This window comes from Metopolophium dirhodum, chromosome 6 (assembly GCF_019925205.1).
Source record: "Metopolophium dirhodum isolate CAU chromosome 6, ASM1992520v1, whole genome shotgun sequence".
In the NCBI taxonomy this organism is placed as follows: domain Eukaryota; kingdom Metazoa; phylum Arthropoda; class Insecta; order Hemiptera; family Aphididae; genus Metopolophium; species Metopolophium dirhodum.
The window spans coordinates 20,744,442-20,879,760 of record NC_083565.1 but is presented as its reverse complement, the minus strand read 5'-3'; the positions used below and the strand labels follow the sequence as shown (position 1 = coordinate 20,879,760).

At 29.0% G+C, this 135,319-nt stretch overlaps 11 protein-coding genes and 2 pseudogenes across 11 annotated transcripts; 6 read left to right on the top strand and 7 right to left on the bottom strand.

The window, feature by feature from the left end:
* The first annotated feature begins 38,049 nt into the window (after positions 1 to 38,049).
* LOC132947107 (52 kDa repressor of the inhibitor of the protein kinase-like) lies at positions 38,050 to 41,958 on the top strand (annotated as a pseudogene).
* An 8,520-nt stretch (positions 41,959 to 50,478) lies between these two features.
* LOC132947542 (beta-galactosidase-like) lies at positions 50,479 to 55,417 on the bottom strand. Its single transcript, XM_061017848.1, has 7 exons — positions 55,406 to 55,417; positions 52,348 to 52,537; positions 51,850 to 52,187; positions 51,509 to 51,784; positions 51,314 to 51,451; positions 50,803 to 51,018; positions 50,479 to 50,720 (listed from the first exon to the last, which is right to left on the bottom strand). Exons 1-7 carry the CDS (start codon positions 55,415 to 55,417, stop codon positions 50,517 to 50,519), a joined length of 1,374 nt encoding a protein of 457 aa, XP_060873831.1. The 3' UTR covers positions 50,479 to 50,516.
* A 3,511-nt stretch (positions 55,418 to 58,928) lies between these two features.
* LOC132946123 (protein PF3D7_1417600-like) lies at positions 58,929 to 66,726 on the top strand. Its single transcript, XM_061015961.1, has 2 exons — positions 58,929 to 59,760; positions 62,593 to 66,726. Exon 2 carries the CDS (start codon positions 62,616 to 62,618, stop codon positions 66,537 to 66,539), a length of 3,924 nt encoding a protein of 1,307 aa, XP_060871944.1. The 5' UTR covers positions 58,929 to 59,760; positions 62,593 to 62,615; the 3' UTR covers positions 66,540 to 66,726.
* Positions 66,727 to 66,740: 14 nt separating this feature from the next.
* LOC132946127 (uncharacterized) lies at positions 66,741 to 68,902 on the top strand. Its single transcript, XM_061015966.1, has 5 exons — positions 66,741 to 66,936; positions 66,998 to 67,113; positions 67,180 to 67,381; positions 67,456 to 67,547; positions 67,709 to 68,902. The coding sequence occupies exons 1-5, from the start codon at positions 66,756 to 66,758 to the stop codon at positions 67,802 to 67,804; spliced, it is 687 nt and encodes a 228-aa protein (XP_060871949.1). The 5' UTR covers positions 66,741 to 66,755; the 3' UTR covers positions 67,805 to 68,902.
* Positions 68,834 to 71,934, bottom strand: LOC132946126 (VIP36-like protein). The gene is made up of 7 exons (XM_061015965.1): positions 71,494 to 71,934; positions 71,314 to 71,429; positions 70,956 to 71,156; positions 70,721 to 70,883; positions 70,051 to 70,217; positions 69,330 to 69,393; positions 68,834 to 69,250 (listed from the first exon to the last, which is right to left on the bottom strand). The coding sequence occupies exons 1-7, from the start codon at positions 71,654 to 71,656 to the stop codon at positions 69,099 to 69,101; spliced, it is 1,026 nt and encodes a 341-aa protein (XP_060871948.1). The 5' UTR covers positions 71,657 to 71,934; the 3' UTR covers positions 68,834 to 69,098.
* Positions 71,935 to 72,080: 146 nt separating this feature from the next.
* On the top strand, positions 72,081 to 78,280 carry LOC132946124 (xylosyltransferase oxt). Its single transcript, XM_061015962.1, has 16 exons — positions 72,081 to 72,391; positions 72,469 to 72,844; positions 72,931 to 73,087; positions 73,178 to 73,320; positions 73,382 to 73,554; positions 73,625 to 73,824; positions 73,918 to 74,212; positions 74,287 to 74,463; positions 75,112 to 75,217; positions 75,346 to 75,551; positions 75,618 to 75,743; positions 75,806 to 76,006; positions 76,077 to 76,231; positions 76,291 to 76,446; positions 76,596 to 76,760; positions 78,134 to 78,280. Exons 1-16 carry the CDS (start codon positions 72,257 to 72,259, stop codon positions 78,138 to 78,140), a joined length of 2,778 nt encoding a protein of 925 aa, XP_060871945.1. The 5' UTR covers positions 72,081 to 72,256; the 3' UTR covers positions 78,141 to 78,280.
* A 1,774-nt stretch (positions 78,281 to 80,054) lies between these two features.
* On the bottom strand, positions 80,055 to 86,399 carry LOC132946122 (protein virilizer homolog). Its single transcript, XM_061015960.1, has 8 exons — positions 85,889 to 86,399; positions 85,613 to 85,764; positions 85,451 to 85,540; positions 85,165 to 85,372; positions 81,916 to 85,080; positions 81,654 to 81,844; positions 81,471 to 81,552; positions 80,055 to 81,394 (listed from the first exon to the last, which is right to left on the bottom strand). Exons 1-8 carry the CDS (start codon positions 86,139 to 86,141, stop codon positions 81,222 to 81,224), a joined length of 4,314 nt encoding a protein of 1,437 aa, XP_060871943.1. The 5' UTR covers positions 86,142 to 86,399; the 3' UTR covers positions 80,055 to 81,221.
* A 7,407-nt stretch (positions 86,400 to 93,806) lies between these two features.
* On the top strand, positions 93,807 to 95,939 carry LOC132947827 (phosphatidylinositol-glycan biosynthesis class F protein). Its single transcript, XM_061018054.1, has one exon. It carries the CDS (start codon positions 94,204 to 94,206, stop codon positions 94,978 to 94,980), a length of 777 nt encoding a protein of 258 aa, XP_060874037.1. The 5' UTR covers positions 93,807 to 94,203; the 3' UTR covers positions 94,981 to 95,939.
* Positions 95,718 to 98,114, bottom strand: LOC132947825 (alcohol dehydrogenase class-3). The gene is made up of 8 exons (XM_061018053.1): positions 97,922 to 98,114; positions 97,609 to 97,852; positions 97,324 to 97,544; positions 96,743 to 96,959; positions 96,534 to 96,668; positions 96,339 to 96,470; positions 96,106 to 96,244; positions 95,718 to 96,031 (listed from the first exon to the last, which is right to left on the bottom strand). The coding sequence occupies exons 1-8, from the start codon at positions 97,940 to 97,942 to the stop codon at positions 96,007 to 96,009; spliced, it is 1,134 nt and encodes a 377-aa protein (XP_060874036.1). The 5' UTR covers positions 97,943 to 98,114; the 3' UTR covers positions 95,718 to 96,006.
* Positions 98,115 to 98,222: 108 nt separating this feature from the next.
* LOC132947829 (bolA-like protein 1) lies at positions 98,223 to 99,066 on the bottom strand. Its single transcript, XM_061018056.1, has 2 exons — positions 98,696 to 99,066; positions 98,223 to 98,624 (listed from the first exon to the last, which is right to left on the bottom strand). The coding sequence occupies exons 1-2, from the start codon at positions 98,876 to 98,878 to the stop codon at positions 98,481 to 98,483; spliced, it is 327 nt and encodes a 108-aa protein (XP_060874039.1). The 5' UTR covers positions 98,879 to 99,066; the 3' UTR covers positions 98,223 to 98,480.
* A 578-nt stretch (positions 99,067 to 99,644) lies between these two features.
* On the top strand, positions 99,645 to 105,046 carry LOC132947824 (zinc finger CCHC domain-containing protein 7-like). The gene is made up of 4 exons (XM_061018052.1): positions 99,645 to 100,690; positions 100,750 to 100,961; positions 102,803 to 102,940; positions 103,375 to 105,046. The coding sequence occupies exons 1-4, from the start codon at positions 99,976 to 99,978 to the stop codon at positions 103,723 to 103,725; spliced, it is 1,416 nt and encodes a 471-aa protein (XP_060874035.1). The 5' UTR covers positions 99,645 to 99,975; the 3' UTR covers positions 103,726 to 105,046.
* Positions 104,730 to 120,699, bottom strand: LOC132947828 (uncharacterized). Its single transcript, XM_061018055.1, has 6 exons — positions 119,918 to 120,699; positions 119,478 to 119,538; positions 115,053 to 115,124; positions 109,563 to 109,699; positions 106,561 to 106,678; positions 104,730 to 104,938 (listed from the first exon to the last, which is right to left on the bottom strand). Exons 1-6 carry the CDS (start codon positions 120,027 to 120,029, stop codon positions 104,839 to 104,841), a joined length of 600 nt encoding a protein of 199 aa, XP_060874038.1. The 5' UTR covers positions 120,030 to 120,699; the 3' UTR covers positions 104,730 to 104,838.
* Positions 120,700 to 121,172: 473 nt separating this feature from the next.
* On the bottom strand, positions 121,173 to 135,013 carry LOC132946800 (uncharacterized; annotated as a pseudogene).
* Between the last annotated feature and the right edge of the window lie 306 nt (positions 135,014 to 135,319).

Genomic DNA, 135,319 nt, shown 5'->3' with positions numbered 1-135,319 from the left:
TGTACCAAGTATTGCGGCACTGGTCCCAATTATTAGAAGCTAATAATATAGGTACTTAATATTTATTGTAATATAATATAATATTAAACTCATTATACTCAGTTATTACGATTAAGTAGAAATAATATTTTTCAAATAATATTACAGTGTCTTTGTCGAACAGTCAGCTGTACGAAGTTTCCGCTGTGCCACAAGGCGGGTCGACGCCGGTCGCTGAACATGGGAAGTCCTCAAGTCCACCCAGCATCGTATTGATGAATCAACCATACATCTTACATCTTACATCTAACATCTTACATCTTACATCGATCATTGCAATCTTATAATTATTCACCTGAATGCATGTAATCCTGAATGTACAGTTAATTTATTACTACCCATCTACAAAGTCAACACTGTATTAATAAAAGTATTTATTGTTAAAATAAAATTGAGTTCTATATTATTTGTAGGTACTTAAAAATCATTTGGGTATAAAGGAAACATATTTTAATCATACAAAATTAGATAAACTAAAAGACAAAAATAATAAGTAAATACGTCGTGTTAAAAATAGTTTTTAATTAATATAGGTAGGACAGGTACCTATTATGTAGGTAGGTACTTATCCAAACCTCGTTTATCAGGAATTAAATAAAAAGGGAGGTCAATTGAAAAAAGGTGGGTAAGTGGATGTCGCTCTGCTGTACAGTAGGTTACAAGTGGGTCACTGTAATGGATGGTGTTAATTTTGAATTCAATGATATAATACCATTGTATAAGAAAAACGATTCTGAGCGAAAACGGTCCGTCAGCCTATGATATTACCAAGTATATTTGATGATATTATAGTGAATAAAGTAATTTATATATAACCTATTTACGTGGAACCTTGTTTTGAATTTTTAATCCTTAGCCATAAAAGTTAAACATTTTATACATTTTTAACTACAAAATAATTAATAAATTATAAAATTGATAAATGTTGTCAAAATTTGAACTTTAAATGCTTATAAAAAAAAATTGTGTCTATGTATTTTTAATATTTTTCAACTTCTATTAGAACGATATATCAGCAGCCTTATATTAAATTTTCACGCTTTTTTTACCCAACAAATAAAATTTTATTGATATTTATAGAAAAAAAAACTAAAATAATTGAAAACTGACTATGTTCGTAAACAGCTCAAAAAGAATCAAATTATTTTCAAAATTTTATCGTGTATAGAAAATGCTAATATAAACATTCAGTGAAATTTTCAAGTATCTACAGTCATACGTTTTTAATTACAACAAAATAAGAAAATCGTTACATGAGAAATCAAGTGAATATCAAATGTTGTAAAAATATGAATTTCAAACGTTCATAAAAATTTAATTTGACTTTCTTGTAGACATTTTTTTTTTGATATAGGTAGGTAAACTTATGGATGATCTTGTATTACAATTTTGAATCTTAGATTGAAAAAGAAAAATTTTTATGAATTCTCAACTCAAAATAATTTGATAATTTTCGTGATTTTTCCGTATTTTGTCAATATTTGAACTTTAAATGCTTATAAATAAAAACCGTGACTAAGGATTTTTAATTTTTTTCATCTGCCTTTGAAACAATAACCTAGAAACCTTCTATTAAATTTTCAAGCTTTTTTAACCAACAAATAACATTTTATTGATATTTATAGAAAAAAAAACTAAAAAAATTGAAAACTGACAATGTCCGTAAACAGCTCAAATAGAGTCATAATATTTGGAAAATGTTATGATGCATAGAAAATGCTAATATAAGCATTCAGTCATTTGTTTTAGAGTTGCACCAAAAACCAAAATCGATTTTCTCGAAAACGGACTTTGCGTAAAAAATTCCCGTTTTTCCTTTGTTTTTCACGTCGCTTTTGAAAACTACTGGGAAAATTTTACTTTTGACCCCCCATAGTACCAACTAGATTCACTTTCCTATCTGAAAAGTTACTGTTAAAGAAAATTCAAGCACTTTTACTGTCCTAAAAGGTGATGACAGACACAAAAAAAAATAAAAAAAACACACATCATTGTAAAATCAATACATTCATCGCTTACCTCAGAATCTAAAAAAAAAAATTGGAAGTGACTCTGCTGAACAGTAGGTTACAAGTGGGTGACTGTTATGGATAGTATTAAATTTGAATTCAATGATATAATATCATAGTATACGAAAAACGATTTTAAGTGGAGACGATTTGTCAGCCTAGGATATTGTATACTATATTTATATTGATATTATTAAATATCATTAATACCGTAGCCGTTTAAGTTGAATTATTATTATTTGTTTATTATCGTATTTGTATATGATAATATATTTTAGACGTTTCAATTACCCACGAATAATATTTTTAAAATAGGCATATGTATATATTACAAGTAACAACGAATTAAGAACGATATTGCAAAAAATAATTGCCGGAAATCATTAGTTTTTAACTGAAAACGTCAGGGAAGTCTGAACTTGGCGGTCAGTCTTATTTTTAAGTTATATGTATTATAACTAATTGAAATTTTTGGTATTTTCATATGTACCCGGTGTACCACACTGCGCTTGCTCGAACAATTAAAATCAAAAACATCCCTCGACTTGTTATGTAAAACCACCATGGGTGGGTGTCAGAATTATTTTTGCATCATCAATTTTAAAACGTTGATTTACCTAGATTAAAAAAAAAATTAATTTGTAATACTTAAGCTCGGTAAACTTTAAGCGTTGTACGTGTGCGTAAAACACCGAAAATCGTGAACTTCGTAAGGCTATACCATAAAAACCAATGATTTGCAGGTAGTCGAGTTTTGGACAAGTACCTACATAGGTAACTTATAATAATTCATATTGTAAATTAATTAGGTACCAAAAAAATATAACTTCTCAAACACTTTTGTCTATTGGCACTGAATGTATTAGAATGTCTATAAACTTGCGGACCAGTTTGTATAGTTAAATTTGGCATGCGAACTATAATTGAAATAGAAAACCAGAATAGGTGCACTGCAGATCACAAAGATTTCTGTAAAAGAACATACGATTTATAAATATACCGTATATACTGAGTACTTATATAATAATATATAAGTTCTTTGGATTTATCATAATAAATAATATATTTTATAATATCTATGGCATAATATATTTTATAATATCTATGGCAGTCGTCAATTGTCGAAATTCGTTGGCGACGGTTAACAATTCTAATAGTTTCAGAAATACTATTGTATTATAAATATAATATATTGTATATTTTGATTTCAGTGAACAAAAAAATAATAGGCTACAAATATAAACGGACAGTTCGTTAAACCGGATAAGTTGTAACACAAACTCGCAAATTTCGTTTGATCAGGTTATTTTCATAAAATATTTCGATACTTTCAAGTTTCAGTTCATCGGAGTGAGGTGATTAGATGAAGATGGATGAAGATAGCTGTTTCTTCGGCGATGGCGGCACTCTAGCTACGTTTCACCGGAAGAGTAGATGTTTACGAGTAAGTTTGTTTTCATATTATTACCTACTATTTTACATTAATTACTTTTTAGACTTAAATTAAATATTCATTGCCACGGACAATCTGTTAACTAGGTGACGTAGAAGCATTTATAAGTTTAATCCCAATAGCGCAATGTATAAAATACGCGAGACCGTCTTCGTTTCACCACGCCAAGTTTAATACGCACCTTTTTGCATGTTATACTATACGCCGGGTATCACCTTAGGTTTGCGCGAAGTATTTAAAACAATATAATGTTATTAATCTTTATATTTTATATTTTTATATACATAAATACATTATACACCTCATATATTTTATTAGCATACTTACACCTTTTTTAGTGTAGTTTATACCCTAGATGGCTATAGATATAGGTATTAAATGTCTTGCAATTATATATTTTACTATAATTATTAATTTCATTATAATATAATATAACAATACACTCTAAATTAAATTAGTTGTTATCAAGACAGACAGTCTTAAAACAAACTCTTTTCTGGACGTTTTCAAAACGTATTATGCTTAAAAAAAATTGCACAGTTGTCGTAGCAGTCAGTTGCTAGTTCAACCCGTGTGACATAAAATAGGAATTATTCTTGTTTTTTTAAATAGTTTTTTCGAAAAATATATGTAACATGTATAGCTCATACAATTATGAATTTATAGTTAATAGAAATGCGGATGTTTATACTTCATAGATATTTTTTTAGTTAATAATCGTGTAAATAATTTGATTAAACAATACGGTACTTACCTACTCATCAGTAGTATCAATTTTATTATATTACGTGTAAAATCACCAACACGAGGTGCAGACTGCGTTTAAAAAATTAAAAACATAAAATAAAATATAAAATAATGTTGTAGTAGAAGCTGGAAACTGTAGTTTATTTTAATTTATAATCCAATTAATATAACCGAGAATGTAACTATTAAATTCATCATTGAATGATTATTCAGAGATCACTTTGGGATAAATGTAAATGTAAATTAAAAATAATTAAAAAACATTTTGTGAAAGGAACAAGATTACTGCTACTGCTAATATTTAAGTCTTAATTATTAACAAATAAATACAAATAATAGATTTTTTAATAGCTTTTTACTATTAACATTCAGTGTAAATATAGTTTCTGATCGACTTACCAATATGTAATAAACCTATATGTAATAAAATAATTATTCATATCAAATAATCCTAACAATTTAATGCAAGGATTCTCATAAATTGATCTTACAGCAGCCTTAAAACACCAAAAATACATTTGTACATTATTTACAAAATTTTAGTTCCCTATTATGGTGTAGGTATTAATACAAACAATAAATTGCTATTCGAAAACACAATTTCGTATACCTATTATTATTTACTAAATACCTACAATTAAATTAAACTAAAAATAAACATATGATTACATACTGAGTGCCTATAATATAATATTATATATGAAAATTGAATCTTTATTACGAATACTTATCGTTTACACAGACCACAAGAAAAAATAATTAAAAATATTTAAAAAAAAAAAACACACATCATTGTAAAAATATAGTTGGTATTAAAGTATTTGATGAATTTACTGTATACGTTTATGGCTTTATGTTAACTCTAAAATCCAGTAATCACATTTTTATTTAATAATTCATAAAATACAATATGCTCTTATAAAAATATTCTTGTGCTTCTGATATCTATTCACCACCTCAATCAATAATTAAATTGATAAACGAAAATAATAATTTAAATAATACCTATATCATATTATTATAATTCAAATTCAAAATTATAAACTATTTTGGTTTATTGTCTTATCAAATTTCAATGAACAAATTGGTCCTTAACACAGAACTCTTTGATATAAAAAGTTACATTATAATTATATCCGTGGATTCATCATATTGACGTACCTAGTATAATATCTATCATTTATTTATTTAATCTATGGCAAATCTCAAATTCGTTGCAGAAGACACAGTCGATTAAAAATTCTAAAATTTCAATAAGCAAAGAAGATATGAGCAAAAAACTTACTGCGTTTCGTATAATTTTATTTTTCATAAATCACAATATTCTAAGTTCTGGCTGTATTCTGGAGCGTTTCCTCATGGGCGTCGCAGTTCACACACATCACGGATTCCGCCGAAGGAGTCGATAATTAAAGTAAGTTTGTTTTTATATTCTTTTGGGGCTTAAATTTACATTTACGACTTAAAACAAATATCTAATGTCACGAAAAATGTGCTATCCAAGTGTTGTAGGCGCATATTTTAGTTCCGGACTAGAAATGTATAAAATACGCGAGATATAAACGCCGTCGTCGTTTTTCCAGTCCCTGTTTGTAGAATAATTATAATTAATAGGTGCATACCTATACAGGGTACTTAAAATAAATATATAAATATTTTGGTTTAATTTATAGAAATATATGTTATGACTTAACTGATAATAGTCATAAGATACAATTTTAATTAATAACTGGTAATTTTTTTTCCAAATACAACGTTATAAGTTATAGGTAACTATTAATTTAGTGTCACATACTTAACTTCTATTGTTCACCTAATATCTATATTCTATATCATAGAGATTAGGGATGTATAACCATGTACACATAATAGTATATTCACAGAATGGTCAACTGCCTATCCTGACGTGTGCGCACTTATGAATAATATACCTACTCATATACTCGTATAGGTATATAAATAGTGTAATACTACATACACGAATGTGTTACCTATTATGTCCCTAAAAGTTCAACAGTTATTATTATATTTATTTATTTTTTAAACATAGGTAGGTACATTACAAGACTCTAATTAAAATCACATTTTTTTTTTATTTTCTTGAACACAATGTTTTAAAAATTATTAATTAATATATAATTTATTGGTATAGTACTAGATAAATTAATGAAATAAAACAAACACAACTCTATAATTATTAGTAATAATAATATATCCACGTATAAATTATTAAAATACAAAACGAACAAACGAAAAACGATTCTGAGCAAAGATATCGTTGACTAATAAATAATGAGATTAAAGTAATTTATTTTTTCGGTAGAAAATCGGTATAAATATGAATTATAAATATTTTTTTTATTTTCATACCACGACGCGTGTGTGAAAAATTGTTTATATTAAGTGTTCAAGATGTTAGATTTCGGTTCGGCTGATTGTCCACCCCCTCACTCTTCCGCATCAATGCATCAGAAATTATTATTTATAATATTTAAATATAAACTGCATTTTCTGAATTTTCTAGAACATTGCTTTCGAAACAAACTATTCGTTTCATATAATATTATCAACGAATTGAAAAATGAAATTAGAACATTTATATGGGATAAAGTCAATTTTATAAAAACTTATTAGAAAAAAATTAAATACAATTAAATAAAGGTAATTTTTTTTCTTATATTTCTATTTTTTACGTACCCATTATGTTCGATACTATAACTTCAGTCTTCAGTTATAGAAAACAACACTTGCCAATATGGAATTACTGTCGAATTTTTTTATTTTAAAATATTAAATAGCATCTGATCGACTGATGTGCTATAATGAAACTCAAAATATAACGAATACACTACCTATACATTTATCTAAATTCTATTTTATATTCGTTTAAATTGGACTTTTATTAAGCTTTGTAATATAAGTGCATTAAATCGTATTTTTAATGCATTTAAATCCACGTCCTATTTATAATTTAACGTTATTTTGTATATACCAATCGATTAGTGTACTAATGTATTAAAAATATAATATTATTGATGGGTTAATGGGTTGATAACTATTATGTAGGTAGGTACAGTTTTGTACGTTCAATGTATCGTTCTTAATTCATAAAGTAGCTAAATGAGTCAAATGATTTTGTCAAGGGGTGGGGGGGAGGATATGGCTGATTTTTAACATGCACTATTTCAAGGGCTCTTAACCTAAGGGGCGCACCACTCTAAGGTGGAGTGACACAATTTTGTGAGGAGGGGGGGGGGGGACGTGAAAATGTTTAAAAAAAAACACGAATTTATTTAGTTATTTTGTTATTTAGGTGATACATATTAATTAATAGGTATTTCTTAAATTTTTTTTATTATTTTATTTGAAACATTATTTTTAAATATTGGGATCAATAAAACTATTTTTATATAATTACTATTTTATATCAATAAATTAGAATTTGTTTATAAACCAAGTAAAAAAACCGTTATCTATATTATAAATTTGAATTCAATTTACCGCATTTGCGTCTAGTAGAAACAAATAAATGTTTTTTTGAAGATAATGTAAAAATATCCATCATCCATCGGTTAGGACCATATATATATTTTCTATGATTAGGACGGTGAGGTTATAATTATAAATAATCTATGGCAAATGACAATCGTCTGAGACGAACAGCGATTCCAATACGTACTCACATATTATTTCGTTCCATTCTGGTTATTAAGCTAGGTGCCTATTTTTATAAATGTCATTAATCTCAATACTTCCAGACTGAACTTTTGGATCGGAGATATGAAGACGCGCGCTGCATTTTCCTTGACGAAGACGCACAGCTCTGACACTAGACAATATTATACACTCAAAGGGACCGCGTTTCGCCGGAATAATAAATAATTACGTAAGTTTTGTCATACTACTCTGTTGACGCGGTAGACCTAATGTAAATATTTATTGTCAGACAAACTTATATACCCGCTAGACGTAAAATAGTTTTTAAAATCCAGTTATTATAGGTGTACAAAAATTAGGATATTATGAAAAATACCTTAAATTATAATACTTTGCCTACAACTGTTAAATTATTGTTATAGTAGAATAATTTTTAAAATTTTAAATCAATGATTAGGTAATGCTTTTATAAGTAGGAAGGTAGGTTTTTATACCTACCTAACAAAATAAGAAATTACATAATGATTAATGTTATTTAATATGATTTGTAAGTACATAGCAGATTATACCTATCACTTGGTGACGATTATTTTTGTTTTATACGTTCTTCGTAATTCAGTTCCGTCACGATAGTTTTAGTTTTCGTTAAATGTGAACGTACGTTTTATTTTGGGGGTTTTACGGGATATACCTATAGGAAATGTTCTTCAAATTTTCACATTTCACTATTTGATATTGTGATATTATTAATTGTACCTAGGTTAAGTTTCTGTTTTAGAATCGATCGATATGTTACCTAGGTATACATCACATTCTTTAATTTAAATTCTGGTAGTCGAGTATTGGACAAGTACCTACGTAACTTATAATTCGTATCGTAATTTAATTACTAAAGAAATATTATAATTTCCCCAACAGTGTCTAGGGCCACCGGCAGCAGAATGCATTATAGAATGTCTTGTGGTCTAGTATATGGTTAAAATTGGCATGCGACCAACAACTGGGGGTTTGTTCTGGAAAATTTAAATGATCTAATAAGGTTCATCTCATTATTTGAATTAAATTAATTTTTAAGCGATTGTTGTGTTAATCAATTTTTTATTTATTTCATTCAACACACTCGTCTTAGTTTTCTAGTACCTCTAGATTTCTCACAAAATTCATATTGATCATCTCACATCTTTCATATTCAAAACCAAAAAAATATGTATTTTTATCTTATTTCAATCTTTTTCATCGAACACCATTATATATTACAGATCATAAAGATACTAGTATTGTATACTAGATAAGTTTCAATTAGAGAGAGATGGAGATGGAGCGAGATGTAGACGGATGAAGATAGCTGTTTCTTCGACGACAGCATGTGCTGCAGTACAGCTAGGTTTCACTGGAAGAGTCGATGTTTATGCGTAAGTTTGTTTTTATATTATTTTGGTCTTACATTTCCTTTTTAGACTTGAATTAAATATTTATTGTCGCGGAAAATCTGTTAACTAAGTAACGTAGAAGCATACACGTTTACTACCTACCAAAGGCGCAATGTATAATAATAATAAATTATTCGCCAGTCCGAACAATCCAAACGCTGTCTTACTCGTAGTCGAGTTCTAGTTGATAACTGACTTGTGAATAAATGTAATTTTTGTTAGGTATAAAAATAAAAATTATAAATCCTTGAATACAACATTTAAAAATACAAACTCTGTGTAATAAAAATTAATATTAGGTATTTATTGGTAGGTTTATATAATATCTGTAGACTGTAACGAATAGGTCATTAGAATATTGTTGAACATTTTACTGCATAAGATGCGTGTTATTTCAGAAATGGTATTCGTCAGTGAAAATTTTCAAACTGGGAATAATATTATATCATAAGCAGATTGAAATGTGTGAACGTTTCAGTGCTTCGAAGACTAAGTTCCGTAGCAGTTTTGATTCCGTCACGGGGTATGTATTTTCTTATTTCTCAGTAAGTTTTTTTTTATTATTGTTAATTGATCAAAGGATGTATTGCCCGAAATTTTTCAATATTTGTATTGTAATTATACTGGTATAACAATATTCCGGCTATCAATAGAGTCGTGTTAAAAATTAGAAAATTGGCGAGGTATGTTATTTTTTTAAGTAATTATTTCGAGTAGGGAATTCGCTCAATGATATTTAAATATTTTCACCGATAATCAAGTACGATGACTTGTAGGTAACTAGAGACTGAGTGAATAGGAATTAGGAAGTGTGTGATATGGCGAAGATAAGGAAATGGGTCAACAGGATTTCAGAATGTTTGGTGTATGAAAGGGAAAGATGAAAAAGAAATGTAAGGTTAGGGTAGGTAAGTGGAGTGAGAGTAGCAGTTATGAGAATAATAAGTAAGGTGTTAAGGTACAAAAGAGGATAGAATAAGAAATTAATTAATTAAGGGTAGTGTAGGGTAGTGTACATATTGTAGTGAAAACAAGAGAGAATATGTTTAGGTGGTTCGGTCACTGTATGATAAGAGATAGTGAGAGTGGCTATAGAAGTTAATTTAGGGGAGAAATGATGGACGAGAAGACTGAAGAAGAGATGGATAGACAGAATACCATTCATATGAAGGTGTGGAATGAGAGTGGCTGAACCTGTATATAGCTGTGAGAGACGGGGGAAGAAAAAGTGTAAAGGTAGAATAGTTATGTTAACAATGCCGAATACGTAGGAAAAGATCTTGAATTGCAAAAGCCCTATTGACTCTTTGGCTTAAACTAACCATAGGTTTACCTAACTAACCTTCTTATGACTCATTAGGACACTTTGAATAAAAAGATCCTGAGTTGCAAGTTGCCGAACTTAAGTGTTTGATTATCAAGTTGATCCTTTGATTGTTGACACCTTATTCCATGATATGGATGAAGCTCATAGATAATAAAGATATGGATAGTCCACGCCTATGTTAAATACATTTGAGGCCGCGTTCTCGGAGGGGAACGCAATTGAGGCTCTTTTATATTGATAGTCGATACTCGATATAAGTATACTTTATTTGGCCTCAATTTATTGTTCCCCTCGAAGACCGCTGATAAGACCATTATGTCCCATCCATATCTATGATGGAGCCATACCCAGCTCACTCGTGTAAACTTGTTGCCGGTTGGGATGTCAGCGCACTATTTGTTTTCCATCTTTGACCCACCCGTAGCATACCAAATGTACAATTAAGAAAACACTAAAATGATTGGGTCAGAGAGAGAAATAAATAGTGCGCTAAAAATCTAACATCCTCTTAGTGTTATCAAGTTGAAGAAGCAGTTGATTGTTGACAATTTGACATTTAACATTAACTGTGGTAGGTATTATGATTGGAAACCCAGGACCGGATTTAGGAATGTGGGGGCCCTGGGCCCACCTTAGAAGTATATATTATTTTTCGATAACATATATTTAATATTTTAATATACTATTATAACTTTATAAGTGAATTTAATTTAATCATAGGTATATTAACATTTACCGAAAAACAATATTTAATTAGAAATAAAATTATGGTTTAAAAATATTTATATTATAATGCTAAAATAATAATAACAAAAAAAATGTAATACAATAAAAGTTGGTAGTAAATTATGTTCATTAAATATTTATATCGTATATATACCTACATATTACATAGTCTATAATAATAATATTAATATAATACTAAATAGTATATAATTAATAATAATTTTTATTATATTGCAACTTGCGAGATTTCGTCGCTGCAAATTTTTCAACTACTTGAGAAAAATCCAATGCTCTAAGTATGTTACTTTCTTTACTTAATAGTGCAAGGGTTGATAGTCGACTTTGTGTCATCGAAGTTCGTAGTCGGTTTTTTATCAACTTCATTTTTGAAAACGATCGTTCCCCACTGCAGTTGGACACCATCAAAACCAAATATATACGCAGCACTACTTCTATATTAGCCATTAGGAAATGTACATTGTAAATTATTTTCCACAATAATCCTGTATAAAAATATTTCCCATTGCTCATTATCTTTACGCGTTTCTACATATATTTTGACAAATGAACTGAACTGTATGAATTCATTACCAAGTGAAGATTCTAAATCATTGGAGTAAATGCTAACAAGATAATTTGCAGCAGATTGTAGCTCAGAAGTTTCTAATTTTTCAAATGTATTTAAAAAACCAAAACGTTGACAAATTGTTTCGTAAGCAGCTATTCTTTCGGTTAATGATACTGTCAATTGATCAATTACTGATATGAAGCTTTCTGATCTGAATTTTTATCTTGGTGATAACTGAGTTGAGGCTGTTTGATTATTATTTAATGAACTGAGTCTAACATTTTTTTTCCGATTTTGAATTGGCGCATAATCTTTTAATCCTGACATGTCTTTTGCCTATTCTTCGTATTCTTCATATTTATTTCGTATTTCTCGAACAAATGATAAAAGAGAATTAAGAGCATTTACAGCAGTTTGAAGAACTTTGTATATAATTTAAACTACAATCAATTTGATTTTAAGGGGGCTGGATCGTCATTCATTTTTAGTCGAAAACATAACTCACGATTTCAATAACTACGCCCAATATAATGATCTGATATTAATTTAGAAAACAGATTTGAATTTATCACTAAATTATCTATGCTTTTACAATTTTATTTTTCTGATTATTATTTTTTTTTGCTTAGAAATTTACTAACAAAAAGAGTAAGAATAAATCATATTCATATAATTTCAAATTTAAATACATTGATATAGAATATGAATATATAATATGGCCATATAAACTGAAATATAAAATGCCTAGTTTTTACTCCTTAGAATGGATTACGCTCCAGCCCCCTTAATAATATTACATACTTTTACTTTTTAGATTATATTATAATTTATAATTTCCCAATAATAATATTAATAAATATATATTTTATACGAGCAGCGGCCCACCGGGAAATTTCCCGGTATCCCGGTCGTCCAGTCCGCCACTGAGTCCGTCGTCCGTGGCGAACACAAAATATGTATTTTATTTTGTTTAATTTATTAATTCAACAAAACAAATTAACGCACTACCATATAAACATGAGCCGCCACTGAAATTTAGTAGATATTCAATAATATAAAATAATTAATAACATAAAATAATAATAAATCTAAAAAATGCTCATATAATTATTCAGTGAATGTTTCAATCGGGTAGGAATATTATTTTAAAAATAACAATTAAAAAATAAAAATCAACTAATATCGTCGGAATAATAAATTTAATAGTGAGAAATAATACATTAAACTAACCTGGATACTCGGGTACTCGTGTGGACGTATGGTTGAAGACGAATAAAGAGGGTACTCACTACTCACCGTACTCGTCTATATCACATCAATGTTAAATATAATCTTTATCTACGTTATTGCATGTTTTTATATAAAACGTATTCGGCACGTATTTATCAACAACAGCGGTCGGGCGGCTTGCTATACAAGTAATATGTGTTTATTTATAACTGATAGTCTCAAAATTTAAAACCATACCAAATTAGCAATATTATTTAGTTGTCCTTATCGCTTATCCTACTCTACGAGTCATAATCATCTATTTTAAATTACTTTAATAATTTTACTATATAAAATATGATTGAACAATATTATTCGATTTGTGATTTAAATTTATTTTGCAAACATTATATTGTCTGTGTGTTACACTTGGGCGCAAAAAAGTCCCATTAAGTGGGGGCCCTCATTTTGTGGAGGCCCGGGGTCCAGAGCCCCCTGGGCCCTCCCCTTAATCCGGCCCTGGTAAAAGTAATTAGTAGGGCTGTGAATTTAATGCAATGAAAAAGTGTTAAATATTTGCCTGCATGTATGCACTAAAAACAGACAAATATATGCACTGAAATATTCAAAAGTATGTACTTAAAATTCAAAAAAATACTGAATGAAAACGTTTTTATTAACATTTTTTTAAATTAATAAATTATAATTCAAATTGGTTTACAAAAAAAATTCTTTATTTACACACTTGGTAGGTAGGTATGTAGGTAGGTAACGGATGAACCGAAAATATAAAAACATTTTAAGAAAATAAGCATAAATACGAAGAAATCATGAAAACATGCAATTATATTAACTAACCCAAAAAAAACGCATATTGGTAACGGTGTTGTGATAATAGGGATCTCCCAAAAAAAAATACGTACTATAATAGTTCAAACAAATCATAAAGGCCAACTGTAATAAATATTAATTTATGAAAAAGTATATTAAAAAGCATTATTATTATAAATGAAACAAAACTATGAACTATGGACCGTGACATAATATAGGTATTTCTATATTTTTAGCTCCATAATTTCTGTTAAAATATTAGGAAAATGTATTAAGTACCGTAAAAGTGCTAAATTTGAGCTATTACTTAAAATATTATATTCATAACAAATCATCATTAGAAGGTTAGGTACTGTTATTCCACATACTTATTATAGTTTAATTTAACTACAACGTTCTAGTAGAGTCTGATAAAATTTGGTTCCACGACTTTGATCATACAAACTTTAAACACTAAACTATGGGTCTGAAATTTAGTTTATATAGATCTAAATAATCCAAAACATATATTGCTTCAAAATATAAAAATAAAGTGTCTTGTATTGTAGTAGGTAGGTAACTTTCAAAAAAAAAACTAAAAAAAATCATACTTGAAATCTATGTATAATATACGTATATTGTAATAAATGTTCAAATGTTTACTATATTACATTATAAAAAATTAACTTAAGTTCAATATAACACATTATAACAGGTGTTCACATAAACATTTCATACCAAAAATGTTGTTAATTCACACAGTCTCTCTTCAATTTTAAATTTTTCTTCAAATCATCTACAAAATATAAATGTTTAGTAAATTGGAAGACTTGATTAAGTATTTAATCATTTATCTAAAAGAGATGTGCCGGGTCGCCACATTACTATATCGAGGGGCCATGGTGCAAGTGTCGTCCATAAATATCATATGTTTGAGGATTTAATTAATTTCCTAAAAGGAAATGCCTCAAGGTTGCCTCAGTAAGTTGAGGGACCGTAGTTAAAGTGCCGTCCACCAATAAATGACCCGAAAAAATCTTATGTTTTCCCAATCTAATAATACAAAATACTGAAAATTAATGAAATCACAAATATTAGTAGGTACAATAGAGAGACTGTGCATTGATTTACAAATTTGTCTTAATTTTACTTTTTGCATAGAGAATAATATGAAGGTGGGCTGGGCTTAGATGCTGATAGCATAGGCGCACATTCAGTCTTAAACTTGGGAGTGCTAAAATTTTTTAGCACAAAGTGACACGTGGGGTGCTTTGCCACCCACACCCCCTTAACAGTTATAAATACCAGCAAAATATTAAATTAATTAACTACAATTTTTACTAATTAATAGGTCAGGATCATCCACATTTTCACTACTTTCATTATTTTCGTTTTTATTGCTTATTTTATTACATTCAAATATACTAAACATATTTAAGTGAGTAATTTTATATACGTACGCAAATTAAATGTAAATCACATAAACTACTTTACAAATTGTTGGTATTTATGTAGAAAAATGGAAACAACAATAAAATATAATTAGTCAATATCAGAACTGTAGTCATTTTTCACTGACTCGAGAACACGATTGAACAACTTAATAGGTAGAATCGACTATCTTATATTCATAGTACCTACTACACTACTACTAAGAATAGACGGTTGAAAATGTCTATAATATTATCATTTATCAAACTAAATAATATTAATAAATAATATTTTTTTTTTTTTTTTTATTGATCTTAAGCTTCGGCAACTATGGCCATTAGCTGTAGTGGTTTGTTTGTGGGTGTTGGTAGGGGAAGGAACACGTGTGTGTTGGGTTTGGCAGAATTTTTGATTGGGCACCCGTAGGTATCTGCCATGCCCGGGTGGGGGATGGCGGGACTTGTTCTCCGGACACCGTGACTTGCACGGAGAAAAATGCCACCCGGTGGTCGAGGATCGAACTCGGACCGGCTGTGCCGAATCCGTCGCGTTAGGTTAGGTCGCCTCGTCCCCCAATTAATAATATTATATTCATATCAATAAACCACAACACCGGTATACAAAACAAAATCCTATTCAGTACTCCAATTTCCAGTAATAAAATAATACTAAAAATAAACTTGTGTTAAAACAGCCGATAAGATAACATGCATTAAAAATAGGGAATATACCGTCATACACTCATACCAACATCACAATTCACAAACCCAATTACCCAATTACTGTATTTATGTATAAAATATTTACGTCCCGTTAGTGTATACCAATACAAACTGGAAACTCATTCTTATAAACGCAAAATTACAGTTTAAATAATATTTTTTGCACAATAGAAGATGGGGGTGCTAATTTAAGACTTGGGGTGCTCAGCACCCCCTGGCACCCCCGTATGTGCGCCAATGATGCTGATAAATCATTAATAGAGACGCGTTGATCGCTTTTATGTGCTTCAAATTGTTTACACGAGTGAGCTGGGTATGGCTCCATCATAGATAATAAAGATATAACATAATGGATAGGACATAATAGTCTTATCAGCCGTCTGATCTTCGAGGGGAACAATTGAGACCAAATCGAGTATCGACTATCAATATAAAGGAGTCTCAATTGCCTTCCGCGGGAACGCGGCCTCAAATGTATTTAACATAGGCGTGGACTATCTATATCTTTATTATCTATGGGCTTCATCCATAGCATGGCTTAAGGTGTCCAACAATCTAACGATCAACTTGACAATCAAACACTTAAGTTCAGCAACCTGCAAATCAGGATCTTTTTATTCAAAGTGTCCTAATAAGTCATAAGAAGGTTAGTTAGGTAAACCTATGGTTAGTTGAAGCTATGGTAATGATAGACGACTATCATCACTGGTCGTGAGCTTTGCGATGATTTTTTCCTACTAACTATCAAGGTATTCGATATTGTAAACAAAACAATGAAAGAAAATATTTAAATATTATTAATTTGGTTAGGTAGGTTAGGTTAGGATAGGGCAGGAAATTAGATGTTAACTAATTATCATAGTTTTTAACACGGTCTTAAAGACTGTCAGCAAGAGTTGTACCAGTATAGTTATTAAAAACTTAAATACATCCAACATTAAATAATGATTTTTTTACCACAACAAATTATAAAATGTATTTTAAAATATAACAAAATATTATTTTATCAGGGTTTTATAAGGTTTTCAATACTTATGAGTTTTTGTAAATAGAAAATGTATAAAATCATTAGTTTTAATTTGATATATGGTTTTGTGTTTTAATATCCTATTGTCAAAGACTTCTCAGGGTTTCCTTTCCACATTTTTTTACATTGTACTAAATCTAATTTTTTTCCGCACATATTTACAAAGACTAAAACAGATATCTGACTATGTTTTTATTTGCATTTAGACTTTATAGTTTGTAATTTAATATTGACTGTAGACCCACCGAACACAATATTATTTTAAATTAAACATTTGATGTCCTTCATAAATTACAATCACATAGTAGAGTCCGTGCAGGACCTTTTCTCATTTAATTTCTTTGAATCCTTTATAATTTACATTCATTTTTATACATTTTCTAGTACATATATTACCGTGATACAACACCTCTGATCATAATAACTGTTCGCGTTATTATAATGTAAACAAAACCTAGTTTTTGGATTGTAGTTAATATGTATTGCAGTATTTAGCTTCCAGCGTATTCTTTTGTTTAGTGTTATTTCACACAGATATCTCAAACAATTTTTTTTTCACTTCATTGAACTCTAGTAGATTTTTTTGTGTAAAAATTGTTCAAGATTAACCGGCTATACCTGGGAGTACACTGAGTACCTGTGTACATAATATATATAATTTGAAAAGAGAACGTTCTCTCACGTTCCCCATTCAATTAATTTTTTAATATATTTAACTTTTTTTGATTCTTTTATATATATCTTTTTTTAAAACATTAACAACTTGGTACAACATGAATTTTTTAAAAAATTTTATCTGCTTCTTAAAATGCGTTTGCCTGCGGTAGCCCACGATCCCCTTTCAATTTTTTTTTCATAAATTTAATTCAATTGATTTTTAATATGAATATTTACAAATTTGTGAGTCTTCGGAGAATTTTATTCTGTTATTTAATTCTTATCTAGATCTTTCTATATAGATTTTTTAAACACTGACAAGCCGGCACCAACACCCTCCTTCAATTTTTTTTTTATGATTTCACCTCTAGCCAAATTTTGAAAACATTGACAATCGGGTACCCTTGAATAATCCTTATCTTTAATGAACTAAATATTTTAAATGGTTTTTTTGTTTGAGATTCTTGGCATTTTAGTTTGTACTTTGTAATGTGTATTCCTACAATTAAATTTTTCAAAATTTTTTTTTGTTTTCTAAAATGCATTTGCCTGCGGGCGCCAACACCCTCCTTCAATTTTTTTTTATGATTTTACCTCTATCCAAATTTTTTATACTTTGTTAATCGGGTACCCTTGAATAATCCTTACCTTAAATGAACTAAATATTTTAAATAGTTTTTTCTGTTTAAGATTCTAGGCATTTTAGTTTGTACTTTGTAATGTGTATTCCTACAGTTAAATTTTTTCTAAATTTTTTTTTGGTTTCCTAAAATGCATTTGCCTGCGGGCGCCAACACCCTCCTTCAATTTTTTTTTTATGATTTTATGTCTAGCCAAAATTTTAAACATCGACATTCGGGTACCCTTGAATAATCCTTATCTTAAATGAACTAAATATTTTAAATAGTTTTTTCTGTTTAAGATTCTGGGCATTTTAGTTTGTACTTTGTAATGTGTATTCCTACAGTTAATTTTTTTCCAAATTTATTTTTTTGTTTTCTAAAATGCATTTGCCTGCGGGCCCCAACACCCTCCTTCAATTTTTTTTTTTATGATTTTACCTCTAGCCAAATTTTTTATACTTTCACAATCGGGTACCCTTGAATTATCCTTATCTTTAATGAACTAAATATTTTAAATAGTCTTATCTGTTCAATATTCTGAGCATTTTAGTTTGGGCTTTGTAATGTGTATTCCTACAGTTAAATTTTTTCAAAATTTTTTTTTGGTTTCCTAAAATGCATTTGCCTGCGGGCGATAATACCCTCCTTCAATTTTTTTTTTAGGGTTTAACCTCTAGCCAAATATTTTGACCATTGACTATCGGGTACCCTTGAATTATCCTTATCTTTAATGAACTAAATATTTTAAATGGTTTTTTTTTTAAAAATTCTGGTTATTTTAGTTTGTACTTTGTAATGTGTATTCCTACAGTTAAATTTTTTCAAAATTTTTTTTGGTTTCCTAAAATGCATTTGCCTGCGGGCGCCAACACCCTCCTTCAATTTTTTTTTATGATTTTACCTCTATCCAAACTTTTTATACTTTGTTAATCGGGTACCCTTGAATAATCCTTACCTTAAATGAACTAAATATTTTAAATAGTTTTTTCTGTTTAAGATTCTAGGCATTTTAGTTTGTACTTTGTAATGTGTATTCCTACAGTTAAATTTTTTCTAAATTTTTTTTTGGTTTCCTAAAATGCATTTGCCTGCGGGCGCCAACACCCTCCTTCAATTTTTTTTTTATGATTTTATGTCTAGCCAAAATTTTTAACATCGACATTCGGGTACCCTTGAATAATCCTTATCTTAAATGAACTAAATATTTTAAATAGTTTTTTCTGTTTAAGATTCTGGGCATTTTAGTTTGTACTTTGTAATGTGTATTCCTACAGTTAATTTTTTTCCAAATTTATTTTTTTGTTTTCTAAAATGCATTTGCCTGCGGGCCCCAACACCCTCCTTCAATTTTTTTTTTTATGATTTTACCTCTAGCCAAATTTTTTATACTTTCACAATCGGGTACCCTTGAATTATCCTTATCTTTAATGAACTAAATATTTTAAATAGTCTTATCTGTTCAATATTCTGAGCATTTTAGTTTGGGCTTTGTAATGTGTATTCCTACAGTTAAATTTTTTCAAAATTTTTTTTTGGTTTCCTAAAATGCATTTGCCTGCGGGCGATAATACCCTCCTTCAATTTTTTTTTTAGGGTTTAACCTCTAGCCAAATATTTTGACCATTGACTATCGGGTACCCTTGAATTATCCTTATCTTTAATGAACTAAATATTTTAAATGGTTTTTTTTTTAAAAATTCTGGTTATTTTAGTTTGTACTTTGTAATGTGTATTCCTACAGTTAAATTTTTTCAAAATTTTTTTTGGTTTCCTAAAATGCATTTGCCTGCGGGCGCCAACACCCTCCTTCAATTTTTTTTTATGATTTTACCTCTATCCAAACTTTTTATACTTTGTTAATCGGGTACCCTTGAATAATCCTTACCTTAAATGAACTAAATATTTTAAATAGTTTTTTCTGTTTAAGATTCTAGGCATTTTAGTTTGTACTTTGTAATGTGTATTCCTACAGTTAAATTTTTTCTAAATTTTTTTTTGGTTTCCTAAAATGCATTTGCCTGCGGGCGCCAACACCCTCCTTCAATTTTTTTTTTATGATTTTATGTCTAGCCAAAATTTTTAACATCGACATTCGGGTACCCTTGAATAATCCTTATCTTAAATGAACTAAATATTTTAAATAGTTTTTTCTGTTTAAGATTCTGGGCATTTTAGTTTGTACTTTGTAATGTGTATTCCTACAGTTAATTTTTTTCCAAATTTATTTTTTTGTTTTCTAAAATGCATTTGCCTGCGGGCCCCAACACCCTCCTTCAATTTTTTTTTTTATGATTTTACCTCTAGCCAAATTTTTTATACTTTCACAATCGGGTACCCTTGAATTATCCTTATCTTTAATGAACTAAATATTTTAAATAGTCTTATCTGTTTAATATTCTGGGCATTTTAGTTTGTGTTTTGTAATGTGTATTCCTACAGTTAAATTTTTTCAAAATTTTTTTTTGGTTTCCTAAAATGCATTTGCCTGCGGGCGCTAATACCCTCCTTCAATTTTTTTTTAGGGTTTAACCTCTAGCCAAATATTTTGACCATTGACTATCGGGTACCCTTGAATTATCCTTATCTTTAATGAACTAAATATTTTAAATGGTTTTTTTTTTAAAAATTCTGGTTATTTTAGTTTGTACTTTGTAATGTGTATTCCTACAGTTAAATTTTTCAAAATTTTTTTTGGTTTCCTAAAATGCATTTGCCTGCGGGCGCCAACACCCTCCTTCAATTTTTTTTTATGATTTTACCTCTATCCAAACTTTTTATACTTTGTTAATCGGGTACCCTTGAATAATCCTTACCTTGAATGAACTAAATATTTTAAATAGTTTTTCCTGTTTAAGATTCTAGGCATTTTAGTTTGTACTTTGTAATGTGTATTCCTACAGTTAAATTTTTTCTAAATTTTTTTTTGGTTTCCTAAAATGCATTTGCCTGCGGGCGCCAACACCCTCCTTCAATTTTTTTTTTATGATTTTATGTCTAGCCAAAATTTTTAACATCGACATTCGGGTACCCTTGAATAATCCTTATCTTAAATGAACTAAATATTTTAAATAGTTTTTTCTGTTTAAGCTTCTGGGCATTTTAGTTTGTACTTTGTAATGTGTATTCCTACAGTTAATTTTTTTCCAAATTTATTTTTTTGTTTTCTAAAATGCATTTGCCTGCGGGCCCCAACACCCTCCTTCAATTTTTTTTTTTATGATTTTACCTCTAGCCAAATTTTTTATACTTTCACAATCGGGTACCCTTGAATTATCCTTATCTTTAATGAACTAAATATTTTAAATAGTCTTATCTGTTTAATATTCTGGGCATTTTAGTTTGTGTTTTGTAATGTGTATTCCTACAGTTAAATTTTTTCAAAATTTTTTTTTGGTTTCCTAAAATGCATTTGCCTGCGGGCGCTAATACCCTCCTTCAATTTTTTTTTAGGGTTTAACCTCTAGCCAAATATTTTGACCATTGACTATCGGGTATCCTTGAATTATCCTTATCTTTAATGAACTAAATATTTTAAATGGTTTTTTTTTTTAAATTCTGGTTATTTTAGTTTGTACTTTGTAATGTGTATTCCTACAGTTAAATTTTTTCAAAATTTTTTTTGGTTTCCTAAAATGCATTTGCCTGCGGGCGCCAACACCCTCTTTCAATTTTTTTTTTTATGATTTTACCTCTAGCCAAATTTTTTATACTTTCACAATCGGGTACCCTTGAATTATCCTTATCTTTAATGAACTAAATATTTTAAATAGTCTTATCTGTTCAATATTCTGAGCATTTTAGTTTGGGCTTTGTTATGTGTATTCCTACAGTTAAATTTTTTTTTGGTTTCCTAAAATGCATTTGCCTGTTAGCGCCAACACCCTCCTTAAATTTTTTTTTAATGATTTTACCTCTAGCCAAATTTTTTATACTTTCACAATCGGGTACCCTTGAATTATCCTTATCTTTAATGAACTAAATATTTTAAATAGTCTTATCTGTTTAATATTCTGGGCATTTTAGTTTGTGTTTTGTAATGTGTATTCCTACAGTTAAATTTTTTCAAATTTTTTTTTTGGTTTCCTAAAATGCATTTGCCTGTGGGCGCTAATACCCTCCTTCAATTTTTTTTTTTATGATTTTACCTCTAGCCAAATTTTTTATACTTCGATAGTCGGGTACCCTTGAATAATCTTTACCTTAAATGAACTAAATATTTTAAATAGTTTTTTCTGTTTAATATTCTGGGCATTTCAGTTTGTGCTTTGTAATGTGTATTCCTACAGTTAAATTTTTTCCAAATTTATTTTTTTGTTTTCTAAAATGCATTTGCCTGCGGGCGCCAACACCCTCCTTCAATTTTTTTTTTATGATTTTACCTCTAGCCAAATTTTTTATACTTTCACAATCGGGTACCCTTGAATTATCCTTATCTTTAATGAACTAAATATTTTAAATAGTCTTATCTGTTCAATATTCCGAGCATTTTAGTTTGTGCTTTGTAATGTGTATTCCTACAGTTAAATTTTTTCCAAATTTATTTTTTTGTTTTCTAAAATGCATTTGCCTGCGGGCGCCAACACCCTCCTTCAATTTTTTTTTTTATGATTTTACCTCTAGCCAAATTTTTTATACTTTCACAATCGGGTACCCTTGAATAATTCTTATCTTTAATGAACTGAATATTTTAAAGGGTTTTTTTTGTTCGAGATTCTGGCCATTTTAGTTTGTACTTTGTAATGTGTATTCCTACAGTTAAATTTTTTCGAACATTATTTTGTTTTCTAAAATGCATTTGCCTGCGGGCGCCAATACCCTCCTTCAATTTTTTTTTATGATTTTAAGTCTAGCCAAATTTTTAAACATTGACATTCGGGTACCCTTGAATAATCCTTATCTTTAATGAACTAAATATTTTAAATGGTTTTTTTTTTAAGATTCTGGTTATTTTAAGTTGTACTTTGTAATGTGTATACCTACAGTTAAATTTTTTCAAAATTTTTTTTAGTTTCCTAAAATGCATTTGCCTGCGGGCGCCAACACCCTCCTTCAATTTTTTTTTTACGATTTTAAGTCTAGCCAAATTTTTAAACATTGACATTCGGGTACCCTTGAATAATCCTTATCTTTAATGAACTAAATATTTTAAATGGTTTTTTTGTTTGAGATTCTGGGCATTTTAGTTTGTACTTTGTAATGTGTATTCCTTTAGTTAATTTTTTTTTGGTTTCCTAAAAGGTCTTTATAAATATTGAATAATAAATATTGATTTTGAAGTTTTTTTGAATTATTCAATAATATTTGAATATGGAAATAGATATTTTTCATAGAATACCATAGTTTTTGTGCACAAACGTCGGGACCTGGTGCACATTTCTGCACAAACGATGGACAATCGTTTGGCACATTCAAAAATCCAAATATTCAATGTGGGGGGCTACCGTTTCAATGCCCCCCCCCTCATTTTGTTTAAGGGATAGAGCTTTCAGTTTTTGTGCTCAAACGATTGAACTTGGTGCACATTTCTGCACAAACGATGCACAAACGTTTGGCTTGGTCAGAAGTTCAAATTTTGAAAGTGGGGGCCATTGAAATGGACCTGTAGTTGTTGTAGGTACGGGGCAAATATTATCGATATACTTCAGGGAGACTCACCAAATATACTCACCCCGAAGTTATTCAAAATGGGATTTATAAATGTTCTCGAAGACCGTGTTGAAAATGCTTGGGAGTATTTGTACTACTTGAAGAGTGTTATGTGGTGATACAAATTTCTGTTGCTCAAATAGGAACCCACCTTGTTTGCTTTCTATATATTATTCAGCTTAGGTAATATGTATTATATTCCTTAAAATTTTGACATATCAAATTTAAAATTTTAACGAATAGGTTTTGAGTTATTTCACTTTGTGTATTCGGAATAATAGGTCCGTCGTTATGGGTTTGGAAAATATGGCCATATATTATGGGCTATGGTGATTTGAACATTTTAGTGATTAATATTAATCTATTGACATTATTTTATTTAATACATTTTAAATATGGCCCATGTATAATAATGCTAAATCCAATATTACATCTACTTCAAATGCTCTTAAAACCATTTTTAAGGACTACTATCCTTTGCAAAAACATTTTAATAACTAAGAAACTACTCGTTTAAATGTTGAATTAGAGCAATTAGGCACACAGTAATTTTCAAAACAAATTATGCACTAAATATTTTACAGTAAATATTTGCGGTTTTAATTCTGGGCATTTAAGTTTGTACTTTGTAATGTGTATTCCTAGAGTTAAATTTTTCAAAATTTTTGTTTGGTTTCCTAAAATGCATTTGCCTGCGGGCGCCAACACCGTCCTTCAATTTTTTTTTTTTAGTAATGCAACGCTAGTTGAATATTTTGTATTGACTTTAAAATTGATAACTTGGTGCCCTGTGAATAATCATTCTTTAATGATCTAAATATTTTGAATATTTTTTTCTGTTTACGATTATTGGCATTTTAGTTGGAAGTTTGTAATGTGTATTCCCACTATATAATTTATTTAATTTTTTTTTCTTTTTAAAAATGCATTTGCCTGCGGGCGCCAACACCCTCCTTCAATTTTTTTTTTTATGATTTATCCTCTAGCCAAATTTTTTATACATTGACAATCTGGTACCCTTTGAATAATCCTTATCTTGAATGAACTAAATATTTTAAATAGTTTTTTTGTTTAAGAAGCTGGGCATTTTAGTTTGTACTTTGTAATGTGTATTCCTACCGTTCAATTTTTTTTTTGGTTTCCTAAAATGCAATTGCCTGCAAGTGCCAACACCCTCCTTCAATTTTTTATTTATGATTTAACCTCTAGCCAAATTTTTAAACATTGAAAATCTGGTACCTCTTGAATCATCCTTGTATAATGAAATAAATATTTTAAATTTGTTTTTTCTGTTTAATATTCTGGGTAATTTAGATTGTATTTTGTAATCATACAGTTTAATTTATTCAATATTTTTTTTTCTTTTTAAAAATGCATTTGCCTGCAGGCGCCAACACCCTCCTTCAATTTTTTTTTTATGATTTAACCTCTAGCCAAATTTTTTATACATTGACAATCTGGTACCCTTTTAATAATCCTTGTTTTTTGAAATAAATATTTTAAATAGTATTTTCTGTTTAAGAAGCTGGGCATTTTAGTTTGTACTTTGTAATATGCGATCATACAGTAAAATGTATTCAAATTTTTTTTTTGGTTTCCCAAAGTTTATTTGCCTGCGGGCGCCAACACCCTCCTTCAATTTTTTTTTTTTGGAATGCAACTCTAGTTGAATATTTTGTATTGAACTTGAAAATTGATAACTTGGTGTCAAGTTTCGTCTGTTTAAGATTCTGGGCATTTAAGTTTGTACTTTGTAATGTGTATTCCTAGAGTTAAATTTTTCAAAATTTTTTTTTGGTTTCCTAAAATGCATTTGCCTGCGGGCACCAACACCCTCCTTCAATTTTATTTTTATGATTTAAGCTCTAGCCAAATTTTTTAAACATTGACTATCTGGTACCTTTATATAATCCTTATCTTTAATGAACTAAATATTTTGAATAGTTTCTTCTGTTTAAGATTCTGGGCATTCAAGTTTGTACTTTGTAATCTGTATTCCTAGAGTTAAATTTTTCAAAATTTTTTTTTGGTTTCCTAAAATGCATTTGCCTGCGGGCACCAACACCCTCCTTCAATTTTATTTTTATGATTTAAGCTCTAGCCAAATTTTTTAAACATTGACTATCTGGTACCTTTATATAATCCTTATCTTTAATGAACTAAATATTTTGAATAGTTTATTCTGTTTAAGATTCTAGGCATTCAAGTTTGTACTTTGTAATCTGTATTCCTAGAGTTAAATTTTTCAAAAATTTTTTTTGGTTTCCTAAAATGCATTTGCCTGTTGGCGCCAACACCCTCCTTCAATTTTTTTTTACGATTTAACCTCTAGCAAAATTTTTTATACATTGACAATCTGGTACCCTTTGAATAATCCTTGTTTAATGAAATAAATATTTTATATAGTTTTTTCTGTTTAATATTCTGGGTATTTTAGATTGTACTTTGTAATGTGTTATCATACAGTTAGGTTAGGTTAGGTTAGGTTAGGTAAATGCAGGCAAATGCAATTTAGAAAACCAAAAAAAAATTTAGAAAAAATTTAACTGTAAGAATACACATTACAAAGTACAAACTAAAATGCCCAGAATATTAAACAAAAAAAACTATTCAAAATATTTAGTTCATTAAAGAAGGAATATTCGTATGGCACCATGTTAGGCTAAATTTATATAAATTATATTGTGGGAAAACACATTACAAACATCAATCTAAAATCTCCAAAATCTTAAACAGAAAAAATTATTCAAACTATTTAGTTCATTAAAGAATTATTCAAAGGGTACCAGAATGTCAATGTTTAAATACTTTGGCTAGAGTTAAAATCATAAAAAAAAAATTAAAGGGAGGTGCTGGCGCCTGCAGGCATATCGATTTTCGAAAACAAAAAAAAAATTTGGAAAACAATTTAGAAAAAACTATTCTAAATATTTTGTTCATTAAACATTTTTCAAGTCAATACAAACTAGAGTTACAGTACTAATAAAAAAAATTGAAGGGAGGTGTGGGCGCCCGCAGGCAAATAGATTTTAGAAAACAAAAAAAAAAATTGGAAAAAAATTTACAGTAGAAACACACATTACGAAGTTCAAACTAAAATGTCCCGAAACTTAAACAGAAAAAACTATTCAAAATATTTAGTTCATTAAAGAATTATTCAAAGGGTACCAGATTGTCAATGTTTAAAAATTTGGCTAGAGTTAAAATCATAAAAAAAAATTGAAGGGAGGAGTTGTCGCCCGCAGGCATATAGATTTTAGAAAACAAAAAAAAATTTGGAAAAAAATTTAGAAAAAACCATTCAAAATCTTTAGTTCATTAAAGAAGGATTATTCGTGGGGCACCAAGTTTTCAATTTTCAAGTCAATACAAACTAAAATGTCCCGAAACTTCAACAGAAAAAATTATTCAAAATATTTAGTTCATTAAAGAATTATTCAAAGGGTATCAGATTGTCAATGTTTAAATAATTTGGCTAGAAATGAAATCACAAAAAAAAAAAATAAAGAGAGGTGTTGGCGCCCGCAGGCAAATAGATTTTAGAAATCAAAAAAAAAAAATTACAGTAGATACACACATTACGAAGTTCAAACTAAAATGTCCCGAAAATTAAACAGAAAAAACTATTTAACATATTTAGTTAATTAGAGAATTATTCAAAGGGTACCAGATTGTCAATGTTTAAATAATTTGGCTAAAGTTAAAATCATAAAAAAAAATTAAAGGGAGGTGATGGCGCCCGCAGGCAAATGAATTTTAGAAAACAAAAACAAATTTATATAAATTATATTTTGGGAACACACATTATAAAAATAAATCTAAAATCTCCAAAAAATTGGAAAAAAATTTACAGTAGAAACACACATAACGAAGTTCAGACTAAAATGTCCCGAAACTTAAACAGAAAAAACTATTCAAAATGTTCAAAGGGCATCAGACAGTCAATGTTTAAAAAAATTTGGGGAGGTGATGGCGCCCGCAGGAAAATGCAATTTAGAAAACCAAAAAAAAATTTAGAAAAAAATTTACAGTAGAAACACACATTACGAGGTAAATGTTGAAAACAATTTTAAATGATGATTTAAATTTTAAATTTTTAAATGTTGAACAAATTTGGCTACAATGAAAATCATAAAAAAAAAAATTGTCTTACCTGCAGGCATATAGATTTTAGAAAACAAAAAAAAAAAATTTGGAAAAAAATTTAGAAAAAACTATTCAAAATATTTAGTTCATTAAAGAAGGATTAATTGTGGGGCACCAAGTTATCAATTTTCAAGTCAATACAAACTAGAGTTACAGTACTAAAAAAATAAAATTGAAGGGAGGTGTGGGCACCCGCAGGCGAATAGATTTTAGAAATCAAAAAAAAAAAATTACAGTAGATACACACATTACGAAGTTCAAACTAAAATGTCCCGAAACTTAAACAGAAAAAACTTTTCAAAATATTTAGTTCATTAAAGAATTATTCAAAGGGTACCAGATTGTCAATGTTAAAAATTTGGGTAGAGTGAAAATCATAAAAAAAAAATTGAAGGGAAGTGTGGTGCCCGCAGGCAAATAGATTTTAGAAAACAAAAAAAAAAATTTGGAAAAAAATTTAGAAAAAACTATTCAAAATATTTTGTTCATTAAACAATTTTCGAGTCAATACAAACTAGAGTTACAGTACTAATAAAAAAAATTGAAGGGAGGTGTGGGCGCCCGCAGGCAAATAGATTTTAGAAAACAAAAAAAAAAATTGGAAAAAAATTTACAGTAGAAACACACATTACGAAGTTCAAACTAAAATGTCCCGAAACTTAAACAGAAAAAACTATTCAAAATATTTAGTTCATTAAAGAATTATTCAAAGGGTACCAGATTGTCAATGTTTAAAAATTTGGCTAGAGTTAAAATCATAAAAAAAAAATTGAAGGGAGGAGTTGTCGCCCGCAGGCAAATAGATTTTAGAATTTAGAAATTGGAAAAATTGGAAAAAAATTTAGAAAAAACTATTCAAAATATTTTGTTCATTAAACAATTTTCGAGTCAATACAAACTAGAGTTACAGTACTAATAAAAAAAATTGAAGGGAGGTGTGGGCGCCCGCAGGCATATAGATTTTAGAAAACAAAAAAAAATTTGGAAAAAAATTTAGAAAAAACTATTCAAAATATTTAGTTCATTAAAGAATTATTCAAAGGGTACCAGATTGTCAATGTTTAAAAAATTTGGCTTGAGTTAAAACCATAAAAAAAAAATTGAAGGGAGGTGTTGGCGCTCGCAGGCAAATAGATTTTAGAATTTAGAAATTGGAAAAATTGGAAAAAAATTTAGAAAAAACTATTCAAAATATTTAGTTCATTAAAGAAGGATTATTCGTGGGGCACCAAGTTTTCAATTTTCAAGTCAATACAAACTAGAGTTACAGTTCTTAAAAAAAAAAAATTGAAGGGAGGTGTTGGCGCCCGCAGGCAAATAGATTTTAGAAAACATAAAAAAAAATTGGAAAAAAATTTACAGTAGAAACACACATTACGAAGTTCAAACTAAAATGTCCCGAAACTTAAACAGAAAAAACTTTTCAAAATATTTAGTTCATTAAAGAATTATTCAAAGAGTACCAGATTGTCAATGTTAAAAATTTGGGTAGAGTGAAAATCATAAGAAAAAAATTGAAGGGAGGTGTGGCGCCCGCAGGCAAATAGATTTTAGAAAACAAAAAAAAAATTTGGAAAAAAATTTAGAAAAAACTTCAAAATATTTTGTTCATTAAACAATTTTCAAGTCAATACAAACTAGAGTTACAGTACTAAAAAAAAAATTGAAGGGAGGTGTTGGCACCCGCAGGCAAATAGATTTTAGAAAACATAAAAAAAAAATTACAGTAGATACACATTACGAAGTTCAAACTAAAATGTCCCAAAACTTAAACAGAAAATACTTTTCAAAATATTTAGTTAATTAAAGAATTATTCAAAGGGTACCAGATTGTCAATGTTTAAAAATTTGAGTAGAGTGAAAATCATAAAAAAAAAATTGAAGGGAGGTGTTGGCGCCCGCAGGCAAATAGATTTTAGAAAACATAAAAAAAAATTGGAAAAAAATTTACAGTTGAAACACACATTACGAAGTTCAAACTAAAATGTCCCAAAACTTAAACAGAAAAAACTTTTCAAAATATTTAGTTAATTAAAGAATTATTCAAAGGGTACCAGATTGTCAATGTTTAAAAATTTGAGTAGAGTGAAAATCATAAAAAAAAAATGGAAGGGAGGTGTTAGCGCCCGCAGGCATATAGATTTTAGAAAACAAAAAAAAAATTTGGAAAAAAATTTAGAAAAAAACTATTCAAAATATTTTGTTCATTAAACAATTTTCGAGTCAATACAAACTAGAGTTACAGTACTAATAAAAAAAATTGAAGGGAGGAGTGGGCGCCCACAGGCAAATAGATTTTAGAAAACAAAAAAAAAAATTGGAAAAAAATTTACAGTAGAAACACACATAACGAAGTTCAAACTAAAATGTCCCGAAACTTAAACAGAAAAAACTATTCAAAATATTTAGTTCATTAAAGAATTGTTCAAAGGGTACCAGATTGTCAATGTTTAAAAAATTTGGCTTGAGTTAAAACCATAAAAAAAAAATTGAAGGGAGGTGTTGGCGCTCGCAGGCAAATAGATTTTAGAATTTAGAAATTGGAAAAATTGGAAAAAAATTTAGAAAAAACTATTCAAAATATTTAGTTCATTAAAGAAGGATTATTCGTGGGGCACCAAGTTATCAATTTTCAAGTCAATACAAACTAGAGTTACAGTACTAAAAAAATAAAATTGAAGGGAGGTGTGGGCGCCCGCAGGCGAATAGATTTTAGAAATCAAAAAAAAAAATTACAGTAGATACACACATTACGAAGTTCAAACTAAAATGTCCTGAAACTTAAACCGAAAAAACTATTTAAAATATTTAGTTTATTAGAGAATTATTCAAAGGGTACCAGATTGTCAATGTTTAAAAAATTTGACTTAAGTTAAAATCATAAAAAAAAAAATTTAAGGGAGGTGTTGGCGCCCGCAGGCAAATAGATTTTAGAAAACAAAAAAAAAATTGGAAAAAAATTTACAGTAGAAACACACATTACGAAGTTCAAACTAAAATGTCCCAAAACTTAAACAGAAAATACTTTTCAAAATATTTAGTTAATTAAAGAATTATTCAAAGGGTACCAGATTGTCAATGTTTAAAAATTTGGGTAAAGTGAAAATCATAAAAAAAAAATTGAAGGGAGGTGTTAGCGCCCGTAGGCATATAGATTTTAGAAAACAAAAAAAAAATTTGGAAAAAAATTTAGAAAAAACTATTCAAAATATTTAGTTCATTAAAGAAGGATTATTCGTGGGGCACCAAGTTTTCAATTTTCAAGTCAATACAAACTAGAGTTACAGTACTAAAAAAAAAAAAATTGAAGGGAGGTGTTGGCGCCCGCAGGCAAATAGATTTTAGAAATTGGAAAAATTGGAAAAAAATTTAGAAAAAACTATTCAAAATATTTAGTTCATTAAAGAAGGATTAATCGTGGGGCACCAAGTTATCAATTTTCAAGTCAATACAAACTAGAGTTACAGTACTAAAAAAATAAAATTGAAGGGAGGTGTGGGCGCCCGTAGGCAAATAGATTTTAGAAAACAAAAAAAAAAATTTGAAAAAAAATTTAGAAAAAACTATTCAAAATATTTTGTTCATTAAACAATTTTCGAGTCAATACAAACTAGAGTTACAGTACTAATAAAAAAAATTGAAGGGAGGTGTGGGCGCCCACAGGCAAATAGATTTTAGAAAACAAAAAAAAAAATTGGAAAAAAATTTACAGTAGAAACACACATAACGAAGTTCAAACTAAAATGTCCCGAAACTTAAACAGAAAAAACTATTCAAAATATTTAGTTCATTAAAGAATTATTCAAAGGGTACCAGATTGTCAATGTTTAAAAAATTTGGCTTGAGTTAAAACCATAAAAAAAAAATTGAAGGGAGGTGTTGGCGCTCGCAGGCAAATAGATTTTAGAATTTAGAAATTGGAAAAATTGGAAAAAAATTTAGAAAAAACTATTCAAAATATTTAGTTCATTAAAGAAGGATTATTCGTGGGGCACCAAGTTTTCAATTTTCAAGTCAATACAAACTAGAGTTACAGTTCTTAAAAAAAAAAAATTGAAGGGAGGTGTTGGCGCCCGCAGGCAAATAGATTTTAGAAAACATAAAAAAAAATTGGAAAAAAATTTACAGTAGAAACACACATTACGAAGTTCAAACTAAAATGTCCCGAAACTTAAACAGAAAAAACTTTTCAAAATATTTAGTTCATTAAAGAATTATTCAAAGAGTACCAGATTGTCAATGTTAAAAATTTGGGTAGAGTGAAAATCATAAGAAAAAAATTGAAGGGAGGTGTGGCGCCCGCAGGCAAATAGATTTTAGAAAACAAAAAAAAAAATTTGGAAAAAAATTTAGAAAAAACTTCAAAATATTTTGTTCATTAAACAATTTTCAAGTCAATACAAACTAGAGTTACAGTACTAAAAAAAAAAATTGAAGGGAGGTGTTGGCACCCGCAGGCAAATAGATTTTAGAAATTGGAAAAATTGGAAAAAAATTTAGAAAAAACTATTCAAAATATTTAGTTCATTAAAGAAGGATTAATCGTGGGGCACCAAGTTATCAATTTTCAAGTCAATACAAACTAGAGTTACAGTACTAAAAAAATAAAATTGAAGGGAGGTGTGGGCGCCCGCAGGCGAATAGATTTTAGAAATCAAAAAAAAAAAATTACAGTAGATACACATTACGAAGTTCAAACTAAAATGTCCTGAAACTTAAACCGAAAAAACTATTCAAAATATTTAGTTCATTAAAGAAGGATTATTCGTGGGGCACCAAGTTTTCAATTTTCAAGTCAATACAAACTAGAGTTACAGTACAAAAAAAAAAAATTGAAGGGAGGTGTTGGCACCCGCAGGCAAATAGATTTTAGAAAACATAAAAAAAAAATGTGGAAAACATTTTACTTTAGGAACACGCTTTAGGAGTACACGGGTACTCAGCGTACTCCCAGGTATAGCCGGTTAATCTTAAAAAATATTTATAGATAAAAATCTACTAGAGTTCAATGAATTGAAAAAAAAATTGTTTGAGAAATCTGTGTGAAATAACACTTAACAAAAGAATACGCTGGAAGCTAAATACTGCAATACATATTAACTACAATCCAAAAACTAAGTATTGTTTACATTATAATAATACGAACAGTTATTATGATCAGAGGTGTACCACCTTAATACATGTATAAGAAAATGTATAAAAACGAATGTAATTTATAAAGGATGCAAAAAAATTAAATGAGAAAAAGGTCCTGCACGGACTCTACTATTAGATTGTAATTTATGAAGGACATAAAATAATGTTTAATTTAAAATAATATTGTGTTTGGCTGGGTCTACAGTCAATATTAAATTACAAACTATAAAGTCTAAATGCAAATAAAAACATAGTTTTAGTCTTTGTAAATATGTGCGGAAAAAAATTAGATTTAGTATAATGTAAAAAAATGTGGAAAGGAAACCCTGAGAATTCTTTGAAAATAGGATATTAAAACACAAAACTATATATTAAATTAAAACTATTGATTTTATACATTTTCTATTTACAATAGGTAAAGTAAGCATTGAAAACCTTATGAAATCCTAATAAAATTATATTTTGTTATATTTTAAAATACTTTTATAATTTGTTGTGTTAAAAAAATCATTATATAATGTTGGCTGTATTTAAGTTTTTAATAACTATACTGGTACAACTCTAGCTGACAGTCTTTAAGACCGTGTTAAAAACTATGATAATTAGTTAACGTCTAATTTACTGTCCTATCCTAACCTAACCTAACATAACCCAAATTAATAATATTTAAATATTTTCTTTCATTGTTATGTTTATAATATCGAATACCATTATAGTTTGTAGGAAAAGATCATCGCAAAGCTCATGACCAGTGATTGTAGTCGTCTATCATCGCACCATAGCTTCAACTAACCATAGGTTTACCTAACTAACCTTCTTATGACTTATTAGGACACTTTGAATAAAAAGATCCTGAGTTTCAGGTTGCCGAACTTAAGTGTTTGATTATCAAGTTGATCCTTTGTTTGTTGACACCTTAATCCATGCTATGGATGAAGCCCATAGATATGGATAGTCCACGCCTATTTTAAATACATTTCAGGCCGCGTTCCCGGAGAGAAGGCAATTGAGGCTCCTTTATATTGATAGTCGATACTCGACTTGGCCTCAATTGTTCCCCTTGGAGATCAGACCGCTGATAAGACTATTATGTCCTATCCATTATGTTATATCTTTATTATCTATGATGGAGCCATACCCAGCTCACTCGTGTAAACAATTTGAAGCACATAAAAGCGATCAACGAATCTCTATCCATCTTGTAATGATAAAAAACAGAGTGCCCAATTTTAAGTGGAGCACTCTAGTTTTCATCATTACCAGCTATCCATCGACCGCCGCCCAGAAATACGGATTCCCCGACGGAACGCAACCGCCGCCCGTAACTACAGATGGCGCTATCCGAACGCGCTCCACCCGCGGGAAAAACTGAGATTTCCTTATGAAAATAACAAATTACAAGGACAAAAAGTACATATTCATAATCAGTGCATTTCAAACTATAAGATGGATTCTATCGAACACTTCAAACCTGTAGCTGCATCACAAAACACAGAGAAGTGTCACACGATATTCCAATCGGGACCGGCAAGCATTGTACTACATAAATACAGGCCGCCGACCGCCGTATCATCATTGCAAACCCTACCCACTATCATGGGTAGGCCAACAATTTTAAATAACCACCCTCACCAACTTTCGTCCTACTAGTAGAGGCAAAACCCTGGTATAGTTAACGGCATAACCTTTAAAGCAAAGCAAAGCGTATCATCATCATTCTCCCCGCTGAGAAAAAGCGAATAGTGAGCCGAACGGTATTTTAATACCGCCACGAACGGACATTCTACAGTTTGTCCCGGCATATACCCTCCACCACCGCCGCAGTGAGTCGCGAGGTATATATTGTCGTTACGCGTCCACCGTTACTGAACGCCGCCGTCCGAGCCGAGTCAGCCAGTTCCATCCGACCAACGTACGACCACCAACGGAACAGATTGTAAAAGGTCCAACACCGTTTGCCGTTTTTTTTTTTATCAGCATACAGACATCCGAGCCAAGTCACACTGCTGAAGCCGCCCAGCTGTTCACGCCGGTAATAATTATATTACCGTGCTACTGATCCCGTCATAATGAACACCCGACCAAAAACCGTGAGTTTTATGTTCACGCCTTCCCCCCCCCCCACCCATGTTTTATGTGATCCTTTATTAAACTATTTTATCTGTACACTCGTAAGAGTATAATTAATTAATTCAAAATAAATACTGTACAACAAATTATTAAAATTGTGTCTGTATGAAAAATAATAAGTTTTTGAGAATAAACGCAACAACAATTCAACCAAAAACACCCTGCGTTTAATTTTCATTACAATCTCATATCTCAACCTTCATATTCTCTATGCAAAAAGTAAATTTAAGACAAATTTGTAAATCAATGCACAGTCTCTCTATTGTACTAATATTTGTGATTTCATTAATTTTCAGTATTTTGTATAGTTAGTAATGATTAGTAAACCTAACCTACTGAGGCAATCTTGAGGCATTTCCTTTTAGGAAATTAATTAAATCTTCAAACATAACTCTTAATTCAAGAGTTTGTAACTAATACAATCATAATATAATATGAGTATAGTACATTTCGTAATATTTTTTTATAATATTTACTGTTAGTGAAATATTAAGTTTGTATTTCTAATATAATATATGTTATGGTATTTATGGACGACACTTGCACCATGGCCCCTCGATATACTAATGTGGCGACCCGGCACATCTCTTTTAGATAAATGATTAAATACTTAATCAAGTCTTCCAATTTACTAAACATTTATGTTTTGTAGATGATTTGAAGAAAAATTTAAAATTGAAGAGAGACTGTGTGAATTAACAAAATTTGTGGTATGAAATGTTTATTTGAACACCTGTTATAATGTATTATATTGAACTTAAGTTAATTTTTTATAATGTACTATAGTAAACATTTGATCATTTATTACAATATACGTATATTATACATAGATTTCAAGTATGATTTTTTTAATTTTTTTTTTTGATACTTACCTACCTACTACAATACAAGACACTTTATTTTTATATTTTGAAACAATATATATTTTGGATTATTTAGATCTATATAAACTAAATTTCAGACCCATAGTTTAGTATTTAAAGTTTGTATGATCAAAGTCGTGGAACCAAATTTTATCAGACTCTACTAGAATGTTGTAGTTAAATTAAACTATAATAAGTATGCGGAATAACAGTACCTAACCTTCTATTATAATTTGTTATGAATATAATATTTTAAGTAATAACTCAAATTTAGCACTTTTACGGTACTTAATACATTTTCCTAATATTTTAACAGAAATTATGGAGCTAAAAATATAGAAATACCTATATTATGTCACGGTCCATAGTTGATAGTTTTGTTTCATTTATAATAATAATGCTTTTTAATATACTTTTTCATAAATTAATATTTATTACAGTTGGCTTTTATGATTTGTTTGAACTATTAGTACGTATTTTTTTGGGGAGATCCCTATTATTACAACACCGTTACCAATATGCGTTTTTTTCTGGTTAGTTAATATAATTGCATGTTTTCATGATTTCTTCGTATTTATGCTTATTTTCTTAAAATGTTTTTATATTTTCGGTTCATCCGTTACCTACCTACATACCTACCTACCAAGTGTGTAAATAAAGAATTTTTTGTGTAATCCAATTTGAATTATTATTTATTAATTTAAAAAAATTTAAATAAAAACGTTTTCATTCAGTATTTTTTTGAATATTTTTGAATATTTCAGTGCATATATTTGCCTGTTTTTAGTGCATACATGCAGGCAAATATTTAACACTTTTTCATTGCATTAAATTCACATCCCTGCTAATTACTTTTGTCCAACCATAATACCTACCACAATTAATGTTAAATGTCAAATTGTCAACAATCAACTGCTTCTTCAACTTGATAACACTTAAGAGGATCAGTGGCGTATTTACGGGGGGGGGATATGGGGGATAGATCCCCCTTGGCCTTTTTTTTTTTTAGTCTGTTCCCATAAACCTTAATATACCTACTAGTATGCAAACCGCAACTGTAATTACCTGTAATCAGTAATCACAAACCACAACTAACGATGTATGAAATCTGATATTATTATAATTAATGAGGAGTGAATATAGGCAAAATTATACACAATCTCTTATCTCAGTGGAACAAATGATAACGTTTGTCCCTGATTTGTATCCTCAGTGTCATGTATTCTATTATTAGATCATAAACAAATGTACGATATTTTGATAATATGATCTAATATACCTAATCTATAGTAGGTAATATTCTATTACACAGTAATTGTTTATGATAATCATTAATCTATGCATACTATTCGGTGTTCTGTTTATACTTCATTGCTCAAATGATAATAAATTGAGTATTAAAACAACTATTTAAGAAATATTATATTAATTCGTGATTGAAAGTGATATTTTATGGTCAAATTTACTTTTATTTATATACGGTATTTTATTTTTCAATATAATTTACCTACTTTTTTCAATGACATCAAATAAGAATACCTTGTTATCATTTTTCACAAACAATAAAAAAATTCGAAGAGAAAATGAAAATAACGAGACTGAAGTAAGTGCTAATTTTTGTGAAATTTGAAATGTAAATTCAAGTTTTTGTGATATTTAGGTGAACTCACCAGTAAGAAAAATTACAGAAGTAAACAAGTCTGCATGTACCACCAATTCTTTAGAAAGTTTTAGTGAGGCATCGAATTCACGATTACAGCAAGTAATTAATTATTTCATTGAATATATAAAAAGTTAATTGTTCAAATTTCAAATTTGTTTACTTTGTTATTCTTAAAAAAAAACTAAATTAGTTATGCTTATATAGGTTTATAATTTATATGCTTTTATGATCAGTGGTCACAGCTTATAAATTTATAACTCACTTAAATTATTTAGGCATTATATTATTTATATTATATATTATTATATATTTATTAGCTTCAAATAGCATGTTTTACTTGACATATGGAAACAAATACAATTTAATAATTTGGCTTAAAAATTGTTTAATATATTCTAGTTATTATTGTGGCATTAATATAATAATATGTTTCAATTATTTATTAAAGGATGATTTTATTTGTGAAAATAATCAAACGCTCGGCAATGCTAATGACATAGGTTATTTTGTAGAATGTTTATCTTTAACAGATGCTGATAAAAAGCTTGTAAGTTACATACTAGTTGATAAATTATTTGAATACTTAACACATTAATATTTATTGAATTAGTATTTTTTTTAAATTATGCATGTTTATTTTTATTTAATGTCTATATTTTAAATTTAATTTTATAATATTTATTAAAACTAATTAGTTTGTTATTTAAAATGATATTTATTCAAGGTGCTAACTAATCTATGGGTACCAGATGTTGAATATAAATTCCCATTGCTTGCAAAAAATGAAAAACGTGGCTTAAGATTTCAGCATAAATGGCTAAAAGAATTTAATTGGCTGGCGTATTCAAATGTCAAAAATGGGACATTCTGTAAATACTGTGTACTGTTTGCAAAAAATGGTGGTGTTGGAAGCCAGCCTTTGGGTAGCCTTGTTACTGTTGCTTTCAGCAACTGGAAGAAGGCAAAAGAGGTTTGATAATTTAAATGATTTATTCCAGAGACATTTGCTAAAATATTTAATACATTTTTTTTTAGACTTTTCGGGCTCGTGGAAGTTTGAAATATCATACATTGTCTGTTCTAGACTCTGAACACTTTTTAAAATAATAGAAAAAAAGGAACTGTCTATAATAGAACGCATAGATAATAATAGGTAGGTAATATTAAATGCATAATATGATACCCTTACTTTAAAGTTTAAATTTTTGAAGTACATTGATTCTGTGAATTTGTTTAGAATGGTACAAATTGAAGAAAATAGAAGAAAAATAGGACCAATTATTGAGTGTATAATTCTATGTGGTAAAGAAGAGTTGGCTTTGAGAGGACATAGAGATTTTGGTGATATCTTAGTAGATGGTAAGCATAAATATAGAAACTAAAAACTAAATTGTATAAACTTTTACCATTTAATAATAATAATACTTAAGTATAATTAAACTGAATTATCAATGTCATATAACTATTGGACAATAATGCTCCAGTCATGCTAATTATGGATTTACAATTATTATTGTAAAAAACATGTTATTATTGTTTGCAACTTTTAACTTTTTTTTTTTTAGATGATTCAAGGCAAGGCCATTTCCGTGGTATTCTCAAGTACAGAGCAAAAGGAGATGAATTTTTGCGTAATGTTCTTGAGGGTTCAGGGAAACGTAATAAATATACGAGTCCAATTATACAAAATGAAATAATTCAGTCATGTAACACAATTTTACTAAGGAAACTAGTTAATGTGATTAATAAATCTAAATGTTTCTCTGTTCTGGCTGATGAAACAACCGACATATCGACTAAAGAGCAACTCAGTATATGTGTTTGATATATTGATAAAAACAATAAGTTGCATGAGAACTTTTTACGATTTTTTGAAATTGATAGCTTGACTGGTTATGACTTGGCTAACTCAATATTAAATGGTAATTGTAAATTACACATTTATGATTTATTTATTTATTCACTTTATTTATTTATATTATTTAATTACATTTTTTTGTTGGTAGGCTTAAACAGATGTGGAATTGATTGCAATTATTTATATGGCCAAGGCTATGATGGGGCCAGTAATATGGCTGGTCGATTTAAAGGAGTACAGACTATTGTGAAATCTAAATACCCCAACGCTATATAATATGTACATTGTGCAGCACATTCGCTGAATTTAGCTGTTTCAACAGCTAGTGGCATAAAACCTATCAGAAATTGTTTGGGGGTGATCGAAAAAGTTTATAATTTTTTCAATACCCCTAAAAGAAATTCTGTTCTTTTAAATACCATTGAGAATTCAAATAATGCACCCCAAGTAAAACAACTCAAACGGCTTTGTGCTACTCGTTGGATTCAACGTTATGATTCTGTAAATGATTTTTCTGAACTATTTTCATTTGTTCTCAATGCGTTAGACATTATATCTGATTGGAAAGAATCAACAGATGCTGAAATGCTTCAGAAAGCGTTAAAAGATTCAGAGTTTATGATTTCTTTGATTGTTATAAAGGTTCAGATAATATCTATTTTATATACATTTAGGTACATATATTGTGTTATTTTTAAATTTTGTTTTAGGTATTATTTTCTTATGGACTTCTGCTGTGTAAACAATTGCAAAAAGTTCAAATTGATTTGAAAAAGACAATACTCATAGTAGAAAATGTAATAGCTACTTTAAAATGTATCAGAGAAAATAATGAAATAGAATTCAAAATTATCTATAATAATGTCAAAGTAATCTTTTACTTTAATATACTGTTTAATATTTAAAATAATATTTATGATGAACCTACATCATAAATATACCCCCAAATATTTATTAATATATTACAGAAAATGGCAGATGATGTTGGAATTGAATTGCTAGAGAAAAGAATTTCTTCTAAACAAACACATAGAGCTAATCCAAATTTACAAAATCATTCTACCGAACAATACTATCGTGTAACAGTATTTTTACCATATATTGATTACTTTATATCACAACTTACTGAGCGTTTTATAAATCATAAAAGTATTTTTGAAGGTATAAACTAGTTATTACATATTTTATATTATATTTTCAAAAAAAAATCTCTATTGACATTATATTATTATAAATTATAATATATAAGTACAAATACTGAATAGCTATATAAATAACTAATTTGCCAAAGTATTTTATTATTTGATATTTACTGTTATAGGGTTCGATTGCATTTTTAAAACCCAGCCATTGCCACTAGAGATAAATGACCGAGAACAATTTAATAAGCTTGTGAACATATATTTACCCGTTGTAGATAAATTCAATAGCATAGCCGAATTCAATATGTGGAAAACAAAACTATTTACAGATAATATCATTCTTAGTTCAGGATTACAGGCATTAGAAATTTGTGATAAAGAATTTTATCCCAACATTTACATGTTGATTTTACATGTTCATTCTCTAATTTAAAAAGAATTAAAACTTATCTCAGGAATAGTATGAATGAAGTAAATTTGCAGATTTTAAATTATGATATATTATTGAAAGTATTTATAAAATTGTGTATTTCATTGTTATTATAGACTAGACTGAATGGATTGGCTCTATTAGCATGCCATACAGAAACAAAGATTACACCAGATGAAGTCATTGATGAATTGTCTCTGAAAAATAGAAGACTGGAGTTTGTTTTGTAAAATCACTGCAAATAAATGGCTATATGTGCCTATGTGTTATATATACCTATGTAGATAATAGATATCAATGATCAATATAATTATATGATATTTTACATTTTTACAGAACAAATTATTAATTAGCTAAATATTTTATAAATTTATTTCATTGTGTTGATTATTATAAATCTATATTAAGCTATTAATATATTTTTTATTCATTAGATTATTATGTTAAACTTAAAATGCTATTCATTGATTAATATTGTCTTTTAAAATACCTATACTTGATTAGTGATTAAAAATTAGGGATTAGCAAAAAAAAAAAAGTCTTGCATGACTGGTTTCTTTGAAAATGTATTTCTAATTTCTATATCCCCCCCCCCTCAAGAAAATCCTAAATACGCCACTGAAGAGGATGTCAGATTTTTAGCGCACCATTTATTTCTCTCTCTGACCCACGCACAATCATTTTAGTGTTTTCTTAATCGTACATTTGGTATGCTACGCGTGGGTCAAAGATGGAAAACAAATAGTGCGCTGACATCCCAACCAGCAACAAGTTTACACGAGTGAGCTGGGTATGGCTCCATCATAGATAATAAAGATATGGATAGGACATAATGGTCTTATCATCGGTCTTCGAGGGGAACAATTGAGGCCAAATAAAGTATACCTATATCGAGTATCGACTATTAATATAAAGGAGCCTCAATTGCCTTCCCCTCCGGGAACGCGGCCTGAAATGTATTTAATATAGGCGTGGACTATCCATGGTGTCAACAATCAAAGGATCAACTTGATAATCAAACAATTAAGTTTGGCAACCTACAACTCAGGATTTTTTTATTCAAAGTGTCCTAATGAGTCATAAGAAGGTTAGTTAAATAAACCTATGGTTAGTTGAAGCTATGGTGATGATAGACGACTACCATCACTGGTCGTGAGCTTTGTGATGATCTTTTCCTACTAACCATCAAGGTATTCGATATTGTAAACATAACAATGAAAGAAAATATTTATCAACTGATTACGTTACGTATTACCTACGTATTGTTAACATAACTATTCTACCTTTACACTTTTTCTTCCCCCGTCTCTCACAGCTATATACAGGTTCAGCCACTCTCATTCCACTCCTCCATATGATCGGTATTCTGTCTATCCATCTCTTCTTCAGTCTTCTCGCCCCTCATTTCCCCCCTAAATTAACTTCTATAGTTACTCTCACTATCTCTTATCATACAGTGACCGAACCACCTAAACCTATTCTCTCTTGTTTTCACTACAATATGTACACTACCCTTAATTAATTAATTTCTTATTCTATCCTCTTTTGTACCTTAACACCTAACTTATTACTCTCATATCTGCTACTCTCACTCCACTTACCTACCCTAACCTTACATTTCTTTTTCATCTTTCCCTTTCATACACCAAACATTCTGAAATCCTGTTGACCCATTTCCTTATCTTCGCCATATCACACACTTCCTAATTCCTATTCACTCAGTCTCTAGTTACCTACAAGTCATCGTACTTGATTATCGGTGAAAATATTTAAATATCATTGAGCGAATTCCCTACTCGAAATAATTACTTAAAAAAATAACATACCTCGCCAATTTTCTAATTTTTAACACGACTCTATTGATAGCCGGAATAGTGTTATACCAGTATAATTACAATACAAATATTGAAAAATTTCGGGCAATACATCCTTTGATCAATTAACAATAATAAAAAAAAACTTACTGAGAAATAAGAAAATACATACCCCGTGACGGAATCAAAACTGCTACGGAACTTAGTCTTCGAAGCACTGAAACGTTCACACATTTCAATCTGCTTATGATATAATATTATTCCCAGTTTGAAAATTTTCACTGACGAATACCATTTCTGAAATAACACGCATCTTATGCAGTAAAATGTTCAACAATATTCTAATGACCTATTCGTTACAGTCTACAGATATTATATAAACCTACCAATAAATACCTAATATTAATTTTTATTACACAGAGTTTGTATTTTTAAATGTTGTATTCAAGGATTTATAATTTTTATTTTTATACCTAACAAAAATTACATTTATTCACAAGTCAGTTATCAACTAGAACTCGACTACGAGTAAGACAGCGTTTGGATTGTTCGGACTGGCGAATAATTTATTATTATTATACATTGCGCCTTTGGTAGGTAGTAAACGTATATACTTCTACGTTACTGAGTTAACAGATTTTCCGTGACAATAAAAATTTAATTCAAGTCTAAAAAGTAAGTAAATGTAAGCCCCAAAATAATATGAAAATAAACTAACACAACAATCGCTTAAAAATTAATTTAATTCAAATAATGAGATGAACCTTATTAGACCATTTAAATTTTCCAGAACAAGCCCCCAGTTGGTCGCATGCCAATTTTAACCATAACTAGACCATAAGTTTATAGACATTCTATAATGCATTATCCTGCCGGTGGCCCTAGACACTGTTGGGGAAATAATATTTCTTTAGTAATTAAATTACGATACGAATTATAAGTTACGTAGGTACTTGTCCAATACTCGACTACCAGAATTTAAAATAAAGAATGTGATATACCTAGGTAACCTATCGATCGATTCTAAAACAGAAACTTAACCTAGGTACAAATAATATCATAATATCAAATAGTGAAATGTGAAAATTTGAAGAAAATTTTTTATAGGTATATCCCGTAAAACCCCCAAAATAAAACGTACGTTTGAGGTGTTCTCTTAAAACCCAAATATTTAATGCCCGTATCCCGTATGCATAGAAAATGTATGTTTCACATTTAACAAAAACTAAAACTATCGTGACGGAACTGAATTACGAAGAACGTATAAAACAAAAATAATCGTCACCAAGTGGTAGGTATAATCTGCTATGTACTTACAAATCATATTAAATAACATTAATCATTATGTATTTTCTTATTTTATTAGGTATAGGTATAAAAACCTACCTTCCTACTTATAAAACCATTGCCTAATCATTGATTTCAAATTTTAAAAATTATTCTACTATAACAATAAATTAACAGTTGTAGGCAAAGTATTATAATTTAAGGTATTTTTCATAATATCCTAATTTTTGTACACCTATAACAACTGGATTTTAAAAATTACTCTACGTCTAGCGGGTATATAAGTTTGTCTGACAATAAATATTTACATTAGGTCTACCGCGTCAACAGAGTAGAAGAACAAAACTTACGTAATTATTTATTATTCCGGCGAAACGCGTTCCCTTCGAGTGTATAATATTGTCTAGTGTCAGAGCTGTGCATCTCCGCCAAGGAAAATGCATATCTCCGATCCAAAAGTTCAGTCTGGATGTATTGAGATTAATGACATTTATAAAAATAGGCACCTAGCTTAATAACCAGAATGGAACGAAATATGTGAGTACCTACGTATTGGAATCGCTGTTCGTCTCAGACGATTGTCATTTGCCATAGATTATTTATAATTATAACCTCACCGTCCTAATCATAGCAAATATATATATGGTCCTAACCGATGGATGATGGATATTTTTACATTATCTTCAAAAAAACATTTATTTGTTTCTATGCGGTAAATTGAATTCAAATTTACAATATAGATAACGGTTTTTTTACTTGGTTTATTAACAAATTCTAATTGATATAAAATAATAATTAAATAAAAATAGTTTTATTGATCCCAATACTTAAAAATAATGTTTCAAATAAAATAATAAAAAGAATTTAAGAAATATTTTAAAATAAAAAACTTCGACAGTAATTCCATATTGGCAAGTGTTGTTTTCTATAGCTGAAAACTGAATAGTTATAGTATCGAACATAATGGGTACGTAAAAAATAGAAATATAAGTAAAATAAATTACCTTTATTTAATTGTATTAAATTTTTGTTTAATAAGTTTTTATAAAATTGACTTCAACCCATATAAATGTTCTAATTTTATTTTTCAATTCGTTGATAATATATGAAACGAATTTTTTGCTTGGAAAGCAATGTCATAGAAAATTCAGAAAATGCAGTTTATATTTAAATCCGTGGCCTAATTATAAATAATAATTTCTGATGCATTGATGCTGAAGATTAAGGGGGTGGACAATCAGTCGTACCGAAATCGAACATCTTAAACACTTAATATAAACAATTTTTCACACACGCGTCATGGTATGAAAATAAAAAATATTTATAATTCATATTTATACCGATTTTCTACCGATTTATGCCGATCTTCTATATTAATAATAATTATAAATATATAGCAATAACAAATCATTTTTGAATAGCGGCCCACCGGAAAGTTCCCAGTATCCCGCCGGCTCAGTCCACCCCTGGTTCATATTGTAACCAAATAATCTATTATAAACACAGTTACTTTTTACAGATATTATAAGTTAAAATTTGGACGAAATTACTTATTAAAACCAAGAATAACGATTTTAGTTGTTTTGTTGTAATTTAAAAATAGTAGGTATTCGCGGATTTATGAAACTTTTAGAGTATATTATTATAATATATATACACGATGACACTTTCAAATGTAATTTTTTAGGCAAAAATGACTTTATCCTACTAAATTGTATGTACTAATGCCTAATAATAAAATAAATTACTTTAATCTCAATATTATTTATTAGTTAACGATGTCTTTGCTCAGAATCGTTTTTCGTTTGTTCGTTTTGTATTTTAATAATTTATCCATGGATATATTATTATTACTAATAATTATAGTAGGTGTGTTTGTTCTATCTCATTAATTTATTTAATACTATACCAATGTATACGTCCCTAATCCCTATGATATAGAATATAGATATTAGGTGAACAATAGAAGTTAAGTATGTGACACTAAATTAATAGTTACCTATAACTTATAACGTTGTATTTGGAAAAAAAATTATCAGTTATTAATTAAAATTGTATCTTATGACTATTATCAGTTATAAGCTATAACATATATTTCTATAAATTAAACCAAAACATATATATATTAAGTACCTTATATAGGTAAGCTTCTATTAATTATAATTATTCTACGAACAGGGACTGGAAAAACGACGACGACGTTTATATCTCGCGTATTTTATACATTTGTAACTAAAATATGCGCATACAACACTTGGATAGCACATTTTTCGTGACATTAAATATTTATTTTAAGTCTTAAAAGTAAATTTAAGCCCCAAAAGAATATAAAAACAAACTTACTTTAATTATCGACTCTTTCGGCGGAATCCGTGACGTGTGTGAACTGTGACACCCATGAGGAAACGCTCCAGATTACGGAACTTAGAATATTGTAATTTATGAAAAATAAAATTATACGAAACGCAGTAAGTTTTTTGCTCAAATTTTCGTTGCTTATTGAAATTTTAGAATTTTTAATCGACTGTGTCTTCTGCAACGACTTGGAGATTTGCCATAGATAAATAAATAAATGATATAGATATTATACTAGGTACGTCAATATGATGAATCCACGGATATAATATAATGCAACTTTTTATATCAAAGAGTTCCGTGTAAAGGACCAATTTGTTTATTGAAATTTGATATGACAATAAAACCAAAATAGTTTATAATTTTGAATTTGAATTATAATAATATGATATAGGTATTATTTAAATTATTATTTTAGTTTCTCAATTTAATCATTGATTAAGGTGGTGAATAGATATCAGAAGCACAAGAATTTTTTTTATAAGAGTATATTGTATTTTATGAATTATTAAATAAAAATGTGATTACTGGATTTTAGAGTTAACATAAAGCCAAACGTATACAGTAAATTCATCAAATACCATAATACCAACTAGATTTCTGAAATTCTAAGTATATAATTTTAGATTCTGAGCGGATCGATGACTGTATTAATTTTATAATGATGTGTTCTTAATTTTTTTTAAATTTTTTAATTATTTGTATTTATTTGTTAATAATAATTAAAACTTAAATATTAGCAGTAATCTTGTTCCTTTCACAAAATGTTTTTTAATTATTTTCAATTTAATTTACATTTATACGTTTGGCATTTATCCCAAAGTGATCTCTTAATTCAATTATGAATTTAATAGTTACATTCTCGGTTACATTAATTGGATTATAAATTAGAATAAACTAAAGTTTCCAGCTTCTACTACAACATTATTTTATATTTTATTTTATGTTATTAATTTTTTAAATGCAGTCTGCACCTTGTGTTGGTGATTTTACACGTAATATAAAAAATGTATACTAGTGATGAGTAGGTTAGGTTACCAACCTGATTGTTTAATCAAATTATTTACACGATTTCAATAAAAAAATATCTATGAAGTAAAACATCCGCATTTCTATTAACTATAAATTCATAATTGTATGAACTATACATGTTACATATATTTTTCGAAAAAATTATTTGTGTATTGTTATATTATATTATAATGAAATTAATAATTATAGTAAAATATATAATTGCAAGACATTTAATACCTATATCTATAGCCATCTATAGGGTATAAACTACACTAAAAAAGCTGTAAGTATGCTAATAAAATATATGGGGTGTATAATGTATTTATGTATATAAAAATATAAAATATAAAGATTAATAATATTATATTGTTTTAAATATATCGCGCAAACCTAAAGTGATACCCGGCGTATAGTATAACATGCAAAAAGTTGCGTATTAAACTTAACTAACCTATAACGAAGACGGTCTCGCGTATTTTATACATTGCGCTTTTGGGATTAAACTTATAAATGCTTCTACGTAACCCAGTTAACAGATTGTCCGTGGCAATAAATATTTAATTTAAGCCTAAAAAGTAAATGTAAAATAGTAATAATATGAAAACAAACTTACGCGTAAGCATCGACTCTTCCGGTGAAACCTGGCTAGAGTGCCGCCGTCACCGAAGAAACTATCTTTATCCATCTTCATCTCGCTCTGAACTGAAACTTGAAAGTATCAAAATATTTTATGAAAATAACCTGAATACCTGATCATAACGAAATGTGTGAGTTTGTGTTAGAACTTACATTATAATGTATACGGCTCATAACTGTCGGTCTATATCGATGGCTTATTACTTATTTGTTCACTGAAATTATTAAAATTGTTTATCGTCGCCGACGAATGTCGACAATTGACGATTGCCATAGATATTATAAAATATATTATTTACTATGATAAATCCATAGAACTTTATATTATACTAAGTATCTACACAGTCTATTGGTAAATATTAAATCGAATGTACTTTTACAGAAAGTACTTTGTGATCAGCAATGTACCTATTCTGGTTATCTATTTCAGTTATAGTTTGCATGCCAAATGACTACCGGGATTTAAATAAAAAAATGTGATTTATAGGTAATCTATTGGCTATTGATCTATTATAAAATAGAAATTTAACCTATACCAATAATATCACGTTTTAACAAAATCAATTTTAGTTTTTGGTGTAACTTTAAGTCAAATGATCGTAGATAGCTAAGGTACATGCAATTTCCCCTGATTGTTTATAATAGCATTTTCTATACACCACCAAAATATTTTGACTTGTTTTGGCTGTTTGCGGGCATTTTCAGTTTCCATTTTTTTTAGTTTTATTTTCTATAAATGTCAATAAAGTTTTAGTAGTGGGGTCAAAAAGCATGAACATTTAATAAAAGGCTCCTGATATATTGTTACAATAACAGGTGAAATTTTTTAAAATAAATAGGCACAATTTATGAACTTTAAAATTGAAAAATGATATTTTAACTTTTGTAGCTAAGGTTTGAAATTTGAAAACAAAGTTCCACGTAAATAGATTATTCTGTAACCAAAAAATCTAAAAAATTTTTTTAGAAAAAACACAGTTTTTCTTATACCTAGTTATTTTATATTTTTATAATCAAATTGGACGAAATCAGATATTTAAACAAAGAAGAACGATTGTAGTTCGTGCTATACCTATTTTAAAAATATTATTCGGGGGTAATTGAAACGACTAAAATATATTATTATATACAAATATGACAATAAACAAATAATAATAATTCAACTTAACCGTATCTATTCATACGTTGCAGATCACAAAGATTTCTGTAAAAGAACACACAATTTATCAATTGACCATATAGGTACTGAGTATTATATAAGTTTAATGGATTTATCATAATATACCTAATATATTTTGTATCATCTATGATAATCGCCAATAATTATCGACATTAGTCGGAAACGATTAACAATTCTTTGATAATTTCGGTGAACAAAAAAAATAAAATGAGCCAACAATAGACGGACAGTTTGTTAAGCAGTAGGAATATATAATATTAAAATATAAGTTTATACCACGAACTCGCACATTTGAGTGCGTTCAGGTTATTTTCATAAAATAGATACTTTCAAATTTCAGTTCAGAGTACTTTTTAAACTTGAATTATATATTTATTGCCACGGACAATCTTTTTACTGGATGACGTATCGTCATCTGGTATGTGGTGATGGAATCACTAGAAAAAATTATGTAAATAAAAATTTAAAAAACAACAAAATACCTAGGTACTCAATTTGAAGCTTCTAACGCAAAGACCATACTGTGGCATCCACTCACTTCCGTCGCAAGATACCTAGATTGCATTGCTATACACAATATATGAATTATGTAGGTATCCTAGCTGGGCCCTATCTAGTTGATGTTATGAACTGTGAATTATTGCTTGTCAATGAATGGTTTTATAGAATGACACACAGAGTTTAAAATCACGATAATTATTATATGATAAAAATAAAATAAATCAAACATTTAATAATTTTAATATATTTTTCTTAATCAATTATATAACATACATTTTATCTATGTCATTATAGGACCATCAAGAACAGGTTTATCCACAAATTTCACGGACAAATCTTGAGATGTACCTTCAAGTTCTAATATCACTAGTGTATTGGCATAAGGTGATGGTTTTAAAAAAGGAGCTGGCACATAAAGTGTAACTTGAGGTCCACCAAGTGGCCAATGCCGACCAAGGTTTACATTGTTTAAAAACACTACACCCTGTAAATATCGAATATTATTTTTTAAATTGTAAATATGTGGATAAAAGTCGACTTAACAGTATTAACTTGTAAGAACACACCTTTGTCCAGCCTGAAGTGTCCAAATAAGTGTCTAAACATTTTGTATAGTTAACTGTTAATGTAAACTGTGTTTTATAAAATGCTGGTAATTTAACACTGTTGACGTTTTCAACTGATTTGATTGAAGAAATCCATGATGTACCATTCAAAGGATATGCAGTCATTTTCCAGGGGCTTAATATTTTATTTCCGAGAATCACTTGATCAAAAATTCCCTAGAAAATATAATTAGTATTATTTTACATACAATATTTTAATTCAGTAATTATACTCAGTTGGTAGTTAAAATAAATATAATACAATCTAATTCAGTGATTGTAAATATTACCACTTTTGTTTCTAAAAAGGTAATGTAACCACTCGCCAGTCTGTACACAATTTATCAAATATTAACTTCTATGGTAACTGGTAAGCATTATATTATACTATAATACTATAGTATACTATTATAAATTATACTATTTCAGTCTCAGACCATGAATAAAATAATTTATTGTCAGCTATTATTACCTTCCTATCTTCAATTAAGTCTCCAAAATTCATCCTTCCCTGATTCTCAATTAAAATGCTTAGGTTTTGAACAGTACGGTTAATGTTTAAGCTTATTGTAGTATTAGCTTTCAACCGATTCATAGTACCCACTTGTACCTAAAAAAAAATTTGAACGCTCATGTTTCTAAAACTATAACTGCAATGTAACTCTACTTGATCCAGGTAAATGATTGCTCGATCTCTAACCGTGTTCACAGTTAGGTTTACTGGATTTTCAACATTTTTTTGATCATCTGTTAATGTTGTTTCATACATTACAAAACCAGTGTTAATATCTAAGTCCTCAAACGGTAAAGGAACATCACTGATCACTGGTTTAATACGTTGAGCAACCTTTTCAAATATGCTAACCAAAGGTCTTAAATAGAATTTTCCATAGGCACCTTTGGGTGCGGGATTTGGTGATATCTCGTTTGTCACAGCATATTTCTTTAAAATAATTAATTAATAAACTGTATATGTATATTGGATAGTTAACTGTTATTAAAACTCACGGCTTCTTCAAGTGTCTGTTTAATTTTGAAATACTTTTCTGTAGGGTCTACAGCTTCATCCAATGGAGCATTATAATCGTATGAGGTCAACTGTGGTAAGTATCCAATACTTTCTTTGGTGTCATTTGTATTCACCCCCGATGTGAATCCAAAATTTGTACCGAAAATTTTAAACGAAGCATTAATTGCCAACATTACTTTCATTTGTTTTACAACATCGATGGGGTTGACTATAGATACTGATTCTTGCCAATGAGTTAACCAACCGGGATAGAACTCTGAGTTCACTAGTGGACCTCCTTTTTGAACCTTTCTCATGAAGTCAAAACATTGAGAAGCTAAAACAAACATATAAAAATATACTATAATTCAAATCTGCAATAAATTTAATATTTATTAATTCAATTTTATAAATTGGCACGACTTTCAGTGTTTTGATGATATTTTTAAATTTTTTCACACACCAAATAATCTACTTTGACTTTTTGTAATACTAACCGTTTGATGAAATTCCAAAATCTACAGTTGCGTATACTTCTGGAATAACGCCACAGTCAAAGTATGACTGACCACATCCATCAATTGTAAAAAGCGCAGCCTTATTTTCTATATAAATCCTAAATAAATCACGTATCCATAATTTATACCCAGAATCGAAGGCATAAAAACTTCCATACTCATTTTCTACCTAATGAAATGTATATATATTTTTTTCATCTTTGATTGACAATAGAACATTAAAGATATCTACCAGGCAATCAGAAAAAAATTCCCAAAATATTAAAAAAATAATTTCTGAAAAAATTTCTAACGCTGTATAAGAACAAATAAATGTGGAATTGTGAAAATACAAAAACAAAAATGATTATATATACTTACTCGTTATGAGTTATTACTTGTTAAATTCCTGTTCGGTTTTTAATGTAGTATTAAAATATAATTTTGATCTGCAACATCATATTATGATTCAAGTTATTAACTTTGCTTATTAAAACTGCTTAGTACTGCTTACTTTCAACTTTTATCACTATTTTGTCACTAAGTCAATAACGTTCCGAAAAGTGCAAAAACTAGGATTTACCACATTGTGACTAAAGTGATGAGTACTGACTGTTTTAAAACACTAATACCTTAAATATATCTTTAACATTAATTTAAATATCACAGTTGGATTAATTTAATTATACCTTAACGGAACCAGTACCGGTTTTTCAAATTTTCCTCAATTCTATAAAATTTGAAAATTATTACGAAGTTCAAACTAAAATGTCCCGAAACTTAAACAGAAAAAACTATTCAAAATATTTAGTTCATTAAAGAATGATTATTCATGGGGCACCAAATTATCAATTTTCAAGTCAATACAAAATATTCAACTAAAGTTACAGTACTAAAAATGTTTAAAAAATTCGGCTAGAGTTAAAATTATAAAAAAAAATTGAAGGAAGGTGTTGGCGCCCGCCGGCAAATGCATTTTAGAATACAAAAAAAAATGTATATAAATTATATTGTTGGATTACACATTACAAACATCAAACTAAAATCTCCAAAATCTTAAACAGAAAAAACTATTCAAAATATTTAGTTCATTAAAGAATTATTCAAAGGGTACCAGATTGTTAATGTTTAAAAAATTTGGCTAGAGTTAAAATCATAAAAAAAAAATTGAAGGGAGGTGTTGGCGCCCGCAGGCAAATTGATTTTAGAAAACAAAAATAAAAGTTTTGAAAAAATTTGACAGTAGAAACACACATTACGAAGTTCAAACTAAAATGCCCCGAAACTTAAACAGAAAAAACTATTCAAAATATTTAGTTCATTAAAGAATGATTATTCATGGGGCACCAAATTATCAATTTTCAAGTCAATACAAATTATTCAACTAGAGTTACAGTACTAAAAAAAAAAATTGAAGAGAGGTGTTGGCGCTGTAGTAAACCCAAAAGCCATTATACTATTTTAAATAAAATAAGTAAAATAATAAATTATACATAGTATAATTTATGAGTAGAAACGTAGGTATTAATATAATCCTAAATAACATAATCCTAAAGGGCTAAGTAGATTAAGCACATCTGTTGGTCACTATGTAGCGTACTGTAAAAGAGGGCCTAACAATAGGGAATTATTTGATGACACTATCAAAAAGTCAAAAGCAGTCAATCAAAATACAGTTGTATTGTGTGAGCTTCTGATTTATACAGTATAATAAAATAAATTATCAAAGCATTTGTATACCATAAAATGTACAAATAAAACATTTTGATTAACTGAATTCAAATTGTATAGGTACTACATTCAAATAAATTGACAATAAATTGTTATCTATTTAAAAAAATTCCAACCTCCAAGTGTAACCAATTTTAAAAAATAAAATTTAATAAGATTGTTTACGAAATTTCTATTAAACGTTTGAAAAACTCTGTGTAAAGTTCTAATAAATACTTAAATATAATACTGCAGAAGTGTAATGAGTGGGGAATAAAATACTTCATACCTGTACTTATACAATAGGTGCCTATACCAATGGAGGTAGGAGGTATTTTATGATTCAACCAGCTTCAGCTGCCTGAGAAGAGGCCGAAAACTTATTAAATTGGGATAATAAAGCAAAATTATATGTTGATTTTGATTCAACGTGGATGCGTCTGAGTAAAACTAAAGTTAAATTAATTAAAATATCAAATGGGGAACTTTATTTCAAAATTTTCTTAACCAGAAATTACGTTTCGAAAACCTTTAATTTAAAAATATAAACTTGGTGCAACTCGAATTTAACTTTGTACACAGTTTTGTATTATTACCAAAATTAAAATCTTAGATTTAAAAAGAAAAATTTTTACGAATTCTCAACTCAAAATAATTTGCTAACTTTCGTGATTTTTGAACTTTAAATGCTTATAAAAAAAAACGCGCGAAATAGTCGAACGTGGTTTGTTCGCGAACCAGACACGTGCGAATTTCCGGGTATATCGTGCAAATTCGTGCTAATCACGTGCTACATTTTGGTATATCGAGTTTGTTATTATTTTTAATTTTTCACGTTGGGTGGTGCTGGTGAGACGTCTCTCCAGCACCGCACATCATTTTTTGTCATAGAGTTGTATACTTTGTCATGCAAATTTTGGCGATAGTCATGCAAATTCATGCTAATTACATGCTAATTACATGCTAATTTCCTGTAAAAAAAAATTGTAAAATTTTTGAATGGGTGGTGCTGGAGAGACGTTCGTCTTAAAAATTCTGGCGGGCTACAGTACACCTAACAAAACTATTAATTTAAAATAACCTATAAACGCCTTATATCTAAATAAATAAGGAATATTTTTTGGCGGGGTCTGAATCGTAGTCGGGGGGTGGGGGCTATAGCCCCTCTCTCCCCTCCCCTGTAGTTTTGCCTCTATACATGGGCCCTATATATTTGGTCGCACACCCACCAATATGTACCAAGTTGCGGCACTGTGAGTGATGACTAATTTTCTCGCATTACGGCCGTCATTAGGGGGGGGGGGGGGCGAGCAGGGTCCAGACCCTGGGCTTCACGCTTTTTTCTTACATTTGGATGCATGGCGTTTAAAAAATTTGATAAAATTGATTTACAGTGTAATGGATGGTGTTAAATTTGAATTCAATGATATAATATCATTGTAAAAAAAAACGATTCTGAGCGAAAACGGTCAGTCAGCCTATGATATTATAGTATATTACCAAGTATGTTTCATGATATTATTGTGAATAAGGTAATAATTTATATATAACCCATTTTTTTATGTGGAGCCTTGTTTTAAATTTTCAATCCTTAGCCATAAAAGTTGAACATTTTATAAATTTTTAACTACAAAATAATTAATAAATTATAAATTTGATAAATTTTGTCAATATTTGAACTTTAAATGCTCATAAAAAAAAAATTGTGCCTATGTATTTTTAATATTTTTCAACTGCTATTAGAACGATATATCAGGAGCCTTATATTAAATTTTCACGCTTTTTTACCCAACAAATAAAAATGTATTGATATTTATAGAAAAAAAACTAAAAAAATTGAAAACTGACAATGTCCGTAAACAGCTCAAAAAGAGTCAAAATATTTTCAACATTTTATGGTGTATAGAAAATGCTAATATAAACATTCAGTGAAATTTTCAAGTATCTACAGTCATTCGTTTTTTAATTACAATAAAATAAGAAAATTGTTACATGAGAAATCGAGTAAATATCAAATGTTGTAAAAATATAAATTTCAGACGCTCATAAAAATTTAATTTAAGTTTCTTCTAGACATTTTTTTTTTGATAAAGGTAGACAAACTTATGAGTAATCTTATATTACATTTTCAAATCTTAGATTTAAAAAGAAAAATTTTTATGAATTCTCATCAAAATAATTTGCTATTTTTCGTGATTTTTCCGTATTTTGTCAAAATTTGAACTTTAAATGCTTATAATTAAAAACTGTGACTAAGGATTTTTAATTTTTTTCATCTGCCTTTGAAACAATAACCTAGGAGCCTTCTATTAAATTTTCAAGCTTTTTTACTCAACAGATAAAATTTTATTGATATTTATAGAAAAAAAAACTAAAAAAATTGAAAACTGACAATGGCCGTAAACAGCTCAAAAAGAGTCAAAATATTTTGTAAATTTTATGGTGTATAGAAAATGCTAATATAGCATTAAGGTTATAGTTCTAGCTAATATGTAATATATTTAGGTATCCCTCTACATATTATCATGTATTAATTAAATAATGTAATTGTCAAGCTATCATAGTTTATACTATAGAGGCTTTAAATAAAATTAAAAAAAAGGTGGGTAAGTGGATGTCGCTCTGCTGTACAGTAGGTTACAAGTGGGTCACTGTAATGGATGGTGTTAAATTTGAATTCAATGATATAATATCATTGTATAAGAAAAACGATTCTGAGCGAAAACGGTCAGTCAGCCTGTGATATTACCAAGTATATTTGATGATATTATTGTGAATTAAGTAATTTATATATAACCTATTTACGTGGAGCCTTGTTTTAAATTTTCAATCCTTAGCCATAAAAGTTAAACATTTTATACATTTTTACCTACAAAATAATTAATAAATTATAAATTTGATAAATGTTGTCAAAATTTGAACTTTAAATGCTTATAAAAAAAAATTGTGCCTATGTATTTTTAATATTTTTCAACTGCTATTAGAACGATATATCAGGAGCCTTATAATAAATTTTCACGCTTTTTTACCCAACAAATAAAATTTTATTGATATTTATAGAAAAAAAACTAAAAAAATTGAAAACTGACAATGTCCGTAAACAGCTCAAATAGAGTCATAATATTTTCAAAATTTTATCGTGTATAGAAAATGAAAATATAAACATTCAGTAAAATTTTCAAGTATCTACAGTCATTCGTTTTTTAATTACAATAAAATATGAAAATTGTTACATGAGAAATCGAGTGAATATCAAATACACTCATAAAAATGTATTTAAGTTTCTTTTAGACATTTTTTTTTGATAAAGGTAGACAAACTTATAAGTAATCTTATATTACATTTTAAAATCTTAGATTTAAAAAGAATAATTTTTATGAATTCTAAACTCAAAATAATTTGCTAGTTTTCGTGATTTTTCCGTATTTTGTCAAAATTTGAACTTTAAATGCTTATAAATAAAAACTGTGACTAAGGATTTTTAATTTTTTTCATCTGCCTTTGAAACAATAACCTAGGAGGCTTCTATTAAATTGTCAAGCTTTTTTACTCAACAGATAAAATTTTATTGATATTTATAGAAAAAAAAACTAAAAAAATTGAAAACTGACAATGTTATAGTGTATAGAAAATGCTAATATAAACATTCAGTCAACATTTCATGTCCCTACGGTCATTTGTTTTAGAGTTACACCAAAAACCAAAATCGATTTTCTCGAAAACAGATTTTGCGTAAAAATTCCCGTTTTTCCTTAATTTTTCTTTTGTTTTTCCCGTCGCTTTTGAAAACTACTGGACCTAACCTTAACCTAACCTTACTTTTGACCCCCCAAAGTACCAACTAGATTCACTTTCCTCTCAGAAAAGTTACTATTGAAGAAAATCCAAGAACTTTTACTGTCCTAAAAGGTGATGACAGACACAAAAATAAAAAAAAAAATAAAAAATAAAAATAAAAAAAAAAACACACTAACCTAACCTAACCTTCGCTCAGAATCTAAAATTATAAGGATAAAAAATATAATTTTTTAATAAAAACGATGTTATGTAAACGACTTGAAACTATGTAAAATAATATTTTCAAAAACATTTACACTTCTTGAAATAATGAGTAATCAATGATAAAAGAATCACCCTGTAGAGCAAAATAAATTTTATAAGTACTATTTAATTAAAACTTATTAATTTTTTATGCAGACCTTTTTATTTATTATCTTTATGTGTTATTATTTGAGTGAACCAAATGTAGTCTTTCTATTGAAGTTGGTGAAAAGTGAAAAGTACAAGAGTAGTAAAAATTATTTTTCTTAGAAATGTTAGACAAAAAATACAACTATAATTATCTAACTAATATTTTTACTATTATTTATTATTTTTTGTTGTGATAAATTATTTATAAATTTAATATTTATAGTATAATATATATAAAATTATAATTATTGTTTTAAATAATATATTAATATTATGTAAATTGTTCTTTTTTTACCGATTATCACATAATATTTTTTAAATTTTTCCCCCCATAATCATCCGCCCAGAAATGCCAACCGAACACCGTAACCTGTGCACAATATTTAATCGAATCGATACCTTGTTCGATGTTGACAAATTCGATTTTTGAATTTTTTGATTTTTTTACAGACAATTGACCAAGTTGTATGCGAAAATTGGATCTAGGAAAACTAGCAATGTACCAATTTACAAATTATTGAGAACACGCGTCGCAGCCACGAGCCAGGTCATTTTAAATTTTAATATTCTCAATTCTCCGCCCCGACGATGGGCTGCAGGCTAAAGATACTGAATCATAAAAATCGCGCCTGCAGCTAAAAAGTTATTAAAAAAAATCGCGATTTTATCAAGGACACACCGTCCACGTCTGACCGTGGTTCGAGGAGTAAACATCGACTTGTATACAATTTATGACGTATTTTTATTTCATCGTACCGTCCGCACTCCGCGTCTCCACGGTTTGTTTATCGCGTCCCAGGTCCGACGATCGTACCGTCACCCGCGGTCGCCACCACCAACGGGCCGCGGTTCGGCAGCCTCACTCGTCGGTGGCAGTGGGGCCTGGGCGGCGCCTGGGCACAGCAGCACACTCACGCACACGTTGCCTCAGTGCTTCACAGTCACACGGCCACTGAGTGTCTGAGTCACACACACGTCTACAGTCTACACACACGGGACACGCTCACATCCAGACCGTCGCCCGCGCACACACGTACGGCTATCATCGACGAACCGCACGGCGCACACGCACGCACACGACACACACAGACGCACGCAGCACGCTCGCGCACAAAGATACAAAGACGTATCGCGCAACTTGCAGCTGATCAGTCGTGATCTCACACATTCTCATTTCTCACCGAGTACCTACTGCCTTTCTCTCTCCAACGCTGAGACACACACAGACATGTCAATATGACGGCTGTGACGGTCGAATCTGTGAATAACAATAATTATAACAACAACAACAACAACAATGAAAATCCGTGCAATATTTTCCTCGTGCGCCGACGTACGTCGTATTATCGTTTTAGACACAATTGAGTCGTTGAGCGCAATGTAGAAGGCGGACGACTGTACGACACACACATATATATGTATATATATATATATATGTATGTACCTATATAGAATTTTTTTTATACATATATATATATATACATATAGCGACGAGAAAAATTTGCACATATTGTGAGTATCAAAAGCGTTATGTAACGGGGGTTGAAAATAATAATATGTATGCATAATATATTTATAATATTATAATATTATTACCGAATAATAATATAATAATATAGTTAAACGCTTGTTTGACGGTGGTCGTGTAACGCAATGTTTCTTGGACTCACTTTAGATGATAATATTTCATGTTACCATAGCATTTTACGTGTACAATAATATATAGTTAGGTGCCTATAGGCACATATAGTTAATAAACTAATATCATAATATTATTGTTAGAAGACGGTACGTCATATTTTGTTGCATACTTAATGGGCGTGTCTAAAGCGATAAACTATTTGTCCATAATAATAATAATAATAATATGTACCTAGCTGGTAAATAATAATCGATGTCATCAATGGAATAATAATATTATAATAGGTATTTTTTTTTTTTCTTAACAATCGATCGAGAAAAATAATGTGATTTGTATTTTTTATTTTTGAAATTTATCTGTATAACTCCGTTCAGATTTTTATGATAAAAATATTTTTTTATATATGTATTTTTTTACTTACCCAATACCTTTATACCTGCGCTCAATAAATTAAATGTCCTACATTTTATCTTTTATCTTGCCTATGTTAAATTCGGCTTAAGGATGTTTTCATTTTATTTATAAGACTTGAAAAATGTAATGCTTAGGTAGGTATATTTGTCTGTATTGTTGGGTAGAATGTAGTTTGATGTTAACTTTTCAATGCCAAAATACTTATTAACAATAACTATCCTAGCTTGGGGGAGGAGGGAGAGTGCCTTTTAAGGGCACCAAAGTACAGCGTGCGGTTTTTGTGTTTAAATATGTATATCGGAATAGGGGCGCCAATGTTAGTTAGCTCGGTAGTGAGCATCAATCTCTTTACTCATTAACTTAATTTAAAGTCACCTAACATGCTCGATTCTCTGATCATAATTTCATAATTTCAACAATCTCTTTCAAAACTACTTTTGGTTAGACATCTTTGTGCAATACCAGCTGACCTTATATCTCCCATTACATTTACCAATCAAGATCTCCGAAAAGAATTCTCTTCTTAAAACACATTTTATGATTTTTCTGTACCCACATACTACTGCGTACACATACATACTTAGAAGAGTGAAGACTGTTGAGTAGCAATATTACATTAAGTTAGGTTATGACATTACTTTTTGTTACTTATTTCTAGCAATTAATATGTTTATACGATGGCGTTAAAATGGTTTCAGACGCACGGATACTTTTATTTATACTAGTAAATAAAAAAAAACTCAAACTATCTAAGTATGCAAGTGAATATCCATGGATTTCAAACCATTTTAAAGCCATCATGTAAAATTACTATATAGAGGTATCCAGTAATAATTACTTTTTAACAAATACTAGTTTTCCCTTTGTATATAATGTAATCGTTTTTATAATATTACAATTTTAAAATGTCGATAAAAATTAAATCATTGAGTTAATTGGTAGAACATTGAATTCTGATTTATTCTGACCCTAAATGTAAATAATAACGCAATCACTATATATTCATCTAGACATAATAATAAATTCATACTGATTTTGAATATAATTTAGTGTAATATTAACAGTTTAACATTCTAAATTATTCATTTTCTTTTAATATTAAGAGAACTCTGTACCTGCCAAGTATATGTTATTTCCATCATACAAATATATTTGTTCAACAGAACTAATTTTGTGATGTTAGGTTCAATATTAAAGTGAATTAACCTATTATCAATCATAGTTGTTAAAAACATTATCTGTGTTTGCATGTAGGTTTTTATTATATATATTTTTTCAAGCAAGATGAGTATATTTAAATTGTAATATTTCATACATTTATAATTTCTTAACAATTAAAATATCATATAAAAATCAACATACAAACACATATTATGTTTTCCCTTTAAGTCTGATGATATGTCAATATTTATCCATTTTAATATTAAAGCTAACAACACAGAATTGGTCATGCTGAACACTGATTGTCTATATTTTCTAGAAATTTGTTCATTTATTCCGGTACACAAAAATAATTACACCGGTATACCAAATCGGTGTATACCGGTATAACAAGACATTTTCAGGTACAAAGTAATAAATACCAATAATATACTATAAATGTTATCATAATATTACCTGATAAAAGTCGTGATAAGTTGTGATATGCAAAAGAGAAATTAAGAAATGAGGGGATTACACATTTATACCGGTACAACAAATATTTTAAACCGGTGTCGCAAATAAATTTCTTTACTTTATACCGGTATTCATTTTAAGGGGAAATTTATACTGGTATGGACCAACGAATTTCTAGTGTATATTAGTAAAATGGATACAACACATGCAGGTATAGCATAGGCCATAGAGTAATAAGGTATAACATCTTAAAAGCAAACAGATGTCATAGGTTATGACATTTTTAATCAACTGTCAATAGTTGTTTCTTATTGGTTTCTGTATGTTAATTATTAATCTTACATAGATACATTTATGGCGTTCATTTTTGTACAAAGGTCAAGCATATATTATATAATATACATTTTAATTTGAGCCTATGAATTTGTATTCTCAGGAGCTTTTTTTATTAAGATATTTTTAATTAAATTTAAAAATAATATTTTCATTAAGTATCAAACAATTAACAATTACTTATATCAGAGATTTGCTTTTCAGTAGTTTTGTAGCTTTCCAAAAAGTAAAATTAAATAGTATGTATCTTACAATATGTAAAATTCAAAATGATGTATTTCTATCATTTAAATAATAAAATATATTACTTCCTAATACTTGGGTATTTTTTTTTTCAGCTAGACCAAGCGTCTAGAATACAATGTCTTCTCCTAGCAAACAACCAGTTGTAGAGGACATTGTTTCTGTTTTTGAAACAACTCAAAATCAGTCCTGGTCCATGTTCAGCGATAAACTGAACAATGTTTCCAACAAAAACTCAAAGAAAAAAGATCCGGCCAAATCAGAGAACACAATTACTTTATCTAGTGACGACATTCCTGTATTTGGCTTAGTCCCTCGACTTGATAAAGTAATATTAGTTTCATGTAATGAATGTGAAATGATAGTGAAAAGAGATTGTTTACATAGTCATTTTTATCGCCGTCACAACAGTAGTAATGTTAGTCATTCAGAAGCTGATAAATTTTCACTAGTTAACTTTTTATGCACTGTAAAAACCAATAAAAATAAAAAGCTAAAAATGACTGTTCGAAAGCCTCCTGAAAAGAAACTAAATGAACGTGAAAAAGTTAATACTTTTGTAAAAGAAATAAAAACTGAATTTGATGAAGAAGAATATGAAAGATTATTAAAAACAAATAGAGCAAAAATCAAACAAGAAAATACAACTGAATATGGTGATCACCATGATGTTGATATGGCTAAAACAAGTTGCAACCTTAGTACTGGTTCTGGTGTTTATGATTGGGATGTTAAACCATGTATTGAAAGTTTAGCTTTAGATCAGTGTACTGACCATAAAGTAAATGACAAAACTACAGAGCTTGATAAAGATTCTAATAAATTATCATCTGTATTACTTGGTAATAAAGAAGATGACCTACCAAGTAATAAATATTTAGATATTCAGATCATTGAACACACTGTTAATTATGTAACTAGTACTAGTCAGTTATTGAAACTAGATAAAATTGAAAAAATGAAACCTAAAGTAAATATAAAACTTATTAATGGTGGTGAAGTAAAATATTATAAAAAAAATCACCATCATAATAAGTACAAAAAATCTCCATATAAAATAAAGAATATTAAAGAAGAAACTAAACTAATAATAAAAAATGAGTATCCAGAAATTATAAACAGTAAAAATTATAAAGATATTTCTACTTTTTATAATAAATCATCAAATACATCTGCAGCTGATGTTAAAACTACAAATTATAAATTACTTTCTGGATTGCAAAATGACTGTGAACATACAAAACCTTTTCCGCGCTACAAACATTTAGATGTAAAAAGTGAAATGCCTATTGATTCTGCCACTAGTTATTATCAACCAACTGAATCACCGAAAATCAAAGAAGAATTTCAAAATATACCAAATAATATGTATCCAGATGTGAAAATAAAAGAAGAATTTCAAATTATACCAAATAATATGTATCCAGACGTGAAAATAAAAGAAGAATTTCAAATTATACCAAATAATATATATCCAGATGTAAAAATAAAAGAAGAATTTCAAATTATACCAAATAATATATATTCAGATATAAAAATAAAAGAAGAATATGATGAAAATAATGACAAATGTAAAGTTGAATTTTACCAATCACCAACTGAATCAACCAAATGTTCATCAGACAATAATCATTCTGAAGTTATAAGTAATACATATTCTGGTAATGTTGATAGTAATCTTTCAACAATTGCCCCATGTAGTGTAGTCGGTATCAAAGAAGAAACAGCATTTATGGAAAGCAGCGAAAATATTATAATGAATAACAAAAGTTCTGATGATACTGTTATTAGTAACAATCAATCATCAATTGCATTACTAAACATTAAAGAAGAATCAAAATATTCATTAATCACTGACCTTAATGAAGAATCAAAACCTTCATTAACTACTGATTATATTAATGAAGTATCAAAGCCTTCGTTAATCACCGTCAGTACAAATGAAGAATCAAAACCTTCATTAAACACTGACTTTATTAATGAAAAATCAAAATACCCATTAATCACAAACTATATTACTGATAGTTCTAGCACTAAATATTATCAATTATACACAGATCCAGTTTCACAAATTTCATCAAGTTATAAGTATTTAGATGATGAACTCACTTTACAGGGTGAAAAAAATTTGAGCAATGAACTCAATTTCCCAGGTGAAGACCATTTAAACAATGAGTTAAATTTGCAGGGTGAAGACAGTTTAAGTGATGAACTCAATCTGCTAGTTAAAAAAGATTTGGATAATGAACTTAATTTACACGTTGATAAAGATTTTAATGAAAAAATCAATTTTCAGGGTGAAGAAGATTTGATTGATGAAATTGATTTGCTGGTTGAAGATGATTCAAGCGATAGTATCAATTGGCAAAATGAAGAAAATTTGTTCGATGAACTAAATTTTCAGGGCGAAGATTTGAATGTTGAAATAAATTTACAGAGTGAAGATGAATCAAGTATAGAAAGTGAGTATCAGGATGAAGATGATTTGAGTGATGAACTCAATTTGCAAAGTGAAGACGATTTGGCCAATGGATTAAATTTTCATGGCGAAGAAGATTTGAATGTTGAACTCAATTTGCAGAGTGAAGACAGTATAAGTGATGTGGAAAATGTAAGTAATGAAGAAGAAGATCTAAGCAATGTAGAAGATATGAGTGATGAAGAAGATTTGAATGATGAAGAAGACTTCAGTGGTAAAGAAAATTTGGGTAATGATAATGTAGGAACTAATGGCAATTTAAAATATAATTCTCTAATACCATCTCAAATACAAAATAATGAAGAAGAAACAAAACGTATACCAAGTAAAGAGTGTTCTGTTATTGTAAATAATGAAAGTTCTAATGTTGCTTTTACTGGTCATGGCCAATCGCCTACAGAAACACTAGGCAATGAAGAAGAATCTAAAGCTAAATCCAAAATAGATGATGCTTATGTTATGATTGGTAATGATGGTATTGTTAACAACTTTGAAAATGAATATTATCAATTGTATTACCATGAAGTACAAACATCATTTACTCCAAGCTATAAATATTCAGATGTTATAAGTAATGATAGTTCTGACAATTCTAATGAGTCTTTATCAAGTTATGATCAATCATCTGTTGAAACATTAGATGTTAGTGACAAAACAGATTATTCATCAACCGATAATTCTTCAGATTATACGAGCAGTGAAAGTTCGTATGACTCTGAATGTACTACTTGTAGTACTTGTAGTAGTAATCAATCAACTATATTATATGATATTACAAAAAAACCGAAGTCTACTCGAACTAATTTATTAGAAAAACATGAACAGTTTATGGATAGTATTGCTACATCATTTGGTCATGTATATGACAAAAACAATTGTACTCAAACTGATGCACCATTGGAATGTATGAATTGCTACGTTTCTACAGATGATTATGTTGACCGCCATACCACTCAAATCGATGACAATTCTACTCCTATTAACTCCTCTAATGTTCAAATTGATGAATATGGTGTCAATAACTTTACTCCTATCGGTTCAAGTGCTCAAATAATAAATAATAAGATCATTCCCATGGATGTTGAAGAGTATGAACTTAAATATGGTAATGACAGCGATTTTAATATTTCAAATAAATCACATTTTTCATCTCATTTCCACACACATCCTAGTAACCCAGCAAGTAAAAATAACAATTTAATGCATAATCCTATCAATGAAAATAATTGTAAAATATTCAATGATGAACTTAATGCATATAAACCAAACGAGTATATTACAATTAATGAAGCAATACCATTTATAGACACAAACGAAGAAATGTATAAAGAACTTATGAAGATGGCTGATAAAAAAAGTGTTAATGACAGAAAATGTAAAATAATGCCATTTGCTAGAATTGCAAAAAATATAAAGAAAAATTTAAAGAGACAAGTTGCCGATAATAAAGAAAATCGCCTTCATTTTATATCAAGAGGCATCAAAAAATTCAAAGTTGAATTTATAGATAGAGATTTCTCATGCCACGAAGAAGCTAACATTAATGATAATGTCGATGATTAAAAATATTAATTTTAGATATTTTACTAAGACTTCCTTAAGGTCTCATTATATTATATTTATTTGTTCCTTATTTTAAAAATAATTTTTAATCTTCCAAGAGAAAACAAAATATGTTGCCTAGTAACTAGTTTTATTTTTGTCAATAATTATTTTATTAATATAATTTTTTACTTTCTTTTTTTATAAATTCTTGTTATTTATTGTGTGAATTAAAAAATGACAACTAGAAGTGTTAACTCAAACTGTGAAAATCAATCATGCAGTTTTCCTTTGTCATCGCATGGTGATTCTTTGAACAATGATAATCCAATGAATTTAAGTAATGTAATTTATTGGATTAACTCTTTTGAATTTACTCGTCCGAAAAAAACCATTGTCAGAGATTTTTCTGATGCAAGTAAAATACAATTATTACTAAAAGTGTGTTCTGTTAAATTGATAACGGATAATTTTAATAGCTATGGTTGCTGAAATAATAAAATTTTACTGGCCAAAATTAATAGACCTTCACAATTATGTACCAGCTAGCTCATTGACAAATAAGATTGCAAATTGGGATACTTTAAATAGAAAAGTAAATTTCAAAAGCTACAAGTGACCAATTTCTTACAAAATAAATCTTATTAAATGTTGTCAAAAGGTATTAAAGAAAGTAAAGTTACCAATTTCTAAAGAAACTATTGAAAAGTTATCAACAGCCGATCCAAATACTATTTTTCAGTTTTTGAAATCTTTAAAACTAGTAGTTGATGAACTCGAACATGAAAAACAATTAAGATTAGAAAAAAATCAAAATTGTCCACTTTATATCATAGTTAACGATGAAATGATTCAAGTTACAGGTATTATTAGTAATAGAGTATATACATAGTCATGTAGGTATTAAGTTTTCATAGTATTTTTTTATTTTCTACAGAAACTGATTGTTGCACTAAAGAATATCTCAGCAAAGAAGTTGTAGGATTAATAAATAAACTAAAGCATAAAATCAATGAAATGGAACACAAGGTTAGATAATTTTAGCACTTCATAATGCAGTTAATAAAACAAAATCCTCACAAAATTTGTCATTGTCATGTTAAATTTTCCATTTTTTTAAAAATATTTTTAGTTTATTTAGCTATAAATTATAATTATCATAAAAACTGAATTAAATATTATTTACTTAGATTGACCACATGAGTTCATTGATATGTGTGAAAGATAGGCGGATAAAAGATTTACAATCACAATTAAATCAGCTGAAAAAAGATAACACTTCCTGAACATGTTTCAAATGAATTATAATGCTGATAGTTATCAAAAACCGTGGTAGCTTATTTAAATCATTTTCTGCAACCATAATTATAATTAATGAATACTTTACTTGAAAGTTGAAGTATGTAATAAAATTTAATACATGACTAGTAAGTAATAATCTAACATGTTTTTGCAATAAAATAAATTTTAACTGTGACAAGTGAACTTGATGGGCACATGTCAATAAATACAAATTATCTTGTCATGGATATAATAATATTACCATAGGTATTTTATAGTTTGTTTTAAGAATGTAACTGGCAAAAGCCATATTAAGAGGGCGCCACACCCGCGTGTGTTGTCTCTGTCTTACAAACGCGTAACCTAACCTAACCAAATTTACGCTCAGAAATTCAAGTTTTATGCAGTTTGCTTAAAAATTAGAGTGAATTGACCTATTATGAAACTTAATAGTAAGAATATCATCTGTGTTTTGTAGGAAGTTTTTTTTATGATAATTCAGTTTATTAGTAAGTTATAGCGTGTATAATAAATGTAAATTAAAAATGCTCATAACTCACTTAAAAATTGAATTATCATAAAAAAAAACTTACAACAAAAAACAGATAATGTACTTACCATCAAGTTTCATAATAGGTCGATTCACTCTAATGTTTAAGCTAACGGCATAAAACTTAAATTTGGTATGTTTCGCGTTTGTAAGATGGAGACAACACATGCAGGTATGACATCCTCTTAAAGGAAATTCTTTTTGATGACATACTTTCAATACATAAAACTAATGTGGTCTTATCCCAATAGTAATATAAGCTGTTAATTATATTAGTATACATCATCATAATGGTTAGGTTTACATAACCTAACAAGCACTCTTAGTAACAGGTTTGCTATTAAGGATTAAAATAAAAAACTATTAATAATAAATTATTAGTATTATTTAATACAATATATAAAAGTAGATCACGTGTATTGGTGTATTTAATCTATAGTACAACAGTCTAAAATCTAATGACTAAAATAAAGAATGAATGGAATTGAAAATGGAACACAAATACCGTTTATATTATACAAAAAAAAATATTTCAATACACGAAAACACGAGTCTACATTAAAAAATGATCTGTTTTGACTGAAATTTGATTGAAACATGTAAAACTTGGTATATAATTATTTGTTTTCATATCTTTAATAATAAAAACTAATATGATAATAAATGTTTTCTTTTTTTTTTTGTGATGGCAATGTTAAAATTTAAATAAATATTCTTCTTTTGTTGGAATTAACAATTTAACTAGTTTTTTAGTAAAATGTTTTATGTGATTGAGTTTGCTGGTACTCCCAATACCACACACCACCAACAATTAAAGCAGCAATTAAAATAATAACAAATAAAACGATAAAAAATATTTTTAAACCACTCCAACTTTGACTCTTTGTATCTTCAATATGTTCTAGAAAAGAAAAATATTTTTCATTTAAAACACAATATTGTCATAATATGTAATACATTTGTATTTATGATAGAATTACCTCTAGGTGGACTGAATACTTTAGCATTTGGAATTATATTTGAACGATCCTTAAGTGCTTCATTCTAAAAAAAAATGTAAAGTAAAATTATCAAACAATGTGTAAAAAAAACAAAGAAAATCATACTCTTCTATTAGCTGAATAATGGGTTTTTAATTTTTATAGTTATTATCAAGCAGTTGTCAGTTAAAATTCAAAATACTATCTTATATGGTTATAACTTATTTGCACGAGCTATTTTTGTTATTGATATAAATATTTATTTTAGTTTATGGCTAGTAATAAGACGACAAACAGGCATATAAGGAATATTGAATAATGTACAAAACCATTATATTTAACACAATACCTATTCTGCTGTGCTAAGTTTGAACAGGGTATCTCCATTTTTTTAAAAAAAATTTATTTTGTTCCTATAGGTAAAATTAGTGGTTTTACACAGATTTTTTAAGTAAAAATAGTGTATTTCCTATTAAAAAATATCTACAAAAGAAATCTTAAATAAGAGAATATGCGGTAATATATTTGATGTTATGTTAGCAAAAACACAGTAAATCCAAACAAAAAGAAAAATCTCGGTATATCACATGAAAAAATAATGGAGTAACCCTGTTTTGGCCTACGGTGTTTTTACGCTGTTTACTGTGTATTTACTGTTTTTCAACAATCATGAGATATCCTTTTTTGCATTAGCACGGCAGTATTGTAATAATATACTTACAGGGTCATCAGAATCCACTTCATATAATCGAACAGCTAAAATTTCATGATTATCTGACAGGTCTCCTGTTGCTGCAGAAAATCCAAAATAGTAACCAGTCGGCAGTTCAACACCACCAACAGAAAAACAGGGTTTCCATACAGCTTTATCTTCCAAGTCTGTCATTACTAAAATATTCAATTAAATTAATAAAAATTATTTATTAAACTAATCAAGAAGCAGTTCCTAAAATTGTGTGTACTACGACACACTTTGTGTAGCATGAAAAGTGCTGTGTGTAGTACGAAATTTAAAAGTGTTATTCTAACCTTTATAATAATATTATGTATAATTTTATATCTCCACATTTTTTTATATTTTAATGGTTTTTTGCCAAACCACATTTTAATTATTATCTAAATTCTACACAGACACACAGTAAACAATATTTTGTATTGTTACGTCTTATACTCTTATTATAGTTATTATTGTAAACTATTCATTGTTATTAAGAGTATAGTTATTTTTATTATATTATCAGCTTAGTAGTGAACGGTATATAGTATACTATAGTGCTTTAAGTGTTTATCTAGAAATAATTTAGATTTGACCGATTTGGGACTATGTGTGTAGTACGAAAATTTGGATATTTTAGGGACTGTCAAGAAGAATAAGTTTTAATTGAATTTACCAGTTAGAGTATTGCCAGTATATCTTATTAAAACATGAGTTTCAGTTGGTAAATTTCTGACTTTAACTTCACATCCTGCCAGTTCTGTATGGGTTCCATCGCGGTCATGATCATATTGCAAAGATCCATTATTAACCATTGATGAAATATAAGGATGTTGGTGCTATAGTATATAAAAGAAAAAAATAGAAATATTAAATAACATGGACAAATTAAAAACAATTATTAGTTATACATTATGTTCTCCATTATGATTACTATATGTATCAATAATAACAGCGAGCCCTTCAAATAAATCTTTATTGCCAAAAACTGGCCCATGTTTCATTCTTTCTCGGGTGTACCAAATAGCCATGCCATCACCGTGAAGACTGTCTTTTCCCTTTCCATGGATTTTGAATTGTACTTGTAATTCCCAATTATTGACATAACAAGGCTAAATAAAAATAAAATAAAATAGATGCAATTAATCTACAGCCATCAGTAAGTTTTTTAATTGATTTTATGTCCAATCAGAGTAATTAGACCATGTGACTGAGTAATTGATAACCAGATTAATTTAAGTATACATACTTTAAAATACAAATACATACTAAAGAGTTCCATATTGAACCAGACGTGCTCTGTAAGTCGGGTGTTAATCGCACATATTTGTCTGTCACTAAAGTGGAACCCATAAAGTCCCAGTTTGGTACTGTTATGCCAGACCCTGTCGGAAAAATGATCTATTAGATGATCTATTTGTATACTTTTTAATTGGTAATTATTCTTACCTTGGTATGGTTTCAACAGTGAATGTTCACGTTTCATATAATCTCTGGTGTTCCATTCAGAATAAACTTCTCTACTGAGAAATGAAAGAACAATTATAAATAAATAGAATTTTGTACAGACTTGTTTCGAAGTTATTATATTGAGAGTGTTGGAGTTCATCATAATGCGAATTATTGGTGTAATAACTGAAAATGGAATGTTTTTAGCGTAAATTATAAAAATCAATTGATGTTCTTCAGTTAATAATTAGTTATAATCTAAGACCGTGTTTTTAAAAACAAAAATTATTTATCAACCAATTATAAGTCTTTAATTAGGAGTCAAGATTTTTTAATACTCAAGTGCCTACAATTTACAATTACTGTCTACAACTAGAAGGTACGAAGTTAAAGTTGAAAAATGAAAATGTACAAATACATTATACAATAGGCATAGATTATGACAATTATTGAAAACTAAAAAGATACTCAACGATATCAAATAAAACCTTAATGATAAAATAACAACTTTTTGTAACCTCTTTGTACATTACTGATAATGAGTGATTGTCTAATCAGATGAAGCAAATTTGAGATTTTGAGACTTGACTTATGACGAATGAAGATTACAGCTATTCGATTAAAATATAATTTTGAATTTTCTTTAGTTGTTACTTGTTAGCTTCTGTAAGTATTGAGCTGTAGTTAAAAATAAAGAAAATTATGTGTATATATTTAGCTGGTGTCAATGAAGCATTAAAGCTGAAAAACGAGAACGACAACCATGGATATTAAATGGCTGAAAAGATACCGTTTATTTTGCATCGGAGGTACAATCATCTTATGCGTTCAAGTTGCATTAGCGTTTGTGTTCTTTTCCATTCAAGAATATTCTGTGGTCGAAGAACTATCGCCAAATGTAAGTAGTTTTAGAGTAATTTTGTTTGTACATTTTTAAAATAATCATTAATTATAATAATAACATTTTTATTTTAGTCGTTAAACAGATTAAGGAATGTAGCTGATTATGGTATTGGTGACGATGAAGAGTCAAGTTATAACAATGTTCTGAGTGGTAGTAATCATCGTAATAAATTGCCACCAGACAAAGATAATAGTGCATCATCAAATGAATACTTTAATAAAGCGCTTCAACAAAGGCACAACAATTATAAGACTGATAATTATAGAGTATTAGGAATAGATGAATTAGGTTTTGTGCCACCTTGTGATATAAGTGGTCGTGAATGTGTATCTGCATTACATCGGGCAAAAACCGAAACTTGTAAACAAATCATAGCAAACATATCGTGTCTAATTAAGACAAATCCTCCATATCCCAAACGACTGCCACATCAATGTCCAACTAATGGTATTAGAACTTATATTGTACATTTATATTTTGTTATCTATTTAATATTATTATTTATTTAAAACTGTTGTTTAATTTATCATTAGATGTAAAACAGAATAAAATAGTAGGATGTTTTCGTGATGGCAAAGAAATTAAATTATTGCCTGGTTATAAAACTACACTTATTCAAACTAATTCTCAAGACAATTGTGTAGATCTTTGTCTTCAGTCTGGTTTTGCTTATGCTGGAGTTGAATATGGGTAATAATACTAATACATAATATGTTTTAATAAAAATTGTTAAATATTCTAATATTTTTAGTAAAACAATTTTATAATACATTTTTACAGGACTGAATGTTTTTGTGGTAATGAAACTCCAGAATGGGGCTTAAAACTTCCAGATACATTTTGTGATATGCAATGTCCAGGAAATCAAAGTCAAATGTGTGGTGGTCATTATACTATTAATGTTTTTAAAACTGGTGTTTCTAGTGCGTTTATTATTAATATTATGTCGATCCATCAGTTTTTTAATAAGTTTTTTTTTCTTAGAATTCATTGCTAAAGTGGCTTCAGAACCTTCACCAAATTTTAAACATAATAATACACCTCCTGTGCGAATTGTATTTCTTTTAACATTAAATGGAAGAGCTGTAAGACAAGTGTATAGATTAATTAAAGCACTATTTCATCGTGATCATTATTTTTTTATACATGTAGATTCTGTAAGATTATTAATACCTGAAATTTTACAATGTAAATTTACTCATAATTTTGTTTTATTTTGAACTGCAGAGGCATGATTACATGTTCAGAGAATTATTAAAAATTGAATTAGCATTGAGCAATATTCGATTATCACGTCGAAGGCATTCAACCATCTGGGGAGGAGCGTCATTATTAACTACGTTGATGGATGCCATGTCAGACCTTGTTGAGTCTTCTTGGGATTGGGATTTTGTTATTAATCTGAGTGAATCTGATTTTCCGATAAAGTTAGTATATACCTATTTTAATAAAAATGTAATTTGTATTTATGAGTTTTATGAGATTATCATTTTTATTAATATATGTATAAATGATACTAGGTCAAATGATGCATTGGTAAAGTTTTTAACTATGAATCGTGAACATAATTTTGTCAAATCACATGGCCGTGAAGTTCAACAATTTATACAAAAACAAGGACTAGACAAAACATTTGTAGAGTGTGAAGCAAGAATGTGGCGTGTAGGAGAAAAAGAATTACCAAAAGGCATTATTTGGGACGGTGGTAGTGATTGGCTAGCTTTGTCTCGACCTTTTGTCGATTATCTAGTGGCTGGTGATACTCTTATTTCTGGTCTCTCACAATTCTTTAAGTATACTTTATTACCAGCTGAGGTACTTATAACAATATTTCATATAAATTAATTTAAAATAAATATGCAATTTTGTGTTTTTCTATTTGATTTTAGTCATTTTTTCATACTGTATTAAGAAATTCTCCATTTTGTGAAACTTATATTGATAATAATTTACACGTAACCAATTGGAAAAGATGGCTTGGCTGCAAATGTCAATATCGCCATGTTGTTGATTGGTGTGGTTGTAGCCCAAATGTTTTTCGATATGATGACTGGAACCGCATTAAGGTAATATAATTTAGAATGATACTATGCAGTGGCAAAGCGTCACAGGAGTCAATGAAACAACGTCTACCCACTAAGAATACAGACAAATAATTTAAACAATTCTTTTAATTAAATATTTATTTTACAAATTTGAATATCTCAATAATAGATTACTATATATAAATATTTTAATATTTATCAAAACCTTTTCTGTTTGTTATACCATTATAGTATTCTAAAAAAGACTAGTCGCAGGTTCCGCACGCGAGCTGACAGTACCTTACATGGCGGGTCATTCCTGTTTACATCCAAATAAAATAAATATAAGAGGATATCTCATTTTTTTGGGCATGGAGTGTGGAGAATTGCAGAGTGAGGGGGGGGGGGGGGTTGTTGTGGTATAAGACGTATCTCATCGTTCATATTTTTGTTTATTGTTATTTTACTGTAATCGTGTTATTGCAATTGGTTTTTAATTCAGTTTGTTTATATCTTGAGTGATATTGTCTAAGATATATTGATATTGATATAAGTATCAATAATATTGTCATGCTCGACTTTTTTTTTCAACATCTTGTTCTAAAAACTTGTTCCTCATACTAGGATATAATTAAAATTTATTTTGTTGAAATTAATATATATGACATTATTAAAAAAAATTTTTTATAGAACACTGAAAAGAAACAAGTTTATTTTGCTCGTAAATTTGAACCTATTATCAACTTGTCTATTATAGACACACTAGAAGTTTGGTTGTATGGAGAATACCCTGCAGGTAAATTTTTCATTTTAAAACGTTTAAATTATTTTATGCAATGTCTAATATTAATTTTTAATCCTTATTAGCAAAATGTATTACACTAAAGTTAACATAACATAAAGACTTTGAATTTGATATTTTAGATTTTAAGAACCGTATGAGCTATTGGCAAAATGTATATCATCATGAGGATGTACACCCAGCACCTGATGAATCACTGCTTATAGTTGGAACCAGTCTTGCTCGAGTTGCAACAAAATATCTGACTACTTCTCACACAACTTGTCAAATCCGTAGTCTCGATAAGTTACGACAAGTTTTCACTTATCACCATAAAGATCAATTTAAAGTAATTTTGATTTAATAATAGACCAAAATAATTTTAAATGAATACTTTATCATATCATCTCATTAGGGTTTTTTAATTCAATATGAAGTCAGTTTCTCTAATAGTTCTACTAAATTACTACTCGAAAGTTGGTGTTGGCCAAAGCTACAAGGAATAATTATACATAATAGAGATCCAATCAATAGGCTATTGGTAATTAAAAAAATTTAATAACTATTATGAAAATATATGTATTTCAGTATAATTTATTGCAGAATTTTATCGTCAGTTCAGATTTTGATAAAAAAGAACAAATGTCTAGGAATTTTATACGTCTCGTAAGTTCTTATACAGAGCCAGTATTAATACACCAGTGGGCTACTGGTGAACAAAGTTTTACAGTTACATTTTTATGGTTAAATCCTTATGACGAACTGGTTAATATTACATCTACAAATATTGATGAATCTGCTTTGGTTGGTACTTTTTATTAATTGTCTTATAGCTAGTTTATTTAAAACTATAATATTTATAATTATTATTTAGGTAACATTTAGTAAACCGATTTTACCAATGCCATTGTCACAAGGAATATGGACTGTATTGCTAGTCTATGAAAATGTAACTATGGCATTTACTCAATTTCTAGTTACGCCATCACAAACCATTAAAGATACATCTGTTCCTGCTAGTCAAATGAGGTTAATCATAATAGTTAATTTTTAATTATTAAATTTACAAATAATTATTTTTGTTATAGCTTTATAAATAAAGCCCAAAATTATAAACAATCTTTTCAAGATTGGGAAAATGTGATAATAGCTTTCAAAAATTCAATAGTATTGGAAACTAAAAATAAATTTATTGATCGTACGAAAACTAAAATTACTAGTTGGATCGATAGTCTAATAACAAGGTATATTTTTTGATATAAAGTTAAAATAAACTAAAAAATATTACATTATGTGCAGGGTTAATTACATTTTTAACATATAATTTCAATTGTTATACTTACATCCATTATATTATTATGATTGTTGTTTAATTTATCTTTTTGCTTTTTAGTGCTTACAATATAATAGAGACATGTATTGTAGTTCCTTGTAAATCTTTAAATGATTGTGGTCTAAAAGAGTTAGTCACGTGTGCTGAAACATCATGGAGTTCCTATTCACCTGATCCAAAATCTGATATCAAATCAATTAATAAGGAATCTGGAACTCTTAACAGGTAAAATGTAATTATTGAAATCTTTATTTTCAAATGAGAAATTATGAGTAGACTCATTGGTTTTAAATTTTAATTAATATTTTTAGAAGTATATGATTTTGATTTAAATTTAGGTTGGATATTTATTGCTTATTTTAGATTCTGAGCGATGAATGTATTGCTTTTACAATGATGTGTTTTTTTTTTTTTTAATTTTTGTGTGTGTACACGATAAGTAGTCAAAATAATGTTCAATTTTCAACTTCAGTATCTTATTTGATGGGAAAGTGAATATTGTTGGTGTGTTGGGGAGGTCAAATTTCTAAATTCCCTATAGTTTTTAAAAGAGCCGGGAAAAACAACATAAAATTTGAGGAAAAACGGGAATTTTTATATAAACTAAAATTTTCAAATTATTTTGACTTGTTTTGAGCTGTTTACGGACAATTTCAAATTTAATTTTTTTTAGTTTTTTTTCTATAAATATCAATAAAATTGTATTTGTTGAGCCAAAAAGCGTCAAAATGTAATACAAGGCTATTGTTACAATAGCAGTTGAAAATTATTAAAAATATATAGGCACAATTTTTTTTATAATCATTTAAAGTTTGAATTTTGACAAAATTTATCAAATTGAGAATTTACAAATTATTTAGTAGTTAAAAATGTATAAAAGGTTCAACTTTTATAGCTAAGGATTAAAAATTGAAAATAAATTTCCATGGAAGTAATTAATTCTGTTATCAAAAAATCTAAAAAATATATTAATACAGTTTTTTTTTATAGTTATTTTTTGTAATTTTATAATTTTAATTCAACTTACCGGCTACCGTATTGATAATAAGTAATAACTATATAAATATAATATAAAATATCCACACTAACAAACTGTCCCAGCTCAGAACTGTTTTTCGTATACAATAATATTATATCATTGAATTGAATTTTAATTTTTAATACCATCCATTATACAGTGACCCACTTGTAACCTATTGTACAGCAGAGCGACATCCACTTACCCACCTTTTTTGTAGTAAAACTTCTTTCTTGAGGTGTGGGTGGAAAAAAAATCATAACGAAAAATGAAACGATATGTTTGTTTATTTATTTATTTTGCAAGTTATGCATGGTGTCGGCGTACATGTTTATTTTGATTGTATTGATTTATCTCACTCTCTCCCTAATTCTCTCATAATTTCATGGGTCCCAATACTTATGAAAGAAGTTTTACTTCCCCAGAATATAATGGTGGGCTCACACACTTGTTTTTTTTTTTTAAATTAAATTATCCTTATATCTTATGTTTTTATTTAGATGATATTATATCACTTTAATAATATTGATGCTTGGGTTTATTAATGCAATAGTAATTTTATTATTATTTTTATTTTCAGATATTAATTATTAGACTGACATAGTGCCATATCATTAAAAATTATACTACTTTTTTTTTTTATTCACATATTTATACTGTTAACTGGTTATTTCTTTATTTGTATTATATTGTTTTTTTAAAAATATATTATTACTTAATATTTTCATTTCTTAGACATTTTTCAAAATTAATTCACTAATTTTAAATTTCAATACACAAAATGTTGTGTTTTATAATAAATTTTAGTTCGCAGGGATAAGAATTTGTGTATATTATATGTACAAACTTAGCAAGGGATTTTATTTACATTATTTATTAATAACATAATATTGTTAATTAAGAGATCAATTTAAATTTTTAATTTGTTTACCAAAATAGATTTAATTTGTTTACTATACCTAATTATTATGAACATTTTTTATTGGGTAAATATAAAATTTATACTTGTTACCATTATTATTTAAGGGGATATAAAATTGATATAAAATTTTTGAAAGTGGGTTGATAGGAAATTTTGATTACCAAACCAATTGCATTGCTTAATGTTAAATATCGTAACAAAATATTACATTGTTGTAAACATGAATAGAAATCTTATAGTCTTCTAAATCTAGTGTACAGTAAATTACAATATTTGCTTATCTGTCACTGGTTATATTTATCTGATGTACGCGAGTTCTATGGCTCCCAGCTTATTTCATCATATCCCACCATCACCAATTTTCAATTGCAATATCAAATTTTGATTTTACATCTCCTAATTCTAATTTTGAAGCAACTTTTCTTTAATTCTCCTCCTTTTTTCAGTTCTAACAAAAATTCTACGATTATTTATCCTTAAGTGAACAAACAGAATTTTTCCTAGTAAAATATGAACCAATGACTAATTTTAATTTTTTTTTACAATTCTATATTTAATGAGTCATAACATATAAGGAAGATATTTTTAGTGTTATTTTTAATAATTTCTTAGTAACCCATGACATAATAGTAATTTTTTAACATTCTTAAAAAAAAAGTTTGTTCTTTTTCTTTTGGTATTTATTTGATACTGTAAATATTAGACACCGTAGTGAAATGTGGTGGTAGGTGGCCAATTTGTAGGTAGGAATGTATTTAATTATATTATACATTTAATCGAATTTCAGTAAGTCACTAAACAACTCATTGTTCCACCTGTAATCCATTTTATGTCTCATAAAACAATTTTTAAGTCCATGCACTTTATTTTTTATAAAATAATAATATAATAATATTTTCGATCTCAATTTATATCATTTTGGAACTACACTTATATAGCTATATGTGTATTTTTATATAATAACTAATGTTATTATTAAGAAAATTAGTGTTAATTAGGTATAATAAAAATTCTAACTGTTGAAAAAATATGTTATTAATCATTTATTTTAAGGTTAGCTAAATAATAGTTTGAATAATAAATTGTATTGTTTTTACTGTGTTACTATAATATACTAATATCCAATACTAACTTAGTTAATAGATATTTGTATTGTTATTAAATTAAATAAGCCACCATAAGATAATTATTTAAGTCTAATCATTCTAATTCTGTATTTTATACTATTTACATACATTAACTTAAATTGTAACAATAATGAAATCAGATAAAATATTTGTGAAAATTGGTCTATGACAACTGCGGATGAACATTTTCAAAATCTATTCTTAATGTTTAAACTTTAATTACATTATATTTTCAACAATGTCTTAAAAATATTAATCTTATATATTTTACTAACTTTTCCAAAAACAATTAATATTTGATATTTTCATGACTCAATAATATTTAAACATTAAAAGTACTAAAATGTGCTTACAACATTAATAAAGTTCACTAAATACCATTATATTATAGATACACATTACACAATTTGACTCAGCGACTATCCCAATGATTTTATTGTATGAATTTTAAAGTGATCTGAAAACATTTATTTTCTCATTAAATTAGCAAATGCATATCAATGATATAAGTAACAATATAAAAATAAAAACAAAATTAAGACAGATATGTTGAACCTATTGGGTTTAATATTTTTATTTATTTATAAATCTACATGTTTTAAAATGTTGTCATTACATATTAAAGTAAATGCACATTATACGATTTACCTAAAATAAGTAATAAATAATTTCTACTGCTCACCAAAGTGTTGTGTTCACTTTATTATTCGCAATATTATTCACATTGTTTGATTAATTTTAATTATATTTATCAAAAAATATTGTAAGATTGTTATAAATTAAACATATCAATATATTATAATATTATTATTATTTTTACTATTATTACTATTCATTGTTTGAAAACAATAAAATGTGCTATCATTGTACTGTTTAATGTTTAATTTAATAATGGGGTATTCATACGGTGTTAAACATAATTTTATTGTTAGGCAAGAACATGATACTAATTGTTGTATTTGCATTATATTATATGAAATAGTTAATTTTAATTAGATATTGAAGCAAATAATGTGTACAGAATACAATAAAGAAACAGTAACAATAACCATGTACTGCCAGTGGCGTATCCAGAAGTTTTTTTTAGGGGGGCTCAGTTATATTTTACATTACAAAAAAAAAATTATTAAAACTACAAAATTACCGTTTAATATACCTATATTTAAAAATTATAGACGGGGCTGCAGCTCCCCCGGTTTTCGATCCCCCCCCCCCTTCCTGCAGATACGCCACTGAGTACCACAAATGATTACTTTTTAAGTATCCTATAATATTTGTATTGTGACTTTTTTTTACATTTCATTGTGCTCATTTTTATAATGATTAATTATAACAGGAATCGCACATCACGTTTTATCAATAACAGATTTTCAAAAATATTCACAGAGGAATACAGGATCCCGAAATTCAGTTTTATAATAGCCAAAAAAATAATATGGGCACTTTAAATTAATTAACTATTGATAAATTGAACAAAAAATCATATAATGTATCATATTTTGTTGTATATTTAATGTTTTACAAATTATTTGTACATTAATTGGTTGAAATATATTTTTATAATATAAATATACAAGTTATTAATTATTTAATATTTTAGACTGTAAATACAATATTATTTATCGTCTAGAGTATACTAGGTTTTTCCTAAGTTCAGCCTCTGCTCTGAGTTGTCTCCACTCTGCAACTAATGAATGCCTATGAATTTCTAGATGTCTACTATTCATTGTTTGACGATAGTCTGCACGTAAATGAGCCATGGCATTAAATTGAGCATGCCAATTATGCAAACCTAGAATATATAATAAATACATTTTTAATAATGATCAATTAATAAAAAAATAAAACAACAATTATTAAAATCTTACTTAAATGCGATTTATATGGACTTAATAGGCTATATGAACGTTCATAAGCCATTTGTCTCTCACGGAGTCTTAAATTCAAATCCTAATTTATACACAAAAATCCATTAAAATATATAAAAAAAGATTTATCACATAAATCATATATGAATTGTTATTGTATAATTGTATATAATGCTTAAATACTTGAATGGGCTGAATAGGCAACTTGTATCTGGGCTGCCGAGCACTTCTTGTTTCCATTGCAACAAAATCATCGACGTGTAACGATGGTGGCCTAGATGTGTTGGGGGAACGGTTTCGGAATGTATCAGATCGTTGTATCGTTCCAAGTCTACTAAATACTTTATGACGTATTATAGGCGTAGTAGTGATAACTGTAAATGATCAATAATACAATGTATTTATTTATTTAAATTTTAGTTGTAAAATGCAAGTAAAACCTTACCAGATGTATTTATAGTGTTTTCTTTTTTTTCAATCACTACAGGCTCTCGTTTATGAACTATTGGTTCTGGTTGGACAACACAATCTTCAATTCTAAATAAATCATTTATTTTATCTTGGATATCAAAATCAGGTAAATCTGAGATAACTTCTTCGATGTTACACTCTCCCAAATTGTCAAAAGCATCAGTACACAAATCAGTGCCCGGGTTTGTATAGTTATTGTCACTGTTGTTGACAACATAAAAAAGTCTATCTTTAAATGTGTGTGTCAAAAAGTCAACTGTAACTAGTTGTGGCTTGGCAAGTTCTTCTGCTGATTTTTGGTCATTATTTAAAAATTCTGACAGATGAACTAAATGTTCGTAACAAACTAAGTTATTATCCTTTTGCATAATTTCTTTCAGCAAACATAAAGGATGATCTTTGCTATAGTTTGACCAATTCAAATACTCCCTCAACATTGATGAGTTCATAAATAGTTTTCTTTTTGTATCATTGTCATTTTTAATACACACGTTTAAAAGTTCTATAGTAGACATTAAAGTATTCAAACAATGAATATCTTCTTTATTCCAGTTTTGCAATAGATTGTCGAAAATTTTATAAAAAGGTTTAGGGAATGAATCTAAAACCATTTTGAATTGATAAAATCCAAAATCGTTTTTTACAATCACTATGCATGTTTTAATAGTTACAAATAATGTAGATAACTTAGAATGAGATTCAAATGAGCTCAAAAGTGCTTTTAAGATATTGGTATAGAACCATTTGTTAGGAACACTATCTCTAGGTAAGTTCTCTTCAGAATGACTACCAGTTTCACGTAGTATGATATCAGCATCACATAAACATTGAACAAACAAAATAGAATTTCCATGATCATTTACTTGAATATTTTCACATATTTTGTAAATAATATTTTTATAATTTTCATGTAATTTTTCGTCATTTAATATTTGTAGCAATACAGTTTTGATTGTTGCAGATTTTTTATTGTCACATAGTTGTGTTAGTAAATTTAAACATTGGTTGAAACAATTATTGTTATCAGCACCTACCAGTGCATCTAATATCGTCTGAGTAACTAATAAGCACGTGGATATGCTCAAATCGGCGATATTAATACATAAACGTTTCAAAGGTTGTAATAATAAACTACTTGAACTCAAAACAGTAATAAGTTCAATCAAATTGCTGTTTATTATAGCCAAATGATCTATCCAAATGTTACGAAAAGATATCATGGTTGTAATAAATGATTGTTCTAAAGGTTTCATAGTTTGAATTGGTAATGGCAAAGGTAATAACTGACCTAAAAGTAACAACCCAGGGAAGAAAACAGATGGACAAGATAATGTCCAGACAATTACTTCATTTGCCATCGAAGATCCAATTTTGATTTCTACATAAGCTTCAAGCGTTTTATGGATATCTTTAGAAACTTTGGTGGCATCTTCACGAATTAAAGAACATTCAGGAACATTGTGCATTAAATTATATAGCTTTAATAATGTTTTGATAGGTGATAAGTCTTTGAATGCATCTCTCCGGGTCTGTATTAATAATGTGATCATACATCTTATCAACATCATTGATGGTCGAATGATGGATATTATATTCTTGGCTTTATTACCAGTTAATTTCCAAATATTCACTGATGGCTGCTTATAATCTCCACATATTTTGTCGACAATGGCCAATAAGGTTCCTAGCATATCATACGAATACATTTGTAAAGTAATATATTTATATTTTAGTTCAATAAAGTCTTCTACTCCTTTAAATGCAGTTTCATCATTAGGCAATCCTAAGTATCTTAAAATTCTTAAAGTAGTTATCAGTGTTTTGTTGAAGTTTAAGCAGTTATCTTTGTTGTTTTTCACAATGGTACACAGTTCACTGACATCGTCATGGAAGAAGGCAGAGTGTCTTGTTGATGGAAAGGTCCAATCAATTAAATCATTAAAACAATTGTGTTTGCATGCTACCTCATATATCAATATGCCATACTTCTTTAAGTAGCTTACATCTTCTGCATTTTCCAAAACAATCTTCATTAAATCCAATGAATATATGATATGCAAATCATCGTTTTTTGATTTAGATTGTTCTATATATTTTAAAAAGTTTAATATTACATCTAAGTTGTCTCCCATAGTTAAGACATTCACAACAGCACATTTTCCAATTTTAGATTGAGTTAGCAAAAACATATCATGCAGAAAATCAACAGATTCCATTTGATCTAATTTGAAATTGTGCATTAAATTGCATTCCCAAAAATAGCTTAGATAATCTACAAGAGTTAAGACTTTTAATTGGTAAATAAGTGTTGATTTGAACTGAGTATTAACTTTATCTAGAACATTGATCAACCCATTTAACTCTTTATGCCTGCAGCCCAAATATCTGAGTCCATGATCACAGTTTATTAAACTTTTCAAAAGTTTAAGTATATTTTCCTCTAGATAATTCTTGTCATTTGATTTGTCTAGTAGTTTTGTTAGACAGTTAATCAGTGATAAATCATCAAATAATCTATAAATAGTTGGATAAACATCAAAATGAGTTAACGCTGGAGTAAGCTCAAACTGTGCGTGAGCTTGTAAAAACCTTTTAGGACAACCCATTAAAATCGGAGCTTTAATATATGTAGTAGTTATTTCTGCCAAACATTCTTGCAATAACAATTCTTGGTTTGAATCCAAAGTTTTTATATCTGTATTCATCTTTTGTAGCAATTCATAAAAATGAATTTTCCTTAAAATACTTGTAATTAAAAAACATACCCGAGGCCTCTGGTGTATTGACAGTATTTTGAGTAACGTTTCATTTCCGTTGAGGTTATCAAAAACTTCATCAGATATAAAAAGTCGTATAGGTTCTAAACCATTAAGACTAGAATCTAACGCACGCAATATGTTTAGCTTCAGAGACAAACTCATATGTTCGACAAAAAATAGATTAATTAATTTATTGTGAATTTGATGGTGTTTAATTAGATGCTCAGATAAATCTTCATTGTAATGGCAGAGTCCTTCGATCAATTGAAGGCCAATTTTCAAACGACGAAGAATTAATGTCGACATCGAAACATGTTCCTTTGAAGCAGACTCGAAATCGAGTGTTACATTCACTAAAGAAAATAACTTATGACAATATTCTGAAAAATAAAATGTATTTTATAATTATGAATAAATTATCTTTTGAAATTCTTCTTGTAATTAACATAACATAGGTTTCATACCTGGAATATTCAAAATGTGACTTAACGTTTTAGGCAAAATAATAACAGTTCGTTCAGCAGTAATAATCCATTTTTCATTGATATCCATAATTTTTGATTGTAAATACTCCAAAGAATCTATGAGTTCAGCTACTTCGCTACATTTAGAACCATCGCCTAGTTTTCTATGTATATATTCAAATAATGATAATGACGGATCTTGGATAATCTATGATAAAAAAAAAAATATTGCAAAATTATAGAAAATACTATACCAAATTAAAACAAAAACAAATAGTTTACTTACTCGCAGAGGAGTGGCTTGGAACAGGGATGGGTCAAAATTTTGAACTATATCATCAGCGTATTCATTACAATTTTCCCCATCATCACTAGCCTAAAGTACAATATTAATTGAGTACAGTGACATCATGACAACTAATTATAAATTTATATTTGAGAACAGTACCAAAGCACCATCTTCTTCGCTATCCATTGCAATATCGTCATCACTACTTATAGCTTCCAACAACATTTCTCCCTTCTTTTCGATAGGTATGTCCATATTACTAGTTTCTTTTTCATGTGTTTCAGTTGTTTTTGCAGTGTCATTTTGCATAGCTAAAATGCAACGTCTCATTAAAAACTACACATAAATTTAACTGCATCAAATTCTAGCCCATGATAGTCCGTAGGTACTTCAGTGCTAATATTATTTTGTAAAAATAAAACAATATTATCTTACCATCTTTGATGTGTGATTCTGGTTCTTCACTACAGTCCGTCACATACCGTTGTGCGATGACATTGTCACATGGTTCAATAATTTCTTGGATTTGTAATAAACTTTCATTTTTGACTATTGCAGTTGTAGTGTCGTCCATGGTTTTGAGTTTCTTGGACGGTTCGTTTTCACATTCGTCAGACTGGAAATGCAAATCCAACATAGAACTGTCGGGTTCCGGGTTATTATCCTCACCACAGTATGTTCTTTTCATTTTGCCATTTGAAAACGCCGATGGTGTCGACTACTGATGGCTATAATTTAATAAGATATAGTAAGTTGTGACTTGAGACTGACTTCCAAGTTCTGGACGAATACTATATTCTTGTGGGCCGTAATTTCTGTCATAATCAATAAACACAGACATCGAAGTATAAGCAAATAATTAATACTATAAACAATTAACGATGACAACACAGGACACTGTTAAGTTTATTCTAAGACCGTGCTGGCATTTTATACGAACTGGAAAACGGCGAGCAATTGTCTATTTCTTATCAATATATTATTATCATTACAATAATATTATTATTTATTTCCGTTCGAGATTGCCGCTATAATAGTTGCCTATTTACTCCTTAACATAGACCTATGGTATTAGAATTGGAATGATTAAGTAGTAGAAAAAATGGTTCGAATTTCAACTTTAAGAGTTATGAAAGCAAATTAGATCTAGTTTGTACTTTATGAAAGTCAAAATTGAAAATTCCCAGTACTTTTCTTAATTACCGGAAAAACTAAAAAAAAAAATCAATGTATATCTATAATCTATGCTACTATTTTTTAGTTTCTTACTACCGATATCAATTAAACAATTTTAATTCGATTAAAAAGTTTTAAAATTTAATGCAAGGTTCAGCAAGTGTTGATCTTATAAACATTTAAGGTTCAAATCTTCACAAATTTTGACATTTATAAAAATCTCGAAAATGTACAAATTATTCGGTAGTTAATTCATAAAATTAACAGTTTTTATAGCTAAGGATTGAAAATTCATAAAAAAGTTCCATGTAAATAATTCATACTTAGACCATAAAATCAAAAAAAAATATTTTTATATTTTCAGTTTTTTATAGTTATTTAAAATTCAGATTTGGACGAAATTAAAAATTAAAACCAATAATAACAATTTTAGTAATTTTGTTCTAATTTAAAATAGTATGTGTGGATATGTCAAAGTTTTAAATTATATTATTAAATTTTATACAAACAGTTTTTCTTATAATTAAATCACTGGTTTCAAATTGAATACCATCCAATTTCCATTACACTGACCCATTTATAACCTACTGTACAACAGAGCGGTACCCACTTGTTGCTCTTTTTTATTAATATAAATATATTTGTGAGATGAATTTTATTATTTTAATACATTTTATATTATTATTGACTGGGGCAACAATGAATTGTGCATTAACATGATGAAATAAAAACCTTTATTATAACATAATTAATTTACACATTAAAGGTTAAAGGAAAAGGATTTTCTTATTTTGTTGTAATTAAAAAAGAAATGACTGAAGATACTTGAAAATTTCACTGAATGTTTATATTAGCATTTTCTATACACCATAACATTTTGAAAATATTTTGACTCTTTTTGAGCTGTTTACAGACATTGTCAGTTTTCAATTTTTTTAGTTTTTTTTTTCTATAATTGTCAATAAAATTGTATTTATTGGGTAATAATACGTGTAAATTTAATACAAGGCTCCTGATATATTGTTACAATAGCAATTGAAAAATATTAAAAATACATATGCACAAATTGTTTTTATAAACATTTAAAGTTCGAATTTCGACAAAATTTAATAATTATTTTGTTGTTGAAAATGTATAAAATGTTCAACTTTTATAGCTTAGGATTAAAAATTTAAAACAAGGCTCCACGACCCACGTAAATAGGTTATACATAAATTAATTTATTCATAGTGGGGCAGTGGGGCGGGTGTCTATGTACCTATACCTATTTGAAAGCAATGATAAATTATTAGGCGTATTGCATTCGAAAAAGGATTATTAGAAAGTCTGTTGACTGTAAGCACGAACATGGATTATCATTTATCGATGTCTGATTACAAACTACAAGCATTTATTTTAATTTCATTTTTGTTCGCATTTTTCTGTAGGTAAAATAGGTGGGTAGGTAAGGTACCTATACTTGAATTACCTAGGTACTTCAAAAGGGAATTACCCGTTAGCACCAAAAAAAATTAATTCGTTTTGTGTACAGTCTATATTTTGTATCAAAATAAAAAAGGTATGTTTTTTGAGACATCCTAATTGTGTCAAATTTACCTAATATTATAATTTATAGACACGTTATTACACTTATAACACTTGTAAGTTGTAAGTTGTAACTCATAATAAAGTTATTTTTATAAGCCTATAGATTTAAAAGTTTTGTATAATAATATGTCTCTAATATAGTATGATTATACTTAATATCACACAATCATACTATTATTATTATTACTGACACTTCGCGTAGATGCTATATTCATATTATTATCATATTGTATTTATGTTATATACGTGCTACAGAAATGTATTAAATTTTCCACTATCGATAAAGGTCGAACCATCTATTTTTTTTAGCTATCCCTATAATTAATATATTATTGTACAACTGTCAAAACTCACATACTGTCAAAAAGTGATTTCCTAATACCAATTTGTACAAAAAAAGGTGCCAAGTTTTGTTCGGATTAGGATATTACAACTCGAGTCAATAATTATGTAGAAAATATGATATCGTTACATGCCGGTATACACGGGTGTTTAATGGTTCAAACTTAAACTGAAACGTTTTCAAACAATATTATTATTCAACATGCAGCTATTATATTATATGAAAATATTATATTATTATTTTACCCATGTATAATACAATTTTGAATTTTTTTAAATATTATTTTGTATTAACTATTCGACTATATTGACGTTCGCACGTTCTACACAATACATGCATATTACCTATACCCGCCGTGGAATAAGATCTTGACTGCGCGGCGGACCGTTTTTCGTCGGTTTCGCGTAGCCGGTTTTTGATTGGTTCCCCGAAGTGGTCGCATTGACAAGCGGTGCGGAGGAAGTTGTTTCGACTGCGCGACCAGCCATGATCTTATTCCACGGAGGGTATATTATATTATTATTATTTACAATATTCTTGTATGGTTAATATAACTGTCCATGTCGTATCCGCCGGTGTAATGCGTTATTTTGTCATATTTTATTCAGCAGTTTTTGTTGCCTTTATTGTTTGATGGCTTATATATTTCTTGGAACATAATATAATATCCGTGTAGCGTTTATACTGCAGGTCTACTCTGTATAATTGACTAACGAGTTTTTTCATTTAAAATATATATTTTAACGATTTTTTAGTCGTTAAATCTGTAACAATTGATTAGGTATTCACTCGACAAAACGAAAAAAAAAAGAAACAATATTTTTTTGTTTTCACAAAATTTATTTAATAACAAAAACAAAAAATAATACAAAAATGTATAAACAATATTTTTCAAAACAGAAATAGTATTTTGATTGAAAAAAATTAGCACATTGGCTATTAATAATATTAAATGTTCATAATATCAAAAGGGCCGAGAATAAGAAAAAAAAAATCGAAATTTACAATATATGAACAATTTGAAATAATTTAAAGAAATAAAAGGAAAAAAAATACGTCGGGCAGGACACAATCAACAAGGGGGAGAGGATGCAAGATGGCGAATTTTGGTGCGGATATATGCAATGTTATTGGCCACTGGTCACCTCTGCACATTCTCCGACCTATCCCGCGGGTTGACGAGTGTCACTGGCGCGTTTGCTCGGACGCTTGACGACCTTGCCCAGCCGGCGAGGCTAGACCGAGACGGCCATGGGAGCGACCACGGTTGACGGCGACGGACGGCGGCTAGTGCGCGATGTCGTGCGCGTCGGCGGTCGACGGCGCGACGACTCGGCTGACGAGTGACGGACGGCGAAGACCAAGACGCGGAGCGAGCGAATTGAGATTTTGTGCTGCGGAACCGGCGGGGACGAGCGAAGAGACCGATGTGGGATAACCGCTGGGCGAAAAGGCGAGAGTCAGCGGACTACAACGCGATCCTTGACTCTCGGTAATTTTCGCCGCCGCGGTGAAGTCTCACGCCGCCAGACCCTGTGAAACAGTTAAGTTTCCGCGAGTCCGGCACCACTGACGTCCCCGTGTTCCTGCACGCAAATCTCCATACCACTCACCCCGTGCCGAAGTCTCCGCCGCTGCCGTCGTACCGAGTCGCCACCGCCGTCGTACCGGTCGGTGTACCGTCGGGGCGGAATCGTTGCCCGCGCCGGTACCTCTACTATAGCCGCCGTGTCGTCGCCGTCTTCCGTTGCCGCCGCTCCACGTGACCGTAACTGCAGTCGGGTGCTCGCCGAGCCACCACAGGGTCTCGCGCGTCATCGACGACCGAGCGCGCAGACATAAGAAGAGTAACCAGACGCCCGAGGTATCTATTCGTCGCTTTCGTCAGCGTAAGTGCGCTCATTCCATTTTGTTGACTACAATGTCTTCTGAGATTTCGAGCAATATGGCGTTTACCGCGTCGCGGTAGATGTTATAATATGGTTAGTTGCCATCTTTTATTTTTTGAGTGAAGACAATATGTACGTGTACGTTAGGATTGAATTGAGAATTGGTAATGAGCTAAATACAATTAATATTCCAACGCAGAGACCGATCTCCGAGAAATCTCCCAGACGACGACGTGTATTACCTACTAGCCTGCAGCTAGTATGTTTATTTTTCTCGTCGGCCCGCAGCATTAGAAGAATTTCGAGCGCGTTAATTTTTATTAAGACCATTATAATTAGGTAGGTAGGTATTGATATAATATTATCTAACCTAATCAATGGCGTACATACGGGGGGGGGGGGGGGGGGTTCTCGGGTTCCCCCAAGGAACCAAAAAAAAAAAAAATTAGTGATATTATTGATACATTTCTTATTATTAATCATCCGTGTATACACAAACATATGTCATAATAATATGACTATTGAGTTGACACTATAACTTTACCAACAGCGAAAAAAGATTTCATAATATTAAGATTTGTATATTTATTCTGTGACTTAGGTGATCTTTTATATATGTTTCGGGCAAAGTAGCATAATCCAATTAGATTTGGGCACTGTAAGTTAAATATTGAATATATATTAAAAATCGTATAAAACATCTTACTGAGTACTTAAATAAACATAAAAAAAACTTGAAATAGATGCTTCAAATATTAGTTGCCTATTGATAGTTAAAAACGTATGACTGTAGATACTTGAAAAATTCATTGAATGTTTGTATTAGCATTTTCTATCCAGGATAACATTTTGAAAATAATTTGACTCTTTTTAAGCTGTTTACGGACATTGTCGGTTTTTAATTTTGCAAAATTTTTTTCTATAAATATCAATAAAATTTTATTTGTTGGGTAAAAAAGCATGAAAATTGAATGCAAGGCTCCTGATATAATGTTACAGTAGCAGCTTAAAATATTAAAACTACAAAGGCACAATTTTTTTTTATAAGCATTTTAAGTTCAAATTTTGACAAAATTTATCAAATTTAAAATGTATTAATTATTTTGTAAGGTTAGGTAAACATTTATAAAAATTTATAAAATTTTCAACTTTTCTAGCTAAAGATTGAAAATTGAAAACAAGGCTCCACGTAAATAGGTTATATATAAATTACTTTATTTACAATAATATCATCAAATATACTTAGTAATATCATAGGCTGACTGACCGTTTTCACACAGAATCGTTTTTCTTATACAATGATATTATATCATTAAATTCAAATTTAACACCATCCATTACAGTGACCCACTAGTAACCTCCTGTATAGCAGAGCGACATCCACTTAGCCACCTTTTTAAATTTCAAATTTGATAAAGGTTGTCAAAATTAAAACTTGAAATGCTTATAAAAAAAAATTTTGCAATTTTTTTTTGATAAAGGTAGATAATGTTATAAGGAATCTTTTATTACATTTTCAAATCTTAGATTTAAAAAAAAAAATTTTCAACTAAATTCTCAACTCAAAATAATTTTTCTAATTTTCGTGATTTTTCCGTATTTTGTCAAGATTCGTACTTTAAATGCTTATAAAAAAACTGTGACTAAGGATTTTTAATATGTTTCATCTGTCCTTGAAACAATATAATAGGAGCTTTCTATTAAATTTTTAAGCTTTTTTACCCAACAAATAAAATTGTATTGATATATTTTATAGAAAAAAAAAACTAAAAACATTGGAAACTGAAAATGTCCGTAAATAGCTCAAAACAGCTCAAAAAAGAATTATAAGAATAAAAACACCTATTATCAATATATTGTAGAAGAGATGTATAAAAAGGGGTTTATTATAGGTAGGCCTATGCACGGCGTTGTTCGTTGGTAGTACACTAGTACCGAGTCACGATTCACGGATCCACGAGTTGTGCCACACAAGTTGGGTTTCGTTAGGTTTAGTGAGGTTTAGTGAGGTTTAGTGAGGTTTAATCTAACCTAACGTTGCTGACGGCTTTGGACAGTATTATTACAATTTTTTTTCTATAAATATGATGATTTATTTTTAATAAGCATTATATTTAATGAGCTAAATACAAATATTCCAACGCAGAGACCGATCTCCCAGTCGACGACGTGTATTACCTACTGGCCAGCTAGTATGTTTATCTTTCTCGTCGGCCCGCAGCATTAGAAGAATTTCGAGCGCGTTGATCTTACTAAAATATGTTTGGATACCTGATGAAAAGCTTACATTTTCTATGTCAGGATTCAGGAAATAGAAATTTGAAATTTAAATTAAATCGGATTAAACGATTTCCCTGGTTATGTTGCAACAATGATCAAGAATCAAGTTTCTGGAGTGGTGTGCATCAAATATTGTGCTATATTTTGTCATAGTTAAATAATTTTACCGGCAAATGTGTCCATCAAAAACTCGGCGTATTAGTAACAAAAGTACAAAACTATAATATTGGAAATATCGGTTTTCAGTTAGTGTCAGTAGTTATTGGTCCTGGACTGGTGCCAGACACCAGTCCAACACTAACATTTGAATACGGCAAGATCATTGAAAGTGTCAAGTTTGGACACCGGTGTCTATAAAATAAATACGGACTTGTGTCTGAACAGTGCCAGGGGCGTATTTGTGTGTGTGTGTGTGTGGGGGGGGGGATTATGTATTTATATTATATATGTATAATATATTTTATAGCTATTAGCTACTATGGTAACAAACATATTGACTATTGTTTAATCATTATAATTATATAATTTGTACATGATCTTAAAGTATAACTGATAAAGTGACAAGATTTCATGATAAAAAATGTTACACTCCGTGAACATAAAAATTGATGTAGAGGAGATAGTTCATCAGAAATATTATTGAGTGGGCTATGATGTTCTATTACCTATAGGTAAATATAATTTCAATAAATGAAAAAAGGCAATAAAAATTTTCAACACACATAAAAACAATGTATTTTTTTTTGCTGAGAATTGCATAATTAGCGTGTATTGCAATTTGCAACCGAAAGTTAGATATTTGTTAAAAAATTGATTCAGCAAGTTCTAATCAAAACGTCGAAAATATGAAAAAATTGATACCAGTTATTTAATTTTTTTGTTAAAAGTATTATAATAGTTTTTTTAATTATTTAAAAACATATCATTTGGTTTTAACCCCCCCCCCCCCCTCCCTAGTTGATGGTTATAAGTATTTTTATATTGTTTTCTATAGTATAAAAATGGTATAATCATTTTTTCAGGTATATTTTCTATGTGCAGTTCCGACAACCTCACTTTTCATGATAATAGAGGGTTGAAAAAAAAGGCGACATTAATTGATAACGACACTTAATTAATAATTATTTATACTATTTTGTATGTTATTTCATATTTTTTGTCAATATTGTTATATTTTGTTATTATTATTTACCTCTGGGCTGGGGCGACGGTCACGGGGCGGAGTCGAGACTGTACGTGTAAGTAATTCAGATAAACTTATCGCGTTCCGAATTTCTGATATGCAGATAATAAATTAAAATATCACAGAAGACAGAACAGACCAAATACCAATAATATTATGCCGACTTCCATAAAATGTCAATGCGCCTTTGAACATGACCGAATATGTTTATAATAATTGCAATGACGTAATACACTGTGAGTACCTAATACCTACTACCTAAATCAATTTAAATCAATCTACTTATCGAACAATGGCAAAGAAAAACGTTAGAAACGTTATTAAAAAATTGGAATCGTCCAGTGTGTTGATCAATCCATCGAATCCAACCGACTACAAAGCGCCAAGTGCTTTCATTCAAACAGAAGCGAACAAGGATCCAGAACTCATACCGCACTGTTTCAGCTCATTTTGCTATTTGGGCCTGTTCGTGTGGCTCTTGTTGGATAGAAACTACAATTTATTAATCGATCGCAACTCAATGATCATTATTGTTACATGTTACACAATTGAATTCGCTAAATTTGCCTGCCATTCTTATCTAGTCAGTAGAATAACAAATCAAATCAAGCCAAAAGCCAATCCTATATTCTGGGCACTTCAATTTATAGTTTCCACTGTGCTAGCAGTGGGTGTATCATATTTATTTTCAATTCTCTTTGGCGCACCATTGACTACTAAACAAGAACAAACTTTTGTATTTTCTGTACTCGCAACAGCACTTATAATTACACCCACTGCCATTCAATTAGGATCAAATATATTGCCATTACTATTAACTGATTGTTTTGAAACAGAATTCGATAGCACTGTTGAAGTATTTGAAAAGAACAATTTTCGAGCAACAATTTTAGGAGGGTTCATTGGTGCAGCAGTAATACCATTCGATTGGGAAACTGAATGGCAACGATGGCCAATTCCATGTTCAGTTGGATTAATAGCTGGACATTTATTAGCTAATGTTTACGAAATAATATGCTGGCAGTTTAAAACATTGAAAAAATATTCTGTTAAAAAAAATAAATTTTGATTGTTATAGTTCAACAACTTTTTTGTTCATATTAGAAATGTACGACCAGCATTCGTACTTTTACATAGTAAAAAGAAACTAACTAGATATCCTATCGTATTAAATTGTTAATATTAAAAACAAAATAGTTACAAAAGTTTTAATTTTAGAAATGTTAAACCACTTTACTTAACACATTCATTGTATATCATATTTGTATATACTTGTTGTCTTGTTCCTGTGCTGAAAATATTTTTTAACAATTGAATAATTGCATTTTGATGTACGACTTGCTAGTACGTAGGAAATAATACTTATAGGAGACACTGACCAAAACCAAATAGTTGTAATGCTGACCAAGTTATAGTGCATTGATTAGCAAGGTACAAGACATTTAGCATATGTGAACGGTGCTGAATGACGCCAATTGACATTGTGCGCAATGACCGTGTTAATATGTAAAAAGTATTATTTCTGGTTTTATCTACATTATTATATATGTTATACCGCAAAGTTTTTTTTTTAAATTTTAAATTGTAAGCAATATTTATTTCAAATTTTACAGTTTTTTAATATTTTTTTTACTATTTTAACTTTCTGTGGTAACTTTTTTTTATTATGTATAACTTCAGAACAATCAAAGAAAATCCTTAATGTTAGATAGAAGTGCCCAGTAAGTATTCATGGTAACTTTGGAACACCAATCAACATAAAACAATAAATTATTCAGAATACTATTGAAACGGTTGAACTTAATATTTAATATCCTCGCAGCCAATGTTTTATTTATAAAAAATATTATACATTTTCATAAATAATTAACAAGTTTAATAGGTATGATAGTAATATAATGATAAATTTGTAGTTTTAACTTGTAGCATTATAATAAGTATATTTTTTGTTCCTTGGTTTTTACTTAAAAATATAATGATTTGTGAATCATTTGTAAAAATAAATAATTATTTGTTTTGTATTTCTAATATGGTTTTATTGAATACACATTTTATACTATTTACTTTTACTTTTATTTTGTAGTTTAATTCTGAACTAAAACTCAAGAACTGTACGAATACTGAAAAAAAAAAATGTAATTAATTTTATAGAAAACCCAATTAATATTATTATATGTTTTAAAATAACAACTACCTTTTTCCTGAGTGCAGTAATTCAAATCCTTCATTGATAGATTCAAATGGGAGTTTATGGCTTACAAACTCGTCTAACATTAGATTTTTATCCAAGTATTTTAAAACTAATTCAGGAATGCTCTCTTTACTTTTCCATCCTTGAAATAATAATTTTAGCATAATATTAGCATTGATTTTATAATACACAGATATCCAAAGGTAAATCTGGAAGAGTAAAAACAATTAAGATACCTCCAAATGCAGTTCCTTTCCATGTACGTCCAGTGACAAGCTGAAAAGGTCTTGTAGAAATTTCTTGACCAGCAGCAGCCACTCCAATAATTACAGATACACCCCAACCTTTATGACAAGCTTCTAATGCAGCTCTCTGTGAAAATAAATAAAATTACTTTTCCATGAAAAATGTAATATATATTTGTATTTCACTTGCCATTGTTTTAACATTTCCGATACATTCAAATGTATAGTCAAGTCCACCATCAGTCATCTCAATAAGAACATCTTGTATAGGTTTTTCATACTTCAACGGATTTACAAAATCAGTAGCACCAAATAATTTAGCTAAAAAGTTAGACAAATTATAACATTAATGATTTTTTGGGGCTTTTTATCTAATAGACAGAAATGATATACACCTAATTCAAATTTGCTTTCATTTAAATCCACACCAATGATTTTCTTTGCACCGGCAGCTTTACAACCCATTATCACTGCCAACCCTACAGCCCCTAAGCCAAAAATAGCACATGTTGAATCTGGTTCGACTTTTGCGGTGTTTAGAGCTGCTCCAAATCCAGTTGAAACACCACATCCCAAAAGACAAATTTTGTCAAAAGATGCAGTGGAATCTACCTAGATAAAATAATAATAGTAATTGATAATTAAATAACATTATTTTCATAAAAATGAAATAGTTTTTTTTACAGCTAAAAATATAATTTTACTGAGTTACTTATTTAGTTTATTTAATTTCATGATTTATATTTTTATTTATAAATTATTATAACTATAATTATTTTATTTTAATAATACCATGGTGTATATATTGTATAATATAATAAACTCAATGATAATACTTAATGTATACTAAGGCCACTGAGAGAACACTACTCCGTTGCGAGGGAATGGACGAGTTTTAGTCGCTGCCCAGAAGTGTTCTCTTGGTGATATTGGTATATATAATAACAACTATAATAATTTGATAATAATGTATTACCTTGCATAATGAAATATCAGCTACCACTGTGTATTCGCTAAAAGTTGAGCATCCCATGAAATGGTACAGAGATTGTCCTTTGCAAGTAAAACGAGAAGTATTGTCGGGCATTTTACCTTGACCTTGAGTAACTCTAATTTTACTACATACATTAGTTTTTGGAGATAAACAAAATTTACAATCTCCGCACTGTGGAATGTATAAAGGAATGACATGATCCCCTAAAACATTATTTTTAGCATATTAACATCAGTGAAAAAATGTTTAATAGTATATAATATCAACCTGGTTGGAATTCTACGACATTTGGACCAACACTTTCAACAATTCCTGCTCCTTCGTGACCCAAAATACATGGGAAGTTTCCTTCTGGATCATGACCATCCATGGTATATGCGTCGGTATGACATATAGCTGTGGCAAGAATTTTTACTCTAACCTCATTTTTCTTTGGTGGCGCTACTTCAACTTCTTCAAGAGTTAATGGTTTCTTTGCCTCCCAAGCAACAGCCGCCTTACATTTAATAACCTGAAAAATGAAATCATAACTTATTAGTATTTTATACATTACTATAAAATTGTATTCTCGATTTTGTACCTTTCCAACGGTATCTGCCATAGTGTTTGAATTATGCCTGGAGTTGCAATGTGTACTAGGACAATTATAATTGTAGGGTTTTATATAACTTATATAACTAAACAAAAATTGTTATACTGACATAAAGTGACAAGGCCACAAATTTTTAAGTTATATAAAGTAGAATACTATTAGTTTACATCAGCCATCAATTATTTAACTCTTATCAAAATTAACAATCAACAGTGCTTGTTATAAATGTATATCAGTGCATGGTACCAAAAGAATAATTTGTCAAGAATATTAAATTACCTCTAACAAATACTGAATAAAAACTATTGTTATATTATCTTTGTAAAAACATATCTATTTAATGGTTCTCAATAAATAATTATTTAAACATTAATATATGTGATCATATTATTGACATTTGCTTTTAAATGTTAAATGTATTTTTAAAACGAACTGACAATTTTCTGTAGGTGTAATATTATGCACAATACGATTATAAATTATTATAAAATATAGCATTGATCTACGACGGTTGGTAAATAGGTCGGAACCCTTTTGCTCACAAAGTTCACTTTCCAAAACCACCTCGGCAATTGGGACTACTTTCGATCGGTTCGTCTTTCCACTGAGCCGGAGCTTTGGCCACTATAGACAAAGCGTGTACGCCGGACTTGAGCTCATCCGTCAGTATCGCGTTTACCAAACGGTGTCTCTGTAACAAGATTAGGTTTTTTGATCAGGTTCTGTCGTTATACACGTACATACCTCCTATAAGACCTATACCTTAATCAAGGGCATGCCTTCGAATTCATCGGATACAATAACGACTTTGAAATGCGTTTCCGAGTCTTTTGGTACATTGTGCATGTGTGACTCGTTGATGAGTTGCAACACTTTTGGGTTGAATCGGTTTTGCAATTTCGTTCGGATACAATTTTCAACGCACTTGGATGCCGTCGACATCATAATGCTAAACTTGGGTCTAGTGATTAGAATTTAGAAAATTATATTCAGAAGAATGTCTTTTTTGTCAATAATTATGTTGCAGCGCTCAAATTATTTTAAAGCCATGGGTAAAGTCCTCTATAGTACTAAAGTTTAAGAATTCGTCTCGTGAACTTACAACTGCGAAGACGTGAATCGTGATTCGTGATAAACGATAACAAAGTGTAAACATTTACTGGTTAGTGGGTATAAACCCCCAAATATAATCATGTGTTTTGTGGTTATAGATTATACCACGGTCTTAGAATATACGGTCTATTATTTTTGGTCGGTATTTCGGTAATATTGCCATATTGGACAAATATAATACTGAAATACTTTAGGGCCATACTGCCATAGGACGTGTAATTTACAATTTCGGTAATAAGTTTTGAAGTGGGCACAGCTGAAGCCTAGGCTATCAGAGATACTTTACTGGGCCCTAACCACGTACTATCTATAGCCGTGGCCCTAACATGTCCTCTCTAACGCCCCTAACAGAACAAGCACAGACAATATAATATTATTATCTATGAAGTCAACAACTACAGTCAGAGGTATCTACAGATATAGATCAGATATTAGATCTGTGGAGGTATCACCATAGAACAATATGGTATCACCACTCACCAGCTCTAGTATACTATCTCAAAACGTGGATGTGGCTAACCTGAATGGTTCAATAACATAACCTCGAATAATTAGAGCGTAATAAAGTGGCTATATTATTATTATTATTATGAAAACTCTTTATCAGAAACAATGAAACCTCAAAGGCTCTAACCATAACATAACACAAATTGTAATGTGTACTGTGTAGTCTAGTATTCTAGTTGCGGGTATAATTACGTCTGTTATAAATAAAAATATGTATTGTTTCGATTTACCATTTATATAAAACTTAATATTATATTTTCAATCGGTAACTATGCACAATTAATGTTTATGATTCGTTTTCAACCGTAAAATGGATGCAGATTTCGTTCAGCTACACAGAGCGACTTGTTTTTTTTTACTGTTATAGCTTTGTTGTAGTGTAAGATCGCTTTCTTTATTTTTAAGTTAAAAAACAATGGAAAATGGACTTGGATTTATTTGATGAACACAGTGATTGCTCTAGTGAACTTTCAGAAACGCGATCAGAACTCGAAGCTCGAATCTATGGCATTATCCACCATAACGATTTTTCAGGGACATCGGAGTCACCATTTATTGATCCAAAGTATGGTGTAGAATTCAATACCAATGGTGAAATTGTTGTGTTTCTCAAAGATCCAGCCGATATAGTTATCGACTCCACCGTTAATCTATCCGAGGTGTGTAAAAATAGTGTTATACCAACACTTGTTTTAGATGATGACGACATTGAAACTTCTCAAGGTATCACTAGTTTAATTAATGATACTGAATTTATTGAAACAAGTTTAAAAAAAAAAAAGAAGAAAAAAAAGAAAAAGAAAAATGTAAATGATGAAAGTATTGAGGAGTATATTAATATTATTAAAAATACTGATGCGTTGAAAGAATATAAAGAGAAAAGTGGGTTAAATAAAATGAATACTAAAACTAGTAGTGCTCATAAAGTTTCTTTAAACGTCTCTTTGAATAATGAACGAGCAACGCCAATGACCGCTAGTGAAATTTTGAAACAATATCGTATTGGAAAACCAACTGAATGTAGTTTGTGGTATAGATGCCCAAAGACATGGACTCCAGATATGGTTAAATTTTATACTAAAATTCAAAAGTCAAAACGAAATTATGACTGTAAAGAAGAACTTAACAAAATTAAAGGTAAATTCTTATGTTTTTATTTGAACGTGTTAATCATTTTTAATATTTTACAAATTTAGAAAAATATGGCTCGAATCCAGTTGATTGGTCTTTGGATCCCATGGATGTAAATAAATATAATTCAAATACACCTAGAATGAGATGTAATATTTGTAGACAATTCGGTCATACTGGGTATAATTGCAAGGATCAATATAAACCTCCAATTTGTATTATGTGTGGAGTGGAAGGACATCATTTTCATAGCTGTAATAAAAAAATATGTCTATCGGTAAGTTTTATTTGATTCTAATAAACAATTTTTATTATAATATTTACTATAGGTTGTTAGAAAAATTGTATTGAAAGATAAATAATTGATTTTATTAATATTTGTTTAATAGGACGTCGCACCCGCATATGTTGTCTCTGTCTTACACATGTTTGACATACCAAATTTTACACTCAGCAGATCACGTTGTGCTCCGTTATACGTAATACTCATAGTATTTTAAAATCGTAAATTGTTTGTACTTCTTAAAATACACATAACTCACTTGGAAATTAAAATATAACAAATGCCCTAGATAATAATCTTATCTTTACATTTTATAAGAGGTCAATTCATTCTAATTTTTAAACGTGATCTGTTAAAAGTGTGTGCGTCGTCATCATCCAAAAATGTATTATATCTTTAAAAAAGTCTACATATTATTGTATTGTTATTTGTTACTATACTCTATTTCAAATAATTTTACTAAGTTTGAAAAAACTGCGCAGCCTCTGAATGGTAGAATCGCTGTGATTAGCTGCAGTAGTCAGCCTCGCTGACCGCAGCCTATGAGACTGCAAATGCACAAGCTGCGACACGTTTCCGTCGGGATTTTTTTCCAGACTTATTTGGAATAGAGTATACTTACAAGTAGTGATATCTTAAATTACGTATGGACATTGGAACATTTTAATTTTCCATTTTTACCATTCAGTGCTCATAACATTATGTCCTTAAGAGGACATCACACCTGTCGCACTCCTAGAATAAGACTGCCACAACTCAAAATTTATAGTTTTGAGAAAAATTAATTTGAAGTTTGGACCTAAGATATTTTAATGAGTTTTTTACTTATGCGTTTGAAATTTAACACTTAAATACTTACAATCATACTTTACAATATTAATTTTTCTAATATTTTGAAATTCACTCTTAAACCCAAAAATTTAGACTTGTGGCCATTTACAATTTTTTAAGTAAATGCAAGACTGCCATATTTTGAGATGCGACTGTATTGAATACAGAAATTGATTTTTAGATGGCCACTTATTAAAATATGGCAGTATTGAATTTAAGCCATGAAAAAATGCAATACTGCCACAACTCTAAATATTGCTGTTTTGCACTCTACATATTACACGATAATTAGTTTTTATTCAGTGCAAGAACGCCACAAGTCGAAATAAGGCAGTCTTGAATTTTGACTTCAGTGATAATTTGGATAAATAAAAAATAAGTATACTGCCATAAAGTAAATATGGCTCTCTTGCATTGAAAATTAATCAATATTTAAATAATTCAATACTGACACATCTCTATAGTGGCTAAATGAAAAATAATATTGAATGTGGCGTTCTTGCATTTAATAGAGCTTATTTTTCTCTATCCAAAAGTAGTCATAACTCAAAATTCATGAATTTTGAGTTGTGGCAGTCTTGTTCTAGGAGTGCGCTGTGTGTGTGTTATTGTTAGGTAATTTAAAAATGTTGAAATTTTTTCTATTTCTAAACGATATAATGAACGTTATATTGATTATAATGGAAAAACCGCAATGACTTGCCCTCAGAATTATTATCAGAATTCAATTATATAATAAGTATTTTTACTCTAAAACCAAAATTGAGCGAGTTCTCTTCAGACTGCGTAAACATGTTTTGTCTATATTGTATGTGTGTAAGACGGAGCAACACATGCGGGTGTGACATTCACTTAACCTATGTGACTAGAATAGAAATGGTAGATTGGGCTTTTTTTGCATCTTAATTTAATTGTATTACCTAGTGTTTAAAACTAGTTATAATTATGCTCAAGTAGCTATACTATTTTAATTTATCTATTAATCAAATTGCTTTATGTTTTAGTGTGGAACTTGGCAAAAAAATTTTACAAATAATTGTAGTATCTGTTTATCAATGATCAGAGTCAAATGTAATATATGTAATGATGTCGGTCATGAATCAAGTAATTGCACAGAAACCTGGCGTCAATTTCATAGTACTGTAAGTATTAACAGATTATAATATTATATACTAAAAATAATTACTATTTATAGTGTTAGATCCTTAAATCATATACTATGGATGAACCTATCTCGGCTGTATTAACAATTTGAAGCACATATAAGTGACGAGTAAGAGTCTCTAACTGAGATTCTTAAAGTGCGCATGGATTAGGCAAACCGTACCATATTTAACTGTTGGTTTATATTTATATATATATATATCAGATAAATATGTGACATATCTTTGTGCACGTATCACGCTCACATCAAGCATATCAGTCAGAGATTTGTCGCTAATACTATATGCCTCAAGTTATCAGGACATGGGTCTAACCATACTATACCATATTATAATCTACAAATATAAAATATAAATTGTTTTAAAAAATAAATTGATTGTAGTTATAAAACTTTTATTTGGATATGTTTTAGATTTCTACTGCACCAGAACCTGAAAGTAACGAATTTGCTCAATCTACTTCTAGATCAAATACTGAGTCAAGGAAATCTACTACAAGAAAGTCTGAATCTTCATCGACATTAACTCCCTATGTCAAAGAGAAAAGTAAAAATAGTCCAAAATCTGTTGATTCTGGTAAAACTAAAAAAGCAAAACGATTGCAAGCCAAGGCAAAACATTCAAAAAATAAAAATAAAAGTAATCTCACAATTTCTGATAACGAATCCATAAATATTGATGTTAATATACAAGATGTTACATTGCAACGTACTCTTACAAAAAGAAATTTTTTCAAGAAAAAAAAATTAAGTGTCAACATTTGAGAATTGACAATTCAAATGACTATTTACTTAAAAATAATAGATTAGATTTTTAATCTGTTAACCCATATTGATTTTTTTTTATTTAGTGATACTCTTAAGTATCCGTTATTTAGTATAATATTATATTAAGCTTAATATAATCTAGCGTAGATAGATTTATTACATTTAATTGTGTCTTCAGTGGATCTGTATGACGCCATAGTATTAAATATATTAATGTTGTAATATCCGTTAGTCCGGTCTCTGATGTCGCAAATTTTAGTATTTTATGATATCATGTAATTATTTGGTAACAATTTATTGTGGCAAAGTTTTTTTTATGAATCCTAGGAAATTTTAATATTATTTTATCATTTTAAATTATCAATGTATTACCTATATTACATTTCCATAATTGCTCACTTCAAAAAATAGTTCAGACTTCTAATATAAATCTGTAATAATTAGTTACTCTAAGGTCTGCATAAATATTTAGCATTCAATTTGATATAGAAGATTGATGGAATATGATATTGATTATATTAAATTGCTTAAATATTACATTTGCAAAATATTGCTAAACTTTTTGTCTTACATTGGTGTACTAATTTGTACAACTTCTTTATTTATTTTAATTTTCGTCCCAAACTTGTCTAAATACAACTATATTTGGAGAGTTTTTTTGTGAAAGAAATCATAGAAAAATGTAAATTATTAATTTTTTTGACAATCCAAGACAAAATGTTTAAATACAGTGTGGTAATATGTATAATAGATTCGATTATAAATATATAAATGTGATGAAATTATTTTATGTTGTATTCTACTGAGTGCTCCTTTTTTGTCTATTATATTATAATAATGTATTATAGTTATAATACATATTTTCACATTATATAAAAAAAATCATTTTTATTTGTGTTGGGGGGGTTATAAAAATTACGTTATATATTTTTTTTCATATTATGAAGTTAGTTAAGGAAAACAAAATTATTTAAAAGATTTAAATACAAACAAATTTAATATAGTTAACAAAACAAATTATATTTTATTTATTTAATAAATATTAAATAAGAATGTATTTACAGAATATATTATTGAAAATAACATAAATATTTGTACATAACAACATTATTATAGTTCTAATATTCCATCCTGGTCCAATTCCGATAGATTGTCAGCGGACAACGACACATGAATAGAGTCTCCGAGCAAATCGGTTATGTCGTCGTACCTAAACAAATTAAATGATTAGGTATAAATTTATAAACTATAATTAAATATAAGATATTAATGTGAAAATATATATTTATTTTTTAAATAAAGGGATATGGATAATTTATACCTCTTCCAATATTTTACTTCCATGATTCGCTAATCTATTAATAATGTGTTCAAAACTTCATACCAACTCTTAATTTTAGATTTTCCGAACATAATAATACGTCTTTGTACTTTGTTCCTTCTTACACCAAAGGCTTTAATCTATTTCCGCACCAAAGATGTTAGGATTATTAAGAGTAAATAACTAATTTTGTATTTAACAGTGAATACCTTAATCTAATCTACGGGCATTGCACATCATATTATATATATTTTGTGTTTAATTTTCACCAATTTATATATTATTGTATTATTATAGTTTTAATTTAATTTTAATTGCAATTCCTTGTTTTTAATTAAGTACCATTGTAACAGTTTAGTAATAATTGCTAAATAAATAAAAAATTAAGTATCATAATTATTTTTAACATTGTCATGATGTAATTATGTAAAAAATTGAATAAATAAGAAGCATTGGGGGTATGATAATCTTGTTTTTGAAGTCACATATCATATTGTACTAGAATACTTCTAAATACCTATTTTAAATCAGTGATTATTAAAAAGTTACACATTTCTAAAAAAAAAATGGGTCTGTGCCATTATACTACAAATTTATTTGGATTTTATTTCAAATAAGTGTGTAGGCACTAGGCACCTTCCACTGCTCAAAATTTTAATTTACAAACCCTACAAGGACTTTTTACTATAGATACACTGAAATACCTATACCTACCTACCTATTGTTTATTTAAAATTATCAACCATGGAATATTATATTAACATTTCAGATATTTGTCTTCAGACACTTTTTGCAGTAACTGCAGATATTTAATCTGACATTTCACCAGACAAATTACTCATACTCATACAATAATACATTTTGTCGTGTACATTCACTGTACTATATATATATATATATTTATGTAGGTACAATACTACAACCACGAAACGGTTTTAAATAATAAATAAATACATTGACTCTTACAGGCAGGTGTATTGATAAATTCAATGAAATAATATTATAATCACAGTAAATTTAAATCGTCAGAGTAGAGTATGAGTTGCCGACGTACTGACTGTATTGATATACCTGCACACTTCACACAACATTCGATGGCGGGATACAGATTTTTTTGTCGTGTGACAGAAGACGGAACTACAGTTGCCTAGGTACCTATCTAATATCTACCTATACATATACCTATATATAGGTATCTATCAAAACTGTTTTTACAACTAAGCTCGAGGGAAATTTCTTTTATAATGGATAATATGATGTGATATGTTGACAGCAGTATATAGGTACCTATTGCATTATAATATAATAATATAAAAACTAGGGTAAAGTTTTTCATATTTTGCAGCGCTCGGTAGCGGAAATCGTCCCAGATAGATGGTGGGGGGGGGGGGGAAATCCCCGAAAGAAAAAACCATTATTGTGTACAAGCCTATACAACAGCACACATATTCACACACACATGACGTGTAGTATACGTTTTATATAATATGATTATTTTCCATCTCACTTACTGGTCGTACGACGTGGACGCTTGTCCTTTGGGCACAATAACAAAGTCCGAACGTTTCTGCACGAAGTCTTTGAACGTGATGACTACGTATAAAAATGATAGCCACAACAGCAGGGCACCTGTATGAAAAGTGTTACACAAATTGTAGGTATACTATACATTTATTAGAATTTATTTCAAACAAGGAATAGGTACAAGGTTTGCCGGCCGTTTCGTTTGTGTCCCCGTCAATATAACTTTTATAACTTTTTTTTCCAAGATAGTCCATATTATCATTGGCGCAAATAGGGGGGGGGGGGGGCTTGGGAGACTTAGTCCCCCCAAATGCCGGTCAAGTCCCCCAGTTAAAAATCTAGTAATTAGTACTAATTTTAATATTCTGTGGTACTAAGCAATATGGGAAAGGGGCTTGAGTCCCCCCAAAAAATTTAGTCAATTTGCGCCTATGCATATTATATAGAGTTTGTTTTCTTTACTAGAGAGCCAGACAAAGCTAGTTTTTCTTTGACTATTTTTAAAAACAAGTTTTAGTTAAATTAGGCTGTAGTAAAAAAAAAATAAATACTACCAAGGAAACTGAAAAAAAAATGCGTATTAAAAAGTGGGGGAAAAACGAGTCGTCGTCGACGGGGACACGAGCGGCGAGACACACCTGTGAATAGTAATAGGTAATCCTATATATTATATTACAGATTATTATTCAATATATTATACATTTATACGCTGTAGAAAGTTGTACAGACATCTGTAATCCGTGGCGTATTTAGAGGGAGAGGAGGGAGGGAGGGGGGCTTGAGGCCAGGGTGACACTTTTTTTTTATATAATATGTAAAACCATAGACGTATATTATATTATACGTCTGTGTGTAAAACTATATATTATCTAAAGAACCTATGTATAATATATTCTTATATATATAGGCTGTCTAGCTGCATATCGTCTGATTTTGCACCGGAAAAAAATGAACCATAATACTATATTATAGATTATACCTGCGGCGCTCGGCGAGACATAATAATTTATCAATTGTCAAGTGAGTTGTGTCGGGTTAGAGACAAATCCTACCGAGATGGGCAATCCGCCTGCGGAGGATTGGCTACAGCGTTTGGCGTGTTTCGCGGCTTAGGTAATGTATAATCAATTTATGAGCAATTCGGTTTAGATTGTAGGTAGGTTTGTCTGCCCGCGAGGCCCGAAAATCAACGACCAAAATATTATGTTAACATCACGGTAAACACGTCGAGCGAGTGGTTCCGTAGGGTTTTTAAAAAAAAAAAAAAATCGCTGCAAAAACCGGGCAGATAGTGCCACTGGTGAAATCCTACTTGATCGATCAATTTTTTGGAGCCGGGTGATGGGTGTATAAAACTATGCCTTAAAACCTAATGTAGGTGCTCTAATGTACTATAAATTTAAAAAAAAAATAACCGCTGGACGATTGGACAATTAATGATTCTAGAGCCATCCCGTGAAAAAAAATAGGGAAGTTCTAATTTAAACTGGAGACTAATAAACAAAAAACAATGACATTTAGGGAACTTCATTGCCCGTGGCGGCCAAATTAATTAATAAGTAACTGGTTCTTCTTCCATGTAACCAATGGCTACCATAAATAAAGAAAAAAACAAAATCCAATTTTCGTATTTGAAGGACAAAATTCATAATATGTATCACTATTGTAGTATTGTGCTAGTACTTGCTTCGGCGCATATAAGTTGCCTGTCGAAATCAAAAAGGCCGATAATTTTTATACGAATTATTGCCTCCCGTGCCGATGTTCACTAAAGTCTATCGTAAATGAAAATAATTCCCCATGACTCCAAAGTCCCAACGTGCAGAAAATAAAATATGTATACCTAAGTGATTCAACATTTTTATTATTTTAAATAATTTTAGTAGGCGGTCAGGTAGATATGAATTTCTTTCTAGACTTATAATAAAACATCGATGTTTAGTACCTATATAATAAAATAGAAATATATATATAGGTACTATAGGTAAGTACCTGCGTATAAGACGAATTGTAATCATTATTATGTAATATTATAATGTTGCTGAACATTTATTTTTGTATAACATTACAACATGAGAATATTTATTAAGTAATTATATGCATAAATTGATTTATTTACGTGGTGATGTGGTATAATTTAGTGAAGTTTAAGACCCTCTACTTCATTGTAGGTACATGGGAATTGGAAGGCAAATAGTTTGAACATTTTTGGGAAGCATTAATATTATTATGAATTACTTGATCATCAAAGGATTAGTAGGTATGCACTGGCATCAGACTGGGGCTTGATCCACTCTATATAGGTAGGGGTTTAATTTCGAGATAAAACAAACCTAAAACACTCTCCTAAATCCTGGTCGCAATGAATCTATTGAATATTGATATAAATTTTATTGATCTAGCATAGGCTAAGCCCCCTTAGCCCCCCTGTGATTTTCGCCTACGTGGTCTATTTAGTTTAGAAAAGTGTCGCTAACAAAACTCAATTTCATAAATTTATTTAGTTACCTATGCATTTTATTGGTTGATTAATATAAAATAATATTATTATTATGAACTATTATTTCGAAACGAGCCATAATTTTATAATCATTATAGGAAGACCTACATTTTTACAATCTACATTTAACGTTAATTAATTTACAATTAATCTTTTTGAGTTACACAATAATGATTGCCATATTATTTGGTTGTTGAAGTTTAATTAATAATTCATATTTTTTTCTTTGTTAAATCGTTTTTCCTATTATTCAATTGTATTATTATATGGGTACTCTTAGCATGAACAAGATTGTGTTTTATTTTTAAAAATCGAAAACTATTTAATTTTTTTTTTTTGGGGGGGTGAGGTGATGGTAGGGAAATTTGTAGTGGTCAAATCTCTGATATTACAATACAATATCTACAATATACGATACGTATAAATCGGCGGAAACCGGGCATAAATGATAATGTATTATTAACATATATTTATATAGAAAATCGGTACCTGCTATGTTAGAAAGCCATAAACCGTGCGGCCATAAAAAGAACACCAGCGAGAACACTGTGTACAGCAGTGATTTCTTCCAAAGCCTCAACCACAGCACTATTTCCCAAACGTTGAATATCGGACTGAATTCGTTTCTATAACATACATAAAAACAAGTATGGTCATAAAATATTGCATAAAAGTATTATGATGTTTATTTATTTACACAATATATAGGTAGAACGGTGCATAATATTATACCTCATGTCCTTATATAGCTAGGTAGGCAGTCGCCTAGTTAGGATTTTTTTTATGGAATTCATTAAATTTTATATTTAAATATAACTTTCTTTTTTTTTTTTTTGGGGGGGGGGGGCTCTTTACATACTGCTCTCCATTGTGTAGTCATCAATCTTCATAATATTAACAATATCAAACATGGTGACATACTAGTATATTTCGTAGAAATCTGAAGCACACAGTAAATACATATATATTTTTTGCATAAAATGGCCCAAGAGGGGGGGGCCTTTTAACACCTAAAACACTCCCTCCCCTGTTGAAGCCACTGTAAGTAGGTGTGTTAACGTTAAGTGCTTTGTCGCCACTATAGGGAGCGATTAGCGCCAAGGTTGGATTCGGACATTTTGCGCCCGAGGCATATTATACTAGTAAGTACCTATAGTAATATTCTCGCCTTTAATATATAAATGATAATTTATTAAAACGTATACATTAAAAATATATAATTATAAACATTATATATTTGTATAATAATATACATAACATTAATATTATACTATTATATAATAATATACTTACCTATTGACTGTTAGCCAATAAATCTATGGATATTTTGTTATACATTTATATTACACCATTAGTGATTACTGATTAGTAATTTATTTTTCTATCAGTAATACGGTATGTTGAACTAATTTTAGCCAAAAATAAGTTATATTATTATATTATCTATCTATTTATCTATTTAGGGCGTTTTACAAGCCATTTAGGCCCATTTCCGCCACAACCACTTGCCTCCACTGACCTCTTTCCTTAGCCAGTTCAACTCCGTTCTCAATTCCAAGCTAGTATATTATTATACAATAATTAATTATTATTATAATATGATTTATCATGTATCATATTACTATTATAGCTTAATAGCTGTTGCTGACTTATAAGTTATAATATAAGCCAATACTCAACTGTCAGTACCGACGTTATAGGTACCTATAAACGGTGTAAATAGGTCCGTCGTATAAGCACCATACAATTTATAAAATATTTTGAACATTTAATTCTGTATAGGAGAACGTATAGTTAAACATACCTATAATACCATAGGCGTAAATTTGGTTTACGGGGGGTTAAAAATATGAATTAACACGTATTAACAAAATGTATTATATACTTATGAGGTTAAGTTAGGAAATACTTGGGGAGGGGGCTTCAAGAGTTTTTGCCCCCTCCCAGATTACGTAGATAAATGCATAATACACTACACACATTAAGTGACAAAAAGTTTCAAGTTTCTTCGAATAATATATTTTTTTTTAGTAACAGCAAAATAACTTACTACAATAAATTGCTGTTTTTCTTTAAATATCCAATTTTGACAACATCCGCACTTGAAATTTCTATTAAAAATATTGCAAACTTAGAAAGCGTCAAAATACAAGAGTTTTGGTTTAATTCTGCAAATTGTAATAGTAAATTTGTTTCGTATCGCATTGGTGTGGCAGGCATCCGCTTATAACGAATGCAGTAGAACGACGTTTGAAGGAATATTCTATGCATTAACATAATATTATTTAGCTAGGCCCCTCAAATTATTCCCAAGCCCTCCACATTATGTTTACGTTCGACAAATATAATTATTTATAATTTAGTTACATAAATAATTTATCTATTGGCCATTACAATTACCTAAATAATATGTAATTATAATATGAAAACAATTTGGTATTACTATTGTTATTTTAAAATAGGTTTTTATTTTGAACTTCGGTATTAGTTTTTATATTGATCGGGTCGTGGACCGTAAAGTCATCTAGGAAAATGAAAAAAATGTATTTTATAAAACCTACTTCCTTTTAATAGAATTTAAAAAGGATATCACATTTTTGATTTTTTGCTGTTTTGGAAATATTATGTTTGATTATTATTAATAACTGTAATTTATATAATATGATTGTTAATTATTATTGTTTTTTGAGCAGATAATATTAATCGAGATGATTATAAAGAAAACAAAAATATTTAATATTCGATTATAATAATATTTACATCGACGTAGCCATTAATTCACTAGGTATAGGTATACCTAAATGTATATTGTAATGTATATTATGGTTCTTGTACGAATTTGTTTGCCCATTCAAATGTAAGCTTTATTAAAAGTAAATTACCCCACCCCCATACAAATTGGAGTAAATCACCGTTTATGATAATATTGTTAGCTGGTATTATTTTAAGTTCCGACTGAAATCATACTATAGAATAAATTATTAGTGCCCGTTCGCTGTTATACGTATTATTATATTTACTATATTATAGACCAACGGTTGAGAATATATAAAAATACACCAATTACCATTTACCAATACGGCAATTCCTGTACAGTATATTAGTAAATATTTTTTTTTAATAACACGTTATTATAATATTGTCGGTATAGTCGTATGACCTAGGTGAATTGATAGAAATATTGCGCCGGGCTATATTTTCACGGCCCGTAATAAAAATAATAAATCTCTAAAATAGATGATAATATATATAGATAGGTAATAATAAATCAATGATATTATTATGTACCTATTTTGCCCGCAGCTAAACAGACGACTTATATACCTTCCTACTCGATAGAAGTTCTTAACTACCTATTACAATATTATACATTACTCCATATTATTTAGTTTCCGTTGTTCGATTGTGTAAGTAACAATACAATATTATAATATAGCGTAAAATGGTAAATCGTAGTTTTTTGTCCATGTAATTTTTATGTCTTCAAAAAAAAAATGCCACTATTCACTAATATATATACCAGATTATACGTCATACACTAGAGTGTGGTGTACTGGTGTGTATAATGTATATGGCATATCTTTACTCGATCGTAACGGGTTTTATCTTGTGATGTTTAGACGGAAGTTGCCTTAAAATTAATGAAATATAATATATTTATTTTACTGGATAGACGTAGGTATGGTTTACAAAACAAATTAGTGTATTTTTTTTGTCTATCATGCTTTTACTTTAAGCCTTCAGAACATTTATTAGGCACCTACTTGTATATTTAAAATCTTATCTATTGTATAATAATGTTAAAATTATGTTTCATTTTATTTAAATTTATATTTACAAAAAATCGTATTTTGTTTAAAAATTACTTGATGCTGTTCTTACTTCTTGGTACGTTTGGACACAATAAAAATAACTTATATTCATAAATTGTTTTAGTATACGGTGCTTTTAAAACTTCTTTTTTTCCACAAAAAAAGGTCAGATATGGGTTTATAAAAATAGTTGTTTTCTAGACATTTTTAACATCAAATAAAGTATAAGCTGCATGTTTTTCTAAAACTATTAAACATTTTATGCATAACATAATAATACTGTCTAATATCCATAGGTATAAGTGTATAACGTACCCAAAACTATGATTTATTTAGGTACCTACCGGCTACCGCATCGAAAAAGTAAACTAAAAACAATGGTACAGTTCAAAATACTTTTTTTACCGTAACACCGTGTCCACACTCCACAGATATCAATGGTCTTTACTATTTTAGTGATTGAGCGATTTACCGATTTATTGGCAACCAATTTCGTTAGTCATTGTAGGTAGGTACCTACATTTTTATGTTTCTAAATTAATTTTGTAGCCATTTGGAGATTTGGACTACATGATTGAACGATTGACCTTCACGGTAAACGATTCATTTAAGAATATAATATAAACGCATAATATATTACCTACGCATAGTACTTATCATTATCGTTCATAATAATATTGCGATGGGCTAGGTATATCTATGACATAAGCACCAAACTGCCAAAGTCATTATAAATACGCAAGTCATTTGCGCCAATGATAGGTACAATGAACAAAAATTATAGGGGTATTAATATTTTATTTTTTAATATAAATATAAACTAGGTATACTGCTGTAAGCATTAGGTACTATATCAACACTCAGTAGTAATTAAAATTGACTTATAAGTTATAAGATATATAGTATGTCCCAAAAGTTCCGTATCACGCCCTTAGTATCTCCGTGGAAAATCAATATAATTAAATGCAGTTTTCTTTGCTGTACATTCTGATTGAATAGCAGAAGATTCGATTTTTATTTTCAAAAATTCAAAAATTACCGACAATTTTTTTGAGACAATTAAATTTTTTTAATTTCCAAGATAGCCGCTTTGTTGATTATATTTTTTAAAAACAATTAAAAAAAAAAAATTTTAACTTAATGAAAATCGACCAAGTTGGAGCTAATTATAATTTTGAATTTCTAAGAATAATTGTTATGTAACCTATGTAACCACATGCTGGACTCGCAAGAGGTGCAGTACTTTGGCCAGCAAGATCTCCTGACTTAAAACCAATGGATTTTTTATGGGGTTATTTGAAAAATCTTGTGTATCATTGCCTGATCTACACCATTAGCATTGAAGAAAATATTTAAAATATCTTACTTGAGACATTAGAAAATGATAAGAATGCATGGGACCAAAAACTGCAACTCTGTGTTACAAATAATGGAGGTCACTTCGAACATTTATAAATAAAATGTAATGAATGATTTTCGATTTCATGTATTAAAATATATATTTTTTAAAATTATTATTCAAGATTAAAACTATCATCTGAATATATTTTTGGGTCTTATGCTATTCAATCAGAATTTCCATACTTATTACGGCAAAAAAACTGCATTTAAATATATTGATTTTCCACGGAGATACTAAGGGTGATACGGGACTTTTGGGATACACTGTATAAACTTAATATATTTAGCTATTGACTAAGATAGTATACGTTTGGAACTTTTGTATGATAGGTGTATGCTATGGAATGAAAAACCCCGGTACTTACGTCATACTTGAGAATTTTGCGCTTTTATACGATCTTATATTTTATTTTTTTTCTTATCTCGTTTTGGCAATCAAATTCATCTAATGTCCTGTCCATCGATGTGTTTTAACATTATAACTTATTATTAGATTATCGTATAAAAAATCTTAGCTGAAATGTAGTAGGCATTTATGTAAAAGGTACTCAAGTACCTACTTAATACGTATGTTTAATGACTTTAGTAATGTACTAATGTATATAATTTAACAATTTTTTGATTAATATTATATTATATCTAGTCGAAAAAAATGGTTTATTGTTGAACGTTGATAAAATAGCATAAGACCCAAAAATATATTCAGATGATAGTTTTAATCTTGAATAATAATTATATCGTATTTCATAATAATGTAATAACTTACTTGATGCATACATTTAGGAACAACGTGATAGCCCAAGTAATTTCCAAAAAAAACACCAACAATGACATTAGCCTGAAAAACACAAGAAAAAAATGAGTAATTATTTAAATTTTTTGGTAGCTCTTCAAATCAATTAAGTAAACTACTAGTATAAGTATTATAAAAGTTTACGACGCTTTTATTTTAAAATATATTATATATAGGTATATTATTAGCTTAGATCATATAGGTACTAGTATAATATGATCTAAGATTAATATACTATATTATATTATGTAGTCTGTAGTCTTTACCACGTATCGAAAAATATCTGCATTATAAAATAGTAATAATATAAAAGTGTGTAATATGAATATATATTATATTATATAACTATGAAAACCGCTAAAAGTAGTTTCCTTTCGATATTTCAATCTATTGAAGTATGCAAGTGTCCATGAACTTTATAGAGTCATCAACTTTTAGGAATGAAAAATGCTCTAAATTTTGAAAACTTACATTGCATATTATTTTGAAAACCTATGCCGCATGTTGTGTAATTATTAATAATATAAGAACAGTAAAATATGATTTAAACATTTTAAAGTGTTGAATTGTAAATAAGTAAATATAGAAACTTTGTATACAAGAGGCACCTACAGTATGGCTACACGCATGCTATAGGTATAATGTATATAGGTATTTAAAGAAAAATTTACTTTTGGCATAAGTTTGATAAATATCGGGCTAAAAATAATCTTTAAAATATTGTCCATTGATGACAAGAAAATGCTTGAAGATGGTGTTATATGCATTAAATTAATTTTGTATTTTATATAATAATGTATTACCAATTTATTTAAGGCTATACGAATATAAATATCACATTTATTATTTATATTTTGTATGATATTATGTAGGTACTTATGCATTTAACCTCGGATTTAATAAATATATAAATTGACGTGGGTATATTTACTTAAAATTTATTTTTTTTTTTCAGAATATTATATTATGTACCTACCTACATTTAAATTTTAAATCTTAAATAACCAAAGTTTGTATATGTGCACAAAATTATGTTACTTGTAGTCTTATTTGAATTCAATAAATAGCCAAAATCCAAATAAATAAATTTGTAACGAAATTATTGTTCTAATCATTGAAAACATATTTTGCTCAGGATTATTGGTGGAAATCGGGGGGGGGGGGCTTGAGGCTTAGCCCCCCAAAAGTCCGTCAAGCCTCCTCCTTTTTTAGTTTTGTAGGATCGAAGCCACGAAATGAATGTTAATAATGTTAACCCCCTTGAAATTTTCATGGATTTCCGCCTATGCTCAGGCTCGTTAGCATTATAGCGTTAGCATTATATTGGTATATACTATATAGTATAGATGATAAATATATTTTCTACAAGTCACTATTTTTCTTTGAATATAGTATAAATAGATTGGTTGCTATAGGTACTTAGTAATTTAATTATAATAAATTGAAACGTAAAAAATAAAAATATATTTTAATTATTCATCTTTACTCTTTTTTTTATAATTTTTGGGGATGAAAAATATTTCACTACAGCACCCTTTTTTGTTTTAAAACGCATTAACTTTTTTTCCCATCTCCATCGCGCTGACCTATTTTTTCGTTTATACCTATCTTCGTAAATTCCGTTCTGTTTCTGTCGTTAAGAGGATTAATGACCCTACATCAATAGTATATAATACCTAAATATAATGAAATGTGACGATATCATATTGATGTGAGAGACCGGCTGATGACTCAAACTATCTTAAAATGTATTTAAATATCTGCAATTCTAATATAAATGTTATTTATATCCTATATAGTATTATAATTGGATGCACAAGACATCAGATAGAATGGTTTATGTTCTAAATGTGAAATATAATATTTTTTATGATGTGTTCAAGAGTAATTATTCAAACCAAAACTGACATTTTACAAATAAAAATAAAACTATTTTGTTTTTCATAAATCACTTGAATTAATAGGTATTTTATTTACTATGTATTTATTTACTAAAATATTCAGGAAACAGGACATATCACATATATGTATATATTTGAAATTAATAATAATTTTATATAATTGAAATATAGAGTTACAGATTCTGATAATCTCATTGATGTTTTCAAGTAATTACAACTATATTAAATATATACTGACCAACATTATACAATTTAATATGTTTGATACTTGGATAGTCAGATATAAAAAATTATTCACATAGCAATATGCAATATTCAAATAGGTACATTAATAATATATCTAATGTGACTTGAGTATATTATATTTGATTTTATTAAAAAAGTTATATAACTATATTCAAATAATTTAGAATAATGTGTGTATGTACCTTAAACAATATTAGATATCTTAATAATAGTTACCTAGAACCTAGGTAGATAATTAGGTAAGGGGTTCTCGATTCTTATTACTTACAAGAAAACTGTATAATTAATACATATTAGGCTGTTTTGTGAAATAACTCAAACTATATTATATTATAATTATTATTAGTTTAATAATTAATGTTGTTGATTTTTAAAGGTCATATTCAAGAAATGATTCCTTTCCAATAATTTACTATTTAAAATAAAAATAACGTCTGAGATTATTAACTCGTTTATGCACTACCTAGTGTAGGGGGTAGATAATACAGTTTCCGTAATCTCATAAATCTAGTGTATGATAATATGATACGTAAATGTGTCACTTTTTAAAATTCACCTATTCTTATTTCAGCCCAATGCTCACACGACAAACGATGTAAGTAAAATGCATTAACGGAGAAGCCGTTCGATAGAAGTTACCCATCGGTGATTGAAAAATGTTCTATAGATAGCAGATATACGCAGTTTCAGTGAGTAGTAGGTACCTACTATATATTATTATTATTTTATTAGTAATACCAATATTTGTGCCTATGCCCTGTTATTTACTGTAGTAATATTGCTACACCGGCGTTCGTTGTATAATAGTTGTACTTTTTTTTTATAGTACCTAGGTATAACACATTTTAAATGTCAATATAAAAAAAAAAACAATAAACCGTTAATATATTTATCGCAAAATGACCTTCTGTGTACAGCATTGATGGTTTTTTTAATATATTATGAAAGTCCTATTAGTGAACACACTTGTTCAACAAATTGTCTAAATATAAACGAAGACCATTAAACGACAACAATAATATTGATGTTGTTTGAACGGAAAAATGTCAGTAAGGATTAACATTTTGATTAGGTATTGTGTGTGTGTGTGGGGGGGGGGGGGGAGACGTAATTGGCTCGATTAATTAAAAACATTCAACTGTAAACAAATTATTCCTTTTTAACATATTTTTAAATAATATAGAACAATAATTAGTTTTTGTATTAAGTATAACATAAACAGTCCAAACATTTTTAAATTTAATAATTATTTGGCCCAGTGTAATAGACGAAGACGTCTAGGAGCTTTTTCTCAAAAACCCAAATAATTTCTGATTCTGAGATTTGTTCATATTTGTTTTATTTTGAATAAGGCCATTTATTGTAATTTGTATATATTATGTAACATTATTTTTCCATTGGTTTCACCATATAATATGTTCAGTTTTAAGATTTATTAAGACATTTATAGGAAGGTCAGTTTAATTTATTTTGCCTCATATAACATTGTTTCGTTGCAATACGCACTAAAGTTTACAGGACTTAATCCTCCAGGCTCTAATGGTTATTATATTTTTAATCTCTTATCAAAATACATAATTTGCAACTTTAAAATAATACTATCAAGAAAAATAATAAATAATAATTATATAAATACTATAACGATTTTTTATAGTAAATCAAAAATATTCTTCAAGGCCACTTGTATTAATTGTATATGAATGACTGGTTTGTCTTCCGCATGTTTGGTTTTTTTTTTATTTTGATATTAACTTTTGAAACAATTACAGTTAGTTCTTTAAATATTTCTTAAATTATTGATTATTGGAATTTTTATAAAGAGCTTCTAAACTTCTTGCTGTAGTTTGACCAAGCTTTGGCATTGTGACATTTTACTTAAATTGAATGTGAGTGAAAAACAAGCGACAGCTACAACTTCTAAAGCAATAAGCAAAATTACTTGAGCAGTTTTACCATATACAAATATCAAATTATTTTTACGAACCCTTTTTCATTTTCATCAGGCATTAGTCATTTATCAGATACCATACGAATAAATAAAAATAAATTTATCAGATAATGTGTTATCAATTCTCAAAAGAATTAGGAATTTAAGTTTTCACGTGAACTTATAAATTTGAATATAATTTAGGTATAATACAATCGATGAGGAGAGGCATGTCCCCTTTAGCTCCCACCTTTGGCTACGCCACTGGTTGTGAGTGTAAGTGTATTGTGTATAAACTATATATAAGTACAGTTATAAACTTACATGATGTAAAGTCCAAATTCGTGATGGTGTATCGCGATGTCGACACCTACCCCGAACATCACTGAAAAATTATAAAACATAATATTATAATGATGTGTGTATTATAACTGTATCGCATTTTAAGATCAAATATCTATATAGTTTACATCTATATAAAAATTATAATTCGACCATTTTCTTATCGTTTTCATTATTCATAAGTGTTTTTCAAAAATACAAGAATCTCGCGTTGTACTTGTAACGACCCCGAATCGTATAAAAAAAATATAAAAAATGTTCAAAAACATCTATAAATTTACCGATAAAACGGCTGTTTAGTGAAATAGTGACCTAACCACGTAGATATACGACAGTTGTACGTGCACTTTACTGCAGGGCTGTGGTGGCTGCCTATTATAGGCAGAGGTGGTACTACGGAACAAATCAATGCGGTGCCTTACCGATAGCTGTGAACACGCCGAAAATCCTTATTACGTGGACGAGCTTGCCGAGCATCGACGCGGTTTTCGAATATTTGTACTCGTTCATCTCGTACGGCCTCGCAGAATACATCCCTTCGTCGAGGCGGTCATGTACGCTAACACACACACACACGCGACACACTCACTGTATTTTAAGGTATATTATAATAATGCGACGCGATGTGCTTTACGGGCCACCGACGACGTTGCAGCTTCTTCTCGCGGTGCTGCCGTATATTGGCGACTACTCGACGACAGCTGCTGAGCTCCCGAGGGACATGACGTTCATGTCGGTTGGCGGCAGAAACGAGCGACGACGACGCCGACGACACGAGTGACTCTGTATAATATTATCGTGCACTACGCGAGCAGTGTACGATATAGACGGTATTGCGTACGACGACCGCCGGATCTCGGCCAAGAATAATCGGGGGGGAAAAAAAAAATTCGCCGACGAAAACTTTGCCGATGAGACGTCTCGTCGTGCCGAATGCGACCGTATAGCAACAGCTGCAGTGTAGTTCGCGGGGACTGTACAGGACTACACTACTACTGGTGCGGCCGCGGGAGGCTAACGCGCGTAACGATGCGTTCTATCGACATTATCGCTCGTAAATAGGTAATATTATTATAACGATACCTTATAGTCACAACAACACTCGTAGGTATATAATATCATGGTATTATAGTATACGCGCGCACAATCAAACAATAATTATTTGTCTGCCAAACCGACTCACCTTCGGCCGCGCTGACCTTATGGCGGGGCGTGCGCGCGTACGCGAGTCGGTGTGTACGAAAATAAAAACGAAAGAAAAAAAATAATAATAATATAAATATATATATATATATAATCTTATCGCACAACGCATACACACAAGTTCGCCATGGAAGCGGAAGCGGTGTGGTGGTGGTGGTGGTGGTGGTGGCGAATCGTGGCGGGGAAGAGTAAATATAAATCGTAAATAGGATCGTTGTCGTCGGCGGGCCGCGGCCGTACGCGTACGGACGTTACGCACTCGTTTCACAGTGGAAAAAACCTAAAAAAAATAATTGAAAAAAAAACAGTGGTCGACGACGACGACGATATTATTATTATAATATTATGTGCGTAAGATGCATAATATATCTATAATATTATGCGGGAAACGGCGTGTTCTGGGCTGCTCGATATATAATATTTATTACGCCATCGGAATATTATAATGTTAAAATAATAATATTATATGCTGTGTATAGATAAAAATATATTTCCTTTATTATTTTTTTAAACAAATTTTTTTTTTTTAAACGTATATAGTAGTTTTTCGAAGGTTAACGCGATCGCGGCATATTTTTACGTCCGCTGCATAATCACGACGGGGAACAGTAACCTTTTTTCTTCAAGCTTTTGATGCTCTTGCCGTCGATAGATATGTCAAAACACACGTTTATCTAGAAAACAAAACAAAAAATAAACGTGGAGGTAATATTGTATATTATATTTTCGATTCCCTGTGTACACACATAATATTATAATATATTATATTGTTCTACGAACCAGTCGTATGACAAGGAGTTTATTTGGTGTATAAAAGGGATTTTTATCAGATAAGTACTTATACTTATACTCATCGCATCACAGTGTGACACACATAATATTATTATTATCACCGAATCGGATGTTTAGAGTTCAATAAATGTTTTTATGCGCTATACACGCATGGTGCATATAGGTACATCACGCTATATTTTATAAGTACCTACACAGTTTATTCAATTATTTAATTAATCAATTCATTTTTGAAAGAAAATAAATTGCAATTAGGTAATTAAATATTAAAAATCATAATTAACGGGCTCGTCCTAGAACATCGTTGAGTAGGCTTACGCGGCACGTGCGTGGAGTTGCACGACCAGTTTCTTTGAAAATAACGTATAGGTATTAATTTTGAAAATAGTCTGTAGAATTTTGGAATTATCTGATTTTTGATGATATTTATTTTATTTTATACCGGAGACTTGAAATTGGTTTGAAAATTCTGAAAATCTATTTTCAAATATTTGCAAATGTCGGTACTATTTTGAAGTCACTATATATATAGCTGATAGTTACATATGAAGCTTCGTGAAATTGCCCCCCCCCCCCCCCCCTACAAGTCTTATTATTTTTTTATATCAGACTGGGAAACGATTTGCTTGTGGCGGGTAGAGCCAATTCAACGCACGTGACTTCTGCAGGTACGTATACTGTTATATTATTAAGTATTAATTATTTACCGAAGTGTTGACGTGAGTCGCAACCGAAGTCACCGGTCTCGGTAATGCGTGATTCCTACCAGGTGTGCTAACGGCCGAAAACCAGCGTTTGTTTTTTGTCCACTATTTTCTGAAAGTATAATAATTAATAGTATTACACTATTACATAATACATATAAATAATTAATATTATGACACGTGGTTAGACACATTACACAATTTGTATGAATATTGACAGTCGTTCAATGATTCATTGTACGCATTATGCTCGAGCTTTTTTATTTCCTTAATAATTTGTTTACGCCTCATGGGGTTGCACATACTGTTAATATTTTATATGTTATGTGTCTTTGATGTTTCAATTGTGTATAAAGAAAGTTAGGTAGTAGCGTACTGTAGTGTGTATAGGTAGTGTGACATGTCGTCGATAAATAACATAAAATGTGTTCAAGTCATTGAAATGGATTGAAATCTATTAAAAATGTAAAATATTATATTTTCACAATCTATTATACACACATCATTGATGAGTAGGTAGGTGTGTACGTAGTACTTGCAATAAATATATGTAACCTATGATTTGATTGATATTAATGATGTTAAATGCGATTTGATTAAATTATTTTTATGGCGTTCATTTAGGCCTGAAGGATATTCATACAATATAGTCACGCGAGGTTGAAGGAAAATATAAGTGCTATTAGGTACTATAAGGTACCTATCTATCTTTACTATATTGTTTTTTGTAGACAGTATACCTACGACTATATAACACACGTTTTATTAATATGTATAGTGAATAGTAAATTCGTTGTGGCTTAAAACATATTATTATATAATATATCAGTATATCATAATCACAAATTCACAAAATGTATTTTAATATTGTAAGGATGAGTAATGACTTGTCTAAAAAAAAACAAGACAATATTTTACATGATTACAATAGTTATGTCTCGTGCGGTAACAGCTGATATAAATTATTCACGACCTTCAACTCATAATAATTGTGCCCTCCTAAAGTTTTAAGTAGGTACCTATGGGTTTTTGCAAAACAATAAGTATATGTTTAAAATATTATACATTTATTGCCGTTTTTCTGTTTGTATCAGCAAACACAATAGTAAGTACTTATAAGTACTTAAATAGTGTCTGAGCTCTGAGTCTATAGAAATATAGAATATAAAATAGGTATATAGAATAAATTATAATATCCATGCTAGGTACCTTATGTATGTTTTAGATAATTTATAGTTCATACTTACTATTGTAGTATTGTAGGTAGCTTTAAATATTTTTATCACCTTAATAAATTAATCGACACTGTTTTTAATCAACCGAATAATTGACGATTTGGTCTTAAAAGGTATCTCATGTAAAACGGTCAATATCTAAATTACTATACGTACCTCATAGTTTAATGATGTTCATTATTCAGTTTGAACGGATTCAATAGCCTAACCCAAGAGCAAGGGGTACGTGTATTATGTGATTAAGTTATAATTTCTATGTAAACTCAAATTGTTATGGGAATATTAATGAACTTCATAACTTAATATAATACACGTGATATATAAAGGTAACTTTCATAATATTAATATCATTATGGTATAAAAGGGTGTTTTTTGAGGCGTAAATCAGATTTATTTAAATTATTGAATATCGGTACGAATAAGTACCTAGGTACGTCATAATAAACCAGTTACATTCTACTATTATAATTTATTAATGTACTATAATATACATTGTTATCGATACCTATACATTATATTCCAATTATTTTATTAATTATATAGGTACTGGTTACGAAAAACATGAAAAGTGGTAGGTATATAATATTATTATTTGTCTCTAGTGCGTCATACTTTTAAGTATAGATGATGCATTAAGGATTAAATAACTTACCATTTGATGTGTTTCGATGGGTGGTAAAACATTGACGTTGCTTTTTGGCCATGGTTTTTTTTCTATATTCTTTGTTACTGAAAATTATAAAACAAACGTGTTTTTAAAATAAAATGTTGCTCTCAGTTATTTTGAATTTAAATAGTTGTTATGTGCACATATTATCGGCGACCATTTTAAAACTTATTCTTAAAAGATTTAGCTACTATTTCCAACAATATATTTTTCTGGTATGAAATTCTGGTATACAATACAATTTAGAAAGTGGACACGAATGCCTCAGCTATCAGGTAAGTAAGAAAAAATAACTTCTAGAAAATAATAAAACTAAATATATTTAAACAAAAAAAAAAATCTAATTGTATCTGTCATTCTAACAATAACAACATACCTACTGGTATATTACCATACTATCCATGATATTATAATTGGTACAACCCATTTTCGGAATTTTTTAATTTTTGGAGATCCACGATGCAAATGACCTTTTGACGAATAAAGAATTATTTATATAGGTAATATCAATATTTTATTTCATATATTCATATTAAATATACATCCTTAATACTCCATAGGTAGTCATATCGTACATAACTATATAATGTAACTATAGATTTCTAGACTGAATTTTTACAAAAAAAAGCATGCACAATAACGTATTATATACCTAGGTGTATTTCTATTACGTGACGCTTCGAGAAAATGAATTTTAGTTATTCAAATGGCGGTTATAGGTGAAAAGCATTAGAAATAATTCTTCCAACAATGACTTGAAAAAACTATTAAAACTATTAATAAATATAATAATTAGTTATTTACTTTTTTTGTTGGCATACAGGTCTACTGCAGGTTTGGTTAACTGTTTCTAAATTCGATCGTAATTTAAACATTATTGACGGTCTGTTAGCCGGCAGTATCGACGAAACAATTAATGCAGATTCTATTCGACCGGAAGAATTTCGTCGTGATTCTAACACAGATTGCCTTTGACATACACTTTTGATGCTAGTTTTGTCTAATATTCGTTGCCATAAAGTTTCCGTCATGATCTTTATAACTTGACTGCGCAGTAAATCTAAATCCCCGTTGGTAGTGGTTGATGGTCTATTGTCAACCTGGCAACTTTGTTCATCATCCTCCAGAGTCTTTTCACATGAATATTCAATTCGTTTTCCAATTATTCTGTAATGTTCAATATTTTTTACGATAAAAATCTGAATTTCTAAAAAATATTCAAATACAAATGTTATAGTATGATAGACACACCAATACTATGCATACTAAATAGGTGTATTTCGGTTTGAGTGTATCTCAGTTTTAGTAACACGGGGTTAGAAAACCTTAGTAAGATTACACCAACTATCATATTTGTTCTGAAATTATCTGGCAATACATTTGTGATTGGTAATACTTGTTTCGATTGCGCATCTTGTTAATCATGGATATTTTGTTAACTGTGGTGCTTTTTTGGGGGTAACTTTTCACTGGTTTAAACAACCATTTCTGCTATGCAAAAAAGTGGGAAACTGTGGAAATGGCCAAATTCTCTTGATATTCTAGATTATCTATGGCAAGATGTCATTGGTCATGATGATAATCCAAAACAAATTGAAAAGAGGAGCCTTTTTTCAATTCCAGAATGAGATGCTGCCTGGGGAAAAATATAAGACTGAATCTACCTATATGACTGAATAGTAATAATTGTGTTTTTTTATTTTTACTAATGTTGCAAATTAAACCCAACCCCTGGGTAACTTTGCACCAGAACAAAAAATATATATATTTTTTTAATAATGAAAATAAAGTCATTTGACTTTTATAATACATGTTTCTTAGGTACCCTAGAGTAACCAATAAAAGTTTCAAAATTATATCACAAATAATTTTTTTATATATACAAATAAATATATATATTTAAGATTTGGTGCATATATTAGTGACCTCATGTCACGGGGTGTACCTCAGTTCACGGACAAGCTGGCGTCAGTGTATCTAGTGTGTTTGTGAATAATTTGACAAGTTTCAATTTCCACCATGAATCTCAAGATCCCTTTGACTGCCTCTTTAAAACGCGAATTTCGGAAAATCCTTTCTTATTGCCACCATAACCACTATCTCAAGTAGGTATTCTAAGTTCGTACGCTTTGTAGTTTTTGAAATGTAGCGATGAGTGAGTGAGTGAGTGGTATTTGGCTTTTATATAATATATAGATTAAACGTTTTAACACATATTATATGGGTAATAGGTACCTATATGGGAAATGGCCTAACCTACATGGTAAATATTATAATTGGTAAATGCATGAATTGTAACTTACTATCAAAGATAATATATAATAAATAATAATAATATACTAAATAGTAAATAGTAAATATATGTTGAGTTACATAACAGTAATTTAGGATCACGATGACGTTTGTGATATATATTTAACACAGCATTACCATAGTATTATATTTTTGAACATTAAATTTTCTATAAAATAATTCACATCAGTAAAAACTGAAAAATCTTGTAAAAAATTGTAACCTAATGTCTAATGTTACCTAATGATAACCTAGTATACTAATGAGTAATGACTAATAAAGCTCATAAATTCTTAACGAAATTGATAACACACTTAAATTATCTTTATCTATTCTAAATATTAAATAAAACATACTATCCAATAAATTTATTTATTTTTAGTTACAAGTTTAGATTCAAATCTAATATTGAGACTGAAGGTTAAATTTCAATAATATTATAATAGATACCTCAAAATATATTATTTAGTTCATATAATGTTGATTGTCATATAGATAAAACTAATACAATAAATGTAAGTAAGCACGTAACAATGATAATATATTATACTGAAATATGTTTTGAATTTTTATCATAATGATATGTTGTATATATATTTTGAAGGTTTCTACAATTGCGCATTAATTATCAAAATGTATTTAACAGATTTACGAATTTAGGAATACCCTGTATACACATTTCATTGTACCTACCTATTATAATTTAACATTTAATTCTTTTCATAAACTTAATTCTTTATATTAGCATCTTTGAAATCAAAGTCATTATTTAAAACACAGTTCCTCGTGATTAAATATTCAAACAAAATACTTTACATTGAGATACTCTGATACCTACTGTGTTGTTTTATGGAACAAATATATTGTTTACCAGTAAAAGTTTTTTTATTCAAACGTTTGCTTATATCGTTAAAGTTAAACTACTTTGAGTGAAGAATACAAAAATAAATAATCACATAAAAATGAAAATTGATTCTTGTCGTCTAATATCTAACATGAATTTATGATGACTTGTGAAATGTAAACATTGACATAGTAGGATAAACTTTTAAAATGTTAAACACAGTTTTTGAAGATTTAAAATAAATCGAATAACAAAATATAGAACTGATATTGTGTCAATTATATATTTAACAATCAAAACTATATAAAAATGGCAATACACTTCCCTGAGTTCTGATTGTTCTGAGACATTGATACAAAGTATACAGTGTGTTTCGGGAACGATAAGTGAATCCAAGACCAATACAAATGTGTAAAATTAGTTTAATCCAAAATGCATTCGAATTATTAATTATAATTAGCTAGTGTAAACAATTCGTAAAGATATTATTAAGGTTTTGCATAAAAGTATAGTTAATGTACAGTAATTTATTTACTTAAAAATAATAATATAAGATAGAAGATAGATATAATTTTATAAATTATAACGATTAGGTACATTCGACCATTTGACTATTCAAGCAATGATAAATTATTTCTATATTATTTACGTTAAATCTAATATTTTAACTAAAAATATGATTTTAAGGGAACAATAGGATACCCAGTTTATTATAGTTCATAAAAATTTGATTAATTACACAAACATAAACATTTTAAAATCTAATACGTTTTAATGAAAATAACTTTTAACGTTTAAGTACCTAAGTATTTTTATATTTTGAGTGAAATACTAACTTTGGCGCTGAACCTTTTGTAAATAGCTAACCTAACCTTTTTATGCACGTATAGCTTGATGTGCTGTCTATATATTCTGTATAATTTGCGATGTTGACATCAGTTAGGTATATGTATACATTAAGTGTAAATAGCAAGGGTCTGTAAGTCGGTTCGGGACTGTCATTTAACCCAAAATGTATTCGTCGGCTATCAGAAAATCAATAGAAAAAACTTGCCTTAAAATATATATACACAGCGAGAGCTTGGAGTTAAAACATAGGTAGTTGAAAATACGTAAAAAAACCAATTGATTCATGAAAAAATCAGATTAATATAATCTCGATTATGAAAAGATATTCGAGTTTTAAAAGATATTAATAATACATTTATTTGAATAAGAACAAAACATAATATTATTATACCAACAATTTTCTGTTATTTGATGAACTTTTGAAGACTATAATATAATAATTGATACACATTAAATTGTGATTGAGGGGAAATTAATCGTTGAAATCGTTCAAGTTTTTCAGATCAAATATAATATAATAGCCAATAGGTAATGTTATAAATGTAAAGGATTACATTTTTGGCTGTATTAGAACATAAAATAATTTATACTTAAATTAAAACTAATGATAGTAGTTCGATATTCTATCTACAGTAGATTTTGAGGCGCAATATTATGTTACATATGTTTCTGCGTATATGGTAAAATTAATTAATATTAAATTGTTTTTAATTTGTAACAGAGTAAGAAAGATAAAAAAGTTACATATTTTTTTTGAATTATAACTTTTAGATCACTTATCAGATAAAACTAAAGTACTATTGTTATGTGAAACATATAATGTTTTAATTAGAAATGGGACATATTATATATATATTCCATAATACCTAATTATTAATCTACAGGTATAAATATCTGTGATTTTTATATATTTTTTTAATTTAAAAATGTATGTTAATATTTTATAATAATTTTAAAGTTCAAATTTCTTATGAATTTAATAGTTCTCAAAAACAACGAACTACGTCATATATAAATATGTATAGGTACCTAAATTATGATTCATTATTATATATTTATTAAACGTCGTCATATTATCATGATAAATTAAATTAAAGTAATATATTAAAAGCCAAATCATATTTAAAATATTGTAAATTTGTAACTCAAAATAGTGATATTAGGAATATGATTCCAGAAGAAGGATGTGAATTATTTATATTATTAAACTTAATTTTCCATCATGATTTTAATCATCTTATATACAGTAAAAATTGTAATAATAATGCCCACTATAATATGATATCGTCGAGGATTCCGATACCTATTTGGTTATACAAACATTTTATTAAAATATTAATAAGATTTATACGCTTTACCATTTAAATTAATTATATTTTTACGATTAAAGCGAGATGTCACTACTAGTATATTTCATAAATAATTCACTTATGTATATAAAAGAGTTTACCCCGGTGAAAAGGTTTGTTAAAACAAAAAATCCATGATTGTATACCTGTATTAGTTAAAAAAAACGTGAATTCGTATCCTTTTCTTTCATGAAATTGTTTCCGTAGAATAGTCTGGTTGTTGCATAGATCCCTGCATAGTGCATAGTGCATTACCAGAGGCGTGACAAAAAATAGTACAAGTGGCTCGTGCTGGAAGGCAATTTCAGTCTTGGGCGAAATGCGGTCCTCGACTGCAGCTCGTGCCACACAATGTACTATTATACCTAGCTACGTTCATATTTCGAAAGGGTCGCCAAAAACGTCAATATATTTTATTGAGATTTGGTACATGAGAAAAAATTGTTTCAATTCAAGTTTAATACAATCCATTAAACATCGACCCACTTGTAACCTACTGTACAGCAGAGGGACATCCACTTAACCGCCTTTTTTAAAGTTCGGTATTTATATAGTGTTTAAAGTAAAGTAAAGTAAAGTAATGTTTTCAATTAATTTAATTATTTTTCCTCGACTTAAAATAGCTGCCAACACTACTTAGCACGCTAAGTTTCACGCGTGAAGTGATATTACCTCAACCAATTAAGATGTGGCTTCAGGTCGTAGTTATGCTAATGTTATAGCTGTAGTTAGTTTCTGTTTTACTTTCATTAATATTACTTATATAGGTATTTAACATAAGGTAATTATATATAGGTACCTATATGCCGACTCTAAAAAATGTAAAATATTTTAAACATTATAATATTAGGTCTATAAAATGTATGTACTTAATTCAAGTATTTGATTAAGATTTTAACTCATTAGGGTTACCTAATTATTTTTTAATTACAACAAAAACATCGAAATAAATTTAGTTTAAAACTGGTGTCACCTAAATATTTTAGTATTATCCATGTTTTTTGTTGCCAAGTTGTTACCTATTATTTGCAATAGTGAAATAGGTATAACTTATGTTTATAAATATTTTAACCTTGTTTTAAACTTTTAGTTCTTAGCTATAAAAATTGAACATTTTATAAATTTTTAACTACAAAATAATTTGATAATGTTCGGGATTATGACGGATTTCGTCAAAATTTGAATTTCAAAATTTCAAATGCTTATAAAACAATTTTACCTTTATAATATGTACATTACTTTAGAACTTCTAATTTGAAAGGACTTATATGGATATAACATTTTCATGTTTTTTGATTTGGCAATAAAATTATTTAAAGACAATAAATAATAATTTAGGAGGTTTTGGGATAGTGTTGTAATTTAGTATTTTTGTTTTTGGTTTTTAGTTTATAGACGTCTGCAATTTTGATGGCCCGCCAACAATTACCGATGGTTTGATTGCCATTTTTTTGATTTCATAGGTACTATAAGTTACTATAAGGTTATGTTAGGTTGGGTTAGCTTACTATATAAGCTACTATAAGGTACTTAAGACATGTAAAACTATGCCTTATGTGACACATATATTGACTATGCATAAGGACATAAGGCATAAAAGTATAAAAGTGTTCAAGAAAAAGGAATGATAAAAATAATTAATACAAAATAGTTTTCATTTTTAATCATTCAATTGATATCAATATGGTTTATAGCCAAATCACATTATGGTTTCTCCGTAAAATAACTCGTAAGTGAGATTTTTATAATTTTGAAATTTTCTATTTTTATTCGCATTTTGGAAGATTTACCTCTGATATCGAATTGAGCTCAGTGGCATTCTGCAGTGCAATCAGTTTTTGTATTTTCAAAACTGATGATATTCGACGTTTTTGATTTGTAAAAACACTTAGACCTTTATCATTTTTTTTAAAAATCTAAAATTTTGCGTTTTTGGAAAATCCGAAATATAAATTTTATGTAGCTCGTTACGAGAAACCAATTGATATCAATGGTTTATAGACAAAAATGTATATACGTGTAATACACTTTCCATGTAGAAAATGTATACAAATATACCTACAATCTTATACTTGAACAATTTATCGCCATTATATAGTTTACTGAATATTGTGATTGTCAATTTGGTACAAGTCAAAGGAACGGCCAATATACTTAAATATAATTGAATAGCTGTATTAATGTTGAATGTTCCCACCACTTGTTTGACTTCTTCTGGAAATGAGTAGCACGATAAATGCAATCCAACGTAGCACTACATTTTTGTGGAACTAAAACCATTTAGGGGAACCAGGGAAATAACTTCGGATAGAAAAATAATATAATATACAAGTATGGAGTCTAGGTCAAAATATTAGTAGAACCTAATGAAAACGAAGTAATATTAATCGCGAAGTAAAAACTAAAAAAGCAAAAGTAGAAAGAGCAAAATAAAGAGCAAACAAAAAAAGTCCAATTTTCATCTAAAAATATACATAATTATTCACATATAATAGCGATAGAGGTGATGTTTTATGACTAGAATTATAGTTATTTAGTTATTAATTTTAAAATTTTAGTTATGATTCAAAATTAAATAACACAATTTTCTAACTATAATGAAGGGATTTCTTCAAAAATTGATTCGCTGTAGGCATAACAATTTGCTAACTATTGCCACGGGTTTATACATTTACTGGTATGTGCCATGCGAGTTGGACAGATTCATGAAGGTCTTCTTTGATAAATTATTCAAATCATATTAGGTATAATTCCTCACATCGTTTATACTTATATTTTTATAAAGGTTGTATATTCACTTATAAAGGGGAAAAAAATCAAAGGACCCAATAGACAGATCTCAAATTCCTCTCAAGAGCTCCGTACTCCCCCCTCCTTCCCCCAACTCCGAAGTCCCATCACCCTCTCATACAGACAAACGTACCCGCACTTGTCCTTCTTGGCTTTATTTTAGTTATTGTTAGTATCGAATATCAATCGTATTTTGCCGTACGCAGATTATGATGAGGATTTATCACACATTACTTTTGTTATTATTTTTACTTGTCTACACTTCAATATTTCCAATGAACTAATTCCTAATAAATTGTGTACATGTACACATATTATCTCCGATAGTTGTAGTTCGCCTTTGTCATATATTCGCTGCAAGTTATATTTGCTTTGGATTTTGCTACCATTACTTCGCTATTTTGGATGGATACTATTATAAAATATATGATAAGCACTTAAAAAATAGTATTACATTAATACATTATTAATCACAGGTATTTTATGATAAAATATTTTATCAATCTACCAATTGATTAACTTACATCGTCCTAATACACATTTAAGAAACATTAAGTATTTTATGTCAATAATGAAATGAATATTTGCATAGTGGTATACATTTTTTAACAGTAAAATATACACTCCCCGAATTTATATAGATTTAAAATAAAATTATAATCACACGGCGTTATAGATAGTCTATTTAGGTACACAGATATATTGGGTCTGTTCCATAGTTTTCTTATAACTGTACATGTACAATGCCTTGCTATAATAATAAATTATTGACAACAGTGTACATAATTATTAATAATATACAATATATTCAAGTAATAAACAAGTGTAAGTTTAAGCCATAAGTATAAGTAAATCTGTGAAATGATTCCATAGTGCATATTATATTGTTATGTCTGTGGCGATTGGAAACCGAATGCAATTTTTAATAGATAATATAATTTTATTAGAAATAGTTTTTTATTTTATTTTATGGCAAAATTATATATTCATTTAAAACATATCAATAAACAATTTAGACTAAATGCAGTACAATAAATTATAAACTATAATACACATTATAGTTTGTAATTCACACGTACCTACCGTTAATATTTAGAAACTTTTTCTGGTTTAGGTAAGATTGGCTGTGAGCCATAATATAACATAATATTATATATAATAAATATTACAATAATTTATACACTAAAAATATCTCCTCTCCGCTAACATTGAATGTTTATCAGCTGTGTGAACAGTTAATTTTGATATGTATTTGCGTAAATATTCTACGTGCTGGTACACATGATTTATAAGCTAATCACATATTTGCTGAATATATTATATCATTATTTGCATATCATAATATGTCAAATACACCAGTTGTGAAAACTCACTCTAATATCAGTAATAATTTACAACCACGCAATTATTATTTTACAGTAAGAATTAATTTTGATTTTTATACGTCATAAATTATTAATAAATAAAACAGTGTTCATTTTTTCGACACGGTGTAAAACAAATTTAATTTACTTACTATAATATTTATGAACAGAAATCTTAGCTTTATCTTAATTTATTAGCCGTATAATAATATAAGTATAATATGTTATTTTTTCAGTAGGTACGCTAATTTTCAAATTTGTTTAAATCATAGTAATTCTTTTATATGATAAACTATGAATTTAGTAAATAATTTAACGACCTTAAGTGAGGAATTCTTTTCCATTGTTCATATTCAGATCTTAGCCGATCGTGACATGCGTCGGAAAAGTCCTCTTCGTCGTGAAGTATACGCGACGCTTCGTCCAGGAAATCGGTGACTTGATAACTGTCCTCGGCCTACGAACAATTTGCCGCTAAACGATCATGTATCGTAACGTTTTAAGTGTATTTATTTACGTATATACATACGTCTAACCACGAAGCAGTCGAATCCTCTGGTGTCGGTAACGTCATGGGACTATAATCTCCACCGACATTTTTGGCGCTAAACGAGAAATAAAAACACAATTTTACGAATAAATAAAATAAATTGATCGTGATAAAAAAAACGTGTCGCGGTGCGTTTAAATTTTTCATTATTCAATTTATTTTTCTGCGCATTAATGTCATATAAGTTCGTTCCAACTTGGCAGCCGCTGACGATACGACGTAAATAAGAATGTACAGACTGTAGAGAAGTCGACCATTAAGTGGGACCTACCGGCGCGTTTCCGGCGATGTGGAAAATTTGGACTCTACGGCGTTTCGCTTGTTAATCAAATTGCACGCGACCGACGAAATATGTGACGTACGGACATCGCATCGTTTCTGCCGGTTCGTCACCGTCATAATTTTCGCGGTCGTTAACTTGCCGGATTATACCCTCGGGAAGCAAACGCGTACGGTATAGTTTTGTGCCACATTCGTGGGTCATGAAAATTAAAGTTGAATCGATACATCCACTGCCTAGGCGACTAATGTACAAACTCACAACGACCAGCGGAGTAGCGTGTGCAATGCACAGGGCGCACCAGGCGGCTAGAGAAAAATACTCGATGAAACATAAAAACAAATTTTAATTGATTTCCCACTCAAATCGGCTTCATAATCGCGTCACGAGTTTTACTATTTAAATAGAATATATGCGATAACGCCGTCCGGAACTTCCGTGGAAAACTGCAAAAGTAGAATAATATATCTTTTCATACTTCCAGAATTCGGCATTGAACTTATTAATTTAACATAATAAGCTATTGTACGTTTATAATTTTTAAATTATAATTCATGTGTAGTATAATCTACAATGTACATCGTATTCAATTAAAAAAAAAAAATGTCATCTATGCACTAAAAATGTAAAAAAAAATATTACAATAAGTGTAGCATTTCCGAAAGGCAACAAAGGCAAAAGGTCTGCGAATAACTACTAAACCACGATTATGCGGACCGGAAAACCAAATAATAGAAGTATAAATGTATATAGTTTTAAACTAAATTTATTTTAATTATTTTTTTGGCAAGGACTTTAATGTTTTTTTATTGGTTATAGATTAAATTAATATAATATTATAAAATGATTTTTTTTTTTATATCGTAACTTAAGTTTGAACATAAAAACTAACTTAATTAACACAG

Bases quoted from the DNA above. Each gene is read 5' to 3' on its own strand.
- LOC132947542 (XM_061017848.1), bottom strand. The intron at 51,452-51,508 runs GTAGAGTTACAT...ATTTTTTTTTAG, and splicing joins CAATCATTTACCTGGATCAA to GTACAAGTGGGTACTATGAA. The intron at 51,019-51,313 runs GTAATAATAGCT...TATATTTTCTAG, and splicing joins ACTTAATTGAAGATAGGAAG to GGAATTTTTGATCAAGTGAT.
- LOC132946123 (XM_061015961.1), top strand. From the start codon at position 62,616: ATGTCTTCTCCTAGCAAACAACCAGTTGTAGAGGACATTGTTTCTGTT.
- LOC132946127 (XM_061015966.1), top strand. From the start codon at position 66,756: ATGACAACTAGAAGTGTTAACTCAAACTGTGAAAATCAATCATGCAGT. The intron at 66,937-66,997 runs GTAAAATACAAT...TAATTTTAATAG, and splicing joins CAGAGATTTTTCTGATGCAA to CTATGGTTGCTGAAATAATA. The intron at 67,548-67,708 runs GTTAGATAATTT...TTATTTACTTAG, and splicing joins TCAATGAAATGGAACACAAG to ATTGACCACATGAGTTCATT.
- LOC132946126 (XM_061015965.1), bottom strand. From the start codon at position 71,656: ATGATGAACTCCAACACTCTCAATATAATAACTTCGAAACAAGTCTGT. The intron at 71,157-71,313 runs GTATGTATTTGT...ATTTTTATTTAG, and splicing joins GTTCAATATGGAACTCTTTA to CCTTGTTATGTCAATAATTG. The intron at 69,394-70,050 runs GTAAGTATATTA...ATTTTTTTTTAG, and splicing joins AAGTGGATTCTGATGACCCT to AATGAAGCACTTAAGGATCG.
- LOC132946124 (XM_061015962.1), top strand. From the start codon at position 72,257: ATGGATATTAAATGGCTGAAAAGATACCGTTTATTTTGCATCGGAGGT. The intron at 72,392-72,468 runs GTAAGTAGTTTT...TTTTTATTTTAG, and splicing joins TCGAAGAACTATCGCCAAAT to TCGTTAAACAGATTAAGGAA. The intron at 75,218-75,345 runs GTAAATTTTTCA...TTGATATTTTAG, and splicing joins GTATGGAGAATACCCTGCAG to ATTTTAAGAACCGTATGAGC.
- LOC132946122 (XM_061015960.1), bottom strand. From the start codon at position 86,141: ATGAAAAGAACATACTGTGGTGAGGATAATAACCCGGAACCCGACAGT. The intron at 85,765-85,888 runs GTAAGATAATAT...GTTGCATTTTAG, and splicing joins AGAATCACACATCAAAGATG to CTATGCAAAATGACACTGCA. The intron at 81,553-81,653 runs GTATTTAAGCAT...TGTATAAATTAG, and splicing joins TGCCTATTCAGCCCATTCAA to GATTTGAATTTAAGACTCCG.
- LOC132947827 (XM_061018054.1), top strand. From the start codon at position 94,204: ATGGCAAAGAAAAACGTTAGAAACGTTATTAAAAAATTGGAATCGTCC.
- LOC132947825 (XM_061018053.1), bottom strand. From the start codon at position 97,942: ATGGCAGATACCGTTGGAAAG. The intron at 96,471-96,533 runs GTGAAATACAAA...TTTCACAGAGAG, and splicing joins AAATGTTAAAACAATGGCAA to CTGCATTAGAAGCTTGTCAT. The intron at 96,245-96,338 runs GTATCTTAATTG...TATTATTTCAAG, and splicing joins GAAAGGAACTGCATTTGGAG to GATGGAAAAGTAAAGAGAGC.
- LOC132947829 (XM_061018056.1), bottom strand. From the start codon at position 98,878: ATGATGTCGACGGCATCCAAGTGCGTTGAAAATTGTATCCGAACGAAA. The intron at 98,625-98,695 runs GTATAGGTCTTA...ATCTTGTTACAG, and splicing joins AAGGCATGCCCTTGATTAAG to AGACACCGTTTGGTAAACGC.
- LOC132947824 (XM_061018052.1), top strand. From the start codon at position 99,976: ATGGACTTGGATTTATTTGATGAACACAGTGATTGCTCTAGTGAACTT. The intron at 100,691-100,749 runs GTAAATTCTTAT...TTACAAATTTAG, and splicing joins AGAACTTAACAAAATTAAAG to AAAAATATGGCTCGAATCCA. The intron at 102,941-103,374 runs GTAAGTATTAAC...GATATGTTTTAG, and splicing joins GGCGTCAATTTCATAGTACT to ATTTCTACTGCACCAGAACC.
- LOC132947828 (XM_061018055.1), bottom strand. From the start codon at position 120,029: ATGTATTCTGCGAGGCCGTACGAGATGAACGAGTACAAATATTCGAAA. The intron at 119,539-119,917 runs GTAAGGCACCGC...ATAATTTTTCAG, and splicing joins CGGCGTGTTCACAGCTATCG to TGATGTTCGGGGTAGGTGTC. The intron at 115,125-119,477 runs GTAAGTTTATAA...TGTGTTTTTCAG, and splicing joins GAATTTGGACTTTACATCAT to GCTAATGTCATTGTTGGTGT.